General features: G+C 36.0%; 8 protein-coding genes, 2 long non-coding RNA genes, 1 other non-coding gene and 1 pseudogene across 13 annotated transcripts; 8 read left to right on the top strand and 4 right to left on the bottom strand.

Moving 5' to 3' along the window:
* The first annotated feature begins 6919 nt into the window (after window positions 1-6919).
* Window positions 6920-22138, top strand: LOC147492186 (putative carboxylesterase 18; annotated as a pseudogene).
* A 2358-nt stretch (window positions 22139-24496) lies between these two features.
* RALFL34 (ralf-like 34) lies at window positions 24497-25285 on the bottom strand. Its single transcript, XM_086568646.1, has one exon. It carries the CDS (start codon window positions 25193-25195, stop codon window positions 24812-24814), a length of 384 nt encoding a protein of 127 aa, XP_086424772.1. The 5' UTR covers window positions 25196-25285; the 3' UTR covers window positions 24497-24811.
* Window positions 25286-44180: 18895 nt separating this feature from the next.
* Window positions 44181-44253, bottom strand: TRNAR-UCU (transfer RNA arginine (anticodon UCU)). Its single transcript has one exon. It is a non-coding gene; the product is annotated as a tRNA-Arg (tRNA).
* An 8474-nt stretch (window positions 44254-52727) lies between these two features.
* Window positions 52728-53910, top strand: LOC147492189 (uncharacterized). Its single transcript, XM_086566107.1, has one exon. It carries the CDS (start codon window positions 52938-52940, stop codon window positions 53673-53675), a length of 738 nt encoding a protein of 245 aa, XP_086422233.1. The 5' UTR covers window positions 52728-52937; the 3' UTR covers window positions 53676-53910.
* A 5565-nt stretch (window positions 53911-59475) lies between these two features.
* Window positions 59476-61467, bottom strand: LOC147492190 (uncharacterized). Its single transcript, XR_015198711.1, has 2 exons — window positions 61328-61467; window positions 59476-59994 (listed from the first exon to the last, which is right to left on the bottom strand). It is a non-coding gene; the product is annotated as an uncharacterized LOC147492190 (long non-coding RNA).
* A 6245-nt stretch (window positions 61468-67712) lies between these two features.
* Window positions 67713-68072, top strand: LOC147492191 (uncharacterized). Its single transcript, XM_086567437.1, has one exon. The coding sequence runs from the start codon at window positions 67713-67715 to the stop codon at window positions 68070-68072; it is 360 nt and encodes a 119-aa protein (XP_086423563.1).
* A 2831-nt stretch (window positions 68073-70903) lies between these two features.
* LOC147492192 (uncharacterized) lies at window positions 70904-73068 on the top strand. The gene is made up of 4 exons (XR_015200086.1): window positions 70904-71137; window positions 71265-71305; window positions 72225-72311; window positions 72487-73068. It is a non-coding gene; the product is annotated as an uncharacterized LOC147492192 (long non-coding RNA).
* A 7330-nt stretch (window positions 73069-80398) lies between these two features.
* Window positions 80399-84704, top strand: LOC147492193 (triacylglycerol lipase OBL1-like). 3 transcript variants are annotated; one of them, XR_015198897.1, is made up of 6 exons: window positions 80399-81276; window positions 82213-82406; window positions 82643-82676; window positions 83137-83750; window positions 83820-83958; window positions 84112-84537. XR_015198897.1 is itself a non-coding variant. In XM_086566312.1 (6 exons), exons 1-5 carry the CDS (start codon window positions 80967-80969, stop codon window positions 83850-83852), a joined length of 1185 nt encoding a protein of 394 aa, XP_086422438.1. In that variant the 5' UTR covers window positions 80700-80966; the 3' UTR covers window positions 83853-83890; window positions 84112-84249. The 3 variants fall into 3 exon arrangements, 2 of the variants coding, with proteins under 2 accessions (XP_086422437.1, XP_086422438.1); XM_086566312.1 differs by having other exon boundaries at window positions 80700-81276; window positions 83820-83890; window positions 84112-84249; XM_086566311.1 differs by lacking the exon at window positions 83820-83958 and having other exon boundaries at window positions 80453-81276; window positions 84112-84704.
* A 548-nt stretch (window positions 84705-85252) lies between these two features.
* On the top strand, window positions 85253-111747 carry LOC147492194 (triacylglycerol lipase OBL1-like). Its single transcript, XM_086565544.1, has 6 exons — window positions 85253-85576; window positions 86518-86711; window positions 88817-88867; window positions 102215-102227; window positions 107626-108212; window positions 108756-111747. Exons 1-6 carry the CDS (start codon window positions 85270-85272, stop codon window positions 109038-109040), a joined length of 1437 nt encoding a protein of 478 aa, XP_086421670.1. The 5' UTR covers window positions 85253-85269; the 3' UTR covers window positions 109041-111747.
* Window positions 89354-93385, top strand: LOC147492195 (uncharacterized). The gene is made up of 4 exons (XM_086565273.1): window positions 89354-89423; window positions 89514-89587; window positions 90748-92991; window positions 93073-93385. The coding sequence occupies exons 3-4, from the start codon at window positions 91598-91600 to the stop codon at window positions 93383-93385; spliced, it is 1707 nt and encodes a 568-aa protein (XP_086421399.1). The 5' UTR covers window positions 89354-89423; window positions 89514-89587; window positions 90748-91597.
* LOC147492196 (uncharacterized) lies at window positions 93513-94401 on the top strand. The gene has a single exon (XM_086565274.1). The coding sequence runs from the start codon at window positions 93637-93639 to the stop codon at window positions 94399-94401; it is 765 nt and encodes a 254-aa protein (XP_086421400.1). The 5' UTR covers window positions 93513-93636.
* On the bottom strand, window positions 109571-114963 carry LOC147492197 (Remorin family protein). The gene is made up of 8 exons (XM_086565543.1): window positions 114688-114963; window positions 114284-114392; window positions 114037-114159; window positions 113251-113955; window positions 111950-112316; window positions 111556-111637; window positions 111076-111306; window positions 109571-110191 (listed from the first exon to the last, which is right to left on the bottom strand). Exons 1-7 carry the CDS (start codon window positions 114877-114879, stop codon window positions 111100-111102), a joined length of 1785 nt encoding a protein of 594 aa, XP_086421669.1. The 5' UTR covers window positions 114880-114963; the 3' UTR covers window positions 109571-110191; window positions 111076-111099.
* Window positions 114964-144179: the final 29216 nt, after the last annotated feature.

The raw sequence follows: 144179 nt of genomic DNA on the forward strand, positions 1-144179 counted from the left end.
GTATTACGCTTACAAAAAAACAAACCTGATTATACTAGAATTAAAACTCCTCTGACAGAAGAAACGAGGAATGGAAGAAGGAGTACCTGAATGCCTTCTTGCTACGCGTATGAATAGCGTCTTGTATACGCAATCTCAGTGTATTTAAGAAATTGGAAACACTGAATAACTTAAAAGAAGAAAGTTGGAAACTAACCTGTAAAAATTGGGCTACCTCAGAAAGGGGAGCAAAGGCTTGGAATCGAATCTAATAAAGAGCCAATAAATGCCTTCTTGCCTGACTCGATGTCTAGTGTTTTGAGGGCGGGCGCGCTCCAAAAAATATGAAATTTTTACAGTAGTTTGCTAAGACGTCCAGTAAGTCACCTATAAAATTTCAGATCAACCGGAGTTATGAAAGTCCTTCTATTGCCCTGCAAAGTTTGTGAAATAGTTTTTGGACACAACCCAAACAACCGAATGGTTAACCAATCAAAACAGAGCCACAAATTGCCAAAATGTTATTGGAGAATCCTAACAGATCATGCGTGTTCCTATAAAAAAATTTAGAGCAATTGGAGTTCTACAAACCCTCCTTATCGGTTATTGTTCCAGAAATTAAGTGTTGCAAAGCTGCAGAAACACACTGGAAACAATCCACTAGTTAGGTGGTCAAAACAAATAAAAAACACTTCAAATTTTTACTGTAAACGCCTGACTTATGATAGATACTCTTGTAAAAATCTTAGAAATTTTGGAACTACCTAAGTAACCTTACTCGTCAGTTTTTCCTGAACCTTACTGTAAAGATGGTAATAGTTCACTAGATAAAACAGCCAGAAAAAATCTGAAAATATTCCACTACATCAACAACACTGTAAATATTATGCTTGCAAAATTTCAGAATTTTCGGAAATTTAGAAATACCTTTACCGCAGTGTTCTTCACTATGAATCCGCAGACACAAGGGAGGGCGGGCGCGCTCGGAACAAGTCAAAATGAAGGGCGGGCGCCCATGTGCCTAAAATAGTGAATAGTACCAAAAATGCAAGAAATAAGAAAGAAAAATTAAAAGGGTGGGTGGGTTGAGAATGGGGGATTGCCCATTGGATTCAACCAATTGAATTCTTGTCCTGAAAGAGTTTAAGATGGCAGCGACGCCATTTGATAACCCGTAAAAACTTAACTAGATTACTCTAACTTTATTCTTACTGTATCAATTATTTATTTTCCACTCTCACATATATATATTCATGCAATATATAGAGTACGGATTCGTTCCACTCCTAAACTACCAAGACATAAAAGAAATTCAACTAATTAAACACAAGGAAATAATGGTGAGAGCAATAATTATGGATGTGAATTTATACTACGAGATAATACTATCAATTGATCTTATACTAATATTAACTAAAGTAATTATTTATAGGTGAATCAAATATGGAGAAAACTATAGAGAGATTGAAATCCACTTTTGGTTTCTTAACATGCTAGCATAGATTTGTATAGAAAACCCTAGTCTAGATATTCTCACACAAGGTTAAAATATAAAGACTAGACTTTTAATGATCCCTAATTACTTTATACTATCTCTAGTCATAAACTAATTAGTATGAGAGAAAGTTTGTTCCCATTCTCATGGCAAACTCACTATTCTCTAGTTTAGATTAAACTCTTCTTATCTCTAAGTCAAGAAAAACTTAAACTTAAAATCCTAAACAACAAATCTATACTAACAAATCAAGTCATCTCAAAGCTTCATTCAAACTCCCTCTAATGGGAGTTTAGCTTTGATTCATGGGATAATCATAAACAAAAAAATGAAAGGAAGACATAATGTAAAGAAGAAGTAATTGAATTGAATAAACTAAAACTTTTATTAATAGATTCTAATGGAGGCTACAAACTAAACTAATTAACTAAATCTAACTTAAATTAAAGAGGGAGAGAGAGAGAGAGAGAACCCTAATTTAAAACTAAACTAAATAGGAGAGTAGCCAGGTTTTGTTTAGCCTTAAACCTCTTTATATAGTAGAGGGTTAGGTTTACAATTTCGTGCATGGGATTTGGAGCCATGTTTTGGGCCATGAAATCAAGCCCAAAACCTAATTACATATGTCCATAAAGGGTTTCTCTGTGTGAAATTACTTCAACACCCTTTTTGTCTACTTTTACTACTCTAATTGGTTCAAGGCTTGAACCATTAGAAAGTTCTTTCCGAGCCAGTCGTTTTGACATATAATAGGCCCAATTCTGAGGTCTTAGTTCAAAGATATAGCATGTGGAAGTTCTGTTGAATTTTCTACTCTTTTTCTACCCACATTGACTTTGACTTTTCAACTTTGACTGGGCTTTAAAAAGCTTTTTCTCCTTGAAACTTGGGCTTTAACCATAGAACTTCTTAGCAACCAACATTTGCTCCTTTCTCTTGCAAAAGTAACATATTTCTTCACATATTTGACTCCAATACCTGAAATACACAAAAGCACATAAACAATACTAACTCTTATTTATTATACACATAATTGGTCTAAATGTAATATTATTAATGGGTTAAAACTACAGTTTTGGCTCTTATCATTACTCTTAGAACCTTGTAAATTTGCTATTTCTAAAAGACTTAACATGCTCAGGGCTAGCTTTTCTTACTAAGATTATGTACAATATGAAAGAACTCAATGGCATCTCAACAGGTTGGCATATTTGTGCATTGTACCACTGGCCACTTTTATGTTGTATTTATGGTCTAGTAATCCTTTCAAAGATTGAACGTATAGCTTTCATTATTTGTACATGCTCAATTTATTTGAATGATGCCTTGTGCTATTTTTTATGAACATATGTTTTCAGATCTGAGATGTTCTCCATCATGTGCATATGCTAGAGTTCTTCTTCACCTTAGCAACTGCACTTATGTTTGGGTCAATCTTCTGGAGTGTTGGAACTAAGCGGTCGGTAAGATACTCAATAGATTGAGGGTCTACTCAATAATGAATAAGATTATATATGAGGCACAAGTAGCTCTACATGAGGTATATATGAATTTGTATCTAAGTTTAACTTATGTTCTTTATTTAAGATTGAGATGGATTTGTTGCGTCCATTTGTTGCATATCCTATTTGTTGACCTTTTAGTATTGCCCTTATTCACATTCGGCATGTAGGTTGCCTAATTAAAAAAAAATGGTTAAAGGATGGAACTGCTAAGAGTTGGGATGAGGCACTAGTATCATATTCCAGGTGCGAGTTTGTATCACACTTTAACTTATATTTAATTTTTAAGATTGGTGCCCACTCTGAATTTTTGGCTAGGAAGGGCCAACAAAATTTACTGGTTGGAATTCAAAGGCTTACATTCGCGTGACTTCAGATATGAAGATATAGTACCGCCGAGATCTAGTACTGATGGTTTTGCTACTTATGCTACGGTTATTACAATTTTTAAGTTTGATGCACCGTATGATTTGTTTCAGACCTTCCTAATACAAGGTTAGAAATGGCGAAACACTTTGCCAGAAGGTGTAACATATATATATATATTTTTAAGTATATATATATTTGTTTGTTTATTTGATTTCATGATTCATGCTTGTATAAAAAATTATACGTGGTGTTATGGATGATTAACTTTTATATACTTAGCATGCTTGTTTTCGGGATCTTGGTTAACTCAATCCTTGGCTTTGCGAGCTTTTTTTTATAGATCTTTCAGGATAATTAATGAGGTGTATGATGGTTATGGTGATTGGTGGTTATTTGTGGATTGTAGGTGATCTAAGAATTGAAATATCAATTTTATTTTAAACAAAATGACTCTGCCATGGTCTATAGCCGTATCAAAAACATCAGATCCCACGGACCAAAATCGTAGGGGAAAGTGACATTTTGCCACGGATTATCCAATGGTTTATGTTGTGGCCATACCGACGACAATAGCTGACACAAAGACCGTCGCTATTGGTATGCTTTACCCACGGTCATGACTGTGGGTAGACCATTTTCGATGCATAAAAAGCCCACGGTCTTGCGACGGTCCAAAACCGTGGGAAAAGATCTTTTCTCACGATTTTGGACCGTGGGGTAAAACATGTTTTCTTGTAGTGCATCATGTAATAGATTTGGAGAAAATAGATACGTTGTAGAGAGTCTTTTTTTTTGTTTGTCTGTTTGTTTTTTTTTGGGGGGGAAGAAGAAAATCTCGCGCCAATATTTGGGTGAGAATCCTCTTTCACTCGTTGTTTCTTAGTTGAGTTTGTTTGTTTTTGGTAGCTATCGAGAGGAAATCTAGCAAGATTTGGTATATCTGGAAGGGGCTTTTACTGAATATGGGTAAACATATAGAAGTTTAATTTACTGAGACCTCCTCAAATGCTTAATTCCTATTGGTTGGACAGCTAGGATAGCTTCCTTTGGGATAGCAAAACTGGACTCTTGCAATTCTACCAACCTCGCTGCATGATTTCCATGATAAAAGGATTCAAAGGGTGCATCATCACCTATTCACCTTGCTATTGTTTAATAGAAAAATAAACTTTTAGAGTATTAACTATTTCAGAGTATATTTGAAATATTAAGGAAAAAATGAGGTTATTTTACTTAATCCCCCACAACTACGTAGCATTTTGACTTAACCCTATATTCTGAAAATCATTTGAGTTTGCCCCCACTAGTTCAATTTTTTGTTGGTGTTTTACATAATACCAACATTGCCCTTATGAAATAAGGGTTCGACTTTGTATAAACTACCCAAACTAATTAGACATCAATTTGAAATTACCAAATTTACTCTAAATGAAGAAGAGGAAGACAAAGGAGGAATAAAAATGAGAGACAACTGACTAAAGGCCACCCATATTGATGGTTTGCCTACACTTTTATGGCATTTTTGCAAGCTAAATGGTGGAAGACCTTTAATTTGAGTTTTTTTCAAGAGTTTTTAACCACCGGTGCAACATGTGGTTGCAAAACAACCATTGGACATTGAAGCCACAAACAAAAATGGAGATCTAACAACAAACAACAACTATGCTAATGCAACAAGATTAAAGTATATGGGAGAAACATTTTTTTTTCCTTAATTTTTTTCTTTTCAATTTTGCTAATGGGGTAAGCTCAAATTCGATGCTCAATTTTGGGGGGGATTATACAAACTCCAAAGCCTATTTTGTAAGGGAAAATTTGTCAATATGCTAAATACCAATGTTTGCGTAACCAAAAATTGACGGAATGGGGGGCAAACTCTAATGATTTTCAAAATGTGGGGTTAAGTCAAAACGTTGCATACTTAGGGGGATTAAGTCAAAAAAATCCAAAACAAAAAATTGTGTTTGAAGATTTTGATTTCACATGATATTATGTTACCACAAGAGTTTTAATGGGCATTTTTTCCAAACATGCTGGAGTATTGTGGGAAATGACCTAGTCAAAGCAATCAATTACTTCTTTCGGAGAACTAGAGTCCCTTCAAGCTTCAATGCAAGTTTTCTAGTGCTTATACCTAAGGAGAGAAATGCTACTACTCTGGGGAGGTACAGGCCTATCTGGAGAGAAAGCTATTGGTGCTTGCTGCTCGACTAGCACCAATAGCTTCAAGAGTCATATCAAAGGAACAATATGGCTTTATAGCTAATAAAAACTCTCATAAAGCAATTGGTCTAGCATTTGAACTCATGAATGAGCTTAAAACTGAAAGGCAGGGGGGGTGGGGGTAGCCTTGCCCTTAAGCTTGATATTTCACAAGCTTTTGACACTCTAGACCGGTGCTTCCTTTGGAAGATTATGGAGCAATTTGGTTTTAACTCTACTTGGATCAAATGCATTCAAGGAGCCCTGACTAATAATTCTCTTTCTATTATGTTAAATGGTGGCCCTAGAGGTTTCTTTTATGCTGAGAGAGGGTTTAGACATGGGGATCCTCTCTCCCCCTTGCTCTTTGCTTTTGCTGAAGACTGCCTGAGTAGAAGCATAGAATGGATGGTCTCACATGGAAAAATAAGAAAGATGGTCATGCACTCAAAATACACTAGCCCTTCACACCTCATGTTTGCAGATGATATATTCATTTTTTGTAATGCTAACAAAAAATACATCAAGAATGTGGTGGAAGTTTTGGACAAATATCAAGCAACAGCTGGTCAATATGTAAACAAGGATAAATGCAAACTTTTCCTCAGCCCGATGATAAATGACAGAAGGAACTCTATTCAAAACTTACTGGGAATCAAAGTGGGCACTCTCCCTGAAAATTATTTAGGGGTGTCATTGGTCACAGGAAGAGTTACTAGAGCTACACTAGCACCACTGGTGGACAAGATCATAACGAAGGCTTTTGGCTAGGTAGGCAACCTTCTCTCATTTCAAGGACGAGTTCTTCTTGCACAACATGTTCTTAACAGTATGCCAATACATAACATGGCTGTTTATAAATGGCCAATGTCAATAAATAAAGGACTGTGGAAGAATCATAAGGAATTTTGTTTGGTTTGGAAACCCTTCAAGCAGAAAGATGATAACTTCTTCATAGGAAAATACTTGCAGACCAAAGGAGGAAGGGGGTATGGGCATCAGAAGAATCAAAGACATAAATCTCTCAATGTTGATGAAGATGGGCTGGGCTATGCTAAATAAAAAGGATGACTAGTCTACTTTTATGCAAGGAAAATACAAGAAAATATCAAGAGCATGGAATAAGAATAAACACTCAACCATTTGGAATGGTATAAGATCGGCACTAGAAGAAATGCAGCCACACACCATCTGGGTGATTAGTAATGGAAAGCAAATCAATGTTTGGAAGGACAACTGGCTTGGTAACAAATCAATTAAGGATATGTTACCCATTGATCATAGTTTCTGGGCAGGTTATAATGCCAAATTGAGTGACTGCATAGTCAACAATTAGTGGAACTTCGCCCCCTCTCTCAATGCTATTCTGACAATGCTAGGGGTTGATGTAGCCTTACTGCCGCAGCCAAATGAAGATATAGAAGATGAAATGCTCTGGGAACACAGCTCTAATGGAGGACTCACTGTCACATCAGCTCATGAAGCAATAAGAGCCAAGGGGAATAAACCTTTCTGGGCTAGTGTCCTTTGGAATGCAATACTACATCCCAGAACTGCTGCAATTGGATGGAAAATCTTCAGAGGAACCATGCACACTGATGATAAATTGCAGTCCATGAAATTTAAGCTGGCCTCAAGATGCATCACTTGTAAACAGCAGTGCGAGACCCAACAACACTTGTTATATGAATGTGAGTTTGCTAAGAAGTGTTGGAACTATGTCACTACTACTTTTCAGCTACACTAATCCCCAGCTACTCATCTTGAAGTCGTCGAAGCCTGCAAAAATCATAGCCCATTGGCAAAAGAGTTATGGGCAGCAGCTTCCATCTCTTGTATGGTTGCCATATGGAAAAATCGAAATAAGATGCTATATGATCAGAAACGAGCGAACTATGCTCTTGTTTGCAAGGGAATTAGAAGCTCACTCACATTTGCGCACAAAGGGTCTAAAAAGCACTCAAGTTAAACTGATCACCATATGTTTTAGCAACACAACTTGCAGCCCAAACTCATACACGCGCCTAAATCCCCATAATGATATTGGTTGCTGCCTCCGTCTGATGTTATAAAGGCAAACACGGATAGGTCTTCAAGAGGAAACCCAAAACTTGCTGGTTGGGGGGTAGTACTTAATTAGGGATCATAATGGACTTGTGTGTGGTGCTGGGATTGGTGGAATGGGCATTGAAACATGTTATGTAGTGGAATGCCAAGCCATTCTTGAAGGAGTGGAAAGAGCAATTCAAATGGGTTGGAAGAACATCTGGGTGGATTCTTACTCTCAAGCCGCAATTCATGAATTTCAATCAGGCAATGTTCATTGAAGGTTTAGAAGCCACTAGAACAAGCTGAAGAGTAAAGTCTCATGGCTGAACATCACCTCATCATGGAGAGAGGTAAACTTCTCCGCAGACACATGTGCTCAACAAGGTTGTGCACTAGCTTTAGGAACTAAACAATGGTGGAACAGTAGACCGGAAGTTCTGACAAGGCTTGAGGATCCTGCTGCCACATATTATAGATTTACTTCTTATTGAGCTCTTGGATTCACACTCCAATTAACTAGGCTTTATGTATCTTCTTTCTTCTTTTTTGTTTTTTTACTTCCATGTAATTTTCCCATTTCTAATTAAAATTGCCCTTTAGCAAAAAAAAATGTTACCACAGCCTATTGATCCGTTGATATAGAGTGGTTGGCTATTAACAAGTTGGTCATAGGATCAGGTCGTGGCCAAACAACCTAAAAAAAGAAACAATGACATTTAAGTTGGTGATGGGAAATATCTTGTTGCGTATTGGTAACCCATGTCAACAGAGGCTCGACTAACATGTTCTTCTTCTTCTTTTTCTTTTTTCGTTAAACCCTGACATGTACAATATAGAATTATAAACTAATCAATAAGTGAAAAAACTTTAAAGTATGATCCATTTTAATTTTGTTCAAACATAAAATAGATGTTCAAATCTTTTGTCATGAATAAGAAATCTATTAGCAACTCTTGCAGATTGAATCTAGTCCCAGTATCTGGGTAATGAAAGAATGTGTGGAAAATGTGGGGCTAGTCTTATTGAAAGAATAAAAAAGCCAGAGGAAACCAAGGCCAAATATTTGCGATGTCGAGCGATATATCGGACCCCCAAAACTTATATATATCAGATATGTCGATATATCGGTGGATATATATCCTTTTGTTGACCGGTCAAAATTTTGTTTTGTATGTCGATATATCGGAAATATCGTTGATATATTAATAAAAATCGGTCAAAATCAACAAAGTCAACAATCTATATCGGATATATTGTATATATCAGAAAATCTGATATATATCAGATACAAAATGTGTCAATATATCCATCCGATATATCGCAATATATCCATATCAGATACCTCAAAAATCGAGATATATCAGTGATATTTTAGAAATATCAGCAATATTTTGGTCCTTGGAGGAAATAACAAGCAAAATCATGAGGTTGGTTTCAAGTGAATCAACGTGATTTGGTATTTGCAGTAACGCTGATTGGTGGACTAGAGCAATCTTCTGCTCCTAAATGTGTCTACAGAAGATAAAGCCCATGTGTTTTCCTAGGTCTAATAAGTGGATCCAACATTCTTACACATAATTTACCATTGGGCTAGTCGTTAGAATACAAGTACGACATAAAGGGATGGTTATACAAACTCCACCTTAGAGTGACTCTAACGTTACTCTACTTTTAATAGTGGACTTATAAGATGAATTGAAAGCTAATTTTCTGTGGAGATATACATAATATGATGAAGAATGCCCCTACAAAAATTTCACTCAATTGAATATGTTTAACCTTGTCAAAAGTTATACCGAAATTAAACAAATATAGGTCGTTGGATAATTTCAAAACATTATAAACAATTTTTGATGAGGTTGTACATCTTTAAAGGAAATGATTTGTTGTAAGGATGATCTCTATTGTGTGGAGAACATCTCCACCAAAAATTAGCTTATAATTCATTGTATTTAGTGGTGGAGTTTTTTTGGAGTCACTTTAAGTGGAGTTCATATAAGGGATATTAAGGTCTGGGTCCTAATAATAGTTGGCTATTAGGGTTTGGTCCATGATAAGAGCCCAAAACTATAGTTTTAACCCCCTAACAATAATACTTTTAGACCAATTATGCGAGTAATAAATAAGAGTTAATGCTGATTACGTGCTTTTATGTATTCCAGGCATTGGAGTCGATTATGTGCATAAATGTGTCACTTTTGCGAGATAAAGGAGCAAGGTTTGGTTGCTAAGAAGTTATCTGATTAAAGGCCAAGATTCAAGGAGAAAAAGCCTTTTTAAATCCCGGTCAAAGCTGAAAAGTCAAAGTCAACGCAGGCAGAAACAACGCACAAAAGTCAGCAGAACTTCCGAAGGCCGTATCTTTGGACTCAGACCTCGGAATTGGGCCTACCTTATGTCAAAATGACCGGCTCAGAAAGAGCTTTCCAATGGTCTAAGACTTAACCCAATAAGAGGAGTAGAAGTGGACAAAAAGTCTGCAGAAGTCAAATCCAGCTAAAAAAGGCTCTTTAGACTGAAGGGATTGGGTTTTGGGCTCGATTTTCAGGCCCAAAACATGGCTCCTCAGCCCATGCACGAAAAAGTGGATCTTGTCTCCTCCATTTCAACACACAAGACTTAACCCTTAAGCATCTAGTTTTTTTAGGTAGCCATTAGCCAATAGTTTTAGATCTAGATTTTATTTCATTCAGTTAATTAGTTTTTACATTTCAATTAATTAGTTAGAACAAAGTAGATTATTATTTTTAGAATCAGTATTGTTATATATTCATTAGATCAATAAAAGTAGTTAGTTATTCATAATTTCAATTTTGGTTTATTAAATTACTTAGATCTAAATTCAGTTTAGTTGTTAATCATTTCTTAGTTGTTAAGTTAGATTTGAATTCTTGATTAGATCAATATAGTCAAGTTATAATCTTTATATCATGTCTTGCTTAAATTCATATAAAAATGATAGTTTTATGAATCAACGCTAAACCTCCATTAGAGGGGTTTGAGGAAGTCGTAATGAAAACTTGATTGAGTAGTGTAGAAATGGTTGTAAGATTCTATTCCACTCTAGAAGGTAGTTGATTCGCCATGAAAATGGGTTGAACTTCCTCACATGCTAGTTATTATTTGGTAGAGATTGTCATGAATGATTAGGGATTAGAACAACCAATTCTTATCGTAAGAACGTAAGAATTGGATTACAACAATCTATGCTAATTTATTAAGTTAGATTCAAGGTGGAATCAAATTCCCCTAATTCTTTATCTAGATTCAAACCTTAGTATTTCCGTAGTTGAACTATCGTAGTTAATATTTTAGTATTCGAATTGTCATCGTAGTATAATTTCCATCGTACTCTCATTGACTTTTGGTAGGACCGATAATCTTAATAAACGTTAATTCTAAATCACTAGGAGTGGAACGAATTCTCTACTCCAACTCTATTGCGATAGCATCGAGAGTAGAAAACTTTGATAACCTAGCACATAAATAGTTCTAGTTTTACTTGCATTGAGTTTAATCGCTTATTCGTAGGTAAAACTATCACTTTACAATTTATCAAATGGCGTCGCTGCCATCTTAATTCCCTTTAGAATTGTTTTCGTTAGCATTGGTAGTCTTCCCAAAGTCCCATTAAGCCCACCCACCCGTGTTTGATTCCTACCAAGGCAAAGTTCGAGCGCCCCCCGCGCTAAAGCACCTGGAACTTGAGTTTCACTTGAGCGCGCCCCACGCCCTACCAAGGCAAAGTTCGAGCCCCGCTGGCTAAAAGAGCACGAAACTTGAGTTTCACCTGAGCGCGACCCGCGCCCTCTTCTGGAAAAGCCCGATTTCCACAGGTTAGTTCAAACTTCCATTACTTCAAGTTTTTCAGTGTTTCTAACTTGTTACACACAATGAACTCGTGTAAACAAGACGCTATTCATAAGCGAAGCAAGGAGGCATTCAGGTACTTCTTTCTTCTGCTCCTCGCATCTCCTGTTAGAGGTTTATACTAGCATATCATGATTGTTTTGAGTGTTGTCGTATTTAGTTAAGATTGGTCTTAGCCTTGCATGAGATTAAGGTCAGGCAGAAGAAAAACGCCTAACGTAATAAACCAGCAACGTCAACAAACACGCCTTTCTAGTATACCACTCACTACACCTCTAGCTAATATACCACACACTCCACCTGAAATAATGGATGAAGAAAGAGAGTCTCATCTCTCTGACTTTTACAAAGCCTTGAACGATAGCCTAAAATCTTGCATCGTTCTATCAAACCCAGTGGGGGATTTTCGAATCCCCCCAAATATATTTAATTTGTTACCCGTTTTTCATGGGTTAGACCATGAAAAACCTTATCAGCACATGCGAAGGATTGACCAAGTCCTTACTACATTCCACCATCCTACGGTTGGTGCTGAACAAATTAAACTGAGGGTGTTTCCTTTCACCTTAGCCGATAAGGCGGCGTCTTGGTTAACTGCCCAAACGCCTAATTTTGTGGACTCATAGGCCAAACTTGTTCAACTATTTATAGAACATTTTTACCCACCACTGAAGACAGATGAAATGCTTTCCAAGATTCATTTCTTTCGACAGAATTCTCATGAATCATTTTCAGAGGCTTGGAATCGTTTCACCGATCTTCTTCTAGAGTGTCCGCACCATAACCTAGCGAAAGACACGTTAGTTCGTGCCTTTTTCAAAGGACTTTTACACCACCATAAAGAAGTCCTTGACATAATGAATGGGGGTAGTTTCCTCAGTAAAGGAGCCTCAGAGGCTTATAAATTTTTAGAAGATCAAACAAAGTGTAATAATAACTGGGGGGTAGTGATGATATCTCCCACTTCGCTAGTTCTTCTACAACAGTTAAGGCCGCCAGTATGTTTGAGATGAAACCCGATCCTAAGCTTAAAAATTTAATCGAATCTCTCACTAAAAAGGTATATGCTATTTCTGTTCAACAAAAGCATATCCCCGTCATGAATGTCAACTCCAATCCATGTAATTTATGTTTGAGTCCAGAGCATCCCGACTCCTATTGTCCTCTCGCCTATGAACAACAACAATCACAATAAGATAACATTTGTTCCATTAATAGCGAACCTAACGCACCTTGGCGACAAAACCCCAACTTCGGTTGGCGAAATAATCAACAACCTCCAAGGTTTAATAACCAAAATGTTAGGCCAACAAACAATTACAACCAAGCTCCACCGAGGCAAGGACAAGGACAAAGGAATTATAATAATTATAACAATAATAATTATAATGTTAATAGAGGTATCGTTCCAGTAAATAATAACTATCAAAATCCACCCATTAATAATTAACGTGACATAGTTCATATCACACAACTCGTAACAAACACTCCTCCACAACCGGATCATTTCGACGCCTTTATGCAAACTCAACAACAGATTTTACAATCCATCCAACTTTCCTTATAGCAATTAGCCTAAGAGAAAGTACAACCCAAAGGCGTGTTTCCAGGTCAAGCGATACCTAACCCTAAAACAACAAACACAGCCTTTGAAGTAAACGATAATACTAGTACAGAAAATGCAAACGTAGGTGAGCTAAATGCCATCACCACTCTCTGTTCTGGCAGAGTGGTTGATAACGCCGTAACTATGCCTATAGTTACCCCACTAGTAGTCCCTACACCGGATATTGAACTAGATACTAAAATAGAAACTGAAGATCCTACACCTGTAGAGGTACCAGTTAAACTACAACCTGAGAGACAGAAAGCCAAGGTTAAACATCATGCTGATCCATATGCTAACTATAGAGAGAAACCACCATTTCCTCAGAGATTAGCAATGTTAAACAAGGATACAAATTTTGATGAGATTAGGGAAGTTTTTAAAAATCTAACGATAAACTTACCTTTTCTTGAAGCAATTAAAAAGTTACCTTACCATGCTAAGTTTCTCAAAGACGCCTTTTTAACTGAACAGTTTCCAATTTTAACTGAACACAATGGAATCGTTAAGTACAAGGACCCTGGTCATCCTATTGTACAATGCACCTTAGGGGATACTCACACGACCACTGCTTTACTAGACCTGGGGGCGAGTGTTAACTTACTCCCTTATTATTTATATAAACAAATAGGTCTACAGGAGATGCAACCTACAAAAATGACGTTGCAATTAGCTGATATGTCTATCAATTATTCTAAGGGTGTAGTGGAAAACGTGCTTGTTAAAGTTCAGGATTTCTACTATCCTACTGATTTCGTTATCCTTAATACAGAAGTCGCCAACAACTCTATTCCAATCATTTTTGGGCATCCTTTCTTGGCTACTGGCAACGCGCTTATAAACTATCGTGATGGTTCGATGTCCTTGTCCTTTGGCCATCTTTCTGTTGAGGTCAATGTTTTTAAAACGATGAAACAGTTTCCTGATATGAATATCGATGGAGAAGTTTGCATGATAAAGAGCTTAGCTCAAGAGTATTTTAACAACACGTTTTCTAAGAATCAGATGCACTAATTCATTTCCTTCGGAAGTTCTAATTTCGACAAGGACTCCCTAGACGTAGATGAAATTGAGGAAGATTTCCTCCAACTCTTTTGCAACTCTTCTTTGACACCTCGCGAGCCCCCACTTATTAACATCCATTCATCCCTAAACGCCATGACAGAAGAAGAATTTTTCACCCTCTATCCCAGTGATTCTTCTAACCCACCTATTGAGGAATGTCTTGCATATTTAAAAGATTCTGATGATCTAGAACTGAGAGCATTAGGTGAGTGCCATTTACCTATCTCATATCATCCTGTTACTCATTCACCTTCCATCAATATTCCCCGCCCTCCACCTTTTCAAAAGAACCTTGAGTTTGCGCTTGACCCTCTTGCTTCTTCTGTGCTTAATGATTTTCTAAATTCTCCTAATACAGAAATAACTCCCAAGGGAAAAGCACTTGACACCTTTATTTTCAGAATTGAGACAGTTCCTACCTACACCATGAATGAGTTTTGTGCCAAACCAACAATCTCATTTCTTCCATTCCTTACTTCTAAAACTTATCCATACCCAACATATCTTCCACAAACATCAAGTTTCTCATGATCATTCACTTGGACACCCTCTCGTTCAAAGATGAAGAAGAAGGTGCATGCTCGGTTATGTTCTAGATCTATCAGACTTCGCTTTCATTTCACTAAGCTGCGTCGTAGAAAATCTTGGTGTTTGATTCTGTTTGGGGGTGCATTCCATATTATTTATTTATGGAAAGACCCACAACTCTTTTGGTTGTTGATATATGGAAAAATGCAGGGTATATATATATATATATATCCAGTTATTTGTTAAAGTCTCGAGTATCTGACTATAAACGGCTCATTTTGTTGTTGGTGTACTTCCTTTCACTTCTATATAGTGATAAGTGCACCATTCAGGTAATCGGGCCCTCCCTTTGAATTGGAGTGTGTGGCTGTAAGTACCGGATCCTAAGTCTACGTTTAATATAATTCATGTTTTCCACTCTTGCATGTTTTCTCAGTTTTTGAATCATGTTCCTTTATGGTGTGAATTATGTCTTTATCGCTTTTCATTTTTCTTATATTAAATTTTATTCATAAAAAGTAAAAAATATCAAAACCATAAAAATAGTAATCTAGGAAGTCTCGGGAATCTAACTTTAAAAGACCCACGTTTTAAAAAAAATCAAACTTCGTTGCCAAAAATTTGTTTGGGGGTGGCCTCGGGTGTTGGTTTTTCGTCCTTGATTGCTCGACTTTCCATTTTTGTTACTTAGGCCGTTTAATCGTATTTTGATTCGGGTTGACATTATCTATGAATTTAGATTTCATTCGTTCGCATAACTTACGTCACGCACGCACTTAGAGGCGTGGAAAGAGTGTCGCGCCCTTTCCGGTATTGATCACTAAGATCATGCTGTCTTTTAGAGCTAATACAAAATATGTTCGTATTATGCTAAAATTGCATTCAAATACAATTATTTATACGGAGTGTATCCAAAATACTTGGAAGTTGCCGGAGGATAGGGTGGTTGATTCGGATGATGAAATGGAGGATATGACATCTTTGGATGAAAATGCCATGGAGAGGTGTACTTCTGAGTTAGAACGCATGGCAGTGCTGCATACTAGCTTGCATTGCATTTATGGTATTGTGAAGATGTACAGGATAGGCAGATTATAATTCAAAATAAACAAAAGAACCTTCAGACGAGTTTTGAAATGCTCGACAAGGGTCAGGAGGATCTCTTGTGTAACATGGAGACTCTCGTTCAGCATCAGGATGCGCATTATACAGAGATGAAGGCAGAGATGGAAGCACAACGCCTATTCCGAGTAGTGACGCATGCCACCCCTGGAGGGTTCTATTTCAGATGAGTCTGAGAGGATTGAGCATCATCGCCGAAGGACGGATGGCTCGGGCCCATCGGGAACTCAGGCACAATCTTCATCTCATGCTCCATCTTCAACCAATAGTGCGTGGTTTAGGGAATTTATTGATTGATGTTGTTTTTATTGTTTTTATTAGTTCGGATGTTAATTTTGAATTCAGTAGCTAAATTTGAATTCGGTAGTTAATTTTAATTTGAATTTCGATTTTAATTTAATGTGGTTCTTTTCAAATTATGCGTTGATTTTTGTGTTAATCCCACCTTCCCGAATTGTTTGGGGGTGGTATTATTTCTTCTAGCATGATTTTTATATGATCCACAATTTTTAGAATTAGTTTTACGGTGATTGTTGGGAATGTTGCCGATATTGGTATGCCTATGATTAGATTTTGTGGTAGGATGAAATTTCAAAGCGTTAGGAAGTTACTATTCTAAAGTCAATCTTAAAGATATTAGGTTTGTTTTAGAATAATGAATATGGGTTGTTTCCGTTTTTGGTTTTGGAAATATTTTGTGTCTGGCAATTGCCTTAAAGCTTTTTGGCAACTTGCCGATTCATTTTGAAAACTCAAACCTATATAAACTTCCTTCATTCTACACACAAAACCCACATATATCACTTTCATCTCTCACCTTTCACTCCCAATTTTTCCTCTTTTCTTCTTCACTTCAGCACTTAAGCTGCACAGAGTGTGCCTGCTCCTCAGATGAGCGCCACCTGCGCTTGAGCCACCTGTAACTCGAAATTCACCTGAGCGCGACCTGCGCCCATCCCAGGCAAAAAGTGAGCGCGCCCTGCGCCTAAGTGCCTGGAACTCTAACATAGCCAAAGCGCACCCCGCGTCCAATTAAGGCATAGTTTGAGCGCCCCCTGCGCTCTGACATCCGTAGGCACAAAAAATTCCGATTTTTTGTGGGTTGTTCCAGGATCGTTTGCAACTGTTCTAGAGAGTAGTTTTGTGATGACATCTCCTACAGTCATACTGGAGCAGTCTTTCGAAGACTTGTTGGGAAGCGAGACTTATGGAGATTGGTTCCACGACAGGATCTTGCAGTTAGGATGGCGGCATCTACTGGTAAGTGATGACAACTCGTATTCACCTCAGCTTACTGCATTTTTCTACAATAATATTACTTTCTATTGTAACCAAGACGGAGAACAAAAATTTTCCCTTGCAATTAATGACACGACAATGGAATTCAGTAAGTCTTTGGTAGCATTAGTTTCGGGATTGACCGATAATACATACCTCTATGACTATACATATTTCTATGAGTATTACGAGGGAGGGGTGTTTCGTGTAATGGACCAAGGGCGATATAACATAGCCCTTGGTAGCCTGTCCCTGAATGTAAGCACCACCATGTTATTCATCCTGATAAATATTTTAGGGGAGTGGCAGTTTAATTCTGCAAATAGTACCGCTAGTGACGTTTTCCTTGCTTTAGCTGAGGGACGTCGCCGATATGACATTCCCCGAGTATTAGTGGCTAGTCTTAGGAGAGCCCAAAGCATGAGACATAAGTATCTTATTATGCCTATTTTGGTTGGCCGCATCATGCGCGGTTGTTTACCTGAATTCTGTACCCAGTTAACGAATTGGAAAAGGGTTGAAGTCATGAGACCTACCAATTGGGTGGTTCATTCATTTCGAGTTATGACTTGGTCGGGATGGCAGGTGCAACCACATTTGGTTGCTCCTTACACCCCATCAGATCTAGCAACACTCGACAGGTTAGCACGAGTTGATGACACACGGCGGCGGGCTTGGGAAATCATCATGGCGTGGCAGGACGTGAAAGAACCTAATCTCTTTGAAGAGGAAGATCAGGAGGATGACGATTAAACGGGAGATAAGGTAAATTTTTAGTTTCAGTTAGTGTCTGCTTATGTCCCAAGCAATTTGATTCTTGTTAACCCCATAACGGGTGGAACTCATATAGAGTTGCGTCTATTTTTCTTTTTCTATATTAGTATGTTTTAACCTTGTTTTGCAGATGTTTCAGAATTTCACGAGTTTCCATGGTATCTTTTCTACCCTTTTTATTTTAATACTTTGAGGACAAAGCATGCTTCTTGTTTAGGGGTGGCATAGAAACACGAGTAATTAAGGCATCTATTAGAATATAGATATGTACAATATGCACTTGTTTTCTAGTAAAAATTTCAAAATTCAAAAATAAATAAAAAGTTATGCTATTCACTTAGGAATATTGGTATTGTTTTCTTTCTCTATGCTCTTAATAATCTAGAAGTCTCACGTTAGCTTTTGCATTAGAATAGTTTTTAGAAACTTAGGTTAATATGTAGGTAATAATCTTTGCATCTATCTATAAATATATTACATGGGTATCTATGATTGTTTGGCAGTAAGTTTCTGAAATCTAGGCTAGAGTACTTATTCTACAAATCCCGTGAGAATATAGCCTAAAGCCTTATATGAGTGAAACATTTGAGAAATGACATAAGGGAGAAGTAAAATCCGGATAGAGAAATCACACGTCCACTTGCTTGATCACTATATCATATCCTAAGCGAGAATTTAGGCCCTCTTTGGATCGATATAGCCAGAAATTCAAACCTATGAATTATTTTCCACTAGTCGCCCCTCTGAGCCTTTCTTTAGCCTTTCATAAACCGCAAATCCTTTACCCTGTTACAAAAACAAAACAAAATAAAAAATCAGCCTACCCATTATAGAATGAGTCTGAGAATAGGATGAGTGAAGAAAAGAGAAAGGAAAAACCTGTGTAAACAAAAATTAGTTAGTTGCTTCAGAAAAGAAAAAGAAAAGAAGTTTCCATCCAAAGAAAATAAAATAAAAATAAAAATAAAAACAAAATAAAAACTCCAAAAATAGAATAGAAGGAGTCAAAAAGCCAAAATAAAAAAAACTAAGGATGGAAACAAAGTGTAGAAGCAAAAGTGAAGAACAAGGTTTTCTCTAGTTACATAATATGAAAACTCTATTATCTCAGACTTGTCCTTTTTGAATATCTATTTCCTTCCTTCTTAAACTATCTTCTAATCCCCGCAACACCTAATAAAGACCTCTAGCTCAATTAGGAATAGATTAGTGTGATAGTGAGTGGCAGATGTGTTTGATAGAACCCGGTTTCCATGTGTGTCATTAAGATTGTAAGGTAGCAAAACTTGAGTGGAAAAATCAGAGTGGTTTTTGTCTTGACATTTATGAGAGGACCTACTTAAGGACGTTATTCCGAGTTTTCATAAACGGACCTGCCAGTGCATTTCATAGTATTACTCATTGTATATATGTTTATTCGTAAATGATTGATTATTATGCATATATTAGCTTAGGTTTCGACTTGATTATTCTGTATTCATTGCTAAGTGAGATGTATAGATAGTTGAAGCATAAATAAGAAAACAATAGTTTTATTTCTTAGTCATTGTAGTATAGATGGAGTTTGTGAGTACCTTCACTGGAAAACTCTCACGAGGATATAACTTGTCCACTAGGGAACTCCTAGTGGTTTAAGGCCTTGTTGCATATGGTCAATGCAATCACACTCGACGAAACGAGATTAGTTAGAACTCCATTTTTGGTCACTTATGCTAATTTCTCATATTTGCTTGAGGACAAGCAAAATGTTGTTTGGGGGTGGTTTGATAAGAACCCAAAACTGTAGTTTTAACCCCCTAACAATAAGAGTTAATGCTGATTATGTGTTTTTATGTATTTCAGGCATTGGAGTCGATTATGTGAAGAAATGTGTCACTTTTGCGAGATAAAGGAGCAAGAGTTAGTTGCTAAGAAGTTCTATGATTAAAGGCCAAGATTCAAGGAGAAAAAAGCCTTTTTAAAGCCAGGTCAAAGCTGAAAAGTTAAAGTCAATGCGGGCAGAAACAGCGCACAAAAGTCAGCAGAACTTCCGAAGGCCGTATCTTTGGACTCAGACCTCGGAATTGGGCCTACCTTATGTCAAAATGACCGGCTTGGAAATAGCTTTCCAATGGTCCAAGACTTTACCTAATAAGAGGAGTAAAAGTGGACGAAAAATCTGCTGAAGTCAAATCCAGCTAAAAAATGCTCTATGGACTGAAGGGATTGGGTTTTGGGCTCGATTTTCCGGCCCAAAACATGGCTCCTCAGCCCATGCATGAAAAAGTGAATCTTGTCTCCTCCATTTCAACACACAAGACTTAACCCTTAAGCATCTAGTTTTTTAGGTAGCCATTAGCCAATAGTTTTAGATCTAGATTTTATTTCATTTAGTTAATTAGTTTTTACATTTCAATTAATTAGTTAGAACAAAGTAGATTATTATTTTTAGAATCAGTATTGTTATTTATTCATTAGATCAATAAAAGTAGTTAGTTATTCATAATTTCAATTTTGGTTTATTTAATTACTTAGATCTAAATTCAGTTTAGTTGTTAATCATTTCTTAGTTGTTAAGTTAGATTTAAATTCTTGATTAGATCAATATAGTCAAGTTATAATCTTTATATCATGTCTTGCTTAAATTCATATAGAAATGATAGTTTTATTAATCAAGGCTAAACCTCCATTAAAGGGGTTTGAGGAAGCCTTGATGAAAACTTGATTGAGTAGTGTAGAAATAGTTGTAAGATTCTATTCCACTCTAGAAGGTAGTTGATTCTCCATGAGAATGGGTTGAACTTCCTCACATGCTAGTTATTATTTGGTAGAGATTGCCATGGATGATTAAGGATTAGAATGACCAATTCTTATCCTAAGAACGTAAGAATTGGATTACAACAATCTATGCTAGTTTATTAAGGTGGAATCAAATTCCCCTAATTCTTTATCTAGATTCAAACCTTAGTATTTCCATAGTTTGAACTATCGTAGTTAATATTTTAGTATTCGAATTGTCATCGTAGTATAATTTCCATCGTACTCTCATTGACTTTTGGTAGGACCGATAATCTTAGTAAACGCTAATTCTAAAGAACTAGGAGTGGAACGAATTCTCTACTCCAACTCTATTGCGATAGCATCAAGAGTAGAAAATTTTGATAACCTAGCCCGTAAATAGTTGTAGTTTTACTTGTGTTGAGTTTAATCACTTATTCATAGGTAAAACTATCATTTTACATTTATCAGTCCAGAAAAGCTTGAATATTAGGGTTTAGTCCTAGTTCTGGTTGTTGACTGTTAGTCAACTGAGTTGACCGTGGTCAATCTGGTTGTATTTTTGAAATGGCAATAATACCCCTCGAGTGCAACATCACATGAATATATAAGTTAGACTTTGATACAAGAAATAAGGTCATCTTCTAGGACTTGGTCCTTACTGTTATTTGACAAATTAGAGTTTAGTCCTACTTGTCAACCATTAGAATTTCCTTCTTCACAAAACCCAAAAAAGAAAACAAGTTGGTCTTTATTTAGAAAGAGATGACTAAGAAGTTGAATTCCACATCCGTTGTTCTACCATGGAAGATAAAGATTGGACTAGCTCTCCTTAGTAGCGTTACCGACTTCTCATGTCGCTTTGATAATACCATTAACCGTCGTCTCCTCGGATTCTTCGATACCACAGCCAAAGTTTCTACTCAAATAATTAAGTAACGACATTAAGGTCTCTGATATAAAGGTAGATCCAGATCAAAACTTGTGGTTTCATCTCTTTGTCCCTACTGAAGTTCCCACTGACACAAAGCTTCCAGTGGTTTTCTTCTTTCATGGTTGTGGCTTTTCTTTCCTATCTCCTGATTCAAAGGCTTACAACGCTGTCAGTTGTCGGTTTGCTAGGAAAACTCCTGCAATTTTTGTCTCTATGAACTACCATCTCACGGCTTAATATTGATTTCCAGCTACATATGATGACGGCTTTGATACACTCAAGTTTATGGATCAGAAATTTTTTGAAGGTTTCCCAGAAAATGTTGATTTATCAAGGTGTTTCTTAGCTGGAGACAATGTTGGTGGGAACTTGGCGCATTTTGTCACACGCAGGTTTGCATAAGCTAGAGTAGGTGAGTTTAATGAGCTCAAAGTAATCGGATTGATAGCGATTCAACCCTTCTTTGGTGGAGAAGAGAGAAGTGAGTCAAAGATTCAACTCAAAGGAGCCCTCCATTAGTTTCTGTTGAAATAGAAGATTGGCATTGGAAGGTGTTTCTTCTTGAATGAGCGAATCAGGATCACGAAGCAGTTATAAGGAAATTCTAATGGTTGACAAGTAGGACTAAACTCTAATTTGTCAAGTAACAGTATGGACCAAGTCCTAGAAGATGACCTTATTTCTTGTATCAAAGTCTAACTTATATATTCACGTGATGTTGCACACGAAGGGTATTATGGTCATTTCAAAAATACAAGCAGATTGACCACGGTCAACTCAGTTGACTAACATTCAACAACTAGAACTAAGACTAAACCCTAATTTTCAAGCTTTTCTAGACCAAACCCTAATAAACTAACTATTATTAGGACCAAGACCTAAAAAACCCTTCATGTAACCATCCCCCTTAAACGGTTAAACGCCCGAATAAGTGATCACTCTTAGGTGCTAAGAAGTAACCATCGGACTAGTTGTAGAAGGTTAATTAGTCTAGACTCCAGAGTATGAAGTTGGTTTCCATTAAAGTATACAGCCATACAATAGAACAATTCTCAGCATCATAAAGACTTTTATTGAGTGGTGAACAACAACAAAGCTAGAAGTGGAAGGGAATAGGTCCTAAAAAATACCTTGTAAAAGGTCCATTGATTATGCTTTTTTTTTTTTCTAATATGCCTGCTCTTTTAACCATAGGCCAGGTCGAACGGCCATGGCTCTCTCAAACAAATTCAACATCTCTAATTCAGGTCACCAATGCTGATGATTTTCATCAGGTCCTGTATTGGGCACTCATGAAATTGTATTGGGCAGCTTCCGACCCAAGCCCAACAACTAAGTCCAATAGAAATAGCCCAATACAACCCCACACACACCTCAACGCATACCGAAAGTTTTGTTTTGTAACCGCTTGTACTGGTATCATCTCTCTCGCGAGTTCGAGTTTCACATCCAAGAAATTTGAGTTTGCATCCAAAGAAATTTCGAGCTTGGTTGCCCAATCTAACCACTTTAATACAAAATTTGAGTTTGAGTTTGGATGGAAGATTGGGTTGATTAAACTTGATGATTTCAAACTCAATACAAAGTGTTTTTTAGGATGACTTCAACCCAAATATTACAAACATGATGACTTCATATCAAACTCAATACAAACTTGATGAGTTCGAGTTTGGGTGGAAAATTGGGTTGATTAAACTTGATGACTTTAAACTTTATGTTTTTTTTGAGTTTGGGATGAAGATTGGGTTGATTAAACTTGAGTTCGAGTTTGCTCAAGCTTGATGAAGTCATTTTCGAGTTTGTGTTCGAGTTTGGGTTGATTAAGTGAAAGTTGATTTTTAAAATGAACTCGTGACAAACAAATCGAATTTCTTAAGTCCAAACGACCCAGCCATGTCGCCCAAGAGAGTCCTTAAACAACCCCGCCATATCGTCTAGCTAAAAACCCAAGAGTTTTGTCTCAAACGACATGGCAAGACTGTTTCAGTGTACACTGAAACGACATGTTGAGACCATTTCAATGTACACTCAAACGATATGGCAAAACCGTTTGAGTGTATACTTAAACGACATGACGAGACCGTTTGAGTGTATATTCAAATGACCCGAAGGTTTCGTTATGGCAAGACCAGTTGAATTGGTTGTTGGACCTGAGCTTTAATGGCAAACTTGTAATATGGAAAACTTGTAATATATATTTTTTTTGGGGGGGTTGCCCAACCTAATTTGATGAGTGCCCAATTAAATCACATTTTCAACACTTGTGGGGGTGTCACTTTTACCCATTTCATAAGCCTATATAGAAGGCCCAAAAGGCCAAAACCTTTCCGATAGGATTAAGGCAAGTCTGTTGAGTTTTCGGCCTAAGAACACGAAAGTCTACAGGCCCAATGGTAGCTAGGGCCCAGGTCATCTTGATTATTGAAATCGGAGGTCTTTAAAAGTTGAAACAGTAGAGCGTGACCAAACAGTCGTTGATGGCATTAATTGATCATCATTCAAAGCAACAAGGACCACAAAAAACCTACTCTCCTCTTCCAGTTTGACCACTTGATGTCTTGATTGTAGATCAGATCATTAGAGTACGAGACAAACACAGTTGGTTGACTAGGTTCGTACCCTACATACATGCCAACAATTTTTTTTTTTCGATAATGCATACATGCCAACAAAACTACAACCCTTAGATATCCCTATGAGCTGCGTTCATCATTCCTCATTCATCTTTATAATCTCCTTTGCCTCTCGCCGAGTCCCAGGGAAATTCGGTTAAGCCCATTTTAATGAATCATTATCTAATTTATGCAATTTATCTAAGGCACTCTTTATCAAATTGCCCACCTTGTGTTTCTGTTTAAATCTGAAATTGCACATATCCTTGCACAAGCTGTTCAAACTTATTTTCCACAATTTGCAAGTAATAACTAATAAGAGCTCTAAAGTGGTATATAAACTCTGCGTCTATAGATGCACCAACAATTTAAACAGATAGATTGAACAAATGAATATACATTGAGAAACGAAATGAAGCTCACACTATGACCGCCACATTGGCCCAACTACATTTTCTAATACAACTTATAAAGATCACAAAACTCCATCATTAGATCTCTCTAGTTGGATCTCCAAAGTTTCAAACTAGCCTCCCTACATTAACCAATATTACAAACACCACCATCAATACAATGAAATTATTCAATAACATTAAAAAGAACACAAACCCAGTGCAAAATAGACCATAAGAACATAGCCCAACCGTAGAAACATCATAAGAACAACATCTATCTTCTGCAACGAGTGATTTGTGAACACCCTCTATTATAAGGATTAACCGGGCCTCTATTTTTGTAACAATTGTGGACATAGTATGATCTACCTGAACGAGGTGGACATGGGATTCTATTAGCTGAAAGTGCACCATAAGATATATAATAATGAACCCTTCTCCAAAAAAGTGATCTTCTACCTATACCACCCTCTTCATCATCCTCATTTCCTTCGCCAAATTCATCATATGAAGTCATAGTTGTTGGCCATTCAAGTGCAGCTTCACTCATGAGAAGTAAGCTTGTTTGGTCTACTTGTGCATGAACATTTGTAGAGGAAGTAATGTAGATGACTAAGAAAGAAAGGAGTAGAAGCTTTGGTAGTGTTGTGAAAGCCATGGAAATGTTTGTGTTTGTGAGAGAGAGTCGTGTGCGTGGGTTTTGGGGAGAGAGTAAAGAGTGTAAAGTAATGAATGGTGGTACAAAGAGACGCAGAGGAGACAGAGAGAGTCACATGCACATGGACTGATGCATTTGTTAGTTGGAATCCAGCTGTGTACTCAAAACACCAGTACACCGCCCGACTTTTAATTGACACGGTTTACGGTAACACGCGCCGTTCCATTACTTCATTATATATCTCCTCCAATTACATTGGCTGTTCAAAAAAGTTAAGACTATTTGATTCTCCCATTCGCGAAATATATCTAAGTCAATGTATTGAGGCGAGGCTGTCAACGGGCCGGACCTGAATAGGACACACCTAGTTCTAGGCCCGGCCCAAATTATATTTGATATTTTGAATCCAAACCCGGCCTAAGTTTTATTGGGCAAGTTCGGATTCGAACCAGGCCTAGAACCGTTAGCAATACATGAAACTGTTATTTTTGTCTAAAACTTAATCAAATTTGTAAGTGGCAAGAATTGAACCCACTATGGTAAGCACAATATTAACTAATATGGCTTCCAATTTTCTATGTCAACTTTCAGTAAATATAATAGATATATTAATAATATTAAATTTAAAACACATAAACTATTATAAATTTCAGGCCGGGCCATTATCGGATCGGACATAGGTATATCTAGACCTGGCCCAATAATCTTATCGAACTAAATTTAAAGTCTAAGTCCTTATCTTATCAGTTCGGATTCAATCGGGCTTCGGGCTTGTCCCGGCCCATTGACTGTCCTAATTGAGGCGCACCTAAGAGCATCTCTAGGTAGTATCACCTCCTAAATTTTTTAAATTTGCTTTTAAAATTCGAAATTTCGTGGAAATCTAACTCTAGGTAGAAGTAAATTTGGTCGCATTACCTGTCTAGTCACATCTTTGTTCGTAAATTTGGGATTTTGGATGCAGATGTGGAGCGACAGTGGTAATATCGCGCGTCATTGCAAATGTTGCTCCAACTTTTTGTTTTTACTTTGACCAGCACACCGCGCCAGTGGTACTGTCGTGCATCATTGCTAATGTCGCACGAGTTTTTTTTTTTTACTTTTTTAATTTGGTGCGACAGTGGGAATGTCGCGTGAGTTTTTTTTTCAACTTGGGGGCGACAGTAGGAATGTCGCGCAAGGTAGCCCTATTCCAAACTTGCGAATGATATTTGCGACCACTTAGAGTTGGTCAAAATTTGCGTCTAATTTCTCCAAATTTCGCCTTCAAATTTGAAAGAAATACTACCACCACCTAGAGATGCTCTAAAGCGGCAACACCATCTTTGTGCCTTAAGCGCGAGGCGTGGCGTGCGACTTATTAAAATGAGGCGCACAATAATAATAATAATAATAATAATAATAATAATAATAATAATAATAACAAAAAAATATAAATATTAAATATGACATGAATTATCACTGATTTGTTTAGCCAAACATTAAAATTAATTCTATGTTGATTATAAACATTAACAAAATAAAACTTGTATTTCTCAATACAATCTAGTTCAATTTCAATAAACTAAAAGAGTGAACCAATCGAATTAAGCCAAATGAGTTCTTCATGAAATAGAATATATGGTTCAAATTTTGGAATTCCGTAAAACTTTATTTAATCCATCTTTGTGTCTTCTCTCAAATCTCAATCCATACAACCTAGCAAAAACTAGTCAAAATTAAAGTTTAGAGTGTACTCTAAGACGAAACTTATCAAATTTGTACAATTTCTTGTACTATACAACCATTGGATCGAGTGTAAATGTGTCGCATATAATACTAATCTTCTGAATTTCAAAGAGCACTTAATCGATGCTCTCCATGCATTCTGGTTCTGTTGAGACATTTTTTTCATTGTTTTTTCCAATTGTGATAATCAGTTTTAGGTGAGCTTTGTAAATGTACTCGTATATTGTTAAGACTGTTTGATGACCTGAAATGTCGAGGGTGCCTAAATAAGAAATTAAATTTCTACCCCTTTTAATATTCCTTTGGGCAGTGGATGTGCCTTCAACACTTCACTCTTTAATTGTGAGTAGATTCATGCAAAAATCAAGTGAATAAAAAATTCACAAGATCAGTACAAAGAACCTGAGATGGATGAGTCTTTTCATATATAATTTTTGTCTATACCTTATTGTCAAAATAACAACTACGTAATCAGATACATCTAAAAAAATTAATATAAAAAAACAAATATATTTATTATGTTTGAGAATTACATGTTGCTTCTTCATTGATACATAAACATACATACATATTATCAACCACTTCGAAAAATATAAAATGGTTGTACACTTCACTGAATCCAGTTTGGGGTACCCGTGCTTTTCACCCTTCCGATACTTGAACAAAGTCTTTTATGCATTCAACATTGTGTACCTTACTGCTCGTGCCTTCAACACTCCCATCCAAACTCTTTTATAAGGTACATAATGGGAGATGATGTGGAAGATCCTAATTAATGAGCTCGAGACTGTAGGGAACATCGTGGATTTTTACTAAAAAATACCAAAATATCAAGGTAAAATAAAACAAAACTAATAAATATGATGAATCTGAGTTTGGTAAAAGAAAATGATAGGGTACATAATAGAAAGAAAAAGGAAACACATGACAATAGGTTTTAGCTGCAATATGATGTCGTGTGACTAACACATTTTAATTATGTTATAGAATTGTTATTGGTAAGTATCAAGAGTATTCTGATTGGTAATTAGAGGCATATGCACTTGATATACGTACTTGAAGCCTTCTAAAATTGCAATTGTGCAAGCCCCTCAAAGGATGCAAGCAAAGCTCAAGCCATATATTGCTCGGGGTACAACACATAACAGTTTTGTTGTTTCACTCAACCGTTCAAATATAATAGCAGAAATAGCATTTAGACACCTAAGGTGATGACCAAACATGATGGGTGTATATGAGATGTTTAGACATGTGGAATTGTTGAAATTATCAGATGGATATCAATGGTTAGGATTGAATCTTAAAAATTGAAGTTCAACATTTGGAAGCTTGCAAATTTCGACAAAATTTCGAAGAAAAAAAATGTACGTTAAAAATATGGGGTTTTTACAAATTTGAAATAGGGGTAAAATTGTCAATATACAAAATACCAACGTCTGTTACACAGAAAATTGACGAAGTGAGGGCAATCAGTAATGATTTCCAAAATGGGGGGTTATCTTAAGGAGTACAAACTTTGGGGGGGTAAGTCAAAAAAGCCCATGCTTATTATTTGACTAGCATCATGCACGTGCTACGCACTTCTAAACAAAAGGGATCCATGTGAAATCACGAAGTTATAATTGACAAGTAACATATGCAACAGGAACAGGAACTGTCTAAAAAAACAACAACAATAATCGAACGCTGAGCTGCCCAGTTCCTGCACAATTCAGTTAGTACTTGTAACTAACACTTATTTTTTCTATCATTCGGGTTCTGAAAAAAAAAATCAGTACATACATGGAAGGACAACATGAAAACAACTATTTCTCCAAACATAGAGCTGCTCAAAAATTTTATTCCACAATAGCCACCAGATAGGTATATCCCTTGTGCAAGGCTCAAGCAGCAACATCTAATAATTCTCTGTTTGTTTGCTCCTTGGTCCTCCTCTCAAGCTCAGGTCTAAAATGTCTAATAAGACACTACATCAGCCAAGCTACAACATCGCCTAATTCACAGATGGTGTGCCCCTCAATTTGCTTAGTAACTTCTTGAAACATGTTAATCTCCTCCAGTTTTGCATTCTCAATCTTCAATTTTTCAATGATTATCCATGGCCATCTTGTTCCCTATTTTCTTCGCAAGGTGTGCACTGCCTACAGCTCAAAACACGAAGAAAGACGGGTTAATTTCAACAATCAGCACCAATTTTCATGTATCGGAGGTTTGAGTGATTACTGATTATTGATTAAATGGTTAGACTTCAAACCAACAAAAATAATCTCTAAACCTGCAAATGCACAAAGTGCAAGCTCATGATTTATTGCTTACAATATATTGAATATATCTTATATTATGTCAGCATAAGTATTTTTCCCATTATTGTTTCCAGGTAATATGTACATAAGATACAAAGGCAAGCAAGATGATAGAGCTAGTGTAGCAAGAGTTCAAAAATTCATAGTACAGAGCAATTCATTTGGGTTTTCTAGTTATGGAATAGTTATTTGAAAACAACTCTCAATCCTGGTGTTCAAGCACTTACCTGGAAAATAACTTGGAAGATGTAATCCTAAGTACCAACTGTTTGACGAACATGGTCTTGATCCCGAGGAACTGAACTCTTTTATGAGTTACATGCATTTGTATTTTTGTCATGTGTTGGATAACCATTCTGCATCTTAACCCATTCGGGCACCACTAACATTATTGCGATATTTGTAGCATCCATACACAGAGAGCAAATACCCAAGCTAGGAGCTAGGATGATAAAACGAAATAAACAATATACATGAGATATATAAACAACATTAAAATTAAACTGCAGGAAGTAATTGAAGACAATATATTCCAAGAAAATAATACTATAAGCACATATAGGCAATTACATTCTAAGCATTTATTATGTGTGTGTTGTGTGTTGTGTGTGTGTGTGTGTTTTTTTTGGGGGGGGGGGGATTTAGATGGAAACCAATATGAAAGTCCATCTATCAAGATTGTATCGGAAATTACAAAACAATTAGAAAGTTTCTTTACAATTATTCTGAAAGATGGCATATACTATATAGAACATATTTGTTGAACTTCACATAATAATAAAACTGTATTGTTCAAAAGAGATTATAGAATTGGAACTAAAAAGGTATGTTGCTCTCTAATTAACATGGACTTTATCAAAACAAATGTGAAGAGAGAGTTTTCTTATTAAGTGCAGAAGTAAGAAATGCCATCACCATCAACAACAACATTGGCAATTAGCAACACCATAAGTAAAAAGAATGCAGCAACCCGATAAACCAAAAGTCAAATAGGGTGGATTTTTTTTTAGACATGGTTTCCAAGCGCACCTGACAGACAAAAAAGGCGATTCTTCTCATTGTCTTATGCTATTCCATTTAAAACATCAATCTCCTGGTATGCATGAATTTTTCCAATGTCAACATAGAGGCAATAGTTAACAAAGCATAAAAATTGTTTTACTTTATACTAAATTCTAATCATATTAGTTTTATGAAAGTTTTAAGAATTGCATGCTACTTAATCAGTTTCCAACTTGAAACAACTCAAAGAATAATAGACTTTGAAAAGAAAATCAATCATAACAAACCTCAAACTAAGTAGGAGAATCCATCCAAGTACAGTTCCGTCTTTAGGTGAAATTATAGCAATGTAGTGAGTATGCACCATATAACATAAATAACTTAAAGTTTTAAGAACTGCATGCTACTTATTCAGTTTCTAGTTTGAAACAACTCAAAAATAATAGACTTCGAAGAGAAACCCAATCATAACAAACCTTAGACTGGGTAGGAGAATCCATCCAAGTACAATTCCATCTTTAGGTGAAATTCTAGCAATGCAGTAAGTCTGCACCATATAATAGAAAGGTGTCTTTAAGAACTAATTATCAGATAGGAATAAAACATACTTAAATCGCCTATATAATATAACTCAAGGGCAAACCAATAGTGCAACATCTAAATTTGGAGTAATGGGAGCATAAAGACAAAAAGGTAGTTATGCAGAAAACTAAAGTTGTGATCGACTCAATTAGTATACTTTTATTGCAGTAACAATGACTTTGTATGTAGAACTGTAGATATAAAACTCTCTAAGGTAAATTTAAAAGAGGGCCAACAAATGCAGTTGTGGCAGGATAAGATGGGGAAAGTGTGGGACTGAATATGAAAATTGTTATTGCCTATAATGTTTCTTCTTGTTCGTTTTCAAAATTCCAAAATGCCCTTAACTTTCAAACCTATGTAGAGATTAACAATGGCACGTTAAAATGGACTCTTGAAATAATTGCTGGGCAAGTGAATGCATCCAATTAGAACAGTTGTAAAAAATACTAAAGCGACTGAACAATTAAATGATTAAGCAATCAATTGTACACTTAAACAAATGAATGAATAAGAAGAATAAAAATACGAATAGTTATAAATAACACCAAAACAATGATCAATTAAATCAATTAACTATTAAAAATAAAATGAAATATCACCGTTGTATAGAAATGGAATCCTGAAAACATTTAAAAACCAAATAGATAACAACCGAGTGCGAGTTGCCCATTTCCTACAGAGTTCAGTTAGTAACACTGATTGTTAGTGAATGAAGCACTAACAGTAGATAATTAATAAGAAAAAGAATTGGAAGAAAAACATTTCCAGCATAGTTTAGTTTGTAGGACTTATTGTATTCACTGAGCTAGATGCCAATAAATTAAAAGATGCATACCTCACGGACAAAGGTTCGATCATAGAATGCACTGCGTATCAGAAGTGGTTGGCACAAAGTTATGATTTCAAAACATTTTCGGGGTTTTTATGTGTATGATTCTTGCACCTGTAATTAGCATGAGCAGCAAGAACACCATTCAACTCCGTTATTTATTTATTTGATAATTTGTGTAATTATAATTTTTTACTTACCCGAACATGTTTTCATTCATGGCCAACTCTAGGTGCACTAAAATTATAATCAAACAAATTATCAAAAAAATAAGTAAAACAATGGAGTTGAATGGCATACTTGCTGCTAATGCCAATGGTCAATAATTCAACTTTCAAAAGGTTTTATTTATATGCCATCCCTTGCTTCGTTTTTTCACTAAAAAGAACGCACAAACACATTTTAAAACTGGACATATTGAACAAAACTCATCAATGTAAGTGTAGCAACAGGTAATGTTTCAATCAATAATGTAGAACTCTGTCACAGTATTGCAAATATTTATTGCTTTAATTAGTATGAAGTACTATGAAAAAACAGACCAATCAAAATAGTAGGACGCCCTACATCAAGTAAATTATTTTTTTTCTCTCGTAAATTTTTTATTTGTGTGATTTCGACACTTGGTAGCAATTCTTGAATTCGCAAATTTAGTAAATTGAATTGAGCTTCTAGTGTTAGGGATATTTGATATAAAAGTTGACTCATGACTATTGTTGATTGAGATAGTTTTACATTTTTGATTTGTTGGAGTTATCCCTCACATGAGGAAGAGGAGAGAAACTGGTATTGTTCGTGTGAAAAGGTCTGAGTGCGCACGCACTCAGATTGGTCGTGACCAAGGTGTGCTCGCGCCCTTGTTCGTGAAAAAGAAAATAGTTTTTTTCAGCCCTCTCACGAAACATGTCTACTGGAGTTTTGAGATGGAAAAATAAGAGGGCGCGTGTGCGCTCAGATTGGCCTTGCCAAGAGCGCGCCCGCGCTCATGCCTTAACATCTTAAGTTTCTGATTTTTCTACAGTAATGCGAAATTTCGCAAACGCGCCGAAATTTCAGATTACTATAAAAACATAAGTTAGGTATTGAAAAACCAAGTCTTGAATAGAAACCCAATTTTGAGAGCAATCAAAATTGAGAGAAAACCTTTATAAAGAGAAAAGCTTGTAAGGAGAGATGAGTAATCTAGTAAGTTGGAGAGAGTTGAGATGAATGATTGTAATCTTCTTTCCCATACTTATAAAAGGATTAGCTCTTATGGAAGTAGGTATCATTGGTTGAACCACGGTACATCTTTGTGTTGTGGTATGTTTTACTTGCTTTATATTTCTATTGCTTGTTTTGTGATAGTTATATCTATAGTTTAGGTTGTGGTTGTTGGTTGTAGTGAAAGATTAGATTTTAGATTAGAGTAGTAGATTGTCCAAGTGTAAGCTATCTTAGTGGGGATCGATTAGTATTGTTTTTCCCAACAAGTGGTATCAGAGCCAGGTTCGATTAAGCCCAACAATATTGTTATCCAAATCTTGCTCAAAAGGTGTTTGATAAAATTTATGAGAGAAGGTTTGAGTTAAAATAGCTTGTAGAGATAGACCATTCTGTAAACACTCGCATGACTAGTCTGAATAGAGCTAACTATACTATTTGAAAAGCCAAGATGGAAGACTTGCTCTATTACAAAGACTTGGCACAACCTATTGAGAATGGAGGAGTAAAACCAGTCGCAATATTGGTAGCTGAATGGAGCAAGTTTGACAGAAAAACAATTGGGTATATTCGACACTGGATTGACAACAATGTCTTCCACCATGTATCCCAAGAGACTACCGTTTTTGGCTTGTGGAAGAAACTCGAAGACCTCTATGAGAGGAAGTCGGCCAAAAATAAGGTATTACTCATTAAAAAGTTTGGTAACACGAGGTACAAAGAAGGTTCCTCAATGTCTGAGCATCTTAATAAAGTACAAAATACCATCAATCAGTTTTATTTGATGAAGATTGATATGTGTGACGAAGTTGAGGCTTTGCTCCTATTAAACTCTTTACCCAATAATTGGGAGACGTTAACATTTTCTCTTAACAAAGTCGCTAAGGATGGAATCATTTCCATGGAGATGGCTACCGAGACATTGTTGAATGAGGAGACAATAAGGGTTTCACGAAGCAACTCCTCTCACTCAGAGATCCTTGTCACAAAGAAGCGGGGGAAAGGTAAGAGCAGAAAATCATCTCATTCTAGAGGTGATGACAAAAGAAAATCTAGGAGCACGAGCATATCTCTTAAGAAAGACTTGTCATGTAATCATTGCGGTATCCATGGTCACTTCAAGTATGAATGCATAGAATTGAAGAGGGATGAGAAGACTAGTACCGTACATGAAGACAAGTTTGAGTTGAAAGAAAGCACCACCAGTCAAGACGCCACAGTCATAGCTTCAGAAGGTGAAGTAGGAATTGTGTCAAATGGTATACACAGACTTACGTGGTCCTATGAAAGTAAAGTCCCACGGGGGAGCTTTGTACTTCTTGACTTTCATTGATGATGCGTCAAGAAAGATATGGGCATATAGTCTGAAGACCAAGGATGAAGTACTTGGCGTGTTCAAGACTTTCCATAGCATGTTGGAAAGAGAGACAGAGAAGCCTTTGAAGTGTATTCGCTCAGATAATGGGGGTGAGTACATTGGGTTGTCGTTAGAAGCAGATCGTTCCCAAGACTCGATCCGCAACATAATGGTATAGCCGAGAAGATGAATCGGACCATTGTCGATAGGATGAGATGCATGTTGTCTCACTCTAAGTTACCTAGAAGTTACTGAGTAGAAGCAATGTGCACAACCATACATGTAATCAACCTATCGCCTTTGAAGCCTTTGAATAGTGATTATCCAGATAGAGTATGGTCAGGCATAGATGTTGATTATGGATACTTGAGGGTATTTAGGTGCAGGGCATTTGTTCATATTCCTAAGGATGAGAGATCTAAGTTTGATGACAAAGTCAAGCAGTGCATTTTTCTGGGTTATGTGGATGATAAGTTTGGCTATAAACTTTATGATATGATCAACAAGAAGGTAATCCGAAGTTGAGATTGTCACACCCCGAATTTCGACAGAATTCGGAAAAAACATTATTTGTTCCCGACTCCTCGATCTCCGAGGTGTGACGCACTCTCCACTTCCAAAAACCCATAAACAGTTTAAATATGCGGATAATTAAAAACCAATAAAAATTTTAACCTAAACAAAAGTCCTCTTCATTACAAAAATTAACAAATGAAAATACAAATAACTTTTTCTCAACTGAAAAACTATATCACCTCAGAGGAAAACAAAGTCTATCTTGAAATGCAACGCTAACGCAAACCACAAGCAGCAACCAATCTTCTTCAACACTAAACCTGTCAAGACTTATCAACTATGTTCATTTAATGAACACACCCGATAAGCAAACATGCAAATCGGGTCAGCATTATAAAAATGATGGTATGAGCAGCTCTAAAATACAACATATACTTATGTAGATACTTACAAAATCCACAAGGCAGTTAGTTCCTCCACCGAGGCGCCTTAACTTCCAACAACTAATACGACATCCTTAAGTACAATAATTTAGGCAGGTAGTTCCTCCACTGAGGCGCCTTAACTTCCCACTAACCACACAACAAATTATACGGATAATAAATAAGGCATGTAGTTCCTCCATCGAGGCGCCTTAGGTTCTAACATCTAACAAATAACCAACCAAGCATATTATATCCGTACCGCATTTCATGCTCAATTACAGAGTGGGTCGTCTCTACCCAAGTAATTAGTTTGACCCCCACTTCTGCAAAACCATATACAATCATTTATCTAAAGATACATTATTAAACAACATATTACCATAATTATGTTATTTAAGGCTTTCTTTGTGTGTCCCTAAAATCACGTCGTATCTATGTCTTACCTAGTTTCCCTGGCTACCACAATCGCTTCCCATCGCCGAACATGTATATCCACATGCCTCCCCTTACATAATGAACCACTCCTGCGTAACTACCCTGAGCGGGATGCCGCACACCAGGTAACCCTCACACGAAAGCCATTATGTAAGTACTGCCACTATTCGGCATAAAATATCGCGCGTCTCGTTCTATTTTGCAAACGGAAAAATCAAGCCACTATTCGGCTACGCCAGAAGGGCCATTCAGCTTTACTGAAACGCCAGAAGGGCCAATCACATTACTTACGCCAGAAGGGCCATTCAGATTCACTGAAACGCCAGAAGGGCCAATCAAATTGCACACCCCTACACAGGGCAAATCACATGAGTTGTGGTAGCTAGGTTCTAGGATTTTCGTTACGTAGTTTATTCAAGTGTCATACATTTATATCTCAGAATAATTCTTATTCTATCTCATGCTAGTATACTTAATTGTACTGAAACTCAACATTTCTCGTTATAATACAATCCACATTATCACTATATCACGTGCATGTCAAATACATTATTGCACTAAGCCAAATATATGTAGAATTATTTCAATATATCTCATAACAGCTTTCATTCTTTCACGTGCCAATATATTATTGCACTAAGCCACAATCCCGTGGGCAAATATCCAGACATATTATACTACCTCATAGTAGCATCTCACATATATAATAATGGAGCGTTTATATACATTTATTTCTCCAAAAACTATTGCATTTAATATATATATCCCAACATATTATATAATGTCACAATATCAACGTCAAATCTTATTTAGATAATGACAACCAAATTATACCCTTTTCGACAATATTTTATTACTACAATAGTCCATAAAATCAAATATGTGAAAAACTGGAAAAAAGTCAACATTCCACAGTCAACGGTCAAAGGTCAAAGTCAACGGTCAACAGTCAAAGTCAACACGTTATGGTCAAAGTCAACACGTCATGGTCAAAGTCAAACTATCATTTTCATGTTCAACAGGTTCAGAGTCATAGCCATGGTTCATGGCTAAGGGCAAAGGTGCATGGCTCAAGGGCTCATGACTAAGGAGATGGTTCGGACCCAACTAGCCAAACCCAAACCTTAAAACCCGGAAGTCTAAACATTTAAAGGCCCAATTAGATCTATTTTAAGTTATATAGACCGGCCCCAAAACCAACTTGAAACTGGTCCAAAGAAAAGCAATTAGTTTTAGCCCAAACAACTTAACCTAAACTGGTCCGAAACAAAAGATTAATCCGGCCCAATAACTAACTAGTGTTTTAGGCCCAAAACTTGAACCTGAATCGCCCACAACTTAACCTAAACTGGGCCCAAACTAAACCAAATAAACCGGCCCATTGAACTAAACCAAATTGGTCCAAAACTTAATTTGGTTCGCCCCAAAGAAAACCAATTAGAAAAGGCCCAAACAAAATAAGGTTTTTGGCCCAACCAATTTAAACTTGCTAAGGCCCAAGGCCCAATCCCAGGAGATACCACCAGGTCGTCTTCTCCAAATTTCTTCTTCCTCCAGCCACCAAAATCAACCACCACAAAATTCCCAATCGCCACCCATTTCAGCCAGGCGGTTTTAATCCCTATGAAAAACCCACTAACTTTAATTAACGCCCCAACTCGATTTATTGACTCCATCTCCTACCTCCAAACTAGATCTAGATAAATTTCGACCTCCATTAATGGTTCTTCAAGCTTTCAACAGCCCCTATTCAACCGCCCTCACCCACTCAATCACACCCCCCCCCCCCTTCAACCCATTATCACTCAACCAACCAAAATCAACCAAAAACAGCCCAACCACCGGCGCCATTAACGCCTCCAAGCTTTGGCAGCACCTTACCATCACCCAAACATCAGACCAACAATCTTCAATCATACCACAACACTACAAGTTCAAATCATAGCAAAGAGTCCAAACAAAAACAGGCAGGACAATTTTTGGGCTCGCTTACGCCGCTCGATTGATGCTCATTTGAGCTTCAAATAAAATTCAAATTATAATCAACTTTACTACTAAAAAACAGAACACTTATGGACGAGAAAGAACAGGAAAAAAATCACAGGAAACATTGTACTCTCGAAAAACTGTTATACTTCTGTAAAACTGTTATCTCAGTATAAACTGTATATGCGATAGGCGAGAAAAAAAAAAAAAAAAAAAAAAAAAAACTAAAATACTCACAATAACAGTTTATATGGACAGTAAATTCATGAATTCTAAACAGACGAAAATCATAGTTCTAGTAGTGGTAAGAGTGAACTCTACTCACCTGTATTAAAAGCTCGATGAATTCCTCCTAGTCCAAATCGTCGCGCTCCAATGCTCTAGCAAACGAGCTCTAGCTCTGCCTCCATTTTTTATTATTCTTTTATTCTCTCAAAACCCTATTCTCTAGAACAATGTGATTATATACTTGGGTTTGAAACCCAAGCCCAACACAGACTCGGGCCCAGAAACCAAGCCCACATATCCCAAATCCAATCCAATCAAATTTTATATAAATAATTAAATTAATTAATTAATAAATAATTACATATTTTAAATACGGGCGTTACAGAGATGTTATGTTCTTAGAATACCAAACCATAGAAGACTTTGAGAATGGTGAGAAGCTAGAAGCTTTTATTGATGATCTCGTTGACTTAGAACCAGAAGTTTCTACTGTGGAACGTGTAGAAGACATTGAGAATGCAGAGAACCATGGGTTTGAAGCTCATGATGATGAACCTATAGCTCATGATGGGATATAACTTATTGATATATAAGATGCAGATGAATTGAAGCTCATGAACCACCAACTGAGCAAGATGAAGTGCATCTTCCTGAGCCACAAAAAAATGGGGTACGTAAGGAGGTCCAATAGAGAGACACAAGCTTCAACCAGGTATCCACCACATACGTATGTTTTACTATCTGATGGTAGAGAACCTATGTAATATCAAGAGGCTCTTGAAGGTACATACAAAGAGAAATGGTTGAAGGTCATGCATGATGAGATAGATTCTTTGCATAAGAATCACACTTATGACTTAGTTGAGAAACCAAAAGGAACAAAACTTCTTAAGAATAAGTGGATTTTCAAAGTCAAGCATGAGGAGAATAATCCACATCCAAGGTATAAAGCTCGCCTTGTTGTGAAGGGATTCGGTCAAAGAAAAGGTTTTCTCTCCTGTAGTTAAGATGATTTTTATCAGGGTGGTATTGGGTCTGACCGCAAGGATGAACCTAGAGGTTGAGCAACTAGATGTCAAGACAAATTTTCTTCATGGAGACCTTAAAGAAAATGTCTACATGGACCAGCCATAGGGGTTTGAGGTCAAAGGCAAGGAGCACCTAGTATGCAAGCTAAGAAAGAGTTTGTATGGGTTAAAGCAAGCACCGAGACAGTGGTACATAAAGTTTGATTCCTTTATGGTAAAGCATGGTTATATGAAATCCGCTTCTAATCATTATGTGTTTGTTCAGAAATTTCTAGATAGGGATTTCATAGTACTTGATAAGCACCCAAAACTGTATTATAAAACCCCGTAGAGACGTAACATTTTAGTTAATTATGTACTTAATAATCAGAAAATAATCATATTTTTGTGCTTTTGCAGGTTGGCACAACCAACGTTAAAATGATGATAAAGCCAGTATTTAAGCACAGAATATGGAGTATACATAAAGCTTTCCAATTAAGCTCATGCAAAGCCCAACAAATCCGGACTAAAGCACAAAGACTCAAACAGGACAGAATCAAGTCAAAAACTGGATTACGTGCACAGAAACATCAAGCTTCCGAAGCTCATATCTTTTGAACCAGGACTCCAAATTCGGCAAGTGATTGAGCTGCTCAGACGATCAGTGCGACAAACTCTACGCAAAGGCGTGAAGTTGTAAAAATGCCAAATGACCGGCACGCCACTGGACGCAGTACATGGACCTACTTTGCGGGCCCGCAAGATTGGATGAGTCATTATGTCCCAAGTCAAGCTCACAAGTCAAACAAATAATTGGCACCACATGACACCTTGCATATCATTAATTAGGAAGACTTGAATTTGGATTGTTGGAATAGTGATTATTTTGGCTTGATTTGGTTTTAGAAAGTATTGAATTTAAGAGGGGAGGTGGTTTCACGTGGGAGAGGGGAGAAAACTCTCATATATATTGAAGGGGGGCTGATTTTGGATTAACTCCCTTGACTCCTTTTCATTCCTTGTCTTGTCTTTTATCTTTAGTTTTTTGTTTTATGTTAGAAAGTTGGTAATAGTTTTAATGGTGGAACACTCTTAGTTCTTAAATAAAATTTTAACATTCCCTTAGATAAATCAGTGTGTATTATTATTCTTCTTCTTCCCCTCTTGCATTAGTATAGATAAACTTGTAGTATTCCATTAATCCAATGATCATGAGCTGAAACCCTCCAAGGTGGAGGGTTAATGATGCTCATGTGAGGATTCTTATATGTCTTTTAAAAGTAGGATTATATGCTTAAAATTTAGGATCCATTTAGCACCTTACCCCAAAATGGTAGTGTCCAGCCAAACTTGAGGTCTGGAGGTTGAGAATGACTCGCGTGCGCCACCCTTTTCACGCCTGGGCTAGCCACACGCGCGAGTCCTATTTGACATCATATTCCTCTAATTGACAGGAGTATGTTTTATGAGTCTAGGAGTTAAGATGGTATTTCAGAGATGAAATATCAGTTCAACTCCTCATACTAGTAAGATGGACTTAGAGATGAGTTTATCTCCCTAGGGATCGAGTCTTAATCCGTTTGGGGTTTGTTAATGAACCCAAAACAGATTAAAGATTGTAGTAATCTGATTCTAGAAGAAATATAGTGAGAGCTTGCATGAGTAGCATAAGCCTCTACTTTTTCTCTCTCTTGATGATTTATTTTGTTAAATATCAACTTTGACCCGTTTTCGTGTCTCGCATGATAAGTGTCTGTTAGGAATTAAAACAAATCAAGACTTAGCATAAAAAAAATTACTCATTAGTTTCCTAAAGAACACAATAAAGTTGTAATATTATCCTAGACTTTAGGTTAGAACGAATCCCTACTCGAACTAAACAAACAAAGAACCATGAGTAAGGAAATTGAGTTAGCACCGAACGGATAAAGAACTTCAATTCTTTACACCGCAAAGTATTAATATCAGTGCTCTTGTTGTATATAGATGATATGTTGATAGTTGGCCAGAACATCAACAAGATATCCAAGCTGAAGAAAGACTTAAGTAAGTCTTTTGAGATGAAGGATTTTGGTCAAGTAAAGCAGATACTTAGGATGCGGATCACTCGTGATAGAAAGAGTGGGAAGTTGTGGCTTTCTCAAGAAAGCTACATTGAGAAAGTGTTGAAGAGATTCAACATGGATCAAACGAAGCTAGTCAGTTGTCCGCTTGGTGGCGAATTCCGCATAACCAAAGATATGTGTCCAAAGGGTGAGCATTAGCAGAGTTAATTGGAAAAGATTCATTATGCATCCGCAGTGGGCAGCTTGATATATGCAATGGTGTGTACAAAATCGGATATTGCTTTCGCCGTTGGTGTTATAAGCCGTTTTTTGTCAAATCCGGGTAAAGAGCATTGGGAAAGTGTTAAGTGGATATTGAGATATCTCAAGGGCACTTCCAAAGCATGTTTGTGTTATGGTGAAAGTAAGACCTTACTTGAAGGCTATATAAATGCAGACATGGCAGGTGATGTAAACTCGATGACATCCACTTTCGGTTATCTATTTACTTTTGCAAAGGGAGCAGTTTCTTGGCAATCTAAGTTGCAAAAGTGTGTTTCTCTCTCTACTACAGAAGACGGGTATATTGCAGCCACTGAGTGTTGCAAAGAGATACTATGGATGAAGAGGTTCTTCGATGAACTAGGGCTAAAACATAAACAGTTTGTAATTCTATGTGACAATCAGAGTGTCATCCATTTGAGCAAGAATTCGAGTTTTCATTCTAGATCCAAGCACATACATGTGCGTTATCATTGGATTAAAGAAATTCTCAAAAACAAGCATTTATGCATTGAGAAGATCCATACCGACAAGAACAGGTCGGATATGATTACCAAAATCTTATCGATAGGTAAGTTTGATGTTTGTTGTGCTATCGTCGGAATGGTAGCACATTCCTCCTGTTGATTTGGGAATGCATGGAGATATCCACCCTCACTGTTTGGGAGGGGGAGATTGTTGAAGTTATCTTTCACATGAGGAAGAGGAGGGAAACTAGTATTGTTCGAGTGAAAAGGTCTGAGCGCGCACGTGCTCAGATTGGTCGTGACCAAGGAGCGTCCGCGCCCTTTCCGTGAAAAAGAAGATAGTTTTTTTTCAGCCTTCTCACGAAACATGTCTACTGGAGTTTTGAGATGGAAAAATAAGAGGACGCGCGCACTCAGATTGGCCGATCCCAAGAGTGCGCCCGCGCTCATGTCTTAACATCTTAAGTTTCTGATTTTTCTACAATAACGCAAAATTTTGCAAACGCGCCGAAATTTCAGATTACTATAAAAACAGAAGTTAGGTTTTGGAAAACCAAGTCTTGAATAAAAACCCAATTTTGAGAGAAATCAAAATTGAGAGAAAACCCTTGTAAAGAGAAAAACTTGTAAGGATAGAGGAGTGATCTAGTAAGTTGGAGAGACTTGAGAGGAGTGATTGTAATATTCGTTCCCATACTTATAAAAGGATTAGCTCTTGTGGAAGTAGGCATGGCTGAACCACGGTACGTCTTTGTGTTGTGGTATGTTTTACTTCCTTTATATTTATATTGTTTGTCTTGTGATAGTTATATCCATAGTTTAGGTTATGGTTGTTGGTTGTAGTGAAATATTAGATTTTAGATTGGAGTAGTAGATTGTCCAAATGCAACCTATCTTAGTGGGGATCGATTGGTATCGTTTTCCCCAACACGATTTACATTACAATAACGCATCAAGGAAATTGTCTAATGACAATAAAACATGAAGGAAAATGTCGAAAAAATAATAATTATGAGTCGGAGAGTTTCTTACCGCAATAAAATTCACCAAGTTTCCACAACAAAATATTGGCTACTAGAGCATATTGATAGAGATGGCGATGAGAGTTCAAAGCTTCAGCAGAGAGAGAGAAAGAGAGGAGGTGAAGAGAGACTGATTGGAGAGAGAGAGAGAGAGGAAAAATCGGGAAGCGTAGAGAAAATAATGTTTCTGCTCCAGTGCTAAACTGAGGAATTACGAAACTTCCACTTGTTAAGCAGATTAATTTGATAAAGATAGAGATGGGGAGGAGAGTTGGAAAATAGTGGAGACGAAGAGAGAAATAGGAAAAACCGAGAAGTGTGAAGAATTTTCTCTTAGGTGAGAAAGGACGAAAGTGCCCCTGTTGTTTAGATATGAAAATCCGAAAATGCCCCTGTGACATACGTAAAAGTTATTGTTCATCGACCCCCCATATTTTTCTAATATAGTAAAATGTATTCATTGTATTACGGGACTTTTTTTTTTTTTGGCCTTTCAAATGGTGATTGCAACTTATTAGGAGTATTAGTGTATTCACTATGACCATTTGTCAATTTCCAATAGTAAGTATAATATCCCAAAGAATTTGGATATCGGCGGAGATTTGGGAAATCGGCCATGATTGGAGAGTTGGAGAGTTGGAGACCTAAAAAATGGATATGAAACTGACTCTAAAAAAAAAAAGCAAGTACCAACTAGCAAAGTCGGTAAAATTTTTGGGTGATGATACCAGAAGTCTGGGATCAAGGAGTTACTGATCTCATAATGCAATTGAGAAATGTATGCCCAGCCCGTTCAAATGATTTGTTACCCTACAAAAACACCATCAACTCCATTTATTAGGCCCATATCAAAGCTTATTCAGTATTCACCCAAACAAAGCCCATATCTAAACCTGAAGATGTTACATTCTCATGTGCCTAAGAGGCTAAGACAAGCAACACCCTATTCGTGAGAGACTCAGAGGCTGAGAGCTAATGGCTAACCAAACGTTTTGAGGATGATTAAAATGCATAACAAACAAACAAAATAAGCTCTGTTTGTTTTCCTGAAAAATTTGGAATGTTTTCAGGTAGAAATGAATTGTAATAAGTTTATTAAAAAGGGATGATGAAGGATTTGGTGAGTGTTTGCAATTTAGAAACAGATGTAAAATTTCTAGTAGAAGAGTATCAGTATTTATAGGAATTTGGTGGCCTAAAGTCGAAACACCTAGCAAAACATTCGACCAACCCCTGTTTTAGTTCAGTATTTACATTGAAAAACTCCTATAAATCGAAGTTAAAGAAGCGCATAAGGACCAATATTCCTTATTTCCAGTTATCTCCAGACACCTGGGTTATCCTGGCTAGGCAACTTGCACAACCGTTGCCATGAACAAATTGCATGTTGAAGCAAACTCTCCACTCAAATAAAAAGATGTTGAAGCAAACAAATTGCATGGATTCTTCTTCTGGTCTTGTACATGATTATCAAACAATTGATATGTTAAAAAAAAAAAAAAAAGGGGGGGGGGTGTGGAATAGAGGGACTCATACTGAAATAAACAAAATAAAATAATGAACACGCCCGGTGGGACTCGAACCCACAATCGCCTGATTAGAAGTCAGACGCCTTATCCATTAGGCCACGGCCGCTTTATGTCTAATTAATTCCAAATTTGTAAATTACGTGTTTGCAATAACAACCAGTTAACAGTTAACACTGTTGCAAAGAGTGTGGGGCTCTCGTCATTAGCATTGAGTTTGTAGACTGTAGCTGGACTCAGGCCAACTAACTGACCCAGACAATAACTTGATAGACAATAATCACAACAATCTCACCAAAAACAGAATTTTCCTTTCAGGCTTTTCTTCAAACCCGTTCTGAAAAATGGGTCACATTTTATTTGGGCTAAGGCCTGGTCCATGAAAGTTCGATTATTCTTCAGTTTTCTATTATTGGCTTCATTTACAGCCCTTGTATTGCGTAAGCATAAGTTTTTCTTCCAAGTAATTGGGCTGTTCCAACGAACATTACTTATTAGTAAGCGGTAAGTATGCTACTTATCAGAGATTCAGAGTATGGGGATTCGGGAATCCTGATGTCAGCGACAGAACAGGAAATTTATATTAGTTACCAGGCAAAGCACTTACAGGAAAAAAAGAATTAAAGTGGCAAGCACATTTTGGTATTAAACTGAAAATTGTACTAACTAGATATCCATTCTAAATAAATGTCCAATGAATGGAACATTATTGTCGAGTACGCATATATTACGATCAGTTGTTGATGCAATCTGACTTTTGGCCTTTTGGGGTACTTAGAGAGTTAGAGACCACCAGAAAGTTGATGAAGTAGTTGGTGGTCCTAATTATTAATGGTGAATCAGTTTGCTTGTACACAGAATCCAATATGTACTTCGACTTTTGGCTTTGTTCATTTTTGAACAAGCAGTCCATAGATTACAGTTTTGAACCCTCGACCCAACTATCTAAATGCAGCCATGACCTTGGGATCGATAATCGAACCCTATAGTTGCTAACATCATCCGACTTTTACTGCACCATTCTGTCTTCAATGACAAAGATGCAGATGCAGACGCAAAGCTTTTTTTATATGGTACCATTGCTCTGGTATTAGATAACTATCGGGTTCACCCTTGCTCGAAATGGCTATTAGGCAGGAGTACTGGACTCGTTTTCTTGTAAATCTAAGTAGTTTTTAAGTTTCGCTTAGTATATTTTGAAAGAGTTGAAAGTATTTTGACCATAAAAATATACAAAGGAGGCAATTGTCACTATTTAAAAACGTAATTTTTTTTATTTTATTTTATTGATAAGTCTGTTTTAACTGAGATCAGCAACTCTTTGATGTTGGCGGGTTCGACTTTCAGACTTTTGATATTATCATCCAAAGGTTTTACCGACTTTGCTAGTCGATACATGCAAATTTGTGAACAAATCTATTTTTAAAAAGATAAGTAACTCAATAGTGTGTAGCGAGATTCGAACTTAGATTTCTGGTATCATCATCCAAAAATTTTACCAACTAACTTAGAAGTCACTTAGTATATTTTATTTTGTATGTGTACTACTTTGGAAAAAAAATTAGAGCTATAGAACAGTGTATCTTGTAATCTTGTTCTAGCTCAAATATATGTATGAAAGAATTTACGGGACAACCCAAGAGATGGATACGAATTAGGTGCCGCACTTAATTTTGATCAAGGCTTAAATAATGTATTGTATGGCACTGTAGCCATTGGGATTTCAAAATGTGTTAGCCAGCCAAAGAGTTGAATACTTATTGAATCTACAATAATCGGCTCGGTTTTGGATAAATGGCCGAGCAAAAAAACTGGGCATGATGAGGCCTACTACTTGGCATGCAGTGATCATGTACCCTTATGCAAGTAATGCAACCCGAACCCCAGGACCACAGGACGATCCAAAGTTAAAATTCTACGTAGGCTTACGTAAATGTACTAAGTGAGAATGAAAAGACAGAAGATTGAAGCCAACAATCAGAGAGATGCTAGGTAACAGCACGAATGTTGATTTGTGCAAATTGGTAAAGAAGAAAACGATCCTTTGTAGAATTGTAGGTGATGAAAACCATGTATATCAACTTAGAGAAGAAGTCTGAGAAAGAAAAGATCGAAAATAGAGATATGGGACCACCTTTACATTTATTTGATATATAATCTACTCAACTATATGTCTATAGAGCTTAGAATATGTTATTTGTTCTGCCACTGCAGTTCCCGATGAAAGAGGGTGGTAGTAGTGAAGGTGGTGGGAGAAGTTATATTGATTTTTAAAGAAAGGGAGAGAAGATAAGGTGGTGATGTTGGGTGCTAAAGTGATAATGCACGAGTAAAAAAAAATTAAAAAAACCCACCCAACAACTCTTTCTCTTTTGGATTCTTTTTATCCAATCAGACCTATTCTTGCAGAGAACATGTCTCTTTATTCATGTCTTCTTCATGAAAATTCAATTTAATATTAATGGAGGGAGAGAGAAAGACTGTTTTGTATACAGCTTTGAAATCAGTATGAAGGGCTTTCCTCTGTTTTTGATTGGAGTTGCAGAAAAAGGAGAATAGGCAACAACTAATAACACTAGGTTCTTTTATCTTTTCTTTCTTCCCTTCCTATATCTGGCCTCCCCCACCTCTGCACATTACAACTGTCCTCCTGATGACTTAAACCCCATTGAAATCCAATGCTTTTGGCATCTCTCTAGCTGTAAATTAAAATCTAACCAATTCCTATTGCCCAACACAACAAAACCCTGTTTTGTTTTTTGTTTTTTTTAAAGTCATTATTGTATTAAGATTAGCTAGTCAAAAAATTCTCCAACGAAAATCCAAAATGAATTTAGTTGAATTTAGCTTTTAACATACTCTTCAGTAAAACACTGTGAGCGAATTGGGGCAATCAGCTGAACTTTGAAACCAAGAAAATAATGAAATACAAGCTAGAAAAAATGATAAACTAAACATTAACAATTTGTAGATGCAAGTCATGCAACTGCATTTTAAGTAAAATCTAATTAAAAAGTTATAGATATGATCTTGCATGTATATCAAACTTATCAAACCGCACCAGAGCTTGCAATGTTAATTAGCCACTACGTAGGCAGTCTCACATTTTTTTAGCCTCAATTTGATGTGCTTAAAAAAATTTGTGATAATTTTAGTCTACATTAATTTGCTAGACTCTTCTTGTTATATGATTAGTATACCTCCAGCACATTTTACTATAAATAATTTCTGCTTCCTTAGATGAGGTTTGTTGATTAAGAATTATTGTTTGTGGATTTGATGAATTCGGAAGACGGCCAGATTTGGATTATAATATTGATCCAGTATAAGAAACAACAAGTTACTAATTTGTAGGCCCGTACACCTACGGCTCTTTTGAAAATTTGTTCAATAATCATTATTATACATATGGAAATTTCATAGCAAATCATTTTAATAGGGGGAAAGACATTTCCATTTTAGTTGCTAACTCGTTTTAATTTCCTAACAAATTGGTTTAATTAAATTTTAAAACCCCGTTTTTCAATTGAGAGAAGAATCTTGTTTTAATAATTGACTTAATTTAGAAGTGTGATTCCCATTTTAATAGGAGAAGAATTCCTGTTTTAATTAGATATGCTAGATTTTCCCTTTTCAATAAGGGAGGAATTTCCGTTTTAATAATAATAATAATAATAATAATAATAATAAATCTCGTTTTAATTAGAAATGCTAGATTTTTTTCCCTCCTAATGGGGGAGGAATTCCCATTTTAATAGAGAATGATTCCCGTTTTAATTAAAAATGCATAGAATTTCTTTTTTCAGAAGTAGAAGAATTCCCGTTTTAATAGGAGATGATGATGTAGAATTTTAACAGAGCTCAAAAAATACCTTTTGTGGGAGTTTTAATAGAAAGTAGTCCCGTGCATACGCACTGACTCTTTTGAAAATTTGCTCAACAATCATAACTATACATATAAAAAAAATTCTAACAAATCGTGATTCCTGTTTTAGCCGCTAACCCGTTGTAATTTCATTCCTAACAAATCGTTTTAATTAAGTTTTAAAAACTCATTTTAATTTCCTAACAAATTATTTTAATTAAGTTTTAAAAACCCGTTTTTTAATTAGGAGATAGATCTCGTTTTAATAGTTTACTTAATTTAGAAGTGTGATTCCCGTTTTAATTAAGATATGCTATATTTTCCCTTTTCAATAGGGAAGGAATTCCCGTTTTAATAGAAAAATAATTCCCGTTTTAATTAGAAGTACTAGATTTACTTTTATTTTTTCTAATAGGGGGAATTCCTATTTTAATAGGAGAATGATTTTCGTTTTAATTAGAAGTGCCTAGAATTTCTTTTTTCAATATGAGAGGAATTTCCGTTTTAATAGGAGATGATGATATGAAATGTTAATATAACTCAAAAAATACCCCTTTGTAGGAGTTTTAATATTAAGACTAGAAAGTAGACACGTGCATATGCACCAGCTCTTTTAAAAACTTGCTCAACAATCATAACTATACATATAGAAATTTTCTAACAAATCGTGATTCCTATTTTTGTCGCTAACCTGTTCTAATTTCCTAGCAAATTGTTTTAATCCAGTTTTAAAACCCCAAATTTCTCAACAAATTGTTTTAATTAAGTTTTAAAAACCCGTTTTTTAATTGGGATAGGGATCCCGTTTTAATTTAGAAGTGTGATTCCCGTTTTTAATAGGAGAATGATTCCCGCTTTAATTCGAAGTGCTAAATTTTTCTTTTTCAATAGGTGAGGAATTCTCATTATAATAGAAGAATAATTCTCGTTTTAATTAGATGTGTTAGAATTTCTCTTTTCAGTAGGAGATGAATTCCCGTTTTAATAGGAGCTGATGACGTGAAATTTTAGGAGAGCTAGAAAAATACCTCTTATGAGAGCATTAATATTGATATTATAAATATAGATATAGATATAGACGTATCATATAGGGTTGGCAATGGGTCGGGTAAGAACCGATACCCGATCTATTCCGAACTAATAAAAGCAGATCTGGGATAGGTAGTTAGCATATTGGATCGGTTATGGGTCTTGAAAATGAAAACAGAACTCTTATTGGATTGGTTTAGGATTAAATATGTATCGAACCGTTATGCATGGGCCAATTCAGTTAAAATTTTGAGCCTTATTTTTCCTAATTTTTCTCCACAATATATTCCATTATGCAACGTTTAAAATTCTAAAATAAGATCGATATGCAAAATATATATGTATGCCAATGTTGTATTATATTTCTACATAATAGATAGTTCTGATCTAAAGAAAAATTCTCACTTACAAATTTAGATGTCAGATCATCCATTACGCTCATTCAAACCATAAATCATGCAATTAAGATTTGATTTCCTAACTATCTATTGCATATTCCAAAAAAATAAAAAGTAAATGATAATAAGCAAGAGCCGATAGAGTTCACGGGTGTAAGTTCTTGTAATGACTTTTGATTATTTAATTAATGTATTATGCATTTTGGATTTATGTACCTTGTTTATATTTAGCAAAAAATTATTTAATATTTATATAACGGAAATTAGGATTACAAAAAACCCCGTCCATATTGAAGTTATTGGTTTGAAACGGATTGGATCCGGAATAAAAAAAATGTTTTTGGTTCGGTTTTGGTTCTCTAACTCAAATATCCATTCGGTTCTTGTCCAGTTCTAGGTCTTCATTGTTGAAAAGTGAAACGGTTTTGGATTTGCAGATATCCGGATCGATCGTCCAACCCATTGCCAGCCCTACTATCATACTATAATCCCATTGTTGTTGAGTTATTAATGTGTGATCCCTAACATGCAACAATTTATGCATGCGCATACGTGTGATGGTTCAAATTTGTGAATTCATTAGACATATCATTTACAAAATTAAAAAAAAAAAAAATGGGGCAATCAAGCACATTGTCACTTCTATAAATTATCCTGGCTTCTTCTTCAATACCCTGATCCTATTTCCTACATATTTCATGCTCTCATACACCCTGGATCTCCTCATTTGCTTGGTGTTATAAAATACAGATTTTGCTAAAAAAAATCTAGTATACAGTCGACGAATTATAAATAGAAATCAAAATAATGATAAGGGTTTTACATTGGGTGATTTGTGACACACCCATAAAAACACTCTCGTACCCAAACTTTAAAATAAATAAATAAAATGATTTTCGACACATTTAGGTTCTTAAATTAGCAATTTTTTTATTAGGTGTACCCATGACAAAACAAGTCATTTATACATCGTGGGACTCCATACATACTAACCTCTAAATACTCTACGCTCTTCACTTATAACTGAAAAATTAAAGAACGTGTTCACAGGGGCGGATCCAGGATTATCACTCAAGGGGAGCTGCTATAACTAACATACATCACAAATATCCAGTATTGTCACTCAAGAGGGCTGCTACAACTAACATACACTACAAATATTTTTTTTGGGAATTATATACACTATTATAACTAGTATTTTTTTTCGACGGAAAAATTGGGTGTGCTGCAGCACACCCCCGCCTCGTAGATCCGCCCCTGCGTATTCATCTTCTTCTTCTTATTATTAATCAAAAGAAAAAAGTGTTTTTGATTTCTTATTTCGATCAAAAGAACGAGTACCCAAAAAATATGTTGTTATTTTTCTTTATTTTTAATCATTTTTCCCCTATAAAAAATACTCCAAATTAATTTGGGAGATATTATTGGATTGAAGTGGTTATTGGGGTATGACAAAAACTTAAGTTAGTTATGGACTTATGGGATAGGGGAGTGTTTTTATGGGAGTGTCCAAGATCACCCTTTACATTTTATCTTTTAAATTAAAGTAAGATTCTCAACATTTTCCCATTATTAGTAAAACTATATATATATATATATATATATATATATATATATATATATATATATATATACACTCGAAATACATTTTTGATGACAAAAAAGTTAAGTATTTCAATTGTTAACAAACGAGTTTGCTAAGTATGTACGTGATTAGTGCGACAAGTTTGTCGTCCCAGGAAAAGTTCCAGGAAAACACTGAATTGGTTTTGATTTTCGGCAAAAGAAATTTGTCAAATCAATTTCACTCATTTTCCGAATCTGTTATGAGTTTTAAAAAATACATATATGGCAGAAGAGAATCAGGTAGTGTGTGGAAGTAGTAGACCAGTAGTTAAGAGCTGCTTGCTGAATTACTGATGCACTCCTGCACTTACAAGTTACAACACATCATGTGTGTGTGTGCGCGCGCGCCTAGTTCACCGCAGTAAGTTAGTTACTAATTCCAGCACAATAAGGAGCAGTTGCAACAGCCCCTGATCCATCTCGAGAAGCGTTCCCTGTTATGCAGTGAAAACAACAGCAAGATAATAGGAGAGAGTATAATTCAAGTAGTCCCCCCTCCTATTAGCATTCGACATCATCACGTGTACATAGGATTCCATGTCAGCTTGGCGGTATTTGCAATTTTCCTTTATGTTACACTGTAATCTTACATGTCACCTTGTCCCATGCATGTATTACCTCTCTTTTGGAAATTAGTAGCGTGGCTCGTTTTTGGCTTGCTTAATATCGGCTTACGTTACAGTATGAGTTGATTCTAAACAGATATTAGGACTCGTTCAAAAAACGAATTAAGTCTGAACATATTAATTGTGTCAGATCGAATACCATCTTGCATAGTTACGGTAGTATTGTAGTATGCGAGTTATATTCATAGTACTGTCAAGTAACACAGTGAGTGACTCTGTTCGGCAAGCAAGTGTATGCGTATCACATGGGGTACAAAGAGACCGGAACAAAATTGCAGGCTAATAACGGTCAGGAGGACATGATATGCTTTTAAGGGTTCTAGTGAGACACTGCTGCCCTGGGTACTTGCCTGAGTGCCTGACCTTCTCATGTGAGCGTGTGGAGTTTTGGCCTTCTGGGTTCTGAACTGAAGTAACAAAATTCCATGACCCAAGTCTTACTTACGCTTAAATTTAACCAATGACAAACTTATCACCTATTCCCATTACATCAAGAACAAAGCATCATCAAAAGATCTATATGAATATATATTATCAAGATCATGTTATTAATATCATCCGATTGGTTGCTTCTTTTTTCTTTTCTAGCTTCTTTTCTAAATAAAATTTAAGCAAAATATCTAAGAAGCTCTTCTTTATATACAAAAATAAATAAAACCATACAACTGTTTTTTCATAAGCTAGACATTCAACTTTGACATAGATGATAAATCACTATGAACAAAATGTGAGAGAAGTGACCAATATAAACGAACGATAGTCAAGATGAACTCGTTTATCATGTTGCTAGTTGCTACACAAGAGGCACATCCATGATCCATGACTTAACTCTACCTCCGACATTATTTTCCACTATTGCATTCGTTCACATAACAGAAAAATATTTTTTACAACAAAAAACAAAACAGGTTTGTGTAATAATAAAAGGGGGTGAAAATGAAAGAACAAAACTATATAATATTCCACCCAATTGCTATATATATAGCGTTCCTATTGGATTGGTAGTCGGTTATTCCTGATATAATTCTAAGCTTCTCTCTCTATTTTTATTCATTTCCTATCTTTTGATCTCCTTTACCTATTTTTTCTCGTCTTTCTTTGCATTTTCTGATAAAACTCCAAGTCCATTTCTCTTCTTCTTACCTTCTCCATACCTCTGTCTCTTGGTTTCTGAGTTTCAGCTTTAACACTTAAATTACTTTTGTTCTTCTTTCTAGTGTTATCTTTATACTTGTGTGTGTGTGAATCTATGGATGTGGACCTACTAAAGTCAGCAACAGAAGAACAGATGGAGATGATGATGATGATGATGCAGATGGAGAAACTACCCGAGTTCGGGGGACACTTTAGCGACATCTCTGAGTTGCCATTAATTGAGTTTTCGGGTGGCAATTCTAACAGCACTACTGGCATTGCACCATCCATGTTTGCTAACACAAATGCAGCGTCTACATTGAACAACCTTACTTCTTCCTTTTCATTTATGAACACCAATTTTCAAGACCCTACACCGCCGTCCTTAACTAATGCAAGATTTAGAACTGGGTCTGAATTATCAGGTGCAAGTAACTTTTCTTGTCCTTCCCAGAAACGAAGCTCAATGGCAGCGATGAGGGAGATGATATTTCGTATTGCTGCAATGCAACCAATACATATTGACCCGGAATCAGTAAAGCCGCCCAAGCGTAGGAATGTTAAGATATCGAAGGATCCACAAAGTGTGGCAGCAAGGCATAGAAGGGAAAGGATAAGTGAGAGGATAAGAATTCTTCAAAGACTAGTTCCAGGAGGGACTAAAATGGATACTGCTTCGATGCTAGATGAAGCAATTCATTACGTCAAATTCTTGAAGACTCAAGTGCAATCTTTGGAGCACACTGCCACCAATACTAGGCCGACGAGCAGTCTTGGATATCCGGCAGGAACTAGTAACTCCAACTACAATCCCTTGGGTAAACCTTACCAGCCCACTCAAATGTTTAGTTGAACGTTGAAGACAGTTGCTTAGCTGAATTAAGAGGGTAGTTTCATTGTCTAGTATAGAGATACATTGTCTGGTATATTGTTGTCCGCAAAGGCTTGTAAAGGGGAGAAAAAAAAATTAAAGAGAGGAGATATTCAGCTTGCTTTAACCTTTTTAGTCCCTACCTCTAATTCTCTTATGTAGGTTTGTGATCAACATTATCATTTTATAAATAATTAAGCCTTAGATCTTTGTTTAATTAAGACTCACATTAATTCTGTTAATCAGTATGATACATTGAAGGCACAAGCAAAGATTCATTTGTGTTGCTTTGTTCATGCTAAAAATTTCTGATAGTGTGCCCGGATAGTGTGATTGGAAATAAAATGGCAGTTTTCGATTTTGTTTCAAGTCATAATTAATCAAGAGAAGTGATGAGAAAACCAATTGGGAGGATGTCACAGAGTGTGCATAGGAGGACCATGTGAAAAATCTGACTTTTCCATGTGAACTCAATCTACAGTAGTCAATCTATTGAACCCTTCAAGTTGACATGGCAATCCACTTCATTGTAGAAGAAAGAAACCAAACCTATACTGCACAAGCACACCTTTTGCACTTTGGGGACAACACTAGCTAGTCGCATGCATGTTAAGTGAAGGATCACAACTTCTACAAAGAACGAAAATTAGTTACTAGAGCCAATATATATGGACAGTACACTGCTTGTCGCCTAAACTTAGGGGGGACACAGTAACGCAAGGTACCCTCTATTCTCTTACCCTAGCCCGATATTGACCCGACCTTAACCACTAGTGCCCCAACTGCAGTTGGGCATCATCCATGTATGATGTCGTTTTTACTCCAAAGGCCTCAGCTATGGGGTGAGAGCCTCCCCGATGCTGGACTTTACAGATTTGCTACGGTCTACACACCTAACACGCTGTTCACTACAAATACTACAATAAAATGAATAAACACTACGGCCTAAACTTGTATTCTTTTGCTAATTTTCACATTGATGAATTGGTTCCTGTCATTAACTTTTAGACTGGTGTGTATAAGTTTGGCAGTGGACATCTCAAATTGGCAGTAGCAGATATATGCTACCAGCTTACGGTGACATATATTACACGAACGCACCCGCATTCATTTTTGGACAGTTCGATTAAACTTGGGATTCTTCAGTCATAATCACAACTTTGTTTAAATGAACAGGACGAAGAACACCATGACCTAATAGGCCTATACAGATCGAATGATCAATACCATATGAAAGTTAGGATTTAGAGTTAGGATTTAGAGCCCCTTTGTAGGGTTTTGTCTTACATAGATTAATTGTTCTTCACAACATGTAGTGCTAGAACATGTTCCCACCAGGAAGAGCTTTCCATGGACACTTACAACTTAATGCTTTTTGAACAATGACATTAGCTTAGAAGTGTAGACATTGGTCCCCCCTTAGCTCAGGACGGTTTAACCTCTAACAGATTTATGAGACCACTGCCACTGATATACTGATAATCAAAACTAGCACCCTACATTGGCTGATCAGTTGTTGTCCACTTTGCAGATTGACAACAGCCTCCAAAGACGAAGTCTGGGTATAGTCTGGGCCGGGTTTCTATCTAAGGAACCAGGCCCAAAAGAAATGTTGACCCTTATCAAATCTTATTAAGGTGACTGCTTCTTCACGAATTAGCTTAGTAGTTTCTGTCAGTGTCTTGCTCGAGACTCCCGTTAATAGCAAGCAAATGCTAGATTTATTCCAATCAGATTTTCCTCCACGAATTTTATTTAGTTAGCTAGCGAAGAGTGATGTCTAAGTCAACTAGTACATGATTGACATTGAATTTCTCTGCATACCGCATTTGATACCCAGTAACGGGCGTCATTTTTACTAACAACCAGAAAAGGAATAGTTTCGATTTTGTGTGATTGAATGGATCGGCGAAAGTCCGGATGTGCCTGCTAAGGTCCACATTATGTCCCGGATAAATCAGATAGACAAGTCTTTTAACAATGCATCGTGTACTGGTATCTTTTTCGTATATGTATTTCTGTTGGTACATTTTTCGAGTTTTTACAAATTATTCCCAGTTCTCATACACTTTAATAAGGAGTATCTGATCTACAACCTCTATAATAAAGGAGAGTTTGTTAGACATATAGACTTATATAAGGTTTCTGTCTTATTTTGGAGAATGCAATTATACTGTGATCCCAAATGTTGTATGCCACTAAGCCGAATTGGATATGCATTAAGCTGCTGGAGTCACCTCGACCTATTTGCAAAATCTAGTTTATTATTCTGTTTTGGAATGCAAACTTATTCCATTGTGGTCTGTACTCTGTAGGAGAGTTATGGGGAAAGTTGGGAGGCTCTGTCAAACTGAATATTCTTTAGGCTTCTTGAACATTGTACATAACTGATGGACTCGGGTGTAGGTGCGCACTGTCGACGTAGGCAAAATTGCCTAACTACACAAGTTATGCTATGTTCCCGTATTGGTAAAGTTTAGGTACTATATATAAAGAGAAAATAACAAAAAAAATGTATGGAACTTTGCACTTGGTTTTAAAACAGACAACAACATATGTATTTTTTTTATTCAAATAAATATATTTTCAAAAAAATTCAATTTAGATATTCTGTCCAATCAATTGGGATGTCCAATTTCGTTAAAAATTTCTCCAATTCTAATTTGCCAGTGTGGCAGTTGTTTAGACCATGAGTTGTCTCCCAGAAAATATAAATTGTCTACAAATATTTTTTCAAAACTCAAAATTGAACAGACTAATATGCAATTCAACAACACAAAAGTGTCTTTATTATATTGTGGGAAATAGTTCTAAAGAAAGTAAAGAAAGTACGAAGTCCCTCTTCTTCTTTGTGCCCATCATATCATCAAAGTTTTCTAATTCAGTTGGTGTGAAAGTACATGTGTCACGTTTCCACTGTTCAAGCTAAATACGGGAATTCTTCGACTTCAAATTCTCAAGCGCTGAAAGCAATAGTTTCCTGGGACCCATTGCAATACCCAATTCCTTGAGGTCCTCCTCTTGCAAGAGCTTAAACTCATCGAGGTCAAGTTGTTTCTCTGTATACAAGTCCACATATTTCTTTAGTCCCAAAGAATGCCACATCCTTTACTTCATCCACAAACTCGTTCGGGTCAAGATAACATCACATAGATTGTTTAATCACATTAAAATAAGAGCACTAGTCTTAATTTTTTTAAATTTGAACTCTAGGTGTTCACGTGTTCGAATGATATGTCTTCTTATTAAAACCAACCACTCTTTTTCTTCTTTTACCGTGTTCATAAGTTGTAGTGGGTAGTAGTGCTCACTGAATTCTCCATGAAATGCAACATTATGTAAAATTGGATAATTTTGATTTGAAAGCATCAAATTTATGTTAATACCAAGAACTAGAAAAAGATTGGTTTGACTGTATTATGAAACATTTTAAGATTGATTTAATGGATATATCAGTTGTAATTTGTAGAGTCGGTGTGTCGAAATGTTGGATGGATGCCACATCAAGGTTGAAACTAATGCCACATAGACAAATTAGATTTGGAGAAATTTTTAACCATCCACATAAGTTGGACATATAATTAATTGGACTGAATGCCTAAATTGAAACTTTTTGAAAGTGCAATATTATTTGTATAAAAAGAAAAAAAATACATTGTCTGTTTTGAAACCAAATATAATGCATTTTATTGGTCATTTTCTCTAAAACATCAACAACTTCACCTACAAAATGATTTAAACCATAATCTTTTGTGCATATGATCTACTAACCATAAAGAACATCTCTACAAAAATTCAACTCGTTTGACAATTTTTAACACCAGTAAATTTAACGCAAAAATCTGTACATTTCGGACCTTTATATATATATATTCAAAAGTGGAAAACAATTTTATTTAAGTTAGTGGATATCAAACGAGTTGAATTTTTATAGAGATGCTCTTTATAGTTAGTAGATCATATGTACAAAAGATTAATATTTAAATTATTTTGTAGGTGAAGTTGTGGGTGTTTTAGATTTGGTACTTATTTAAGGTCCTTTTGCATTCTGTAGTGTTTGACCGTTTGCTATATATATATAGTTATTACTTGATGAAATCAACGGTGAAACTTGATGAAACTTATTACTTTATTATAGTTGGTAAGCAGTGGAACACAATAAAAACCCAAATGACCAATTGATCAAGGAGTCAAGGAGTCAAGGGTCGGTTGCCTCCAAAGGAAAGATCTAATGATAGATGCGTTTATGTCTCGAGAGTAATGCCTCACTGAAGACCAAAAAAGGTAGAGAAAATTGGTCAAACCAAAGTTTCACAATAGTCATGTGAGTCACCTCACTAAGATCCCAACATACCATACTGGGGGTGTCTTTAATATTTGAGAAGAGAACCCTTGTCATAAAAGGTATACCTCCAAATGCAGTTAACCAATTCTGACAAATTTCATCCATCTACCTATCTCTCAATGTGTCTCCTATCTACAATAATGATAATTTCAAGCATTCTATGACTCTATGAGTAACAAGTTTAAACAAAGTAATCTTTGTAGCAAGTCATAGAGAGTTCGACTCAACGGAGGAAGAAAAACCACCAACATAATCCTAAAACATGGTGTGGGGTAGGAGATGCTCTAAAAGTTGGAGGGGTGCTGTTGACAAGGAAGAGATGGGCCAATACGACATAAATAAATTGTATAAGACATGAACATGAGTTGATTAGTTTGTCGAATATGATCTTTGGTAGAATGATGACTACCTACTCGCAGAATTTGTCCTATATCTCATCTTCATTACACAAGGGACTCTGAACAACTATTCACATATGAAAGTAGGGTAGAAGTTCGACTTGTCAAGAATTATGAAACTGGGGAATTGACTGAAAGATGAACAAGATTTATTTGTTCGATGACTCAGGAAAAATGAGTGGAGCCAGTGGGCAGTGGCTAAAATAGTTATGCACCCTCCCCTCATGTCTAAAGTTGGTTTCTAAATTCAGAGTAAAATGTAGCGATGAAATTACTTAAGTTGGGACTACATTACTTGTTTCATTCTTTACAAGGAAATAGACCAAGTAACGAACTAACTCCTAAATTTCAATTGAGACAACAAATTTTTTTTTTCCTAAATTAGAGTAACTAACTTATAGGATTGATAATCTGTTAACTTGTCATCCCTAATTCACCGTTATCTATTATTAATCTAAAAAAAATATAAAATAAAAATGAATATTTATATATAGAAAAAATAAAATAAAATATTCTTAAAAAAATCAAAAAAACAAATATCTACCCAAAAAATATATTTAAAAAATCAATAAAATAAATATTTATCCAAAAAAAACATTAAAAACATTTCTTCAAAAAAAATTAATAAAACAAATATTCATCCAAAAAAAATTCTTTAAAAAGATATATAAATTTAAATAAATTAAATAAATATACATATTTTTAAGAATATATATTTTTTGGATAAATTACTTTATTGATATTTTAAAAAGAATATATGTTTAAAAAATATATAAATAATTTTGTTTTAAAAGATTTTTTTTATTAATAATAATAGATAACGGATTAACGGTGAATTTGGATGGCAAGTTGATGGATTACCTTTATTAACCAATTCTATAAATTGGTTGCTCTAATTGACTAAAAAAAACGTTTGTTGCCTCAATTGAAATTTAGGGGTTAGTTTGTTATCCTATTTGGGTAGTTTTCCTTCTTTACAACCTAGTTGCTTAAACAATAAACAATAAAGACAACTACACGATACACATACATGGGTTGATTTGATTTTTTTATTTTTTTTTTTTTAAGTGAAAATTTTATTAATAATAATAACGAATTTTACAAATAATTAGGACAAGTGTGCAACAAGCTGCGCCACAAGTCTTTTATAAATAACAAATCTCATCTTTCTAAAAACAAACTCATTAGAACCAAATTTGTCATAACGCTATCATTCCATAACTTTTGAAATCCCTTTAAGAAATTTCAACAGATCATTTGTTCCAAAACCCGAAAAGTGTCGAAACTAAACGGAATGAAACAATGCTAGTTAGCCCTGCAGACTTCCTCATGCTTCTCCATCTTCCCTGTTGCTGCTCTCTTAGCTGCTTCTCCCACCTCAAAGTCACAATTCCATAAACCATACCAATAGAAAGACTCTAGTTACATCAACACATGCATGTTTTTCCTCAGACCAACTGTAAATTAAGACATCCGCAGGTTGAAGTGTCGATCTGCCTTTATTTAAATCAGTGAGAAAGTTAACAGGATCTTCTTTCTTCACTTGTACTCCAGCCATCTGAAATGCATCACACAAAATATCTCTAACATGATTATGTCGGTATTTTAAACCCGAAAAATGTTTTCAATGTGCTGTATTTTTCAGCCCTCAATTTAAAAAAAAATAAAAATAAAGTTTCAGAGGTTTATAAGTGCATAATTACTTCTACTATAGATGTGAGCAGTTAGTGCATAGCATACAGGTTTGAAACTCTAGTTGAATTATGCCTAGGCACATAATAGATTGATGCAAGGCAAGCATTCAATCCATAGACACAAATTCTACCCTTTCCTAAACTTTGTAAAGTTCTACATGAGTTTGTATAATCATATGGTAACTGACCCGCTCAAGGTTCGTCAGTTACCAGGCAGAGGATCAGCCCTCTACCTACTCAAAGCTCTCCCATAATATAAACGTAATTTGTTTTGTTCTTTTTGCTTGTAAATACAACTATTCTTTAACCAAAAATTAATAATAATAAAGACTGCACTGTCACACAAAAATTGTACTGTACTAAAATTGGAAACGGTGCGAAGACCAATTTGGTTGGGACTAGATTTTGCCCGTGCCGTACGACACAACCCTTCAGCCCAACCAAAGCCCGCCTAGCAGAAGCCCGACTAAAAAAGCCCAACTGCCCACCAAAAATCCGACAGCCTATGTTGACTTCAGTAATAATCTCCTACTTTTGTTGCCCTTTATTATCCTGTCCACACCCAATTAGTTTTTAGATCCGTCACGTCATAAGTAGATCCAAAAGTTAGAAATTATTTTTGGGGGCCCACCTTTCTCTAATTTGTTATATAGATTGCCTTGTCAAGTATAAAACACAAAAAAGATACATTTATTCAATATCAGTATCAATAAAACCAAAATGGTTTATCTAGGGGCGGATCTATGAGTTGGCTGTAGCCCCCCCCCCATCAAAAAACAATTTTATAGTGGTAACTGTTCATAATTTATATCAAAAAAATATCTTAAAAAAAAAAAGTGTGAATTAGTTCCTGTGGCCCCCCTTGGTAGAGAATCCTGCATCCGCCCCTGGGTTTATCAACCCATATTTAGAACATCAAAGAAAGATTACAAGTAAATTAAAAGTTGGTACATGAGTGTGAATATGGTGTCAAGTGTTTTGCAAATAATCAAATGGGTGGTTGAGACTTGAGAGTTCAAACATAATTCCGTATAGCAAACTATACTCCAAAGTTACTTTTCTTATTGACAGTGGGGAATCTAATTCGTGAACAGCACTATATATCTATAAGATCATTATCATGATAAGTTTTGTTGATGATGTCCTGGATGACAAGCAACATGTATTCAAAGAGATAGTTTGTTGAGGGGACCTTACCTTATCTGCACGTTTTTTTTCTAGAAGAATAGTAGAATCACATATCATCTACTCTTCAAAAGCACGTTCCTCTTCTTCACGAATCGAATTTTGGTTCACAGGTTTATTTACTCAAGTCCAAGTGTCCAACTCGATTAGACTTATCGAAATCCCAATCCTTAACACTGATTATGTTCGGACCGGGCCGTGTTTACTCGGGCTCACTTTACTCGGGCTTATTAAGGGCGCAGTATCGAAAAGACAAAAACCTCGGGCTTAGAATTTGGGTCTTGTACCTTGTGGGATTTTTTTCAGATTTTTGCCGGCTAGATTGGGTTTTGACTTTTGACAATATCCAATATGATTCTCGCATGTTTTTTTGCCGCCCCTGCCATCCTTGTTCATCTCTACTACTTAGGGCATCTCCAATGGGGGGTGTAAACCGTATAGAGTGGAAATTTTACATTCTAAATATAAAAAAACTCTCTCCAATGGGAGTACTATACCTTAGGTAATAGTGTATTAGCTAATAGAGAGGGTGGAGAATTCCCCCTCTCGCTATTAGTTAATAAAAAGCCCGGACGTCACTTAAAATAACGTCTGTTTAACTTAAAAACTCGGACGTCACTTCAACACACGTTTGAAGCTTTATTTTTCTGTTTGCGACGGTCTAAGTCCGTCGCTCAGTGATATATTAAATTTAAAAACACGGACGTTGCTTTGAATGACGTTTGGAAGTGGACCACTATTTGTTTTAAGCTTTTGCGACGGACCAAATCCGTTATTTTACATTATTTTGAATGGGCTGTGACAGTTTAAGTCCGTTGCTATCTATTTTTACACATTTGCCTCCACCTACCATTGGAATAGCCAAAATAGTAAATATACACTTTATGTATTTGGGATTTCTCTAGAGTGTATAATCCTATATGGAGCCTATATATATATATATATATATATATATATATATATATATATATATATATATATATATATATATCTAACTCCTATAAAGAAAACGACGGCTTCAACAGTAAATTCATCACGCCATTAATTTTTTTTCCGATTTTATCCCTTGTCAAACACGAATATTACAGCTCATACCATTTTTTGTTTTATTTTTTTTATTTTGTCTTTTTATCTATGTAACTCCTATAAAAAAAACGAGGGCTTCAACTGTAAATTCATCACACCATTAATTTTTTTCCGATTTTACCCCTTGCCAAACACAAATATTACAACTCATGCCATTTTTTGTTTTATTTTTTTTTTTATTTTGTCTTTTTATCTAACTCCTATAAAGAAAACGAAAGCTTCAACAGTCCATAAATTAATGAAAAATAAAATAAAATCGGGGATTGTTAACGGTAAATTCATCACGCCATTAATTTTTTTTTTCGATTTTACCCCTTGCCAAACATGAATATTACAACTCATGCTATTTTTTTTGTTTTATTTTGTCTTTTTATCTAACTCCTATAAAGAAAACGAAGGCTTCAACAGCCCATAAATTAATGAAAAATAAAATAAAATCGGGGATTATTAACGTGGCGGAGACACGTACAAAAAGGCTAGTAACTTATAAGGGGCTTAGACGAGTTAGCCGTTTGAGCTGTAACTCTGTTCTGCCAATTCGTCATTTTCTGACACGTGTTATAAGAGCAGTTTGAGCCGCTTAAAATTTTTGGGTGTCTCGCACATATTTAAGGATTTGTAAACACTACCACTATAAAATTTTGGAGCTTTTCGGTTCTACTATTTGGCCTGTTCAATGGCTCCACTATAAAGTTTATTATTATATTTTAGTTTTTTAATCCATATAAAACAACAAATTAGGACCCTACCACATAATTAAAGTAAAAATTGAGATTCACGTTCAAAGCACGTGTGCAATTGCTGGCTTATATTAGACAACTAGGTGTATTTTGACAAAATACTTAGAGCCTGCACTTGTTGGAGAGCAACTTATTTTGCCATATATCAAGCTTTCTGTGAACCAAGGCCCAAAATATCAAATTCGGTGAATATTTCGGTGTATTCAAAAATCGATATATATTGAAAATATTGGAGATATCATTTTTTTAGTTGACCAGTCAAAATTTTATTTTATATGTCGATATATTGGAAATATCGTCGATTATATCGAAAATATCGTTGATTATATCAGAAATGTCGTCAATATATTGGTCAAAGTCAACAATAGTTAGTCAAAGTCAACAATATTGGTCAAAGTCAACAATTTATATCGTATATATCGGTCGATATATATCGTTATATCGGAAATTCCGATATATATCGGGGAAAAAATAGTTCAATATTCGGTGGATATATATCGGATATATCGATGTCGGTGTACCAAAAAAAAGATATATATATCGGCGATATATCAGATATATCGACGATATATCAGATATATCGACGATATATCAGATATATCGGCGATATTTTGGACCTTGTTGTGAACAAGTTTTATAATGCGATTGCAACCAGATTTATTGTTGTAGGAAGAACCAAGAGGTAAACCTTTGTACTTGCAAGGGAATTTGTCCATTACTACTTTAGCTGAGATTATTAAGAGGACATAGGGGAAGAAGATATCCCCTAAAATTTTCTTACCACAACTTTCCACAATATGAAGAGCATTCCCAATGCAAGCAGCAACTTGTTACCTCCACATAGGACTATTTTCCCTCATAGCTATTTTGCTGGTGAAAAGCTATTAGGGGTTGCCCAATGCAAATGCAACTTTAAAACTTCGGACGGAATGTTTCATTTCGTCTGAAAGTTTTACACCAAGACGGAATGAAACATTTCATCTCGTATTTTATAACTAGACGGAATGAAACATTCTGTCCCATAAGTCTAATTTAACAGACTTGAAACAGACGAGATAACTTCATCTTCTCCACCTCCATTACAATTTTGTTGCAATTTCTTCAATTAAATCTCACACTGAATGACGATTCCCCACATGTCTCACCACATCAAGAGCGTAGTAGATGGTTTGAAAAATGCAAAATTACAAAAGAAAAAAAGGGGGCGAAAAGAATCGTCGTCAACGACTTGAAATGTGGATGAGGAGGACAAAATTGAGTTTGGCTTTAACTTTCCACCACGTTGTGAAGTCGACCAACACCCACCATTAGCGTCAACATCTGTCCAACACATAGCAAATAGAGTATCGGCGTCTCAAGTAAGTTTTAGAATTTTTTTTTATTTTAATTATTATTATTTTTGTTAGTTTATATCAAGTTTGTTGTTATGTAATTAGTTTGAATTTGTTGCATTGCGTTAAAAAAATTTGGGTTGAAATTATATCGTGTTGAATAGTTTGTTGTATTGTGTAAAATGAATGTAGGCAATACACCTATGGAAAATGTGTTGCACACTTTCAAATGTAGTGTCATGGTGGCGTTGTTTGAGATCAAAGATGGACCCTAACTTTGTCATGGTTACTAACATTATTACCGCCACACCATTTGAATTGGGAACTTGTTAGATTCAAATTTGGGGCAAAATGATCAAGCATTAATGTTGTTTTGGATAGTTGAGCGGTGGTGGCAATCTACCCACATGTTCCATTTCCCATGGGGTGTGCTTGGGATTACCCTTCTTGATTTCACCATGCTCATAGGTATCCCTATTGGTTATGGAGATGTCTTTCATTTTGATGAAAATTTGGAGGCTTTTACTACTGCAATGAGTTTCTTTGAAAGTTTTGATATTATAGAAGATGATGAGGAAGACGTGTTCTTTAGATTATCGGCTGAGCACTTTAAGGGAGGAGGTATAAATATGAGTTGGTTTACTTCAAGATACTTAAATATGCTAAAGGAGAAGTCGAGGGACTATCACATTGGCATTGAGTCGATCGAAGTATATGTACGTGCCTTCCTATTTTACTTTGTTGTTGCGGTACTATTTGAAAACTATGATAGTTTCTTACGTATCGGGTGGATGGCAGTTGTCTTAGACGTAGAGAGGATGTGAGATTATGACTGGGGCCAATCGATTTTGGTGTACCTTTTTACCTTTGGCTAGACCTCGCAGTTGAGACTAAACCCGTTAAAGGCAATTTGTGCGGCTTTGTTTGGATTATACCAGTAAGTATAATTTATTAAGTTATTGTTTCATCTTATTTATTTATCTAGTTATTGATGTTGGCATGTTTATATTTATGTTGATATTGTATTTTATTTATTGATTCAGTATTGGTGGTACGAATATTTTCATCACGTAATGCATCCTGTGTTGAAGTCATTGCAACAGAATGAGACTCATGACATAATTCCACGTCTTCAAGCATGGGGGTTTCATCGTAGGCAGAGAGGGTATAATGATCTATCTCATAATATTCATAACACTCATTAACATATTGAGTTGTTAGGTGCTACACAAATTGAGTGGCAACCCTGGGCCTCTTCCTTCATCTTTCAGACCCCTTATAAGGATATTTCATATGTGTTCCAGAGAACACTGAGTATCGTAGATTGTCATATATGTGTCACAGAGCAAGGTTTATTTCTCAGCGACGAGTGATACTTGTAGAGTCAGTAACTACATGGTACCTTAGGGATCTATGTTAGCATCATGCAAGTAATATCTGGAGAGATTGTTATACCCTACCCACCACCCCTAGATATGACAACCTCTGGTATTCCTCTTGCAACTCTTGCACACCATATATCAAACCCAAATGATTGGCCTTATGCAACAGCTTACATTTTTACGGGAGACTATGATTTGTATTGGAATAGGGTCTAGGTGCGTTATACCAGGGCCCCAACTTTGATGGGGTTACTTCCGAAGCATTGAGGCATAACATTCATTTCCCATAAGGAGTGGAGTTGCCACAGTCACAGGCCAGGGTGTTTCATGATATTGAGATGCCGCAAAGAACTCCACAAATAATTGATGAGTCTAACCTTTAGCACTGGAGCATGATTACTTCTCAGGGGCAAGAGATGAGCATACATATTCCACCAGCAAATGCCGCATTGGTCATAGATTTGTCATAACAGTTTGAGCAGTTAGCCATGGTTAGTATGATTTAAATTTGTCAGAACAGGAGGAAGTAAGGTTGGAGCTCCTTAACTACAACTCTCTGACTTATGTTATACGTGAGTTGTTCATGGAGTCTTCTCGTCAAAGTTTTGAGTACTTACAGCTTGAGCGAGATCGAGCGTTGCTACTTTAGAGACGTGTGCAAAATTTGGAGGAAGCTAGCTGCTGCTTCGTTGGGAAAGGCCACACCTCAGGCTGAACCAAAAAGGTGACAACGACGTAGGGGGAGAGCTCTTCAAGCCAGGCTTATGGTAGGGGAAGGAGGTCTCAATAGTTATTCGTAGTTAAATTCTTATTGTTTGTAATAACTGTGCGTCGTTACTTGTAATATGGCGTTTGGGATTGTTGTTTGTAATTCTATTTTTATTATCGTAGATATTTAGGAAAATATAGGCATGTTTTGTATATGAATATGTCAATAAAACAAAGGAGGTTAGGTCAAACTTTTTTCAGGAATTATAATTTAGTTTTATTATTATTATGTTCTCAAATGTGTTTTATCAAAAAAAAATGTTCTAAACTTCGTTCCTTTTTGTATCCTTTTTCTAAAACAATTGTCCAGTTCTCATCTTCATTCCTTCTTGCTTCCATATGCAAAAACAAATATGTATGGTTTAGACCGATACATACAAAAGCCGTGCAGTGGAAATGACCTATTTTCCAGACGGGATGTTTCATTCCATCTCTGTCTACCAGACGGAATGAAACATCTTGTCTGGAAAACAGGTCACTTCCACTGCAGCTTTTGTACGTACATTGAAATTATTGATGGGGCTTTTGTACATTGAAATTATTGATTGTACTATTGAGGGTATGTGTTGCCATATAAATCCACCATGATCAGTATAGTACATTTGGATAGAATGTGTTGTCAATTAGAGAGTGGTCCAAAATCTAGCTATCATATATGGATACTACATATTTCGTTTTACTCATCTTCCAGATCAAACAACCATCTTCTTCCCCATAACCAAGTGATAAACTATTGAAAAAAATATCTAAGCAAGATAAAATTGCATTCAACCAAAGTTTATTTGCATCTAGTAGTAGTTCGTCTTCTGATGTTGATGACGCTCAAGATGACTACATGGAAAGAGTAAGAGAAGAGCATAATGTTATGGTTAGGCAAAGGAGGAGGAGGAGGCAATCATTATACAATGTTGGGGAATTAATAGCTCAAACAGTCATTGGAGATGTTTATATAGACAAACGAGGTAGATCTGTGTTAGGCAAAATATATATGTTTAGAGATGGTGGTGATGTACGTAAACAAGCTATACCGAGGGATTATTTCACAACACCTTATAGGTAGCCTCCTCATAAGTTTAGACGAAGGTACAGAATGCAAAGAGACATTTTCTCGTATATGTTAAAATCTGTTACAGCATTCGACTACTACTTCCAAGACAAAGTGGATGGAGTGGGTCAGCAAGCAATTTCTGGGTTGCAGAAGAGATTAGTTGTAGTTGAACAATTAGCAACTGGTTGTTCATCTTATTCAATTGATCAGTATTTTCAACTTAGATATTCTACAGTAGCTGAATCTCTTAAGCGATGGTGTAAATCAACCACAGCATTTGAGGAAGAGTACTTGAGAAGGTCAACTGAGGCAGACACGGCTAGAATATTAGCTAAAAATGCTGAAATGGGTTTTCTAGGAATGCTCGGATTAATCAATTATATGCACTGTGTAAGACCCTAAATTATTTTTCCATTATTTCGTAACAATATTAAGCATTTCGGAATTTGAAATTTATTTCTGGGTCAACGGGCTAATAAATGTGAGCTTGACTTTTTGATAGAAAATAGAAAATAGGGAAAACAAGTATTTTGAATTTTGAATTTTTTGTAAAGATTTTTAATAATTGGAAAGTTTTCAAAATAGATGCTAATATAAGGTATGTAATAAATATAATATTTTTAATAGAAAATAATATTTTGTATTAGGAATAGAAATATTTGGTAAAATAGGAAGTTTCCAAAATATTAAACAGAATATAAATTCTTAAGAATGGAATGGTTTATCAAAAATTTAGGATTTTTCAGAAAAATAAGTTTTTGCTTAGAACTAGACAAGTTAACTAAAAGAAAGAACGGAGACACGGATCGTGCGTCTTCTAGCTGGCTCGAAATCAATTTTCTTTCATATTCTAGATACGTTTTTTCGCGATACAAAGTGAGTAGTTATTTTGCTATTTCATTGAACCTATAGTTGTTTTACGTGTATACAGAGATATTTATTTCTGTCCAAGGTTTTCATTTTATTTATGCTTATTCTCCTGTTATTATTTGGTGTCCTATCGTATTGTTAAAACTCTGTTGAAACTCTGAAATTGATATTGAACTGTCGAAGCTTTATGGGCCGTTAATGGCGTCGCGAGCCCAAAATAATGGAATCGTCCTGCCTTTTTTTTGTTTGAACTCTTTTGCTATGGTTTGAATTTTATTGTTGTGTATGGTTGAATGATGTTTGGTTGATTAAGGGTTGATGTTGGGTTGATTTAGTGCTGGAGGGGGGTGCTATTGAAGCTTGGAAAAAAGCTTGGAAAGGGCGTTAATGGCGGTCGAGATCTGTTGGGGAGTGATTTTGAAAGTTAGTGAAATCGAGTTGGGTGTTTATTAAAGGGGTAGGGTTTTGGTCTAGGAGTCAAACCGCTGGGATGAGGGTGGCTGAAGAGAGGAGTGGTGGTGGCTGGAATTCGCGCTGGTGAGGGTGAGGGGAATCAAGTTTGGTTAGGTCTAGGGGTTTGGTTTTCCTTGGGGTTCAAAACCGAATTGTTTCGGTTAGGTTGGAGTGCCGGATGAGTGGTAGAGGAGACCTGCTCACCAGGTGAGGAAGACGACCTGTTAGCTTAGCTGGGCCTTGGGCCAAAAAGTTTGGTTTAAGTTGTTGGGCCGGATTCTATTCTTTTGTTTTGGGCCGGAACTGAGTTAGATTGTTTGGTTGGGCCTTGGGCCGAAATTTGTTTAGTTTGTTTTGGGCCAGTTTCATTTTAAGTGGTTTTGGGCCAGTTTCTACTCTTTTGTTTTGGGCCGAACCATTTAGTTTTCTTTGGGGCTGGTTTCTAATTTTATGTGGGCTGGTCTTTATGTCCCCAATTGGGTCAGGTTGAATAAATAGGATGTTTAGACTCTTGGATTTTGGTTTTGGGTCTTGATTGTGGACTATTGACTGTTTATTTACGTTACTTTTTATGTTGTAAATTGTATGGACAAGTCCAATGATAAAATGTTGTGGAAGCCTGTATAAATGGGTTAGTCATTATCTAAGAAAGATTTGACGTTGATATTGTGTATTTATTGACACGTGACGAGAGTGAAATTGTAAGAGACATGATATTCCTAAAACGCTATAAAAATGTTATGCGGTACGTTTGGAGAAATTGTGACGTTATGTGGTATGTTGAAATTTTTGTTCTGTTAAATGATATCATATGTTAGGATATCTATTAAATGCAATATCTTTGAGAAATAAATGTAAACGATCCATCATTATGTCTGTGAGATGCTACTATGAGGTAGTATAATATTTGTGGATATTTCCCACGGGATTATGGCTTAGTGCAATAATTTATTTGGCACGCAAAAGAATGAAAGTTGTTATGAGATATATACGTATGATACCTGAATAAATTATATAACAAAAATCCTGAAACCTAGCTACCACAACTCATGTGATTGGCCCATGTGAAGGGCGTACGTGATTTGATTGGTACTTCTGGCGTTTTAGTGAATCTGAATGGCCCTTTTGGCGTAGCCGAATAGTGGTTTGATTATTCCGTTTGCAAAATTAGAACGAGACATGCGATATTTTATGCTAATAGTGTCAATACCCGCGTAATGATGTTCGTGTGGGGGTTACCTGGTATGCGATATCCCGCTAAGGGTAATTACGCATGGAGTGGTTCATTACGTGAGGGGAGGCATGTGGATGTACATGCTCGGCGTTGGAGAGCGATTGTGGTAGCCAGGAAAACTAGGTAAGACATAGAGATGACGTGATTCTAGAGACACTTGAAGAAACTCTAAACAATAATTGTGATGATATATTAAAGTGTACGTTAAATCTATAATAAATGATGTATTGTGATTTAGGTTGCATTCACAATGGTTTTGCAGAAGGGTGGGCTAAATTGATTATTGATGCAGGTGTGACCCACTCTGTGATTATAGAGTAAGTTTTAGTTTTGTTCTTTTATTATTAGATGTAGTTGATTTAGTACGGTTTGAAACTAAGACGAGGAACTAAATGTCTTATTATTATTGAATTGGAAGCTAAGGCGCCTCAGTGGAGGAACTACCTGCCTTAATTATTGTAAGTAAGAATATTGTATTTGTCCTTGGAAGTTCACTACACCAGAATTTTAGAAATAGGACACACTTTTACTATATACCCCGTCTCCAATTAGGAATGAGAAATATCGTCATAAGTCCTTTGAACACCGTCGTACTTGTTTTTTAGGTTGACTAAGGTTGACTGAAGGACATTAGTTATCGTCCCAAAATAGAGACAAGATTTATTGTCTTTCCCAGTTTCGGTGACCGTCGTAGATGAATTTTTTGAGAAGGCGATTGCCCACGCGCCCAATATTTCACTATCCCGCCCAATAATTCTTTCTTTCACTAACCCTAACCCTAGTGTAAAAGGAAAGTGAAGGGTTGGTGGGAGGGCTCTGAAGTAAAGCTTTGTTAGGTGTCACTTAATAGTGAGAGCTTCAAATCTTTCTCAAATCGGCAAGAGCTACATATCTCTCTCTCTCAAGTTTGGTAACCCCCTCATCTCTCTCTCTCTATCATCAATTTTCGTTTTTGTTCAATACCTCAATTTCTAAACCCCAATTTCCATTATAGGGTTTCTTATATATATATTATGATGTTTTACTTTTATTTTCAGCTTGCAATTCTCGAGGGTCTACTCTACATGTTCACTTCAAGGTAACTTTTTTTCTTCTTCTTTCCTGATTTTAGATTTGTTATTATTCATTTGTATACAGATTAATGAGGATTAGCTTAAAACTAGTATATGTTGTACATGAAATGAAAACTTGGAAAGATGAGTTTTTTTTATAAACTTCATTGCTGACGTTATGGACTGAGGGAGCTCTCTATTGTTGAAAGAGTGAACAAACCCCTTCACTAATTTGCCGACACAGTTTTAGGTGCGCACTCTACTGCCTTGAGATGTATGATTTGCTTCTCAATATAGTATTGTTGTATCCCTGGGCTGCGTAGATATGGGTTGGGTCAGTGGGTTTAATCATTCTTTTGTTGTTGAGGGTGGGTTATTCAAATTGTTTTTTTGTTGTGAAGATTGCAGCTTTGTCAATGTATACCTAAAAAATGGCCTGGTCAGATTAGCTGTACTGGTTTTTAATTTGGTATTAAGGTGTTGTGAAATATGAACTTGGAAAGGAAGTTTTGGTTATCTTGATTTTAAGCTACTAAAAATTAAAGATATAGTTATTCGTGTATGCCTATAACGAAGATAATGTGGAGATAATATGTGAAAATAACATGTTTATACTAGATATTTCTAGATATAAAAAAATTGAATATTTTTCAATTTTATTTATAGTTGAGTGTTTGAATTGTTTAACTTTACCTTATATATAGTAAAGTGTTTGAAGGTTGTCTGTTTAAGTTGTCTCGTTACTTTTGAGTGTACTTTTTCGTGACTACATACTGATCCACATACTAAAGCACATCTTTTTCATATAAAAAAGATATATTAGCTCAGCGCTCTTAGCATATATATATTTTTATTATACAGAAGAATTGGAGAATGTTCAAGCATCTTGAGACCCCCCACCCCCGGTAAAATAAACTCTCTAGTAACTGTTGAGTCTTTTTGCAGGAATGTGTAATGCAGTTCTTGGCGCAAAAGACCGTCATATATGTCACTCATCAATTGGAGTTCTTGGATGCTTCAGACCTTGTTCTGGTATGTCATTAGCATTAATTTGATACCATATATTTCAATAACTCGCCTCAATTTTGAATGGCGCCAATACTAACAATATGTAATAGATGTTGTTGTACCAGCATGACTTTAAGAGAAATTGCAACACCCTTTACACTGACATCACAATTCTTTTTTGCCTATCCCCCGATCCCAGGTAATAAAAGATGGGAGCATTGTTCAGTCAGGAATTTATGAATATCTGATTGCAGACCCCTATGGTGAACTGGTCAGACAAAGGGCTACCAACAGACAATCCCTATGCCAAGTTACTCCACATGAAGATAACATATTGTTTACGTGTGGAACCAATCCGATCAATCAAACTGATCACACAGAAGACAAATGGCCAAATCTGATATTAAATAACAATAAAGAGGAAGTAACAGAAACCGGCAGACTGGCAGAGTGTAGTGGCAAGTTTATTCAACCTTTGTGTCTTCAGCATATAAAGGATCTCTTATACCTGTTATTCTTCTCTGTCAAGTACTTTTCCAATTGCTACAGATATGAAGCAACTATTGGATTGCTTTGGCAACCAAGGAGGAAAGTGTATTAAGCAGAAAAAAGCTCATAGAAGTGTTTGTCCTGTTGTCTAGCGGGAGCTCTATATTTTTCTTGGGAAGGGATGTTTTGCTTGCAACCATTGCCATTGAGACTGCTCAGAGGCTCTTCCTTGGCATGATCAACTCTGTTTTCTGAGCACCTGTTTTATTTTTCTATTCCACACCCTCGAGTCAAGTACGTAACAGGGAGGGTAAGTCAACCTTGAACACATGAAATGCTAGTTACATTTCATTGCTTGCATTCTATTTGATTTTTTTGATTGGGATTATATGGGGTTAAGAGTTAAGCTAATTACGAATGTCACATGAGTTCTCCCACCCATTGGTCTCTCGTCCATCCCTCGTTCTCCGTCCCAGTTCCCTTTCCAGCTGTCTCTCTCTCGCTAGCAAGAAAATAAAGGTAATATTTTTTTTTCGTTTCTATTTAAGAATGAACTGGTATATTCTTAAAGTTATATAATAATTTTATTTTACTAAATATTGTGCAAATACGTCAATTGGGAGTAACCCATCATATCACTTGAAACTTGAATTTGAAAGGACTTATTTGTGTGTATGTGACTAGCGATTGAGTTGTTTAGTTTATCAGCTGATAAACAAGTTCTTTTATAAGCACCTAGCTGTTTGGACACATGTCTAATAGGGTACAAAACTAACCCCACAACTAAATCAATGCCATAGGTTCCTGAGACAAAGTAACAGTTGTGGAAAAAAGTACCTTTGTTAAAGTTTCATGCAAGAATTGGTGTGAAATCTTTCCTTTTGAAGTTTTAGGCCCCACTTTGGACTGGTTTTGGTAATCTTGCGGAAGATAAAAAGGAGTTGAGCCGTGTAAGGGGGAATCCCTGAGTTTGGTTGTGTTGCATTGTAGTTACTTACTATATCTCTTGAGGTTATTTTCGACTTAGATACGCGTAAGTTTAAGTTACCTTCTTGTTCTTATATGTCTTATTTAGTTCGAACTCATGAACTTACTCCATCTTGTTCCTTGAAAGGTTTTTATGAGTATTGATGCATGTTATATTTCTCATATATTGACTGGATTGCAACCACAAACCCTATGAATGAAAAAGACTCTTTTTCTTAAGCTATTAGAACTATATGTATTCGGCTCTTTTCAATTGCATATAGACCCAACGTTGAAGGCTCTTCAGTTGGTTACAAAACCAATTTTAGCTGACTATTTGCATACACTGAGTTCTGTTTTCTAGGTGATCGCCTTGAGTTTAATTTGTTAAATAACCTAAATCATCTCCTAATTTGAATGTATATCTTTGTAATTTGGCAGGTTGTTCATCAAGCATTACATGTTTTAACAAATATTCTTTCTCCTAAACTGGAAAATGACTATGCGCATATACTAGAAGTGTTTCTGGAAAACCGTGGTATCTTGGTTCTATTTGAAATCCTTTGCTTTGACTTTGTTGGGGATCTGGATGTCATTGATTCCTGCCCCACTGTTGTGTGTCGAATACTTATTGGCTTGTCAGGTGACAAGAGAATTGCTGATTCATTGAATAGTCTGGAGGTAAAAATTTCTTACTCTGGCATTCACTTTTACTTTTAAGTGCTAATTCCAGCAGATTATGAAATGCAAAAATTAGTGAAATCAGTCTTATATTTCAATATAGCAATGTTATACGTCACTGTAAAAATCTTGAAATAGATTTTAGAGAACCATTTCCTTTCTTTCTATGGATATAGGTAGTAAAATATTTATGTAGATATTGTGGTGTAGGTTAGTTTTAGATGAAGTTTGATAAGTATGTACCGAACCGTTATGGGCATGACCCGATTAAAATTTTTAGTCTTATTTTTCATAATTTTTCTCCACCATATATTTCTATTACCTTATGCAACATTGCAATATTTAAAGTTCCAAAATAAGATATGCCAAATATATATGTAATATTACGATATTTTTTTACATAATAAAAATATGGTTTCTATCTAAAGTAAAATCCTCCTTTACAAATTTGGATTTCAAATCATTCATTATGCCTTTTGGATTTGTGTACCTTGTTTAATATTTATATAACAAAAATTATGATCCAATTATAAAAAATAAAATAAAAAAAAAACTCAGTTCATCGGGTTGAAATTGAGCTTATTGGTTCAGAACGAATCGGATCTGGAATCAAAAAAAAGTTTTCGGTTCGGTTCTGGTTCTCTAACTCAAATATCCATTCGGATCGGGTCCGATTCTGGGTTTGTATTGTTGAAAAGCGGATCGGTTTTGGATTTGCATATATCCGGACCGATCCAACCCATTGCCAGCCCTATACTTAACATCCAAGAACAACAACTCGATCCCATCTAGCTATGAAATGTTGTAGGGGAAATCTCTGAATACTGTGGCTAATATAATTTTTCCTAACGTTGTTATGATAGTTAACTGTTCATAAACAATGAATATAAATAGAACTTGTCAACAATCAAAGCATTTTACTATGTATGTTCCAATTGACAGTCTCGTTTTAGATTGTGGAGAAGCTATCACAGCTTATTATAGATTGCTTTGGACACACCCTGGTGGTGGCGGGGGAAGCACCGGTTTGAACTTGGCGCAAGCAGCAGATGTTTTGATTGCGGTAATTGTCAAAATTCTGTCGTCATATTCAAATATGTATCTTATTTTGTTCCAAGAAAAGCAGACCAGAAACATCTCCACGGACTCAGATACCATTTTTTTTTCATTGTTGTAGACCATAACAACTTCAGGCCGTGCAAATACCTCAGATACAATTGATGCTTCTGGCTGAGTGGCTTTCTTTGCCTCTGAAAATGCAGTAGGGACAAATTGGAAAGACATCTTGCAGATGCATAGATGTTTGACATGGCATGGATGGTTACACACAATGGCCGCCATAAAATATGATACTAAATTTGTATGTAGAGGTATGTTAGCATGAATTCCTAAAAAATTGTGATCTATTTTTTTTTTTGACTTCGGATACCTTTTTGTCATGTTGATTTGTTTGTTTTCCTTGCATGAAATACCCTCTCTTCATGAGTCACCATTTTGTGTGCCTGTGTTGATTAATTCCTAGTTTTTGTATATTCCTCCTGGGAAATGATATGTATCCTTATTAGGGAAATCCTCCTCGGAAAATATATAGATTCATTACACATTTATAGTTTTATATACTTTTCAATAATCTAGGAAATGAGCTATCAATGGTATTGTTGAGATGGTATTGTTGTCACTACTCGTTATTATGCTATTAGTGTAACTCTAATTTGCAGTGATAGAAGTTTCGGTATTCTCCTACATTCGTTATGTTTGTGTAAATGAGCTGATCAATTCCTTGATTGTTTTGTTTCTTGAATGTTTGTTTGATGATTGCAAGGTTCACAAAATTGAAACTTTATTGTTGTTATCACTACTCGTTTAAACGGGTAAGTTTCTACGAACATGAGAATTATATCATCTTGAATATGTACATTTTTTTTTCTCGAGTCCTTCATATGATAGTGTTAAACTCGCTTTCACGGCAACTCTTACATGATAGTTTCAATGATAAATATCCTACTAGATACTTAAACCTTGATGTTTTCAGTAGTGCCCTTTGTGCTAATTATTTGATTTTAGTGTTTAATATATGAATGCTATTATTAGGTATGGTATCACGGCAACTCTTACATGATAGTTTCAATGATAAATAGCCTACTAGATACTTAAACCTTGATGTTTTCAGTAGTGCCCTTTGTGCTAATTATTTGATTTTAGTGTTTAATATATGAATGCTATTATTAGGTATATGGCCATAAGTAGTCTTGTACATTAACATCTAGGTTCATTCGGACAAACCGAAGTCTACACTTGCTGGAGTGGAGCTGCACTGATAAGGCTCCTGCCATGTTGTACGTTTGCTTATGCTTTGGCTAGCTGCTTGTTCCATCTCTAGAAAATAAATTCTCGAGGCTCTTTACCCTCATGAAAGGTTGTGCGACTCAATGAAAGACCAAATTGCGTAAAAGTGATGAAGATGGGAATTTCAAAGCACAAATTGTTTTTTTTTCCCATTATGTTCTTATTATGCCTTGTGTACTTTAAAAGCTTAGTTATCTATTGGCAATCAACAGCTTGAAAACATTGTAAATTTTGGAAAACCAATGTATAATATATCAAATTTTGAAATGTGTTGTTTTAGTATATTTGTGTAATTGATTTTATGATATAAGAATCATGTAGCGATGTTGGTGAAAAAATAGGTTATACCAAAAAAATTAATTATTTAAAAAAAAAATACTTTAAACAAATACTTTCCTAAGACAATACACTACGAAAATGTGTGTCCTAAATTTAAGACGAAAATTTACGATGGTTCAGTACGTTCTAGATTTGAAAATAAGTAGTGCTAGGAAAAAGGAAATTTGCGACGGTTTTAAATGTCCTATAATTAACGACGGCGTTAAGTGTCGCATACCCGTCGCATTTCTAATTCGCTTTACCACGCATTTTCCCGTCGTTAATATTAACGACAGGGCTATTCGCGACGAACTGTAAGACACCATTTCCCGTCGTAAATCTCGATTTATGACGGCAATTTCCGTCGTTTTTGGCATTTTTTTGGTGTAGTGGTTAAGACGCCTCGGTGGAAGAACTAACTGCCTTATGGATTGTGTATGTATATGTATAAATATATTTTATATTTTAGGGCTACTCATACCAGCATTGTTTATAATACTAACATGATTTGCATGTTTGCTTATCGGGTGTGTTCATAAAATGAACCCAGTTGATAAGTCTTGACAGGATTAGTGTTGAAGACGGTTGGTTACTGCTTGTGGTTTGCGTTAGCGTCCCATTACAGGATATGTTTTGTTTTCCCTTGAGGTGCAATAGATTTTAATTGAGACAATGTTGTTTTGTATTTTCCGTTGTAATTATAATTAAAGAGTTGTTGAAAGGAAATTTGTAACTTAATCATATTTGTGGATTTTTGTAATGAAGAAGACTTTTGTTTATTTAAAAATTTTATTGGTTTCAAATTATTAGAATAAATAAATAGATGATGTGTTTTTGGAAGTAGAGAGTGCATCACACCTCGAAAATCAAAGAGTCGGGAACAAATATTGTTTTTCCGATTTTGTCAAAATTCGGAGTGTGACACACTGGGTGTGAAAGAATTACCCAACTGGATGGGATCGGCAACATGTGGGGGTACAAGAAAGAACCAATTCTTGTGCTTGAAGTTGTTGCAGCCAAACATTGTTGGATATGACATTGCTTCATCGGCTTACCAAATTCGCATAATGATATTAACGTGCTTCATCGTTCTCATGTTTTTGAATCATTAGAGTAAGATGAATCTCTTGCTGTTAATTTTAATGTGAATAGTAATACCTACGATATGAGATATTATCTTATTGATGGTATTTACCCTTAATGGGGAACATTTGTTCAATCCATTCGTTATCCAACAAATGGTCATGAAAGGGTCTTTAGTCAACGTCAAGAAGCTGCAAGAAAAGATATTGAAAGGATGTTAAGAGTTTTGCAGACAAGATGACATATTATTAAGGCTTCTGCGCGTTGTCATAGCATTGGGGTTCTTGGGGACATAATGAAGGCATGCATTATAATGCATAATATGGTTTTTGAGAATGAACGTGAAAGTGGAGTGTGGAATTGGAAATGTAGGAGGACTGAAAAAACTACCTGAGCTCTACCAGGAATAGGATAGTTTTCATTTTATCTATCAGATGATTCAAGTAAGAAATAAAATTAAAAATGAAGTTACATATACTAATCTTCAAAGGGACTTAGTTGAGCATGTGTGGAATTAGACTGGTAGAGAAAACATTCCCAATGCACCGGCACCAATTTATGATCCAAGTTTATCGAATGCAGAGGGAGAAGGAGGACAAAATGGAAATGAAAGTGAATGAATGTGAACTAAGTGAATTAATTTTATGTTTTAATATGATCGAGTTGTGTTTAATGTAATTCCAAAAGTGAACTATATATTAAGTTCCAAAATATGATGTATTTCCTATGTATTTTAATTTTATTGGTAATTGTATTTCTATAAAATGAATTATCTCGTTTAATTAAACATAGTGCATAGTTCATTAATTATACATACATTGAAAAGAAAATACATAGTGCATCAATTAAAAATACATTGAAATCAAAATACATGGTGCATTAATTAAAAGAAGATACTAGATATTACATAAACTCAGTTAGAGCTAGAACCACCTCTAGCCCTTTCCCATTCAACACATATTTCAGCTTGTGATTGTAATGACCCGCCCCCATCCTACCACATCGATACTGTCCCTACTTATTAGTCACTGCGGACATTCGACAGTGTGGGGTTTTCAAACTCTGGACAACAGCTTCCCAGGAGGTCATCCATCCTTAGACTACTCCTACCTGAGCACGCTTAACTATGGAGTTCTCACCAACCCCACAGCCAAACGATCCGGAAAAGGCCTCGATGTTAGGATTGTACGTACTTCCACATTCGTTCCCTGACTAACGACTTCATTAGAGACTTAGTCTTTACATTAAGTCTAAATGACCGATCTCAATTGAAAGCTTAAGTGGTTACCTGAACGGCTCACATGTCCAGTTAGCCACCTAGACAACTCACAGCTCCAGTTAGCCACCTGGACGGCTCACAGGTCTAGATAATCACCTAAGTCGGTCACATGTTCAGTCAACCAGTCTTATCTAGTGAGAGTCCTAGATGACTCACAGTTCTAATTAGCCACCTGGACGGCTCACATGTTAAGTTAGACATCTAGACTGGACGGCTCACATGTCTGGTTAATCACAGTTCCAGTTTTTTACCGTTTTGACTTTCTAACCGTTGCTGGATATAAACTAGCCGTTAGGACTCCAGACGAGATGTTTTATTTCGTCTGGAGAAAAAAAAAATATATCAAGACGGGATGTTTCATTCCGTCTAGTGAGTTTTGTAATTTGGACGGAATAAAACATCCTGTCCGAAGTTCATAACTCAGCAGCCATCTCCGTAGCAAATGCTACTTTCATTGTTACTTAGTGAAATACTATACATATTTATTTTCATTGTCACCCTTGCATTTAACCATTGTTTTTGGTTTATAAATGTGACAAGTTGTTATTTCTATTCAAATCTGCTTGGGGCATTGGGAATGCTCTAATTAGGACTTAAAAGTAGTCATGTAAATTTCTAGGGTGCACCAAAAATAATTCATCCAACACCTATATTTCCTAAGGGCCAATAAAACAAAAATATTTCCAAAGGTCCTATTTCCAAATTCACTCCCTAGCGGTAATATTGCCAGTACATCACCATCTGTCCATTCATGAATCATGGCCAGTCTAATAATAATTCTTTGAAACCAAATGATGAGTCATTTCAAAATATGTCCTTTATTCCGAGTCACTCTCAGTCAAAAATGGCGAAACGCGTTGAACCTTTGACAAGTTTATGAGTGTTTATCAACGCACATTGTTATTTTTTTGGTAACTATAAACGCACATTGTTGATGGTGACTATAAACAGAGCGGCTAAATTCTAATTCTATTAAGGACTTTCCACAACCAATACTGATCTCGGATAGTGTACAAAGTTTTAACTCACAACTCAATTGCCTTAATATTGACTATGAGCCGAAACTCCTATACTTTTTGTTTTGTAACTCTTTCACTACTCCTCTGACTCCTCGTGAAAGAAACTAATACATTATGCTTGAAGAAATGGCATTCTTTGTGGGGTCATGAGGGCCAATGATATTACTTGTTGCCTTTTTTTGAATATTCTTGATTATAATGCTAAGAGACCTTGCTTGTGATTGATTCTTCAAGGGAAGTTTTCCACGTAAAGAAATTTTTTTAGGAAAAATCTTCATGACATAGTAGCATTCAAGGGAATTCAACATATAGACATTCCATGCTCTGTAGTCACCATTTGTTTCATAATTTGTCTGTCTGCTATATATAGTTCCTCTAGATTATATCATAGTTTTAGGCTTTTAGCATTAGTTGAAACTTGAGAGTAAACATAGCAAGTCACTATTCCTAGCTTCTTCCTCCTTTTTATTCTCTCCTTCCCTCAACTCTCTTCTTGCCATGGCTTGTAAGGGTGAGTTCTGCAATGATTATATGGTTTTGAGACCACATGAAGGTGGTATGTATGATCTTTTTCACCTATTATATTCAGGCAACATGGGGAAAAATAGATTTGTTGAATGTCCAAAAGGATCTGATCAAGTAACAGATTTTCGGCGTCGAAAACTTATCTTTATCTCAGTCTTAGCGCAAAAAATTCTCCTCCACTTGGCAAAGCCAATGGAATGGCTTGGATTCCTATTCGAATGGTGGCTGAATCTGTTATCCAGTAATCCCAATTTAGCTTCACTTTTGCTAAATCTGTTGAAAGGTTAGTCTCCTACTCTTCAACAATATATAATGTGACATTTACTGGCTACTGGCTAGGTGTTCATGAAATGTGAATGAAACCTAAACAAATACATTATCAGAGTAGCCAAATACTATAGTCTCTTAGCTAGAGAAAAAACATTTACTAAGTCCAAATTGTGCAACATTTTTATTTCTTTGTCGTTCATTTTCAATACTTGCTCGACCTATACACATAATTATATCAACTCAGATGTTACGTGATTGATGGTATCCAATTTGAGTTAGTTAGTGTCTTCTATTATCTAGGCATTATATCTAAGTTAATAATATTAGTTGGTTAGTTATTATGAGACTACTAGTAGTGGTCAGGTAATTGTAGCTAGGGAATGGACGTAAGGTAGTAGTGGGCAGTTCCTTGTAGTGGTTGTAAGTTACATGGTTACATGAACTTGTATTTAAGTCTTGTGAGTTAATAAAGAAGGTAAGCTGATTATTGTAATTGTTTTGCACAACAGTGTGAATTGAATTGGAGGTGGTTCCTCAATAGAACCAATTGGAGTTTACGGGGTTTTCTCGAATTATTCCCATCCCATCTATCATCTTTCCTTTCTTGCATTTTAATTTCCAATACAATCTAGTTTGATTGTATCATCAGACCTATCAGTATTGCTACAGACCATCATCTTTACGGTTTTTAAAGCACGTTAAATATCAAGGATGAGACAGATCCTCTCTGCCCAGGTGGAGAAAACTCATGGCCAACCTCGAACAGAGAGCATGCCTGACAAGAACCAATGCTGAAATAAACCTTGACACGACTGTGAATTATAGGAGAAATTTTTGCAATACTGACTCACTTCCTATATTTTTGGTGAAAATGAAACAAAAATTTGTTTGTATGTCCCAGTTCTATAGATTCAATAAAGATTAAATACAAATGAGTAATATTTTGCAGGGAATTTGGTCATACCTGACGGGACATCCGCAACATTTACATCTATAATTGGCAACCTGGACAGGAGAGTGGAATTAGACAGTCTCATCAAGTACGAAGATAGCAGATATTACAGAGCACTCTCTATAATGGCAGCAAAACTATCCTACGAAAATGAAGACTTCATCCGTAATACAGTCACAAAAATATGGAAGGTAATAAATGATATAAGGACTAGGGGCACATAGTTAAACATTGTCTATATGTATTGTCGTAGAATTGTTGCACATAATGATATGAGAAGCTTTGAGGTGGAGAAATTATCTCGGTCAAATTAATTAAACGATGAAAATTGCTTACTTCTACTTCAAAAGTTCAAAGTATTTTTATTCTATTAGATTTATTGAGCAAGTATATGTAATGCTTATACACGTTTGGGGATTTTATGCAGATGGAGTTCCTGGGATTCTATAATTTCTGGAATGGTAAGAAACTATATCCATCTGAATCTATCGCGCATGCACACTCTTACCAAAAGACTAAGAGATCATGGGTTTGTTTTCCATTTTCCCATGTTTGCTGGATAAAATTGTAAATCATGGGTTTCATTTTGGTGTAAATACAGCAAAAGAAAAGATTATGCCTCCCTCAGCTAATTTTTTGTATTTGATAGATTTTGTCCCTGTTGCCCTCTGTAATTACTATATATTGGGCTGTTCCTTAGGCTACAAGCAAACAAGAAATTCAATCATGATGTTGTACTCATCTTTAGGGAGAAACAAAGATAGATAGAGGGGTTTATTCCGCGAAGTAATTAAGAACAAATGATATCATCCCCATCAATTCATCTTATCACAAGAATTATTTTCCAAAATTTACTACTCAGTAGTAAAAAAAATATAATTTTCATAAATAATTGTCTTATTTCCATTTGATGCATGACAGATTATCAAGAGAAATTTTCAACACAAGCCTTTATGTTCCGCGATACTAGAGCAGATACTGAGATGATAATGGTAGCATTCAGGGGCACCCCACCTTTTGATGCCAGAGTATGGATCACTGATGTCGACATATCATGGTATGAACTTCCAAATGTGGGAAAGGTTCATGGAGGGTTTATGAAAGCTCTTGGTCTACAGAAAAATCAGGGATGGCCAAAGATGATCCAACAAGGAGAAAATCAGCCTCCTGTAGCTTACTATACCATAAGGGAAAAGCTTAAAGAGATGTTGGATTTGAATGAGAAAGCAAAATTTATGGTAACTGGACACAGTCTAGGCGGTGCACTAGCAATTCTATTTCCATTAGTCTTGACTTTGCATGAGGAGCATGAGATGTTGAAGAAGATGGAAGGGGTGTACACATATGGCCAGCCTAGAGTAGGGGATGAGAAGCTTGGAGAATTCATGAAAAAGCAGTTAAGTTTGCATGGAATACCCTATGAGAGGTGTGTTTATTGTAATGACATGGTGCCTAGGCTGCCTTATGATGATTCAGCACTCTTATTCAAGCACTTTGGGACTTGCCTCTACTTCAATAGTTTATATGAAGGAAAGGTGAGTTCGATCTATTCATCTAATTTACTGGTCGAAATTGATGTCTTAACGCTTAAGATTCCCCATCAGGTTTTGGAGCACGCCGTGGTACTCAACATATAGATAGGAATATAGGATGGATCCGGTGCAAAGAGGCAGAGGTCTCTTCAGTTTCTCGAAACATGATCTTGCTTGAAACTTGTCTTCATGCCACCTAGCTAGTCTGCTAGTATGTTATTTTTGCCCCGCACTGGAAGTATATATATAGCAGAGGGACCGGGGTTACATGGTTACTTAAAACATAGTAGCATTCAAAAAAAAAATCCCAAATTTTACCGAGACATGATGATTACTAATGCAGTTAATTGTGCTATTGGTGCAGATTGTAGAGGAGGAACCAAACAAGAATTATTTCTCAGTGGTCATGGCGATGCCCAAGATCTTAAATGCAGTATGGGAGCTGGCGAGAAGCTTTGTCATTCCATGTGTGAAGGGTCCTGATTTCGAAGAAGGATGGTTTATGAGAACTTTTAGAGGAATCGGGTTGGTTGTCCCAGGATTACCTGCTCACGCTCCGGTAGATTATGTAAATTCCAGCCGATTAGGATCCAAAATTCTAGCTGTTGAACTTCGTCATAACTCAACTCATCCAAATCCAAACTTGACTAGAACTTAATATTGAAATTAACATATATGCCATTCTCTTAGCTTAGCATATTATCATATATGCATATTTTTTATTTTTATGTTTTTTAAAGACAGATTGCCTGGTTGTTCCATTATTTATTTTAAAACTGAGATTATACTTTGCCTGTGTGACTGTGTATAAGAGAATAGTTGGATAACAAAAGTTATTCATAGTTCATGCCACTAAGCCAGTAGTAGTGGTGGGTTTGATCAGAGTACAAACTCAAATTTATCCCAAGATGTAATTCTGGTTTGAATAAGATGTAATGTCTAATTATTTTGGTTTGATCTTGAGGGCTTTTCTTCGATCGCTAATGTCACGTCGAGCTTTAAGTACTTATCAATTTATCTTTACTATATATATGTACTTAATCCTCCTCCGATTCCTATTTAACTCTCTGAGTCTTTCAGTAACTCCGACGAGGATAGCCTCCATAATTATACATTAATCGTGAGGAAATGGTGGGGACATAGATCGTGCTGTTATCCCCATAATGTTTGCTAATAAGTCCATTTCGCCAACCTGTTCATTTTACGAACTTAAGGCCCTCGTGAAATGCTCTCTCATATGAGTTTCAAGTTTCTTTACTGCATAATGGCAATAGTACAAATTGTGACATGTAATCAACACCACACAATTCATATACTTATACTTTGATCAGGCCAAGCTCTAAACAAATAGTGACTAACATAGAACAAAAATGAATAAACATACAGATTATTATACAATTTTTGGTATAGGTGGCATTTCTTTCCCCTGCTATATATGTTCTGTTGTTACTTCATAGTAACCAAGTTCTTTCTTCCTCACCGCTCACTTTATCAATATTCTTCCCTCTACTCTCTTCTAAACATGATTTTTAAGGAGGGGTTTTGCGACGATAAGCTGGTCTTACGACCACATGAAGGGGGTCTCTATGATCTTTTTTGCCTCTTATTCTTACGCAACATCCAGCAAAATAGATATGTCGAATGTCCTGAAGGAACTGAAATAACAGATTTTGGACGTCGCAAACTTATCTTTATCTCAGTCCTCGCGCAAAAAATTATCCTTTCCATGACAAAGCCCATGCCAGTGCTTGGATTCCTATTCGAGATGTGGCTGAATCTATTGTATAGTAATCACAATTTGGCTGTGCTTTTGCTAAATTTCTTAAAAGGTCAGTCACCTTCTGTTCACCAGTATGGCATGGTAGGTAGGAGACTAGGAGTTTGTCAGCTGTTATTCAATCCTAAACGCATGCACGAATGCTTTAGTTGTCTAATCGTATTTAATATGTCTCAGAATTCATGGGAACAGTATAAGTGTGATTCAGACTGATAGAATTGCACGCATAATCTGATTAATAAAAGATTGTAGCACCGCATTCATTCTTCAAAATGATTTGGTCATTAAAGTGCACTAAGCCACTGATGTGTGTGTATATATATATATAGGGGGGAGATATAGCCACTCATATTAGAGTCACTTTCAAAACCTACAAAATCATATCTCATTTTACCAGTTGAATTAAGGACTCCCACCATAAATAATATGTCCACTAAATTTCAGCTCATTCAAATATGTCTAATCTAATTAAATGTTATTATGAAATCAGAAATTTTTTGACCGTTAGATAACGTTCAAAATGAACACTAGTTTTCGCTTAGACATATCTAAATATGATGAAATTTTATAGACATAATATCTATTGTGAGAAGATCATATCTACAAAATATCACGTCTTAATTCAATTTGTAAATTTATAAGTGGCTCTATCCCTCCCCACCCTCTCTATATATATATATGATCGATCTTATTTACTTGTGAGCTTTGAGTGGAAGTAGAACGTGTGCGCTGCATAAATAGACTCTGTTAGCAATAATAATGTTTCAAATGTCTGGATCATCATCACAACTCAATATGATGTTTTTGCAGAAAAAAAAATCATTTCCTTAATGCCACCTTAGATCAGCAGATACCATGTGGGCTGTTTAGCTGTTACATGTCTTCAGTCCTAAACAATGGGCTAGATTTTTATTTTTTCTCTTTTAAATTCATTCAGAATTTCAGATCTATAGAAGTAATAAAGATTAAATAAGGATTGATAATCTGTTACAGGAAAGTTGGTCATGCCTGTTACTACATCGGCGACATTCACATCGACACTTGGCAATGTTGACAAGAGAGTGGAATTAGACGAGAGCATAAACTGTGGAGATAGCAGATATTATGGCGCACTCTCTATAATGGCTGCTAAATTATCCTACGAGAATGAAGCCTTTATCCAAAATGCAGTCACCAATCAGTGGAAGGTAATGTCTGCTTATAATCATATTAAAGTATTCAGCTTTCATTTGAAAAATGGACTCATTCAATTCTGTCTATAATCACATTCAAATGATTAAGTTTTTATATGAAAAAAACGACTTAGATTGTTTTGATTTTGAAATAAGTGTATCATTCCATATTACAAAATATCGCGATATCTATTGAGATTTCAACAAGAGATACATAAATATTGCGATATGTTTTTTTTTATATATATAAGACTATAAATATTGGCGATATTTCAATGATATTGGCGATATTTGTTGATATATTATGATATTTTGTGTATGTAACAATTTTATTTAATATTTACTATTATATTTCGGATTAATTAGACTAAACCCCCCAAAGTATGTATCAGTTTAGATTAAATCCCTATTGTTTAAATTATTAGACTTAAATACCCATTCTGGTAGATGTTTCACTTAATTCCAAAACTACCCCTATTATTTTTTTCCTCGATCACTCTCCTACATTTTGCTAACATTACCACCATATCTATACAAAATTATAACCCAAGTACCAATAAATATTGCAATATATTTATATATATATATATATATATAAGACTATAAATATTGGCGATATTTCAATGTTATTTATGATATTGGCGATATTTGTTGATATATTACGATATTTTGTGTATGTAACAATTTTATTTAATATTTACTATTATATTTCGGATTAATTAGACTAAACCCCCCAAAGTATGTATTAGCTTAGATTAAATCCCTACTGTTTAAATTATTAGACTTAAATACCCATTCTGGTAGATGTTTCACTTAATTCCAAAACTACCCCTATTATTTTTTTCCTCAATCATTCTCCTACATTTTGCTAACATTACCACCATATCTATACAAAATTATAACCCAAGTACCAATAATTTGAAATGATTCCTACTTAATAAATTGTTAAAACTATATTGTAATCCCCTTCTACTCATTATTCTCCTTATGCTACAATATAATTCAATTGATTGTGATAAATGACCATCATCTTTAGCAAGCAAGCATTGTAGCATGTTGTCCTCCCTAAATACAACATGTAAAACTTCTATACAATATCTCTCTTTCAATTCAAAACAACCCCACATCGCTAGGACTTAAATCTAACTTATCTAATTAAAAAATATGAGAATATATATTGGGCTAGCTACGTCGACATACATAAATGACATACGAAATTGACATACGTAATCCACAGAATTGACATAATTTAATCCAAAATGGAATATAAAATATGGAATATATATATATATATATATATATATATATATATATATATATATATATATATATATATATATATATATATATATATATTTGCCTTTAAAGCCATTAAGAAAACCAATTTTGTTATAAAAGTGTTTAAAGAAGTTGGAAATGGGGTTAAGAGTGAGAAAGAATAATTGGTGGGGTGAAAAAGAATTCAAAATGTGTGATTACTAAGTTTAAGTAACAAAAATAGAAATGAGCTCTCTTAGAACATAAGATTTTAATTTTTAATCAAAACTCACTCAATCCAATTTGTTAAGTTTTAGATAAATAATCAAAGAAATTGAGTATTTGGAGCTAGGTTGAAATTGAATATTCATTGAGTTTACTTAAGGTTGGGTACGTTATTGGTGTTAGGGTTATGGGATTTGGGCTATGATTGATTGTATTGTGGAATCAAGTTAGGGAGGACGAGTGATTGGGAAAGAAGATGGAAGGGTCAAATATAATATAGGAGTAGTTATAGAATTAAGTGAAATAACAACTAGAATGGGTATTTAAGTCTAATGATTTAAACAATATAGGGTTTAATCTAAACGGGTGCATACTTTGGGGGGTTTAGTCTAATAAACCCTTATATTTCAAATAAATATAAATGATTTATCAATAAATATCTACAATATCCACGATATTTGTCGATATTTTAGATATATCCACAATATTTGCATATGAAGCAACATAAAATATCCCCAAAAAAGAGATATATTCACGATACATATCTAGAAATTGAGTATCGATAAATACTCATATACTGATATTTTATACTATGTATCAGTTTACATGATGATACACATTTTTGTGATTTTGTGCAGATGGAATTTTTGGAGTTCTTCAATTTTTGGAATGGCCACTACAACAAACAGGTTTTTTAGCGACGAAACTTTTACCGATGTTTTTATTTCGTCCCTGAAATGCACCTTTTGGCATGTTTATATCGTCCCTAATAGTCGGTTGGTTTCAGCTGGGAAAATTAGTTTTTGCGACATTTTTTTAAAATTTAAAAATTGTGTTCTCGTGATTTTTTAAAAATAATTTTTTTTTTTATAGAGTTGAAATGTGTAGTGTGCGATTTATATAAAAACGTCGGAAATAGTTTTCTGCATAGGGCGATGGATTTATTTAAAATTGGTATCGATATCAAAGTAGCGACAAGTCGAATAATATCGTTGGAATTGGTATTTTATACCGACATTGTATACCGTCAGAAATTGTGTTTTCGTTTGCGCGCAATTTCGGTAAAAACCAGCGCCAAATACTTTGATTTTTCACAAAAAAAAAAAAAAAAATAATAATAATAATAATAATAATGAAGAAACTTTCGGAAAAAATAATTAGAGAACTAAAAAAGGAAACAAAAGAAAAAAAGATGGAGACCTCATAGTTTCTCTCCTCACCTCCGAATTCCCATTTACTTTCCAGGTACCCTTTCTTAATTTTTTTGTAATTGTTCTTACCCCCTTTCTATTCCTACCTTCTGTAATTGTTGCAAGTTCAACTCTTTTGTTGTAGGCCCTTTATTTCGATCGGGTTCAGTTTTGCCTTCTCCTTCATCCTTCATTGAGAGAAAGCAAGTCAAATTTCTGGTAAGTTATGAAGCAAAAATCATTCTTTGAACTTGTTTACCGATAAAATAGATGAAAGTTATGATTTTTCTTTTTGTTTCTACAACGTTGAACCTGTTTTTGTTTGGAAACAAGAATTTTTAATCAAACTTGTTTGTAGAAATTAAAGAAGCAACTTTTTTCTGGTATTAGGAAGCAATATTAAGAACAAATGCATTAAAGTGCATAAATTTTGTTGGAAGATAAACATTGGTTTTATTGTACTGTATTGCAAGAATTTGCTATCTACAAGGGAACCTCACGTCAAGGTTGTTTAGATTAGAACATTATTGGTGAATTCATTGCAGAGCATAGTAAGACTATTTTTTTTTTTTATGGGTAGCATAGTAAGACTATCCCTCGAGGCATTCATTTGAGGAATGAAACTGTAATATTCTTTTTGGTAGTGAGATCATAAGGATCATATATTTTTTGATAGTTGTAAGTTTGTAACAACTAACAAGCAAGCTGTTGGGATATTTTCATTCATTCCATGGGAAGTTGTTATTATACATTTATACTAACATCAGTTTGATATAAAATGTCATCCCACGTCAATTAACTTTTTGGTACAGATCTGTCTTTGTTTGTTTCTTAAACTAAAGGATTATTAATATCAATAATAATGAGTAGTTAGTTCACTAGTCCTACACTCCTTTACTTAACAATGCTTTAATGACGCAATCATACACATCCAAGCAATTATGTCTCCCTTTTGCTATCCGTAAAGCCTAATAACATTCAGTCACTTATTGGACTCTGCGAATATACTTTTTTTTGCTAGCTTCAGTTCAGGTATTTTTTTTTTGCTTGTTGGGCCTACGAATATTTTTTTTTTATCATGTTATTTTTGCTTACTGGCTATTTAGAGCATATATCAATTTATTATTTCCCTCGAAATGGGTAGTAAATGAGTTTTTTTTATGGTTGTTTGAAGTGGTAGCTGAATATTTGGAAAGTATATAGGTTAGTTAAGCAATAAGTTAGGCTACCTTCATGGAGTTTAGATTCCATGGGAAGTGAGTAGCTGCTTTGTAGTTTGTACACAATTTGGATTTTGGGTTCACTTTCTTTGGCGGAGTACGTACTCAGTTTTCTACTTAACTCATTAATTAATTTGTTTTAATACCTTTTGTGCATAGGAACATATATGGATAAAAGTTGGATGAATATGCCGCATAGGCCTGAATACTTTCAAGGTCTTAAAGATTTTATTACGCTTGCCACCAATCATTTAGACAAAAAACGTAGATGCCGGTGTCCATGCAAGAAGTGCAATAATAGGTATTACCTGCACATCGATGTAGTAAAAGATCATTTATTTGATTCGGGTATTGACAAAGATTACACTCGATGGGTGCATCATGGTGAACCATTTGAAGTAATGAGTGATGATGATGACGATGATGATGATGATGGTTCGGGTGGACATTTTCATGGGTTGGACGACTTGCTCGCAGATGTAGCACCGATTCCTAGGAATATTTCGGAGCCTAGAGTGCAACATTCAGAAGCATTTCCTGTTCCTACTACAAGAGATGGAAATCCAGAACCATTTGCTAAACTTTTGCATGAAGCTCAAAAGCCTTTGTTTCCTGGTTGCAAGAAATATAGTACGTTGGATTTTCTCGTAAAGTTGTTTCATCTGAAGATAATTAACCGTTGGAGCAATAAATTGTTTGACATTGTTCTCAAGTTATTTAAGGATGCATTACCATATGGTGAAACACTCCCGAAGTCCCATTATGAGGCCAAGACGTTATTGCGAGGCTTAGGACTTGGTTATGTTTGTATACATGCTTGCATCAATGATTGTATGCTCTTTTGGAAGGAAGACCAAGATCTTGAAAGTTGTTCAATTTGTGGTGAACCGAGGTACAAAATTAATCAAGGGAAATGTAAAAAGATACCACAGAAAGTCTTGAGGCACTTTCCACTAAAACCAAGGCTTCAGAGATTGTTTATGTCTAGAATGACTGCTGAAGACATGAGATGGCACAAAGACAAACGAGTTCGAGGACAATGTACTCAGGCATCCGGCAGATTCAAAAGTTTGGGAGGACCTTGACAAGGAACATCCGTGGTTTGCTGCTGATCCTCGCAATGTTCGGCTTGGTCTTGCAAGTGATGGGTTATGGTGACATGAGCAGTACTTACAACATGTGGCCCATAATGTTTATGCCGTATAATTTGTCGCCTTGGAAATGTATGAAAGAACCATTTATTTTCATGTCTCTTCTTATACCTGGACACAAAGCACCTGGAAATGATATTGATGTTTACATGCAACCGTTGATAGAAGAATTATTAGACTTGTGGCAAAATGGGGTGGAGACATTTGATGCGGCGACAAATAAAATGTTTGTAATGCATGCCGCAGTATTGTGGACAATAAATGACTTTCCTGCATACGGAAACTTGTCCGGTTGGTCCACCAAAGGTAAGATGGCTTGCCTGAATTGTAACAAGGATACATTCTCTTTGTACTTAAAGAACGGGCATAAGCAATGTTACATGAACCACGGCCGATTTTTGCGGCCAAGACATCCTTTGAGAAAGCGTCTCAAGCAATTACCTGGTGGAATTAGTGGCAGCAAGTCTGAACCAAAGAAATTAAGTGGGGAAGATGTGAGGTTACAACTTCTGCATGTCGAAGAACAAACATTTGGAAAACATCTAAATAATAAGAAGAGAAAGCGTTCTGAGGTTGAGTATAATTGGACAAAGAGGAGCATTTTTTTTCGTTTACCTTATTGGCGAAGCCTTAATCTGCGGCACAACCTCGATGTTATGCACATTGAAAAGAACATTTGTGAGAGTGTTATGGCAACGTTGTTACACTTAGAAAAAACAAAGGATTCAGTGAAAGCTCGAATGGACTTGGAAGCATTAGGTATTAGACCAGAGTTACATCTGATTCCTAGGGGTAATAAGTTTGTTATACCCCATTCTTGTTATACGTTGTCACCTGCCGAGAGAAAGAGCTTCTGCGAATGGTTGAAGACGGTAAAATTTCCTGATGGTTATGCATCAAACATTTCTCGATGTGTCAATGTTAAAGAATGTAAAGTATCTGGAATGAAGAGTCATGATTGCCATGTTCTTTTACAACGAATTCTCCCAGTTGCACTTCGTTGTTTCTTGGCTAGTGATGTATCAAGTGCATTAACCGAGTTGGGCTTGTTTTTTCGAGAACTATGTTGCAAGACATTAAAGCTGGAAATGCTCGAGAGATTAGAAAAGGATATTGATGTGATACTTTGTAAGCTTGAGTTAATATTTCTGCCAGCATTCTTTGATGTCATGGTCCACTTAGCAGTGCACTTGCCATATGAGGCGATACTTGGAGGACCAGTTCACTATCGGTGGATGTACCCAATTGAGAGGTCGATGTTTGTTAGCTATAATTTAATTTGTTTGCACTTATATATTTCTACTTGGAATTCACTTGTTTAAAGTCTAAATAGGTTTTTGAAAACTCTCAAGAAATATGTTCGTAATAAAGCACACCCAGAAGGATCCATTGCTGAAACTTACATTGACACTGAATGTCTTACATTCTGCTCAATGTATCTAGAAGGAATTGAAACACATTTCAATCGTGAAGAGCGGAATTATGATGGTGATCATTCTAAACAAGTCAAAGGATTGCATGTTTTCACACAAAAGGTTCGACCATTAGGAGCTCCCCAAATTATCGAACTTAGTGCGAAGGATTTCAATAAGGCTCAATACTATGTGTTGAATAATTCAGAAGAAATATCTTCACATTTTGAGTAAGTCCCCAACTTAGTTCTTCGACATTATATTTATTATATATGAACATATATGTAATATTTTGTTTTAAATACACAGTCAACACATGGTTGAGCTTAAAAGACAAAGTCCGCATGAATTAGACGAAAGGCAAGAACGACACCTTGCTGAATGGTTTAAAAAACGCGTAAGTATTGGTTTAGTTTTTCAAGTAGTTCCTTTACTTGAGTTTGAGAATTTTGTATTTGCATTAATTTTTTTTTTAATCAATATAGATGCAAGTAATGCGTAGAGAGAAATCTTCTGAAGCAAGCGACGAACTGTATTCATTAGCATGTGGGCCTGATCGTCGTGTGACTCAATATAGTGGCTGTATTGTTAACGGAGTTAGATTTCATACCAAGGACCGCAAGGCAACACTCCCAACCCAAAATAGTGGCGTGGTTGTAAATGGCGAACACCAATCAAAAGAAATGGACTTTTATGGTGTCCTAACAGATATTTTAGAGCTAAATTACCTCTTTAGAAACCGAGTTTTTCTTTTCAAGTGTGACTGGTGGGATGTTGGAAATAGGATGGGAATAAATATAGATGACAATTTCACTAGTGTTAATGTCTCAAAGAAGTGGTATAGTGGAGACTCATTTGTGTTGGCGACCCAAGCAACTCAAGTTTTCTATTTGGAAGATACCAAATTGCGTGGTACTTGGCAAGTTGTGCAAAAGGTAACTCATCGAAATGTGTATGACGTTCTAGAGAAAGATGAAGTGACTACTCCAGAGAATGATGATGAGGCTTATCAACAAGAAGAGCAGCTTGGAAGGGAAGAAATCCAAAGCGAAGATGTTGCACTTGTACAATTAAACAGGGAGGATGTGGAGCCTGATGAAGTTGATGAGAATGTGGTAAATCAAAATCTGATGGTTGTGGGCAATGACTTCATTGATGATGATTCTGAGGTTGAAGAAGATGATACATTACTAGACTATTATAGTGAAGAAGGAAATGCTTCTAGTGATAGTGATACCGACATTGATTAGAAGTTAATGTAATAACATTATAAATCATGAATGAGTATAGTATTACTTCTAAGTTTTCTTATAATATTAATTTTCTTTTAGTTATTCTTCTTTTAATTTATCATTTATGGTTTTCAATAAATAATTATCCATTTTGAATGTATATCATTGTTATTTGTCAATTTATTGCTTATTGATATTATGGGATTGCATTACTGACACTTATTGAACTAATCTAAATTTCTCGCCCTAATTTTTTGTTCTATTTAACATTGTGGTTTTATTATTTGTGATTAATCCTTCCTGTCTCTTGTGTAGTCATGGCACCCGGTCGTCCTCGGCGCCCATATGCTAGTGAGCAGCCTCAATCCAGTAAGGGTGGTTCTTGTATAGGAGATAAACTCATTCTTTTAATTTGTTTTACTTTTTTATTACGTACAAATACCTAACTTTCCTTGTGACTGTTTTTTTTTGTGTTCTAAATAGCTTCTGCAGCCAATCATAAAAGGGTTAAAGGAAGGGCAAAAAATAAATATCTTACAAAACACATCAAGCGGGGTGGAGGGAAACCAAGAATAGATATTCTTCCTGGAAAAGCAAGGCCTATAGGCGATTGGGGCCAAGAATGGATTAATGAGCTTGGCATGATAGCTAAGGATGACATGCCCCCTTTTGCCCATAAGTGGAAGGATGTGGATGATGATGCAATAACGCTTCTTCATGAAAAAGTTTTGGTAAATGAGTAATACATATTAATTATTACATTTCATCTCTTACTTAGCTCTGCAAGTTTATTATATTACTACTATTTCAAGAGCTTAAATGTGATATGTTTTTCAAATGAGTTAATTATGAGAGTGAGATTATTGCTTACTAACTGATTGGTAGATTCCTTGCATTAATTCATTTAAATTGTGTGTATAAAATTACAATTTCATTGGTCGAACTTTTGTGTTAGTTAAGTTGTTTATTTTTGTCCAGCTTATGTTTTTTCTTTCTTTTTCTTTTCCCTTTTTTTTTTTTTTTTTTAATCTTTTTTGTAGGATAAGTTTGATATGGATATGAGTCAACCACATGTGGTGTCAGCTGTAAATGGATATTTAAGGGACCGCTTTAAGGATTACAGGTGCATCCTTCACACGCACTATGTGAACCTACCCAATAATGTAAACAAACGCGAACACCCATAAGCAGTATTTCACAAGATGCGTGGGAAAGTTGGTGTGATTTCTGGGAAACTGAAAAGTTAAAGGTAATTTAGAATTTTAAAGGAGAAATCTTATATTGAACTAAATGTATAAATTTTATATTGAACTAGATATGTGTGCCTGTGCTCATTGGTCTTTGTCGGTTAGAGTCATTTGTTGTCAATCCTATGATTTTGATAATTGGTGTGCTTTATTCTAGTATACATAAGGGTATGCCCTTTGGTTAGTAGTTCCTTGCTAATCTTGCTAATAAGGAAAGTCAGAAGGTAAGAAAAGGAAAGAAGAGTGGCAGGCTAAGTGAAAGGGAATTCATAAGTTAGAAGCAGGCAAAAAGGTAAAAGGAAGGGTGGTTGAAAGATACAAGTTTTCCGTAGGCTAGACTTAATGGTGACTATTCACTAAAGGGTTTTTTTTATGCCCCGAAGGGGACTTAGGTTAGGGTAACGATCTACTCTTTAATGATCTATATGATCTGAACTATAAGGATTGGCTTCATTGCAGCGGACTTTCTTTATTAACTACTTGAAGACTTTTCAAGAGGAAAAAACATGCTATGGAGGAACTCCCTTCTTCCTTGCTTCCCTTCTTGCTAGCTTACAAGATAGGATAATAAGTACTTGCATTCATTCAATTCCTAATACAAATTAAAATGTATTTGTTTGGATGTAGAATGTCAGTGAGAAGAACAAGTATAGTCGCTCGTGCTTAACAACTGGTCACCGTGGTGGTTCAAAGTCTTTTATCCGGGCTCTTGCAGATATGGTATGTATATAGGATTTCTTATTACTTAGATAATTATGTTTTTTGTTTCTTAAACAGATGGTATAACCTGTCTCTCTTTGGAAATGGTACAGGCTGATCCTGAGAGCCAACAAGAGCCTAGTCAGATTGAACTGTATAAAAATACCCACTATAATGAAAAGAAAGGCTGGATTTCTCTTCAAGCTGAAGAAAACTATGTAAGTAATATGTACTATGAAATGCCCACTATTTGTTTGATATTTATTTCTAACTAACAATAATATAGGAAAAAATGTGTGAACTCCGATCTGAACCTCCACAAGAAGGCTCGACCCCATTGACAAAGCAACAGATATTTGATAGAATATTGGGTGTAAGACGTGGTTACAATAGAGGCCTTGGTCACGGATAGGTAGCTCCATCAAGCAAAGCTGGAGGTGGATATGTGAATGCAGAGGTGGATCAGCTGAGGAGGAGGGCAGCAGATGCGGAGAGCCAACTTGAGGAGTTGCGTAATTCGACACAAGAGAGAATGAATGCCCAACAATAGGAAATGGATGCCCAAAAGGCAAGAATCGATGAGCAACAACGCGCATTGGACTTCCTTATGTCGAAGTTCCAGAATGCTTCTTAATCGTGGTACAAACAACTTTTGCTCCCTTTATCATTTGAAATTAGTTTTCCTGCTGCCATGATTTTGAATAACTCTCCATGTTTCCTAGTTGTTTTATTGGATTTTTCTTTCATGCCTTCAATTGTTTAGGTTAGTTGGTTCTGCCATGCGTCAGTAGATTGTACATAACTTTCTGCTCACTCTTTTGTTTTACAAACCGTTTGTTGTTCCTGAAAATAGACTTCTTAAGCTTTCCAATGGTACCAATCTTGCCTTATAACTCCTACTAGTTTAGTACAGGATTGCCTGCTAAGTTGTGTGTCCACTGTCTAGTGTCAACTCTATTTATCCCTATAAGTGTATGTTAGTAGTAGCAGTCCCCCCTTTAGTGACAATTCTAGATCCGCCCCTGCCATCAACTGCGCTTCTTTGTGGTAGTTAGGTGCTACGTCAGTCGTGTGCACATATGACGGGGACATAACATTTGGGTCCATTCAATAATAGTTTGGACTTTTACTCTTTTATGAGAGGTTATGAAATCTCTCTTCGTGGGCGCTTAGGTTAGCTGGTCTTCTGGTCGAGTTTTTCCTCTACTCTTCCTTTGGTTATATACCAACTCACCTGCCTAGAAAAGTGGATTCTCCTGATTCAGCGGATCCGGGGTTTCGTATGAAGCATCTGCGGATTACTAACCTGTGGATCGAGATCTTAGGATCTAGCTAGATAATACTTTTTACACCTTAGGGAAAGCCCATACAGCAGAACGACACCCTTTCATAAGGAAAGAGTTCTTGTTGCTTCAAAAAAGGTCTGGCAAAGAGCACCGGTGAGGCAATCAACTTTAAAGAGCTCACGCGGATTATGCCTACCTTGGCTACCGGTGAAGAGGGGGGGTCAATTTACTTAACCAAAGCCATACCTCGAAGTTACTTAGGAAGCGGCTTTGTCTTAGCCTTTCTACCTTCTCGCCGAGCCTTTCATGGAGGAAGGGCTTCGCATCGCACTCGAGCTTTGGATCAATGTCCCACCCTCCGCCTTAGGCTTGTAACGACAAAGAATGCTTAACGATCTTTTGTGCTCCTTGTTCGGCCAGCCCTCACAATTGGTTGGTTGCAGTCACTGGTTCAAATCGTTCTTCTATGTGCTTGTTTGGTTTGGAGAGTGCGCCACCTTACTCCACTTGATGTTCGTATGCTGTTTTCTCTCTCCCACCCACTGAGGACGAAGTTAAATAGAGAAATTTGGGTGCCGAGGACAATCTGCGAACCCATCGCTTCATCAAAGCTTCACGACATAAGTTGAGGCCGAAGAACTCTCATCCGATCCACTTTCTCAAGGAATACATAGACATCTTCGCTTGGAGTTATGACCAGAGGACTCTACCCGCCAAGCTTAAGCTTAGTAGTTGTGTAGGCAGAAAAAATAGCATAGTGAAATAAAGTTCTCATGGGTGGCCTTCCTACTATTAATTAAAAGGAAGCGACCTCTCTTTTCTTCGTTGTCGGGTCACCCTCAAAATGTAATGGCTAGCTTAGATAAGAGCACTTCAAGCTATTCAAATAGATCTAGTCCAGAGTAGTGGTGTGTTGCTAGGCCGGTACTTCAAGTTCTCGTCCCCGACACGCTTTTGTTTGGAAGCCATGGCAAGCTTTTATCCCCGATTGTACCGGTTCCCCGGCAAGCATTAAGAAGTTCTATCCTCTCGCTTCTTAAAACTTCTGTGCTTAACTTAATCTCCGCCCTACTTATCTTTTCCCATGCGAAGTGAATAGTTGTTTCCAAAAGAAACGACTTTAGGTATACTTCCGTTGTGTGTGTATTTGTTTCTCTCATTATTGAAGCAGTTATGCTTGTGTGAAAGCGGAGCCTTGGGGAAGGGTAATGTTTTAGCGATGCGCCCCTTGGACCTTAGCCCCTTAAGGCTTGGGTTCTAGTGGCGGACTCTTCTTAGTCCCGCATATACACCGTGACGCTGAATCCTTAACGGGTGATTTACCATACAGTGCAACCACCGTAATCAAATATTCATAAGATTATTAAGGACACGAGGGGATATACCTGTGAACCAAGTCTAGACACACGTAGCTAAGATCATAAAAATAGATCTATAGGGATCGCCGACGGCTTTCGAACTATATCTCATAACCGAAACTCCCCCTCTTTCTGACTAGGATTAGCTTCGATAATAAGAACATCGAAAGGTAGAAGCGAACTAGTTTATCCGCCCACACGTCTCTCTTCATGATCATCTTTCGATGAAAAGATCGAAGGAATGCATCTAGGAATACCAGACCGGTTTAGTGACACTAGAAAGGGAAGGGGGATCTCTTTTACAAAAAAATCGATTAAGGGATTACGCCAAACAAGCAAGGGTAGTCTTATATCAGCTGGCATTCTCAGTTAGCTTCTTTTTTTTAGCACAGGAGGTAATGTGATGCAAGTCTTACACTCATATTGGAAGGGACTAAACTCCGCAACTTATTAGGAGTAGGGGCTTACGGTCCACGCATTAAAGCACTTATTTGGGTCTGAAAAAGCAACTGTTTTAACACTGAGGGTGTGTTTGTTATGATGGAAACACTATGGAAAGAAAAGGAAAATAAGAGTGGTCGGTCCACCTTTTCCATAGTTTTTAAAACGTTTGTTTACCCATGGAAAGAAAATGGGTTTTTCCATATGGAAACAAATGGAAAAGGTTTTGTGTCCTTAGCTAACCCCTGAAAATTTTGTAGAAAGGAAAGGAAAGGAAATAGATAGATAGGGACTTACTACTAATACACCCCACCCAACAATACAATTATTCATTTCCATAGCTTTTGCAAACAAACATGATTATTCTTTTCCCCAGTTTTTACTTTCCTTTCTCCAGTTTACCAAACACATACCATTTAAAATTATTTCATTTCCATTCCATTCCATAGTGGACCACTCATTTTATTTCTTTTCCTTTCCATGAGTTAAAATTTAACAAACACACCCTGATTTTTTAAGATTACCAAACGACTCTCTTTTCATCTTGTATGCTTCAAAACTTAAAGACCTTCAATCATAGGTTAGACTGTCTTTGGAAATCTTCTTTTGCCTTGGACTGGTGGGGCTAGCATGTGCTTCCTCAGTTCGGAGAGCATTAGATTCACTCGAACACTTCTACTTCCTTCTCTAAGCCTGCACCCACACCACCTTTTCCATCTCCATTTCATTTTCCCTCAATTATCAGCCCAGAAAGAAAGAGTAGTAGGCCTAGGCTTAACATACGTGCTAAGACAAATTCCCTTATCTAAATGGAAAGTCCTTAATCACATCATAAGCTTTTTCTCCTTCGCATCACTTCATCGTCCTTGATTTGCTCTCTCAGTCTCCCCAGATTTGGGAATGGTTCTTTCCGCCGTGAACTGTCAAAGTGGTTAGTCTGCGACCCCCCTCTTTTTCCATAAGTGAGAGCACTAGCACCGTCCAACTCCACTGGTACTATTCATCTATATATGGATCACTCCTGCTTTCTCCCCAATGGAATGATCTGGACCCTTGCAAAAGAAAAGAAAGGACCTCTAAATCCTAACTAAAAAGCTCCCAATTAGGTCAGTAGCTGGCCGAGTAATTGATAGACCAAATAAGCACAGTAGCTGTTAGAGCCGAAGGAGCTCTATTTTGAATTCTATAGCCTACGCACTTGCCTTTAGGGGATCAAAGTTGGATGAATTTCCAGTGGTTCCTTCCATTGGCGTCATCGAACCACGTTAGCAATCCAGAAGAACTAGAAGTTCGAAATGACCGGTCAAAGGAAGTATATGGAGAGATGGTCCTCTTTGTATAGCTTTTTTCTTAAGATATTGTACGTTAGTTGTCTCAAAGATATAACTGTGGATGAGTTTTAAGAGGGACAGATTGTCTGCTTTGATATTTGTTGGTCATGTTTGAGGGAACCAATAAGAGCTGCCCATCACAGATTCATTGAAGATTCTTTACAAAGTAAAGTTTCTTTTGCAACTATTTTTTTTTTTTTTTTCAAATTTGTTTGTTTAGTTCAATTAGTTATTACTGTTGTGATTGGCTGTGACTGAAGTTTAGATTTTTCAATTTTCATATATGTTAGAAAGATGGATGGTCGTTACTCTTTGTATTGCAAAGTGAGTTTTTTTTTTTGTTATTGGGATTGTTTTAGGCCCTAGCTTAGTTTTTGGTTGCTTCATAGAAAAATGAGTGGACTAAACTAAACATGAGTTGAAAAAGTGAGCTATATATTTTTTCAATTTCTATGAGTTGCTTCAAGATATATTTTTAGTTTCCTCACCATAACCATAGCTTCCGCTAGGATAAGAAACCTTAATTCTTTAGTTCAAATTGATTCCTTTTAACATGTTTTATAATTATTTAGCTATTTTTTTTGCATTATTGAATTATGAAGCAATATTATACTGCATTCATTATTTAGAAGTGATGACGATATGCGTTCAGCGATATTGGGTAAAAGATCGGTTTCGTGGCACTGTAGCTACTTGATTTAACTGGCACTTGTCGAGATGGTTAAGTAGCCGGTTCCACTAATCAATATATCTTTTAGTAGTTGGGTTTATGGTTGAAGTTTTCTTTTTTTGTATTAAATGGAAGTATATTATTTGAATTTCAGGTTATGACAGGTTTTAAATTTATGAAATGTTGGAAATATATAGAGAAAACTCTGCCGATTTTTTTTAGAATGCAATGTACAGAGATTTTATATTTTAGTTCTAGTTTGGACTCGTGTGAGTCAAACCCACTCACGTCTTGGTTTATTAGATTGTTGAATATTTGGATCGAGTTCTTTTATCTGAATATTCAATCGTCTGAGAAATTGGGGCGCTACAATATAAGATAAGTAATGGCTTGAAGAATTAAGGGAGATGGTGCAATAATGGAGTTACCTTGCTGAATTGGTAAGAAATTCTTTTAGTTTGGTGAATGAAGATATTTTTAGCTTGCAGCAGTGTTAGAGGTAGATATGCTTGCTGCTTAGTTGTGCTAAATTTTTTGTAACAAACTATGGAGTAAGGGGGGTGTTATAGCTAGCCAAAGATATGTCAGAAGATGGCATGTCAGTGGCCTGGGGCCTATGGCAGCCTAGGAGTTAAATTATACTAAAATGGAGAGTAAAATACTAATTAGATTAGTGTTAGCATTTAGTATCTCATTTTTTATCGTTGTACATATTAACATATTCCATATTTCTATGTTAAATAAATATCATTATAAGTGATTAATTCTTAGATTTTAATTATGTGTATGTGAAATCTAGGAGCCAACGAGAGGTATAGTTTGTTATTTAGATTACATGTCTGGTGTTGGATTATTTGGATTATCTTTAAATATATGTTGCCTCTTGGCTTGACATATTTCAGTAGATGTGAACTAAATGTTGTCATATTTTGTTTACAGGTTCTCATGCCGTTTGGAAGAGACAATTTCTATGGGTTTGTTTGGGCATACTTCTTTTGGAATATAAAGTACTATGTGATAGATGTTTAGACAATTTCTTTTGATGTTTTGTTGTTTATAAGACTATTATATGTATGTAATGAATCATATTACTCTTAAATATGGAGAGAGCAACCTTTATAAATTACTTTTGGGAATGTTATTGGTTAAATTTAATGCGATTGAATTGAAGTTATTTATATGATTCTTTTAGGTTTTGTGATTAAAATAAACGAAATAATGTAAATATGTAATTGAACAAAAACTGGGTTCAAAGAAAAAAAAATCGGCGCTTTGTCAAAGCGTCGCTAAAAATAAATTTATAGTGTACAAACAAGTGTTATAATTTTGCGACAAATTTAAAAAGCGTCGCCACAGGTTTATTTTCAGCGACGATAAATATTGTCGCTATATGGATTTAGTAACCAAAAGTTTGGTGTTGTTGTAACGAAACAAAACGTCGGTAGTATAAGATTACAACAACGAGATGTATAACGTCGTTATAAGTTAATCTTTAGCAACGGTAAATAACGTCGCAATAGTAATTTAAGTAGCGAAAAATGAGTGTTGTTGCTACGAAACCAAACGTCGGTAGTTCTGAAGACTACCGACGATTTTACAAACGTTGCTACTAATTCATCTTTAGCTACAATATATAACGTCGGTAGTTCTGAGTATTACCGACGATTTTGTAAACGTCGCTACTAATCCATATTTAGTAACGATATATAACGTCGCAATGTGAATTTTAGTGCCGAAAAATAAGTGTTCTTGCCACGATATAAAACGCCGGTAGTACTCATCACTACCAACGTTATACGCACACGGTTGATATTGTGCTTTGAGATTATACGCACACGGTGTATGTCAATGCAAACCGAAGTCTCTAGATATATAACTTGACATACAATTTTGGGACTATTATTCAAAAACTCCAAACTCAGTCAATGTCAAAATTGCATTGAGTCGAGTTAGATCAAAAACTCAAGAGTTGACTCGGTGAGTTAAAATGTGCATATATACTAATAATATCATATTTAAGTTTTTCTATTAAAACTATATTAAGTATATACAAATCAAAAATCAACATATATCACAAAAGAAAAGTGGTTGGAAATGGTTAGTTGGGTTTCTTTGAGTGGAATAGGCCTCTTTTAGGTCAAGAGTTCGAATCTGTATGTACACAAGTTTGCAAAAACAAAAATGTTGTGTGTTGACTTGTTAGACTCACGAGTTAATCGGTTGAGTTACTCGACCGACTCGATGAGTCATGTAAAACAACTAGTGTAGGCGAGTTTTATCGAAATCTAATTGAGTCGAGTTGACTCTGCTGAGTTCTGGGACAACAAAACCGGACTTTGATTTTGTGTAGATGTTGTCTGATTTGTTGTCCCAAAATTGTGTCCAGCTATCAAAAAACCTTGTAAATTAGTCTTTCATAGAAATTCTATAGCACAAAAAACTAACATCATTCTATAAGTTTTTCATTCTTCCATTTATAACACAAATAACCATGGTCGAAAATATCAACCGATATATCGGATAGATATATTGATATAATTTTGAACTGATATATATCATATTTTCCTATATAATTCGGTAATTAAGGGGAGTTTTGGAAACATGTACGGAGGTGTTTTGGGTATCTTTTTCATGACACGTGGACACTCTAAACACGTTTTAAAAATAAATTGGTGAGGGTATAGCTATAATATATATCTAAAGATATATTAATTGATATATCCGATATATATCATTGACTTTGACTTATTTTTTATTAATATCTATGATATTTTTGATATATATCGGTTTATATCAGTGATATTTCCAATATTTTAGAATATATCAATATATATAAAAAAATGACCAATCAACCAAAAGCTATATATCAACCGATCTGATATATATCAGTTTTTGGAGGGTCCGATACATCTCCCGATATCGAAATATTGGGGCCTTGCAAAGTTGCAAATAACTATCTTCATTCTATACACGAGAATAGTGATATCATCTTTCATCAACGTATGTCAACTCAAGTTACACTCCTTATCTGCAAGTCGACACGGAATGTTTTAATATCAACTAGCAAATAGCACGTGCTATGCACGTGAACAAAAAATATTCATAATACGTGGGGCTCACAGTTGGAGAGAGAAAAAAAATGCAGTTTCTTTTTTTTTTTATATATTTTTAATTGTTTTATTCTAGTGGGGTCCACATAAGAGATAAAAAAAACTAAAAATGACAAAAAAAATAAAAATAATGTGTGGACACTATTATGCTTGGCCCACCGTTTTTATCTTTAAGACTTAAACATTCAAATATTTACCATTATGCCATCAGTTTTGGTTTTTTTAAGTCTTTGAAAATCAGATAATTACCATTTTGCCTCTGTGACGGACACAAATGTGACACCAAAACACTATTCCTCCTACCCTATATTTTTCTAATATAGTAAGATTTTTGGGCAATGCCTCTGCCATAATTAATTTGTTGAGGTTGGACAAATGGTACATAGACATGGGACAATAAACATTTAAAATTTCTTTGAACAACCTAATTTACAAGATTTATGGATAGCTGGACACATAGAACAAAGTATAGCGATAGGCAAATATATCGACCTCCAAAAACTCGATATATATCATTGAAATATCGCTCGATGTGTCGATATTTTACATGGAGGCATCTGTTAAAATCCATGATATATCTCGATTTTTTTTATATATCGATAATAACCAAAATATTCCAGTTACTTTTATTACATAATAATCAACAATAAAAGGAAAAGAAATATGTGAAACAATATAACCAATTAGTAGAAACTTTCATAATTTCATATCAACACCCAATAATTCTTAATTTTCTTTGGAATGATTTATGGGTACCCATGATTTATTTGGATATGTTATAAGGTGAAACAAAATATTCTTGATTCCTTATTTAATTTTCTTTACATTGATTTGTAAAAGGAAATCGAATTGAGAAAATGAGAAAATTAAGAAGAAGGAATCGTAATTGATAATTGGATTTATGGGGAAACAAAATTGATATTTTTTTATAAACAAAAAAATTAAAAAAATATAAATATTATATTTGATGGAGTCAAAATAGAAAGATTGATTTGAAAAATAAAAGAAACAAATAGTTTAATTATATCCGAAAATTCAAAACTAGATCTAAAGAAAAATGACAAAAGAAGAGAAGAGAATGAGAAGAGGGAGTTCAACATCATCTACCTTATTCACTAAACAAAAACTTCAATCCGCCTTTTTTATTCTTTCTCCTCAAAAAGTTGTAAAAGATCAGCAAAAAATTTGACTCTTGAACTGAAGAAGATAAGCTATTGATATCATAAAGAAAAGTTGAAGTGAGAGAGAAAGTGAAAGTGAAGATAAACTTATCACGATATTTTCAATATATCAAATTATCGCTAAAATATCGCGATATTTAAGAAAATATCGAGGATATTTGCAGTTTTGCCATTAGAAAATATCAAATTCATATCTTCGATATATTCATATCCTTTGCTGAGTTCTCGATACAAATCGCGATATGTCGCGATATTTTTGTACTATGGCTGGTACGGCAGGGAATCGGGTCGGGTTTGACCTGAATCTGACCCAACCCGAATCCGAATAGTTCGGGTTCGGGTCAATTTTTATATCTGTTTACTTATTATGGTTGGGTATGTCGAATTCGGGTTCGGATATATTTTTTGGGTTTTTTTTTTAATTTTTAGTGTTATCCGATCGGGTTAGTTGGATTCGGATATTAAATTTCGGATATAATCGGGTTTGGGTTCGGATATTATGAAATTATTCAGATTCGGATTCGGATATAGCCATATCCGACCCGAACCCAACCCGATCCCTGCCCTAATGGCTGGACACACAATTTTAGGACAGCAAAACCAGAAGACATCGATAAATAGTTCTTCTTGGAGTATTATCAAAATTATATAGATGCGTGTGTTGCCTCTCTTCATTAGAGCATCATCAACACGCTGCTAATTTTTTTTGTGACACATTAGCTTTTTTCGTCGATCCAAATTGCTAAAAACGTGTCAAGTACCAACACATTTGGACAAAATTTGGGGTTTCTATTTCAGACAGGAATAGTTGTCATGTTCTAGCCGTTTGGGCCCAAAAAATTCCAGCCATTTTAATTTGTTATTTTAATTTTTTATTAAAAAAATTTGAGAAAGTTCTGGACGGCAAAACTTGTCCCGTTCCAATTTCTTGGGCCCACATCCAAAATCGAGCAATTTTAATTTTTTAATTACAAAAAATAAAAAAGTTTTGGACGGCAAAACTTGTCTCGTGCAGCTCATTTCTATTTTTCTCACAAATTTGGTTTGGAATTTGACAATTGTTAGAATACAAATCGTATTTTGGCAGCGCGTTGGGGGTCGAAATTGCCAAAATCATTTCCATCTATCACATTAGAGCATCATCAGCGCGTTGCTATATTTTTTTGTGACACCTCAGCGTTTGTAGTCGATCAAAATTCCTTAAAATGAGTCAAGTACCAATGTATATGGAAAAAATTTGTGTTTTTTATTTCGGACGGGAATAGTTGTCCCGTTCCAAATTAATTTTTTTATTTTTTGGGCCCAACGGTAGAAAAGGCCAACGATACAAAATCGAACCATTTAAATTTTTTATTAAAAAAAAAAAAAAAAATGGTGAACGGCAAAACTTGTCCCGTCCCCCTCTTGGACGGGACAACTTGTCTCGTGCGACTCATTTCTATTTTTTTTTTCAGTATTTTGGTTTGGAATTTGACAATTGTTAGAATAAAAACGGTGTTTTGGCAGCACGTTGGGGTCAAAATTGCCAAATTCATTTCCATCTTGGTCACATTAGAAATGGGCCGGATTTGGCAATGCTTTGATGATGCTCTTAGAAATGGGATTTGACAATGCGTTGACGATGTTCTTAGGAAACAATAATAGACTAAGTTCGGTCATTTCAGCTGAATAATCAACAAACAGGAGGAGCGTGCCCAAGAAAAAAAATCATCTAGGATTTGGATGATGGTTAACATCATTTTCAATATATAACGGAGTCCAAACGTGATTTATAGGACACTAAATGTTGTCAAACTATTAGGTTCAGCAGTAAACTATTTATCTTACTATCGAGGATCTTATTTTGGAATGCAATTTACGCGGTTTCCATCCAATGCATGACAGATTATCTAGGGCAACGGCCCAACGTACGACACAAGCATTCATGTTTCGAGATACAAGAGCTGATCCTGAGGTCATAGTGGTAGCATTTAGGGGCACCCCACCATTTGATGCCCAAGCATGGAGCACCGATTTTGATATATCGTGGTATGAGCTTCCTGATAATGTGGGAAAAGTTCATGGAGGTTTCATGAAAGCTCTTGGTCTACAAAAAGTTCGAGGATGGCCAAAGGAGATTCAACAAGGGGAGAATCACCCGGTAGCATACTACACCTTAAGGGAAAAGCTCAGAGAAATGTTGAAAATGAATGAGAAAGCCAAGTTTATAGTAACTGGGCACAGCTTGGGTGGAGCACTAGCAATTCTATTCCCTTTGGTCTTGGCTATGCACGAGGAGCATGAGATGTTGAAGAAGATGGAAGGAGTCTACACATATGGGCAGCCTAGAGTAGGAGATGAGAAACTTGGACAGTTCATGAAGCAGCAGTTAAGTCTGCATGGGGTGCCCTATGTGAGGTGTGTTTACGGTAATGACATGGTGCCTAGGCTGCCTTATGATGATTCAACACTCTTATTCAAGCACTTTGGGAATTGCCACTATTACAATAGCCTGTACGAAGGAAATGTGAGTTTTCTCTCTGTACTTTTAAGAGTTGAAAATGGATGTCGAGCACAATACTTCCATATCCAGAGCATAGATTTTGCGATCAGACACAAATCTAGAGGTGTAAATGTAATTGTATTCGATCAAGAGGACAACCACTGCTATCCAGTGCACTTACTAGTTACTCGGACCAATCATCACACACACCACACAAAAACAAGGAGAAACAAATTGAAGAAATAACCCGTGTCTCCAGTCGAGAAAACACAGATAGTACTGATGTGGTACAGGGAGGCAATTGTTTCTGCAGTATTCTATAATTGCTTTGTAGTTTTACTCCTTGTACATCGTTATGATGTCGTCGAACATGCAACCTAGAACACATGACACCCGTGTATATCACAACGCCCCAGTGTTTTAGGCTGACATGGTGGAAAAAGAAAGGGTGTTGAGTTACAGTTTGAAACAGATCAAAATCCTCAATGAGACAATGAGGATAGTATCTAGTGACACTGTGCCAGGCAACTACATTTACTAACAGAGTTGTTTCTCTCTTTGACGCAGATTCTAGAGGAGGAACCTAACAAGAATTACTTCTCGCTGATCATGATCCTACCAAAGATCTTAAATGCAGTTTGGGAGCTGATCAGAAGCTTGGTCATTCCATATATTAAGGGTCCTGACTATGAGGAAGGATGGTTTATGAGAACACTTCAAGTAGCAGGCATCATTCTCCCAGGATTGTCGGCTCACGCTCCAGTAGATTATGTTAATTCCACCCGATTAGGATCCACAATTCTAGCTAATGAACTTCAAAATCCAACTGATTCAAATCACAAATTTGACTAGAAGAGTCATCTTTATGTACTGGATATTTTTTTGAAAATGGATAAGTTGAAGTTCCAGTATAGTGAATTTGAGCTCTCTTGCTGCTAATAATGTAAACTTTGTCAGTCCAAGCTTGAAAGCAAATTAATCATCACCTCCTAACTTTAAATGTTATTGAACTATATATAAGTATATTTACCTTGTTAAAGTTTCACAGTGACCTGTATAAAGCATTTGAAGTATAAACAGATCAATAGATCATCAATATCCAGTCTGACTTATCAATTAATGACGTAAATTTCTTTAATTTTGACAAGTGGAGAAGGCAACGTTCAGTAATGCCATCGGATTAATTGTGCACCTCGTTAATTATGAATTAATAGTTTTAATAAGTTTATAACTATTATCGCAACTGACTCAGCTAACTTGGAGATATTGGGCAACAATCTCCATAATCCACTAATAATATGTGTAGAAATATGTTATGGTGTAAAGGAGGAAACTAGCTAGAGTCTCAGATATTTTCAAGAACTATATTGTACACAGAAGAATAGAAGATGTTATGAAAATATTATTGCACCAACCAAAGAACCTGATTTTTTGTTCACATTAATATTTGCAAGAGTAATATGATTATTTTCACCAAGAAAATATGTATTATGTGTTTTCAAATATGAAAACGTCACTGTTAGCAGTATCACAGTGACATACTTAAAAGGCCAAAACGAAAGAACAAATTATACTTAAATGACTACACCTGATTTATCTGACAGACTAACAGTATATTGCGAACTACAACGAAGTCAAATGTCATCCAGTAGTTGAGGGCAAGCTGTAAATGGAACTAATCGGGTTGGCAACAAAATATACAGCATACCTCACACCAGAATATACCGCATACTGTTAGTCTGTCAGATATGGGAATGCTCATTTTAATGTCAACTGGCCTAGGTAATGTTACATACACATTCTTACGTACGTCATCGAGAATTGTGACTGGGTCTTCACGAAAAACTGCAATGGGACAATGTCACGTTCTGGAGTTTCTTTTACTGGTGGTTTCTGAAACTTCTCACTGTTACAAAATTGATTAGACGCTTGTTTCCTGTGAAATAGTAGCACCATGCCGGCCTGCAGACCTCAATTCTTCTTCGCTTGCAGGTCATCTCTCGCTATAGCAGAAGTTAAAAAGCTATATCATCCTACTTAAACTTGCTAAATGTTTATGTACAGAGAAGTGAAAACTGAAACCTAAGGTTAAATGCCAGTAAATCTATATTTCACAATTCACATTGAAAAGGAGAGCCCACAAAGTATAAAATATATGTTTCATATTAGATGAATTTCACCACCTGTTGCTATCTAAATTTTGAATGAAAAGTATATATAACATTCTCTTACGGACAGCATCCCTTCTGGTTGCGATTTATGGATTACAGTATCATGTCAGCAAAATGCCTAATGATTTGTTTGTACATTCTCTTGGAAACATGGAATACTTTTATTTGTTTGTCTGGTGTTCAATGTCTGTGAAAAAGTTACTTGCCTCATGGAACTTGAGAGTTCACTCACAAAAAGGTGGACACATTTGGAGCATGATACCATTTGCAGTTATGTGGGGAGTGCAGGAAAAAAATAAAGGACATTTCAGCAGTGAGGTGAAGACTTCGGAGGAGGTCCTAATGTCCATCAAAGGTCTATTATTCTACTGGTCTAAGGTGCACGAGGAGACTCAAGATATACCATTCGAGGATTTTTTGTGTAGATGGGAGCTGAGTCTTATGTTTTGAGTGGATGCTCTGGTTTGTAGCTGTTTTGTTTATTTTCTTTGTTTTCCTTTTTTCTCTTTCAAGCTGTAGATCCTACTAGTAGTAGGACATCTCATCCAACTTTCTTTTGGTTGGTTTTCTATCAATAATTAATTATTTTACCAAAAAATAAATGTCTAACTATTTCAGTAATGGCTAGAAGAATATCGGACAATGCAAAATCCATAGGTAACCATGAGATCTAGCAGCAAATCTAGAGACTGGGTATTACAAGGTATAGAAATTACCAGGTATTATAACTTGAGGAGATATTAGAAGGCATGGCAAGTGAAGCAACCACTCAAGGAACCGATCTGCGTATGCTTACGGAAGAATACAATCCTATTAGAAGTTCTGGCAACCTGATTGGTTTGGCTAACTAAAACCGAGCTCCTCATGTCTTGTGCCTTCTTTTGAGCCAATCTCAGCTTGTTCATTATCTTATCCATAGAAGATGATCTCTTCTTCTCCAGCTTCATCTACACCAAAGTTTGTAATTAGTGGTGCCCACAATCACATTAAACGAAATATAAATTACTTAGCGTCTTTGGCATTTATATATTAGCAGTGTCACTGTCACCTATGCAACTTCTAAGATATATCTTGCCAAGGCATGAGAATCCTGAAGTAAATTTTCTGACCAATCCATGTAGTTTAGACTCCGCTTGTCATGAAGTAAAAGATTATAGAGAAAGCTTGGAATTGTCAATTATGTACGCAAAATATACCTCTAATTTTCGTATGGCTGCCTCAGCTTTTGCTTTCTGCAAGTTCTCCCATGCGGTGATCTTTGCTTCCTCTCTATTGGACCTGAAAAACATGAATTTTTACTTTTTTAGGATGTAGCATAGGGAGGATGTTCCATTTATGAATTTAGCTTTCATTAACTTTGTCATATTCCTCTGTACTGTATAGTCCTAATTTTGGGAAATCAAGAATCAGTCCAATCTAAATTTCTATTGCCAGATCCTGAACAATGAATTTACATTTTGAAGCCAAAGGTACTAAAAGTTAATATTTGAACACTAACAGAACCTGATATTAGTCCGAATGCTCATTACTTTAATACCTTGCAGTGGAGAATTGCAAATCAACTGAAAAACAAAAGCAAAACACACATACTTTGCCATAAATTTTGTGGCCTCTGAAGTTTCCCATGTTGAAGCTCGAGTTTCCACAGACCTCTTTCTCCAGTCTCCTATGTTTGTAAATCCCCTCTCAGGTCCTCGGGCTCCATGTTTTTTGGACCATCTCGTCATAGTGACCCGGTCATCTACTTGCACATCCCGGACTTCCAATTTTGAAGAATGGCAACCATTGAGCTCAAGAATGGGAAGGAATGATGGAGGAGGGGATGAAGAGAAAGAAAGACTCCCTTTGGGAGATGAGTGTGTGCTACCATCAGGGCTCATTTGGGTAGCCATATCTCTTCTTGACACGGCACGAGAAATTACGGTTGATGCATCCTTAATACCATCAAATTTCTCATCTGCAGGTTTAAATCAATTGCATAATTAAAGAAATAAATACTGAAAAAAGGTTGAAAGACATGAATGGGATATCTCAAACCAGCCACCCGCACGTTTTAAAATATATAAAACAAGTTTATAGGGTGAATAATGTTAATGCACAAGATAATTAAATATCTGATAATTATGAACCATTGCTAGAAAGGAACTCCATGCCCAAAAAATATAGAGTGTTAAATAAGCACAAGATAAGCAAACCCAACAGCAAACCAAAAACTTCAATACTCATACTGAACAGCATGTAAAATCTGCTTTCATTTAAGCATCTACCACTAAGGTGTAAGAAGCACTTTTAGGTAATTTCCATATGCTTTCCAGCAAGAAATAACCAACATTATATAGTGAAGAGTTATGTGTAAGTCTAACTCTGACATCCAACAAAGGCTTCCAAATTTGACAGGACGTATTGGACCAAAAAAGTGCAGGAAGAAGCGCTTTGGAGTTTGAAAGGTGAGATTGGCTAACAGCACAAATGTCATAGGCTCCGAAAAAAACCTATTGGAGAATGGACTTGCAAAGCAGAAACTATCCTAGCTCTATTTTCTTAGACAAAGACGAATTTCAATTTGCTACTTTGGAATGCTTGGGTTTCTAGTAAGTTTGTCAACTGTCTAGCACAATCTCATGATGTTGAATAAGATCAAAGGGTGAGTAAAACTATGCGGGGGGCAGATGGATAGGTTCCTTTCTACGGGCATGAGTTTTCTACAAGGGTAAAATATTTGGGATTGGGCTGGGTTCTTGAGATATTCTCATATTCTCACTATGAAAACTATTTACTTTAAACAATGCCAATTTTGCCTCTTAAAATAGTACCAATTCTTCCTACATAATTAAGTAAAAGTGCACCGCATAGACATGCAGCAGCCCAAACTTGAGCTAAGAACAGCTTACCCTGAGAATCAGGTAATGACTGGCTCAATCTCTCAGAAGACCACCCATGTACACTAGCTGAGCGCGTTATACCAGGCTCTGTATGCGCGGGATAAGATCCCCCATCACAGAAGCCAACACTATGTTGACCATTACCAGGCAAACGATTCGCAGCCAAAGCACCAGCTGAAAATGGAGAACCTTCCATGTAACTACCAATGTTCCCTCCATCGAACATGGGCATGCAAGGGGAGTACGTAGCATAGTAAGCAACACCTGGTGGCCCAAGAGGCCCACTTTTTGACTTTGGCCGTCTTTGAGGCAGTGGCACTGATGCCCTGTTAAGACCATCTCCAGAAACCGGACTAAAAATCCACTTTTCTGCATCTTCCCACTTCGAAGGTAGAGTCCTTCCACTGCTGAATGGCAATAAAGCTGTACCTACATTCCTCCTACCACTATTTTGTGGCAATGGTACCCGTTCAGAACTCCAACCCTTCTGAACACCCGTTGACCCCTGCCAATAATTGGGTGTTCCAGGACTAGGAAATGCACCACATTTACGAGAAGTAACAGAACTTTTCTTCATCCCTCCAAATCTTGGTGAAGAACCGGTGGCAATAGCATTGCTTTTAGGATTGTTCAGATCTAACGAAGCCGGCCTTCTTCTATCTTGCTTCTTCACTCCTGCGTGAACTTCCGATTTAAACCGCCGATTCTGGCACTCTACAATAAACAACACAATATTACACCATAAAAACCACAATATGACTTCAGTAACACTCGAATTCGAGCTTTAATTTATACCTCTAATAGCACGAGAGAAAGAGTTCCTCGCCGAATCTAAATTTTGATTATCATCTTCAGTTTCTTCTCCATCATCTTCCTCCTCCTCCTCCTCTTCTTCTTCTTCTTCTTCTTCTTTACAGTCTGTATATAATTGGAACAAACAGCTAAAAGTTTGAAAATTCTTGAAAAAATCCAACACCTATTTCCTCTTTTCACCTTTGGCCTCTCACTCACTCACTCAGTCTATTCTATCAAGTAGTAGTACCTTTCACTTTATCACTAACTTTTGTAGTGTGATGTCGTTTCTTTTGCACAATGCCTCTGTTGTTTACATCCAGATCTGGACCACTTAAACACTCAGATCCTGACAAATGCTGTTTCATAATCAAACAAATAATAATAATCAAAATTCAAAAAACAAGTTAAATCCATTCACTGTTTCATCTTTTTTTCCCCATTCAGTAAATCTGGTTCTCAAATTTCTAATCTGTATTCCCAATAAGACAAATTACAAAACAGTAGTACATTTCTTTTTGTTTTCATTCAAAAGTCAACATAGATCTCAAAACACTCATTATTCCACATGCATTATTCAAAAAGAGTTCAAAAAACCAATCTTTTTTACGAAATCTAACAATGCATTACTATATTTGAAGTAAGTTTGATTACCTTAGAGAGTTCAGAAACGAAAGATAGATGTTCATGGTCATGTACATCAGAAGCAAATGAACAACGTTCAACACTACATGAAGTTGAAGAAAAGAATGAAGAATCTTGTGTGAATAATATTACAGAATCTGGACTATCATCTCGCACTGCTCTAACTCTACTTGAAGAATGATGAATGCTTTGTTTTAACATTCTTGATTTCTTCTTCTTCTTCTTCTTCTTTGCATTACAGTGTGAAATGGAGAAATGAGTTCAATACTCAAAACTTAAGTGTGTTAAGCTCAGCATCTTTCTGTGTTGCATGCTAGTTAACTTTTTGTTTTACTGAAATACCCTTGTGCATCAGAGGGAGTTTTGGGAATTGGAAATTGGGTGAGGGTATTTTGGGTTATATGAAAAGGCTGTAACACGGATTCCGGGGCTAATTTTTTGTCTGTCGTTGACATGGGGAAATGATTAGTTTTTATATTTATATTTAAGCGGGTATTGCGTTACAAACTATGCAAAGTTTGTTCATGTGTCATTTCTTAGCGCAACTGGTGCGGTGATGATTTCAGAAACTTTGTATACAATATTATTTTAGACATCCTGAAAATTTGTGATTTCTCTGCAAATTGATCCAACGCTAGAAGTTCAGTTTTCAGAATGCAGAAAATTATGTACAGGTTGGAACTTTTGACATCAACTGCGTACGAACTTTGAATTGGGCAATGCCCTATTTGCCTCAGACATTGAGAACCAGTTTTACAGCGCCTTAAAACTGATAATGAAGAAAAAGTGAGCATCATGTAATAGTGTAACTTCAGAAATGAGTTGTGTTTAATTCTGCTTTACTGTTAGTTTAGACATTGTAGATTTGTAGGTGACAAAATGAGTAATAATTGAATACTTGGTGTGGTAAATGGAATGTGTGTAACTAATTAAAGAGGAGGACGATTGGACGAATGGCATTGAAAACTGAATCAGACACGTCATGGTCACCCTTCCAAGTCAAGCTTCATGGATCGTTCTTAATTTCAAACCTGGAGACAGCTCCATGCTCCATGGCCCATGTCCATGTAGAATTTGGTGGTGACTACTTGAATACTGACTAGGTTTTTAAGGTACGCGGTCCACCATTTTTCAGGCTGTGTGACGCTGTGATGGTCCACAGCTACACTGTCACTATGTGGTCTGAGCTCATTCACATGAACGTTAGCTGTCTGGTTCCCGTCATAGACATTGCATGAAAATTAAGCTACACTGTCACTATGTGGTCTGAGCTCATTCACATGAACGTTAGCTGTCTAGTTCCCGTCATAGACATTGCATGAAAATTAAACACTACATGTTTAACAACCATTCTTCATGAAATTTGCTAAATTTCATTTCATTTATAGTTTTCAATTTGAAATAAATGTGTGGCAAGAATTTTTTTTTATTTACTTATTAACTAAGCCAATTGAAGTATGTGTATGTAAATTTTAATTTTACGGTTGCTGTTAGCTCATCTTCAATTCTTCATATCCAATGCTTTTTTCAAATATTTCTCTTCAATAATAATACGCGCTAAATTCTCTAGTACGTCTCTCAATATTTCTCCCTCTCGGCGTACATATGGTGGGATCTAAATTAAAGCACTTAAAAACAACTGCAAGTCACAGTCTGATTACCCCCCACTCCCACTGAATGTCTGCTACAATGTTTCTTCCATAGTCATCACTGACAAAGTAGTATCATGTCCCCTTTTCACTTGTAATAATAATAATAATCAAGTAAGGTTATGCGAACCACTATTAGTGATTCCGAACGAAACTTTAGAATTTCGTCTAATATTTTGATTTTTCAAAAAATTGAAATTCTCAATATAGATTTGAAATATTAATTATTCTGAAATCAGTCGAAATTCCAAATAAGATAGGGGTTGAAATTTGATAAATTTCAATTTTTGGATTTGTCAGAATTCTAAAATTCCGAAATCCCAAACTATGACGCGAACGTTCTTGAGTTGGGTTTGGAGAGAGGGTGTAAAATAACTCTTGGCTGCTGTCTGTCTATGCCCCCTGTCAAAAAAACTTTCTCACACATTTTCTCTCTTTCTCTCTCTCAATTCATTTTCCTTCTCTCTAATTTCTCATCTCACCACTCAATAATTCCTACCACTCACCATTGTTGAGAATGTTGCCCACGCTAAACCTAACGTGCACGTGCGCGAATTGAATCAATTTCTTCTCGTGAGAAACCCGCTTTCTCACTGGAAATTGTGTGACCAACCCCACAACTCCTGGGTTTAATCTTTTCGATTCCTTCTCATGCCGCGTTTCAAATTGGTCTCCTTCTCGTGACAACCCATCATTTGGTTTCTACTTTCTAGTGCTAAAGGTAATCAGTAACTTTTCAATTGTTTTTTGTTTCATTTTTTGGGTTTTCCCCTTTACCATTATTTATTCATTTTCAGTTTGAAGAAGGGTGACTTTTGAATTAAATACTAACTTTGTTAGATTAGTATTTAGATTGAAAACATGAGCCCGGTTATAAATTTCAAAAAACTGACCGGATTTTTTTGTTTCATTTGACTCTGCAAGTGGTAAGCTTTTTTTTTTTTTTAATGCATAACAGTTGGCCCTCCACCTATAATGGAAGTTATTTGTCAAAACTTTCATGGATATGATAGCCTTCATTCCTTCAATGCTTGTGACATGAAGTGATGTGGTTGCTTACTTAGGTGACAGTAACAAAAGCAAGCCTGCTTCATAGAGCTTAGAAAAGGAACACTACATTGGTCATCGGTTTATGCCCACGTCCAAAGTCCCCCCTTCATTCGATCTAAAAAGCTAGTCTTATTGCATTCTATTTCATTTTATGATTGAATGAGATTTATCAATCGAGTGTGCCCACAGTTTTCGTTGGCTTACTTGAGTCGATTAGGTCTATATCCAATAATTCTAAGCAGTATGCAAGTATTATAACTTTAACTATTTCAGTTTTGCTACTGTTCTTGAATTTGATAAAAAAAAAACAGCACTCCTAACAAGGGATTCATATAGCAACTCATAGGAATATCATCTGACATTGTGACTTATATATGACGCGATCAAAGGTTGGTTCGGAGACCGCTATCACCATCTCAAACCAACTCTTAATTGTGCATGTCCCAATCCACATATTATGCTTCATTGGTGACCTTGCCCTGGCATTAGGAGGAGTGGAGTCAAGGCATAGCTTCAATTTTTGCTACTGTTCTTGAATTTGATATAAAAAAAAATTGCACTCCTAACAAGGGCTTCATATAGCAACTCATAGGAATATCATCTAACATTGTGACTTACGACGTGATCAAAGGTTGGTTCGGAGACAGCTAGCACCATCTCAACCCAACTCTTAATCGTGCATGTCCCAATCCACATATTACGTTTCATTGGTGACCTTGCCCTGACACTAGAAGGAGTGGAGTCCGGGCATAGCTTTAGTTTTGCTGCTATTCTTGAATTTGATGAAAAAAAAAAAAACACTCCTAACAAGAGCTTTATATAGCAACGAACTCATAGGAATATCATCTGACACTGTGACTTATGACGTGATCAAAGGTTGGTCCGGAGACCGCTAGCACCATCTCAAACCAATTCTTAATCGTGCATGTCCCAATCCACATATTACGCTTCATTGGTGACCTTGCCCTGGCACTAGGAGTGGAGTCAGGGCATATTCAAGTTGAGCGTCTTAAGTGTGGGCCCCTATCTTGTTTGTGTTATTCATATTTTCACTGGCGATTAGATATTAGATATGTTGTTTTTATAGCATGCTCATTGTGTACTTTCAATAATTTAAAACCTTCTTAGCTTGCTGTATTTCTACTAGCTGAACTTAACATTTACGTTGTGTATACTGTATTACTACTACACCGAGATAATATTCATTTTCTTTACCCTCTTTTACTGTTAATTTCTTTATTTATCATTCATCCATATTCACCATATCATACCCCCAATAACCCAATAGGAGGGATGCAAGTAGGCTTACGGCTAGTGGTTAACACCCCTAGCGACGGTGCTAAAAGCCCCAACCACATCACCAACTAAAGATCCATTTGTGTTTACACTTGTGGGGAGGTTTGATGGTGTGGAACGGCTGGAACCAAGCCTTATTAAATGCATAAACCGAATTGAACCTCATATGCATGCATACTTGCATAGTCCTATGGAGTTACTTTTATTATTTCACAATATTCATTTATTGATATAACTATATAAAATTAGTCATTTTCTTAATAAATATACAATGCGAAGAAAAAAAAAACAAATTTTCTATCTATTAGTAATCAACATTTGTCTCATATAAAATCAAAACAATTAGATTGAAGGAGTAAAATCAATATAGATAGATTTGTCTCATATTTATAAGGGTGGGATTTGAGCTGAGTAACTCGAGCTCTGGCTCGAGCTCATTCATTTAATTAATGATCCAAGCTTGAGCCTATATTATAGCTTGTCTAACAAACTGCTCGGCTCAATAAGCTCAAATAGCATCATTGTAGTGTAAAATAATCGAGCTACTCGGGCTCGGCTCGCTAAAAGCTTGGCTCGGGCTCGTTCATATATTATATGAGCCAAGCTTGAGCCTTTTTCAAAGCTCGGTTAATAAACGAGCCGAGCTTGAGCATAGTGAAGCTCGGCGTGATTAGCTTGAATTCCATTTGAAGTTTTTAGCATTGTGTGGTAAGTTTTTAAAAGATTGAAGATGAGGTTCACCATAAATTGCTTAGATATGGATTGGTATGAGTTTATGAATGTGGGAAGGTAGTAAACTTACAATAACTCATGACTTGTTTTTGAATATATGAAACAAACTTGTATTGAAACTTGACTAACTTGAATAAAGAAAAACTTTGTATTAAATGAACAAACTTGTGTTGAAGATTAAATGACAACTTGAATATTGACTTGTATTGAAACAACTTTGATTAAAGATTGAAGAACAAAAACTAAATGAAAAAGACTTGAATTGAAGAACAAAAAGTAAATGAAAAAGACTAGAATGTAAATGACTTGAAAATAAAGATTACACTACTCATACATGACACTAGAATAAGTCTAGGTGCTTTCTCTTCTCCTACTTTTTGGCATTTATACTACACATTTTACCAAAAACTGATTTGCCCTCTCCCTCTGCAATCAAGACACCTCACTATGTTGCTTTATGATTTTCCCTTTCCTTTTGCTTTTTCATATCTTCTTGAGCAAGCTAGGTTTTTTTAGCAAGTCTTCTTTTGTAGCAAGGTCATCCATCTCTAGTCTCCTGAGTTAAGGACGTGACTTTCAGCTATCTAGTTTTGAGTCCTTGACCTTTGACTTTGCATTTGATTTTGACTTTTTTAGCACTTTTTCATAGCAGCTTGAGTCTTCATAATAAGCGTTAATAAGGCTCATTTTGGCGCTAAAATGCAGCTTTTATGATAAGTGGTCTGAAATGCTCTATAACCTGAAAAAAAAAACAATAAAAGCTATGAGTTGTATTTTCATTATGAGTAAGAAAGGTTGTAATGCAATAATGTAAATATAATAAAACGCACATTTGATAGTTGATCACCACCCTTATATATTTACATAAAACATAGACAGATTATTCGAATTTGCTTATTAATCTTTGCCTCGAAGATTAAGTTTTTCATCAAATAATATATATTTCATTAGACTTTTAATACATGTAATCAACATAGATAAATTTGTCTCATATTCTCATTGAAATATTTTATTTCAAGATAGGCGGAGGTAGAAAACTTGATAATAATGAATACCAAGGTGCCTAATAAAAGTCTATTGGAAATCATTAAAGATGATTGGGGTGATGAGAATTGGCTCGATTGGAGACAAAAAAGTGGTCTCGGGAACACACTAAGTTTAGCTAAAGTTGAAATCAATTGAGCTTTCATAGAAGCACTTGTTAGATGTTGGGTGCCAAATGACATGGTCTTCAAATTTGGCTCCTATCAACTTTGCCCAACACTAGAAGAATGTTCTCAACTTCTCTTGAAGGAAGACCTGCTTTTCCCCATCTAAAAGAAAGCTATATAAAGGAGCTTAAGAATTTTCTACATGTCTCCAAAAAATATCTTGAAAAGGATGAAAGTGGACGAGTCAAAACTTGCTCTCTTGGTTTCCTTATCAATAGACACTTAAATATTGGTGATAGAAAAAATAAACAAGTAGCAGTGGGGCATGCCAATTTGATCGACTTAGCAATTGTAGGACATTTTCTTCTTCCAAATAGCACAAACAAGATTGATGCCTCTTTATGCAAAATTATTCAAGAAGTTAGAAGTGGAAGCGTCACTATAGTACCTATGATATTAGCAGAACTTTTGATAGGTTTGATCAATTGCGTCATAAATAAACATACAAAGCTTTCTAGATGCATTCCACCTCTTCAAGTTTGGGCATATGAGCACTTATCAAACTCCTTAGTGCAAATGAAAAGTGCTGATGTTAGAAGATATAATCTTGTCAAGACAAGCATTCGTAAGTGTCCTTATACAATTCTAAAGGATACATAAACATGGTACGCAAGCTTAAATTCTTTAAAGATTGCGGACATAAAGTGGAAATGTGATTGACTCTTGTGTGAAGGAAATATCTATCTACATATTCCATGTCGACAAAGTCTTGTACTTGCTGGGCTTCATGGTTCAACTCTATATGTGCCACTTCGAGCACTTTGTCAATTTGGGTGTGTTCATCCATTCAATCCAATAACCACTAGTGATCTTGAAGATGATCATGTTGATTTTACCTCATACTCCGTGAATAAAGAAACTAGTTATGCCAAGACATGAAATCAAAATCATCAATCTATTGCTAAGTTTGTTCAAAACAATACATCTGCCATAAGTGAAGTAAATCAACTTGGTCCAAAGCGTTGTAGAGAATTTGAAGGAGACCGAGAAAACACATGTAGGTACCAAGATGTGTGATTATAATAATGCAAGAAGGGGGAAAACTGAATCTCTTGGCCATGGTCGCATTATACCTCCACCTCCACACCTAAGAGATTGAATGATTGAGAATCAGGGTTTGTTTATGTCAAATGCATGTAAGTTCAACTTTTGACATTATATATTCATATTTATTTGGAAATGTATTTTAATTACTTTGAATTGGGGAAAAAATATATTCTGAAGGACTAACAAGAAATAAGAACCAACTTTACTCAAACAATTTAGAAAATATAAGTTAACAAGTCGTTATGTAGATTACATGTTTAATTTAAAGAGTTTTTTTAAACCATTATCTTTTGTCTTTACAAGTGCAATTTTTTGAATTGGTTCTAGGTATTTATGTTTTATTATAAATATTTCAGCCGCAAAAGGTATGTCTTCGTTTGTTTTTGTTATAATTTTAATCCTTGGACAACTATTTACTTGGCCTCTAACTAACATGATTGTGTGTTCTTGTAGAGCTGTGTATTAAGTCGAATTTGTTTTACTTTTAGAAGTATCACTTACCTGACCTATAACTAGCGTGATGTACTATGTAGTGTCTTAATTAGATTCATCCATTTATTGTTCGCTTAAAACAACATATCTAATATTTCTTAAACAAGTATTTACTTGGCCTCTAACTAATATGATTGTGTGTTCTTGTAGAGTTGTGTATTAAGTCGAATTTGGTCTACTTTTAGAGGTACCACTTACTTGACTTATAACTAGCGTGATGTACCATGTAGTGTCTTAATTAGATTCGTCCATTTATTGTTCACTTAAAACATATAATTTCTTATGACAATACATTTTTGTTTAGTTCTTTTTAATGCAAAATTATTAGTAATGTGGTTCCGCACATGAGTTCGTCTTGTGGTTCTTACTTGTACTTACTTCATGCAATTCACAATTGAAACTGTCTCTCTGCATAGTTTTATAGCATGCAAAATATTATTATTTTGAGTTGAGAGAAGAAGCTAGTGACTTGTTGTTTCTTGGTTCAAGGTCTTTTTTCTAAGAAATATTTGAGTCACACGAGGTATGTATTACCCCGAATTATTACCTATAATAACATAACTAATTCTTATTTTGCCATAATTGATGTGATGGTTGGATGCGTTTCGTATAATCCCCGCAATTAAAGTTTTATCCATTATGCTAACATTTAGTTAGTGGTATACAACTAATATTTAATTTCTTATATATGTGCGCTATTTTTATTTGTTTTGCATTTTTTTTTCTCGTTGTTTCTTTTATGGGGATTTTGCAAATCCGTAGTAACCATCCTTTTACTACTAGAGCACTTTTGAAAAAGGTTAGTGATTGAGTCTAATCGTTCATATATGTTGTTTTTAAATTAGATCATATCTATAATTGATTGAACCTTTTTAAGTTGCCATATAACACTAAATGGTTAGTATTAGTGCCAATGGACTATGAGTTAGAGTGTATTGTGTATTAGGACAAGTATTATTGTTCTAATTATATGTTGTGACTTTCTGCATTGGAAGGTGGGCATTCTTATGTGGAACATATATCTTTCTAATGTTGTAGTTTGTTAATTATATAGGTATTCCATTCAAAATGTCAGAACAAGGGTTCCCTCGTGTCCCTCTCTTTCACCCATTTGAAGTGGTGGAGGGTGGTATACCAGTTGAAGTGCATTAAACTGGTAGGCGTTTTGGTATATTCTATACTCATCAAAATTGACGCACTCCAAGATTAAATAATATTTTACCTTGGCTACCAATGGAACCCTCAAATGAACTTAGTGTGACTGATTTTCCAGTACAAATACAACCAACTACTCGCTTGCGTACTTCTCATAATCCACGTACATCTTTTACCAAATTTTCCACCGACATCCGGACGTTCAATAACCAAATGAAAATTTCAACCACTAAAAGACGTGCAAGTCGTTTTAGACGTGCTTTTTTTGCCTCCTTTCTTATACCAAAAACTTATTTTCGCAATCTAACAGTGGTAGCCCAAGCTGATAATTCTAACCTTACTCAAAGGTTACCAGAACAGGAGGAAACTTATGGAGGTACTCATAGGGGAGGAAATCAAGAAGAGAATTTTTTTCAAATGGAGAGTGTATCTAATTTAGATGAAAATTGTCAGCTCATCCAATGGCTTCATAGGGTTGGAAATCATGAAGAAAACTCTTTGCTCAGGGAGACTATATCTAATTTAAGAGGAAGTGAACCGCTTATTCAATTGGTTGACAATCTAAGGGTGGTTGCCCAAGCTCAAAATTCAAGATTGAATGAAAGAATATCAGATCAAGCAGGGACTTCAAGAGGTACTAACAGTGATGTAATTCAAGAAGATAAATCTTTGTAGGAGGAGAGTGCGTGTATGTATCTGGTTTTGATTTAGAAGACAATTGTCCGCTCATTTAATGGCTTCGTAATCCGATGGTGGCAGGCCCCACTGATAATTCAAACTTTAATCAACGGATACAATATCATACAGAATCTTTAAGATGTAATTCTTTGCAAAGACAATCAGTTCCTGATCAAGAAAGGCAAAGGGTGGAAAAGAATAGGGCTAAAAATTATGCAAAACGGATGAGAGCACGTGCAAAATAGACAAGTGAGCAACGTGCAGCTATGCAATCAATTGACACTACCAAGAGAAAAACAAGCACGTGCGCATTGGACAAACCTCCGAGCAGAAAAATGCTCATCGTAGGTTAGATACTGCTCGTAGAGCTTTAGCTCGTGGAATGCAAACGGATGAAGTAAGACATTTCAGGAAAACTCTAGCTACAACTCGTAGAATAACATCAATTGCAATGCAAAACCCTGTTGAACAAGCTGTTCAAAACGCCCTAAATGCGGGTCATAGAAAAGTTATTAGGCGAAGAGTTGCACGTCAAAGAATTGCTTGACAAAGAGTTATTATTGCTCGTCAAAGAGTTATTTGGCGAAACATTGTTCACCAAAGACTTCCTGGTGTTCAAGTGATGGTAGGGGAAGACAATGTTCATGAAAAACCTAATCTACCTATTATGCACGACTACATACCACTCTCTGATCAGCTTCCAAATGTGCATTTTATTACCTTTAAATTACTGCATTCTAGCTCTTCTTACGTTTAATGAAAAGACAACTCATAGCTTTTATTGCTTTTTTCAGGTTACAGAGAACTTAAAACCACTTATCCTAAAAGCTGGTTCTTAGCACCAAAAGGAGCTTTAATCACGCTTATTATGAAGACCAGAGGTTGCTATGAAAAAGTGCTGAAAAAGTCAAAGTCAAAGGTCAAAGCCCTCAACTCAGAAGACCATAGATGGAGGTCTTTATCTCAAAATATGGCATTCTCCAAAACCTATCTTGATCAAGAAGAAATCAAAAATGAAAAGGAAAAGGAAAAGCATAAAATAAAGTGTGAGGTGTCTCAAATGTAATGGAGAAGGGCAAATCAGTAAAAGACATAAAGTAGGAGTATATAATCTAAAAGTTAGGGAGAGAGAAGACACCTAGACTTAATCTAGTGTCATGTAGGATTTAATTTCTAGTCTTTTATATTTTCAAGTCTTTTACTTTATTGTTCTTTATTTATTTTCATTTCAATCTTGTTATTTTGCTTTATTTCAATCAATCAATCAATCAATCTTCTTTTATCGTTATTTATTTCAATACATCATTTCAATCACTTTCTTTCAATGTTTTGAGTTATTTCAATCTTCATCAACTTAATTAAGCTTTCAATGTTCTTCATTTATAAACTAAAAACTAAACAAGTTCTAAAATAAGAGTCTACCTTCTTCCTTCAAACTCTAAACAATCTAGAATGAACCACATCAAAAACATACTTTGAGATACTCTAACTAGAACTACTTCACTCTCCAATGCACAAGTATTTAGAAAATCATGCAATGATATTTTATAGGTCGGTTGTCCTATATGCAAAAGAAAATTCCCCGATCTAAAGATTTCTATAGGTCTTTGTTTATCTTGTATTTTTGTTTTTGTGAGTAATGTTTTTGGAATATGTTTGTAGTGAGTGAGAACCTCACCTATAACAAGTATTTATGTAGGTATTTGTACCTCTTGAAAGTTAGATAACCGAGGCAATAACACTCATGCCGACATGTTCAGTGTAGACAATTCAATGCATCCTGGAATTGTGCCTCTGGAACTGTCTCGTTTGTCTGATCTAGAAAGAATTCTCATTGTCAGGGTGCACCCCATGATGTCTGTGTATCGTGTTAGGGGTCAACAATACAAGTACAGTGGTAATGACAAGATGTTAATATGATTGCCACGTACTGTTCTGCCATTCAAGCCCACTAATTTGTTTGCAATTCTAGTAGTTAATAGAGGGGGACCACATGCAAGTAAGGAATTCCGTGTTCGACGAGAATTTGTACGCAAAGCATTGGTTTGGTTAAAAAATCATCATCGGTACTATGGTGATATCACTATTGATGATGGAACTCTAGAAGGACTACCTATAGATGGGCAACCTGAAGACATGCCACATATGTGCCAACCTGTAGAAGAACTTGCCAATGTAGTTTCTGCCATACTTGGGCAAGCAGATGAAGATGAGAGACCATCTGAGTTGCATAACCAGGATTTGCACATTGATGAGTTTCATGTTATCGGAACAATTGCTATTGCGGTGCAACCTAATAATCAACAAGCATGTTTGCAAAGGACATTGAAAATTCCAAATGTAGATCAAACTAATGTTCACATGCCTTTTATAACTCAAATCATTGATGAGTTTTCGACCCCAGGATATATTGCTATGGCATTTCCAACTTTGTTTCCTTATGGTGATGCTAATCTACGACAAGCTCGTCAGTAGAAAGTCAGTCTATTGCCATACTTTCAGTATTTAATGAAATATCATGATGGGTGTTTTGCTAGAGATTTGAGATTCCGTTACTTCGCTTGGAACTCTCTTTCAAAGTGGTAGGCACTTTCTTTGGGTGTTATTTTTGTGAGGAAAAATCCTTGGGATGCTAAGTTGTCAATTGAGGAAATTCAAAATATGGTTTCATCCGGCGACAAACAATTAGCTAATCGTGTCTTTTACTTTGATAAGAACATTCGTGGTACACAATCTTATTGGTATACAAGATTGAAGGAATTGATTGCCATGGTTAAACAATTAGGTGCACCAACCATTTTCTTCACACTCAGTGCTGCTAATATGCAATGGCTAGAACTATTTCATCTTTTAGACCCATCTAATGATCTTGAAAGGATGTCTCCTTTAGATAAAAGAAGGGGACGCACAAAGTTAATTAATGATAACCCGAATGTTGTTGCTTGGTTCTTTCAGGCAATGGTGGAATTCTTCTTTCGGGATTATTTACGCGATGAGTTTTTTGTGGTTGATCATTGGTACCAGTTTGAATGGCAGAATCGTGATAGTGGTCATATTCACGGATTTCTTTGCCTAAGGGATGCTCCAGATGTTACTCGAATTGGTACAAGTGCAGCCGACAAATCTAATGTCATTGAATATTTTGATAGACTTGTTTGCACTGTGAACCTAGATCCAAGCATGTCTAGAAACCTACAAGAGCATTATCCTTGTGCACGTACTTTGCCACTAGACTTATAACTTAATTGATATAGATGAGGATGACTATGTTTCATTGGTCAATTGGGTCATGCGGCACTTTATATATGTGGAAGTTATTGTTTGCGCGTACACAAAGCAACACAACAAATGTTAAGTCGCTCTAGGCACCTTTTTGATGTAATTGGTCAATCAAAGATTGTAGAAGAGCTTAGCTCCCAACATTAATATGTATCATTTTATGGGGCATCGGAATGATGAATTAGTATGTTCCCACAATCGAAAGATTTTGCAGACCTGGTGATAAGTGCTCAAAAAGTATATTTTAACCCTCAATTATACCTCTTGTTTAGCCATTTTATTATACTAATAGTACTTATAAGTTGTGTTTTATGACTTTACGGTGAAAAAGAGAGTTTTTCCAAATATTAGAGTTAAAGGGGCAAAAGGGATCAATTTGGAGCATTAAAGATCACATGGGAGCTCATGGATAATTATGAAGAAGGCCCAAGATTTTGAAGCTATGAAAAGATAGGACTTAGACCTATTTTAGAGCTTATTACTTGGAAGCCTAAGGCAAAAGGACCCGTTACTTGGACTAAAGCCCGCAAAAGAGGAACGAAGGATAGAACAAAAGAGGAAAATAGACTCATGTAACGCCCATATTTAAAATACGTAATTATTTATTAATTAATTAATTTAATTATTTATATAAAATTCGCTGGATTGGATTTGGAATATGTGGGCCTAATTTCTGGGTCCGAGTCTGTGTTAGGCTTAGGTTTCAAACCTAGATATATATTTATATTGTTCTGGAGAATAGGGTTCTTAGATAATAAAATATAATAAAAATGGAGACAGAGATAGAAGCTGGATTGCTAGAGTGTTGGAGCGCAACGATTCAAACTATGATGAATTCGTAGGAGCTGTTAATACAGGTGAGTAGCTATGTTTTTCGTTTTCACCGAAAATTGGAGTTGTATGGCTACGACTAAAAAGTTTTACTGTCGAGTGCTTTCGATCAGTTTTTGTTTTACTTATTTATGTATGTCGATATCTTTTAGCTTGATTGAAACTGTTGATATTCTTTATTGAACTGTGGGACCTCGGAATAGGCCGTTAATGGCGGCTAAAGCCCAAAGGAAAGAATCGTCGAACTGTCGAACATTATGGATTGAACTTGTATATAGTTTTGATGTTTGGTTGGTATGGGTGCTTTTGGTGAATGGGTTGTAGACTGGTAGTGGGGCTTTGAGTGCTGTCAGGGGGTTTTGGGAGCTTGGAGAAGTCATTAATGGCTGACGATTCACTGTGGAGGAAGGGTTCGATACAATTCATTTTGTAGTTGCCTTGGTTGGTCGACAATTGATTGTAGGGGATGGGACTGAGTGTTGTGAAGTGGGGGAGCTCTTGAACAAGTTGTTAATGGTGGCGGGAATTTATCCAGATCTAGTTTGGAGGTAGGAGATTGAGCTAATAAATCGAGTTAGAGCTTTTAGTAAAGTTATGGGGTTTTTTATTTGAGTCAAAACCGATATGATGAAGAGGAGAGTTGGTGGCCGACGTGAGCTGGTGCGGTGGTGGGAGGCTGCTAGAGCAGCTGAAGAAGACGACCTGGTGGTCTCTCTTGGGCTTGGGCTTAGTTGGTTTTCCCTTGGGCCGAAATCTATTTGGTTTGGGGCCAGTTTCAGTTTTTGGGTTTTAGTTGTAGTTTTGGGCCGGACTAAATTAGTTAGTGGGTTGGGCCATTTTCTATTTGTTTTGTTTTGGGCTAGTTCTATCTATTGCTGTTGGGTTGGCTCACATTAGTTTTCTTTGGACCGGTTTTTCTATTTTTGTTTTGGGCTTGGTCCATATGTTTTAAAGTGGGTCAGGTTGACTCACTAGGCTAGTTTAGACTTTTGGGCCGGGTTCTAAGGTTTGGGTTTGGGTTTGGCTAGTTGGGTCCGAACCGTTTCTTTAGTCATGAGCCCATGAGCCATGCACCTTTGACCTTAACCGTGAACCATGACTATGACCATGAACTTATTGAACATGGAAATGACGTGTTGACTTTGACTTTGACCGTTGACCATTGACAGTTGACCGTTGACTGTGGAATGTTGACTTTTTCCAGATTTTCACATATTTAAGAATATTGACAAATGTAATAATAAAATATTGTCGGAAATTGTATAACTTTGTTTGTCATTATCTAATTAAGATTTGACGTAAGTAGTGTGTAAAGCATATAAATATTGGCACGTAACAAGGGGGAAATTCTTATAAGACTTAGATATATACGTTTTTATGAGAATTAAACTATATACGGACTTAGATTCATGGACTTTAGTTTTGGGCTTTTGACGGCTGATCAGTTTGACTTGACTTGTGATTTGGACTAGAATAATTATGCGTGATATTTGGACTTGAGTTGTTCTTTCTTTTAAAGTCATTTCATTTTGATATTTGGTGGAACAGACTTATATTTTGATTATTTATATACTATTTATATTGTGCACAAATGGAAATAATACGTGCCTTTGAGGGTGACTTAAGTTCACTTAAATATATTGAACGAATAGATTTCATGATTGATTATTATTATGAGTTGCTACTTAAATGAATTGTAGTATGTATGAAGGCTGAGATATTCCATATGGTGTAGTGCAATATATAATTGGCACGTGAAATAATAAGTTTCGAGATTTGATATAGAGATATTTGGATATCGTGCAATGAATAGTATTGGCACGTAATAATGTGGATTGTATTATAACGAGAAACGTTGAGCTTCAGTACAATTAAGTATACTGGTATGAGATAGAATAAGAATTATTCTGAGATATAAAATGTATGACACCCTAATAAATTATGTAACGAAAATCCTAGAACCTAGCTACCACAACTCATGTGATTTGCCTTTGTGATGGCGATGTGATATGATTGGCCCTTCTTCTTTCGATGAATCTGAATGGCCCTTCCGGGCGTAAGTAATGTCATTGGCCCTTCTAGCATTTCAGTGAATCTGAATGGCCCTTCTAGCGTAAGTAATTTGATTGGCCCTTCTGGCATTTCGTGAATCTGAATGGCCCTTCGAAATGAGCGAATAGTGGCTTTGATTATTCCGCTCACAAAATTAGAACGAGACGCCGCGATATTTTATCTTTGAATAGTGGCGACTTACATAATAGCTTTAGGTGAGGGTTACCCGGTCGCGGCATCCCGCTCGGGGTAGTTACAATACGAGTGGTTCATTATGTAAGGGGAGGCATGTGGATGTACATGTTCGGTGTTGGGAAGCGATTGTGGTAGCCAGGGAAACTAGGTAAGACATAGTTACGACGTGATTTTAGGGACACGCAAAGAAAGCCTTAATTAATATAATTATGGTAATATGGTGGTTAATAATATATCTTTAAATAGATGATTGTATATGGTTTTGTAGAAGGGTGGGTCAAACTAATTATTTGTGCAGAGACGACCCACTCTGTAATTGAGCATGAAATGCGGTAAGTATAGAATATGCTTGGCTGGTTATTAGTTTAGTTAGAACCTAAGGCACCTTGTGGAGGAACTAAATGCCTGTTTATTATGCGTATGGTTTGTTGTGTGGTTAGTGGGAAGTTAAGGCGCCTCAGTGGAGGAACTACCTACCTTACTTATTGTAGTTAAGAATGTTGTATTAGTTGTTGGAAGTTAAGACGCCTCGGTGGAGGAACTAACTGCCTTATGGATTGTGTATGTATATGTATAAATATATGTTGTATTTTAGAGCTACTCACACCAGCATTTTTATAATGCTGACCCGATTTGCATGTTTGCTTATCGGGTGTGTTCATTAAATGAACATAGTTGATAATTCTTGACAGGTTTAGTGTTGAAGAAGGTTGGTTGCTGCTTGTGGTTTGCGTTAGTGTTGCATTTCAGGATATGTTTTGTTTTCCCTTGAGGTGATATAGATTTTCAGTTGAGACAAGGTTATTTGTATTTTTCATTTGTAAATTTAAATAAAAAGTTATTGAAAAGAGATTTGTAACATAATCTTATTTATTGTCGGAAATTTTTGTAATGAAGAGGACTTTTGTTTAAGTTAAAATTTTTATTAGTTTTTAATTATCCGCATATTTAAACTGTTTATGGGTTTTTGGGAGTTGAGAGTGTGTCACACCTCGAAGATCGAAGAGTCGGGAACAAATATTGTTTTTCCGAATTCTGTCGAAATTCAGGGTGTGACAACTCATATGTCTGGGACGCATTGATTTATATTGTCTCGTGCGTCCAGACGCATGGAACCAATTCAGCAGCTCTACCTCTTAAAGCTTTTGGAAATGAAGATGGAATCGGAAGGAGGTCGATATGTAATATAATAGAAAATTAGGTCCAAAAACCCATGTTTTGAGATGTTTATAGAGCTCATTGTAACCCCTATAAATATAGCACCTTAGTGCCAGTTGTAATTGTCAATTCATATTCATTCATTCTTGTCTCCAGAACTTGAGGCAGAGAGAGGTTAATAAAGAGATTCGGTTTTCACTAGCCAAGTCTTAATAAATTAATCTCCTTAGTCTTATGATAAGAGCCCAAAATTATAGTTTTAACCCGTTAATATCATTACATTTAGACCAATTATGTGTATAATAAATATGAGTTAGTACTGTTCACGTGCATTTATATATGTATTTCAGGCATTGGAGTCAAATTTGTGACGCATGGAACCAATTCAGCAGCTCTACCTCTTAAAGCTTTTGGAAATGAAGATGGAATCGGAAGGAGGTCGATATGTAATATAATAGAAAATTAGGTCCAAAAACCCATGTTTTGAGATGTTTATAGAGCTCATTGTAACCCCTATAAATATAGCACCTTAGTGCCAGTTGTAATTGTCAATTCATATTCATTCATTCTTGTCTCCAGAACTTGAGGCAGATAGAGGTTAATAAAGAGATTCGGTTTTCACTAGCCAAGTCTTAATAAATTAATCTCCTTAGTCTTATGATAAGAGCCCAAAATTATAGTTTTAACCCGTTAATATCATTACATTTAGACCAATTATGTGTATAATAAATATGAGTTAGTACTGTTCACGTGCATTTATATATGTATTTCAGGCATTGGAGTCAAATTTGTGAAGAAACATATCACTTTTGCGAAATAAATTAGCAAAGGTTGGTTGTTAAGAAGTTCTATGATTAAAGGACAAGATTCAAGGAGAAAAAGCCTTTTTAAAGCCTGGTTAAAACTGAAAAATCAAAGTCAACGCGGGCAGAAATAGAGCAGAAAAGTTAACAGAACTTCCGTAGGCCGTATCTTTGAACTCAGACCTTGAAATTGGGCCTATCATATGTCAAAACGACCGACTCGGAAAGAGCTTTGTAACGGTCTAGGCCTTGACCCAATCGGAGGAGCAAAAGTGAACAAAAAGACTGTTATAGTAATTTCTAGAAGAGAAACCCTTTTTGGACTTATGTAATTAGGTTTTGGGCTTGATTTAAAGGCCTAAAACATGGTTCCAAATCCCATGCACGAAATTGTAAACCTAACCTCTCTTATATAAATAGGATTAAGGCATAACTCTTCATATACTTAGACTTAGATAGATATAATTAATTAGAGATAGATAGTTAGAACTTAGACTTAGTTATTAGTTTAAACTTAAGTTAAGTTATTGTTATTCAGTATTCATTTGATTAATAAAAGAAAGTTGTTCTTCATTATGTTTTCTTCTTATTTATATGTTTATGATAGTCTAATGACTTCTAGCTAAACCTCAATTAGAGGGGTTTGATGAAGCTTGATGAAGGCTTGATGTGTTAGTTATGATTATTGCTTTTAAGAGTTTCACTCTAGTAGGATAGTTGATTCGCCATGAGAATGGGTTGGACTTCCCTGCACAAATGGCTGACGAAACAGAGACTTCTCTCTTTGATTTTTATAAAGCCATTAACGATAGCCCTAAGTCATGCATCGTTCTTGCAGACCCAATGGGGGATTTTCGAATCCCCCCGAATATATTTAATTTGTTACCAGTTTTTCATGGGTTAGACCATGAGAAGCCTTATCAGCATATGCGTAGGATAAAACAAGTTCTTACCACATTTCATCATCCTACTGTTGGTTCGGAGCAAATTAAATTGAGGGTGTTTTCTTTCACTCTCGCCGATAAGGCAGCATCTTGGTTAACTGCCCAAGTGCCTAATTTTGTGGACTCATGAGCCAAACTTGTTCAATTATTCATGGAACAGTTTTATCCACCGCTAAAGACAGATGAAATGCTTCAAAAGATTCATTTCTTCCACTAGAATCCTCATAAATCCTTTTCAGAGGCTTGGAATCGGTTCACTGATCTTCTTATTGAGTGTCCACATCATAACCTTGGGAAAGACACACTTGTTCGTGCCTTTTTCAAAGGGCTTTTACATCACCATAAAGAGGTTCTTGACATAATGATTGGGGGTAGTTTCCTTAGTAAAGGTGCCTCTGAGGCTTATAGGTTTTTGGAAGATCAATCTAAACGTTAAAATAACTGGGGGGTAATGACATCCCCCGCTCCAGTAATTCTTCTTCCACAATTAAGGTTGCCTATATGTTTGAGGTTAAATCTGATCCTGAGCTTAAAACTTTAATTGAATCTTTAACTAAAAAGGTAGAAGCCATTTATGTCCAACAACAACCTATTCCGGTCATGAACGTCAACACTCTTCCATGTAATTTCTGTTACAGTTTTGAGCATCCCGACTTCTATTGTCCTCTAGTCTATGAACAACCATCTGCTCAACCGGACAATGTTTGTTCCATTAATAGCGAACCTAATGCGCCTTGGAGACAACATCCTAACTTCGGTTGGAAAAATAATCATCACATTATACCTCCAGGGTTTAATAATCAAAATGTTAGGCCAATGCCCAATTACAACCAAGCTCCACCGAGACAAGGACAAGGTAATTATAATAATTATAATGCTAATAAAAGTATCGTTCCGGTTACTAATAACTATCGCAACCCACCTGTTAATAATAAACGTGAGATAGTTCCAGTCACACCACCTGTGCCCACTACACCTTCACAACCGGATCGTCTCGACGCCTTCATACAAGTTAGCCAACAGCTTTTCCAATCCATGAATCAATCTAACCAACAGGTTTTACAATCCATTAATCATTCCATCCAACAGTTAACCCAAGAGAAAGCCCCACCAAAAAGTGTGTTTCCAGGTCAAGCCGTACCTAATCCTAAAATGCCAAACACAGCCTTTGAAGTAACCGGTAATCCTAGTAATGATAATATCATTGTAGGTGAGTTACATGCCATCACCACTCTCCGATCTAGCAGAGTGGTTGATAATTCCATAACAATGCCTGTTGTTACCCCACCAATGGTCCCTAGACCTGATATTTTAGTAGATACCGAAGTATTAACTGATGATCCTACTCCTGTAGAGGTACCAGTTAAACCTCAACCCAAGAGGAAAACGCCCAAGGTTAAAATTCATATTGATCCATATGCTAAATATAGAGAGAACCCACCGTTTCCCCAAAGACTAGCCATGTTACACAAGGATACTAACTTTGATGAGATTAGAGAAGTTTTTAAAAATCTAACGATTAACCTACCTTTTCTTGACATTATTAAAAAGTTACCACAATAGGCTAAGTTTCTAAAAGAGTTGTGCACTACTAGGCGGAAGACCAATATACCAAAATACGCCTTTTTAACTAAACAGTTCCCAACTCTATCTGAACATAATAGAATCGTTAAGTACAAGGACCCTGGTCGTCCTACTGTACAATGCACCTTGGGAGATACCTATACGACGACTACGCTATTAGACCTAGGGGCGAGTGTTAACTTACTCCCTTATTATTTATATAAATAAATAGGTCTACAGGATATGCAACCTACTAAAATGACGTTGCAATTGGCTGATCGGTCTATTAAGTATCCTAAGGGTGTTATTGAAAACGTGCTGGTTAAGGTTCAAGATTTTTATTACCCAGCAAACTTTGTTATCCTAGACACATAAGTCGCTAACGACTCTGTTCCTATCATTTTAGGGTGTCCTTTCTTGGCAACTGCCAATGCGCTCATTAACTGCCACGATGGTTCGATGTCCATGTCTTTTGGTCATCTTTCTGTTGAGGTAAATGTTTTCAAGATGATGAAACAGTTACCGGATTTGTCTATAGATGGGAAAGTTAGCACGATCGAGAGCTTAGCTCAAGATTATTTCAACAATATGTTTCCAGAAAATCAGATGCACAAGTTCCTTTCCTTTGGTAGCTCCGACTTCGACAATGACTCCTACTTAGAGGAAGTCAGCGCCCTTTTTGAGTTTACCCTTGTTTTAGATCCTTCTGACGCTCTAACTTCTGAGTTTGAGGACCTCTTACCTAAACAGGTCTTCAATACTCAAGACGAGGACCTTCCAGAATCCTTTTTGCCAATTCCTCCCACCCCTGTGCTCAAACCTCTTCCTGCTGAGTTGAAATATATCCAACTTGATCCGGATGGTAGTCATCCAATGATCATATCTTCTCAGTTATATGATGATGAAGAAGCACGTTTGATTAGGGTGATTAGGGAACATTGTTCCGCGATCGGTTGGTCCCTAGACGACATTAAAGGGATTAACCCTAGTGTATGCACGCATCGCATATATTTGGAGGATAATGCGAAGACTTCACGCGAACCTCAGCGTCTCTTGAACCCTGCCATGAAAGAGGTGGTCAAGGAGGAAGTCTTATGGTTACTCGATGCGGGGATCATATATCCCATTTCCGATAGTGAATAGATAAGTCTTATTCACGTAGTCCCTAAGAAATCGGGGGTTACCATTGTTCGTAATGCTGTGGGTGAATATGTTTCCACCCGTGTTCCTTTGAAATGGAGGATCTGTATTGATTACAGATGCTTAAACACCATGACATGAAAGGATCACTTTCATTTACCCTTTATAGATCAGATGCTCGAACGTCTAGCTGGTCATGCTTATTATTGTTTTTTAGATGGCTATTATGGCTATTTTCAGATCATTATTGATCCTGATGACCAAGACAAGACTACCTTCACATGTCCTTTTGGAACATATACATATAAATGGATGCCTTCTGGTCTCTGTAATGTTCCTGGTACCTTCCAGCGGTGTATACTTCATATTTTTAGTGATATGGTGGAGCGCTTTATAGAAGTTTTTATGGATAATTTTTCTATCTATAGAGACTCTTTTAGTGAGTGCCTGTCTAACCTTTCTCAAGTGTTGACACGATGTGAGAAGAAAAATCTGGTTTTAAATTGGGAGAAGTGTCATTTTATGGTAAAGAAATGGATAATGCTAGGTCATATTATATCTAGTGACGGCATAGAAGTAGATAAGGCTAAATTGGATAAGATATCGTCTTTACCTATACCACGGACTGTCCGTGACATTAGATCCTTTTTAAGCCATGTAGGTTTCTATAGGCATTTTATCAAGGATTTTTCAAAAATAGCTAGGCCTTTAACTAATCTCCTTTTAAAGGATGCCATCTTTGATTTCAATTTTGACTGCAAGCAGGCTTTTGCAACTTTAAAAGCCGTTTTAACATTTGCACCGATTATACAGCCTCTCGATTGGTCTAAACCTTTCGAGCTTATGTGCGACGCTAGCGATTATATTGTTGGTGTTGTGTTAGGACAAAAACTATATGATAAGTCGACTGTAATTTATTATGCTAGTAAAACTTTAAATGATGCTCAACGCAATTACACTACTACTGAAAAGGAATTTTTAGCTGTGGTCTATGCTTTAGATAAATTCAGCCCTTATTTGGTTGGTTCTAAGACCTTAGTCTACACCGACCATGCAGCTCTTAGGTACCTTCTCGCCAAGAAGGATGCTAAACAGAGATTGATCCGATGGATTCTTCTCCTACAAGAGTTTACCCTAGAAATTAAGGATAAACGAGGGATAGAAAATGTGGTTGCAGATCACTTATCTAGATTTACTAATGACAGTGATAGTGATTCAGAGTCCATACCTGACTCTTTTCCTAATGAGCATCTTTATGTTATTTTTTCTGCATCATGGTATGTCGACATTGTAAACTACTTAGCTTCTGATATTATTCCTGATATTTGGTCCAGAAATAAATGAGCATAAGAAGTTTATGGCCAGAGTTAAGCTATACTACTGGGATAAGCCCTACCTTTTTAAGTATTGTGCAGATCAGATTATTTGTCGTTGTATTCCCCAGTGGGAATATTATGAGGTTTTATCCTTCTGCCATGACAAAGAGTGTGGTGGCCATTTTAGTGGTATGAAAATTGCAGCTAAAGTCCTTCAATGTGGTTTTTATTAGCCTACCATTTTTAAAAATGTCCAAGTTCATTGCAAGACGTGCGTTCGTTGCCAACAACTTGGGCGTATTACTAAACGTAATATGATGCCTTTAAATCCCATTTTGGTAGTAGAATTTTTTTATGTCTAGGGCATTGATTTCATAGGTCCTTTTCCTGTTTCCCACGGGTTTGTTTATATTCTTGTTATCGTGGACTACGTTTTCAAATGGATAGAGGTCATGGCTTGCCGTAGCAATGACCATAAGACAGTTGTGTATTTTGTTAAGGAATACATTTTCTGTAGGTTTGGCATTCCTAAAGCTAACATGAAACGTGTTCATGATAAACAAATTTTGCATAAGGAGTTTGTGGTTAGTCAAAAGGTCTTGCTTTACAACTCCTGTTTGCACATTTTCCCTGGAAAATTAAAAATCCGTTGGTCTGGTCCTTTTATGGTTACTGAAGTCACCCCTTACGGGGCAATCACCTTGTTAAATCCCAAAGACAACAGTACCTTTCAAGTTAATGGCCAACGATTAAAACATTTTTCACGAGTTAATGTCCCCAGTTGTGGAGGATGTCCTTTTACAGGACCCTGTCTATGAGGACTAACCTCTGTTGTTGGCGTACTTCATTTCATTTCCATATATTGGTGAGTGCACCATTTAGGTAACCGGGCCCTCCCTTTGGAGTGTGTGGCTGTAAGTACCGGATTCTCAATCCACGTTTAACATAATTCAGGTTTTCCACTCTTGCATGTTTTCTCAGTTTTTGAGTCATGTTTCTCTATGGTGTGAATTATGTCTTTATTGCTTTATTATTTTCCCTTATATTAATCTATATTCATAAAAATTAAACAAATAAAGAAAACCATAAAAATTGTAATCTAGCAAGTCTCGGGAATCTGACTTTAAAAGACCCACGTGTTTAAACAAATTTTCTAAACCCTGTTTTCAAAATTTGTTTGGGGGTGGGGTGTTGGTCTTTCCATTCTTGTTTGCTCAACTTTCTATTCTTGTTATTTATGCTATTTATTCATATTTTGATTTGGGTTGACACTATCTATGAAATTAGATTCCTTTTGCTCACATAACTTATGTCATGCACGCACTTCAAGGCGTTTTCTATTTTCTTATATGTCAACCACGGTTAGATTAGTGTTTTTTTTATAGATCATTGGATTGTATTCTCTTTGATGATCGTTTTCATAGCTCATTCGCAAAAATCGGACCGTTAACAAATCGGGAATTTTAGTTTTAATTTTACGTTGCATAGGACGGAATAGGTATTTTGAAATTTGTTCTGGGCTTGGGCCCAACAGATTAAACCTCACGCGTTTAAACCCCTTCGCGTTCTTCACCTTCTCCCCACCTCAAAGAACAGCATCGAACCAAAACATTTAAAAAAAAAAATCCAACAAACCACCGCGACCCACTCCAATTTTTTTCAAAAGACTTCAATTCAAACTCGTTCCCCACCTTGCATTCCACCCAAATTCTTTCAAAAGACTTCAATTCAAACTTGTTCCCCAACTTGCATTCCACCCAAATTCGAATTCCAAACCCCAATGGCTATCCAAAGCCGAAAAAATCTTCCAGAACAAGTTTTTGTTTCTAAACAATTTTCACCCTTTTATGATATTGAGATGATTAGTAGGAGGTGGCAAGGGTTGTGGTATTCGGTAAATAATTTTTATCACACCGATTTGGTGTTGAGTTTTTATAAGAAGAGGGAGATTGAGGGTAGGAAGATTTTTGTGAGAGTGAATGGGAAGAGAAGGGAATTGTGTACAGGTGTGTTGGCTAATATTTTTGGCATTGATGCAAGACGCCTCACACTGACAGTGTAAGAATCCCAGTTCGGAGGAATCGAGGCTTTGATGAGAGAGACAGTAGTGGAAGGGCAGTACAATACGAAGTCGCATTATGTTAGATAATCGTCTCTAAGAACCAACCAGCTGGTTGTAGCTTAGTGGATTGGTCGGAATGTCATTTGCACTACGAAAGTCAGTGACATAAATTCAAACTGTCTAGACGTTCTCTGGGTTATACAGGAGAAGAGGTATGATTTTTGCATCCTCAACTTTTTGTTAGCTAAAATTCGATGCGTTGGTGTTAATAATGCACCCTTCCCTACTTTAATTACAAAGATTATGATGCATTGGGGCTGTGTTCCAAAGACTGATAGGATTATGTTGAAGTTGCATACAAATCCACAGATTTATAAAGACTGTATTCAGAGGAAGTGGAAATTGCCTGAGGATAGGGGTGTTGAGACGGACTCGAGTGAGGAAGATGAGGATGAGACGTCATGTTTTGATGCCGGAGTTTGGGAAAAGGCTACAACGGATGAAGCCCGTGCCTCCCTATTGCATCGTGGCATGCGTTCTCTGAATACCATCTGTGAGGATCTTCGGACTAGGCAAGTTACAATTCATGAGAACTTTGAGAAGATCAGCGATAGTCAACGAGATATCCGGGTTAACATGGAGACTTTCGTCCAGCGTGAGGATGAGCGTTAGGGAACCATGAATGCATTTATGGACCAACAATGCCGATTCCAAGTAGAAGTTCTACGACACTTGCCACTTGATGGGGGTTCTTCTTCGGATACCTCTATGAGGCATGAGCATCGTCGGCGCAGGACGGATGACTCTGGCCCATCATCGTTGCGTGGCTAGTTTTTGTTTGTATTTTTGTTGTGTTAAGACTTGTTTTCTTGTTTTTCGTAGATTTTGTTTCTGAATTGTTAGTTAAGTAGTTAATATTTGGATTCTGTAATTGTTATTTTATTTTAATTTAATTTGAAGTTATTTAGTTTCCGACATATGTTATGTGTGTTGTATCGTGAATCCCACCCTTTCAACTTGTTTAGGGGTAGAATTATTTATTTAGAAATGCCTATAATCATATCCACGTATTTTTTGTCGAATTATTATCGTCTGCTTGATAATGATTGAATTATGTGAGAATATTGCTAAATTGGTGTCGCTAGAATTAGCAAGTGTTGTTTGGTGCAACCTCAAGGAGTCATAACTAGAAGATTGCTATTTTAATTCCAGCCAAAAAGTTATTGGTTTGGTTTTGGAGCATGCCTCTTGTCTAGTTATATTTTGGTTTTAGAAATATCTTTTTCTATCATGTTGCTTTAACTAGTTGGGAAGCTTGTGGAACTTAGAAACTAGTTCTCTATAAATCTTTGGTGCACTCTCAACTTCACATCACACCTCTCACTTTGCATCTCTCACTTTGCCTTTGAATTTTCACTTCATAGCACTCATCATGCTCGGAGTGTGCACGCCCTCTGTTTTGCCTATACTCAGAGCGTGCTCCCCCCAAATTCACTGGACTTCGAGCAAGGCAAGAGCGCGCCTGCGCCCTCCCACAAGCAAAGTTGAGCGCGCCCGCGCCTTTCACCTCTGCAGCCACTTCTAGTTCTGATTTTTTGTAGGTTCTTCCTAGGTTATTTCTAGCAGTTCTAGAGTGTGTTGTGTGATATGAAGTCTCCTCAGATCATACCAGAGATGTCATTCGAAGATTTGTTTGCAAGTGACACGTATGGATCTTGGTTCCGCAACATGATTATACAAGCAAGATGGCAGCCTCTAATGGTAAGCCCGGATGACCTATATTCTCCTGCACTTACAACTTATTTTTATGAGCATTGTACATTTTTTGAAAGACCGGATGGAGAGCATGTGTTCTCCATCACCATTGAGGATGAGACAATGGATATAACCAAGTTCTTATTGGTGTTTGATCTTGGAATGTGGGGCCTACTGGAATTCAAGCCCATGGGGCTATTGGGTAGATAATATGTATGTCTACACCTATAAGTTTTTGCATGAGGCTTATGGGGTAGGAATTTTCTGTATAGAGGACCAAGGGCAATATAACATAGCCCTTGGTAGCTTGTCCCTTAATGTGGACACGGTGATATTTTTTATCATGCTAAACATATTAGGGGAATGACGTTCTGTGAATGACGCCACTTGCAACGTCTTCCTTGCTTTAGCCATGGGACGTATGCTCTATGACCTTCCTCGGACCTTAGTTTCTAGTTTAGCTTGAGCTCATAGTATGAGGCATAAGTACCTTCTTATGCCTGTTTTAGTTTGGCGCATCATGCGTTTCTTTTTCCTTGATTTTTGTACCCGTTTTACTGATTGGGTTGGGGTTGAAATTATGAAACCCACCAATTGTATTGTTCGTTTGTTTTGTGTTATGACTTGGCCGGGATGGAGGGTACACCCTCATTGGGTAGCTCCTTACACCCCATCAAACCGAGTAACGCTTGATATATTAGCACGGGTTGATGTTACAAGGAGAAAGGCTTGGCAAGTTATCATGGCGTGGCAAGAGGCAAAAGAACCTCGCTTTTTTATTGAGGAGGACGACGATGAGTAAATGCGGGATATGAGGTAAGTTTTTATTTTTGTTAGTGTCTGCTTATGTCCCAAGCAATTTACTTCTTGTTAACCCCATAACGGGTGGAACTCATATAGAGTTGCGTCTGTTTTTCTTTACCTATATTAGTATGTTTTAACTTTGTTTTGCAGGTGTTCTTCAATTTTCACGCGTTTCCATGGTATTTTCTATCCTTCTTATTTTAATACTTTGAAGACAAAACATGTTCTTGTTTGGGGGTGGCATAGAAACACGCATAAATTAAGGCACCTATTAGGATAATACATGTATAATATGCAATTGTTTTATAGTATAAAAATTCAAAAAAAAAAAATAAAAAAAAAAAAATTTATGCTATACACTTATGAATATTGATATTGTTTTTTTTTTCTCCATGATGATGTTAGTCTAGATATTTCACATTAGCTCTTATATTAGAATAGTTTTTAGAAATTTAGGTTAATATGTAGGTAATAATCATTGCATCTTTCTATAAATATATTGCATTAGTATCTATGATTGTTTGGCAGTAAGTTTCTGAAATCTAGGCTAAAGTACTTATTCTACAAATCCAGTGAGAATATAGCCTAAAGCCTTATATGAGTGAAATATTTGAGAAATGACACAAGGGAGAAGTAAATTCTAAATAGAGAAATCACGCGTCCACTTGTTTGATCACTATACTATATCCTAAGCGAGAATTTAGGCCCTCTTTGGATTGATATAGCCAGAAATTCAAACCTTATGAAATTATTTTCCACTAGTCGCCCCTCTGAGCCTTTCTTTAGCCTTTCATAAACCGCAAATCCTTTACCCTTTTACAAAACAAAATAAAAATAAAAATCAGCCTACCCAATTGTGAATGAGTCTGAGAATAGAGATGAAATGAAGAATAAGAAAGAGAAAGACCTATGAAACCAAGAATTTGTTAGTTGCTTCAAATAAGAAAAGAAAGTTTCCATCCAAAGATAAGAAAAAAAAAGTTTCCATCCAAAGAAAATAAAATAAAAAAATAAAAAAAAAGTTAGAACTCCAAAAACATAATCAAAGGAGTCAAAAGCCAAAAGAAAAAGAAAAGAAAATGGCTAAGGATGGAAACAAAGTGTGGAAGCAAAGTAAGAACAAGGTTTTCTCTAGTTACATAATATTCAGACTCTATTATCTCAGACTTGTCCTTTTGAATATCCATTTTCTTCCTTCTTAAACCATCTCCTAATCCCCGCAACACCTAATAAAGACCTCTAGCTCAATTAAGAATAGGTTAGTGTGATAGTAAGTTGCAGATGTGTTGATTGACTTTGGCTTCCTTATGTGTCATTGACATATTGTAAGGTAAAGTGTGCCCACTGCGCACTGGAGTGAGCAAAACTTGAGTGGAAAAATCAGAGTGGTTTTTGTCTTGACATATATGTGAGGACCTACTTAAGGACGTTATTCTAAAGTTTCAGAAACGGACCTGTTATTATATTTCATAGCATAGTTCATTATATATATATTTATTCGTAGATGATTTATTATTATGCACGTATTAGCTTAGATTTTGACTTGATTATTCTATATTCATTGCTAGTGAAATGTATAGATATCTAATAATAAAGTAGGAAACCATAATTTTATTTCTTAATCGTTGTAGTATAGATGAAGTTTGTGAGTACCTTTTCTGGAAAACTCTCACGAGGCTATAACTCGTTCACTAGGGAATTCCTAGTGGTTTAAGACCTTGTTGCATATGGTCAATGCAATCGCACTCGACGAAAAAAGATTAGTTAGAACTCCATTTTTAGTCACTTATATTAATTTCTCATATTTGCTTGAGGACAAGCAAAATGTTGTTTGGGGGTGGTTTGATAAGAGCCCAAAACTGTAGTTTTAACCCCTTAATATCATTACATTTAGACCAATTATGTATATAATAAATATGAGTTAGTATTGTTCACGTGCATTTATATATTTCAGGCATTGGAGTCAAATATGTGAAGAAACTTATCACTTTTGCGAGATAAAGGAGCAAAGGTTGGTGGCTAAGAAGTTCTATGATTAAAAGCCAATATTCAAGGAGAAAAAAACCTTTTTAAATCCCGGTCAAAGCTGAAAAGTCAAAGTCAACACGGGCAAAAATAGAGCAGAAAAGTCAACATAACTTCCGCCGGCCGTATCTTTGGACTCAGACCTTGGAATTGGGCCTATTATATGTCAAAAAGGCCTAGACTGCTTTCTAACAGTCTAGGCCTTGATCCAATTGGAGGAGCAAAAGTGGACAAAAAGGCTATTGCAGTAATTTTCAAAAGAGA

Source organism: Coptis chinensis, chromosome 6, assembly GCF_015680905.1.
Source record: "Coptis chinensis isolate HL-2020 chromosome 6, ASM1568090v1, whole genome shotgun sequence".
Taxonomy (NCBI): domain Eukaryota; kingdom Viridiplantae; phylum Streptophyta; class Magnoliopsida; order Ranunculales; family Ranunculaceae; genus Coptis; species Coptis chinensis.

Excerpts from the sequence above, each read along its gene's own strand:
- LOC147492197 (XM_086565543.1), bottom strand. The coding sequence starts at position 114,879 with ATGTTAAAACAAAGCATTCATCATTCTTCAAGTAGAGTTAGAGCAGTG. Across the intron at positions 112,317-113,250 it reads GTCATTACCTGATTCTCAGG|ATGAGAAATTTGATGGTATT; the intron begins GTAAGCTGTTCT and ends TTAAACCTGCAG. Across the intron at positions 111,307-111,555 it reads CAGCCATACGAAAATTAGAG|ATGAAGCTGGAGAAGAAGAG; the intron begins GTATATTTTGCG and ends ACTTTGGTGTAG.
- LOC147492191 (XM_086567437.1), top strand. The coding sequence starts at position 67,713 with ATGCAAAGAGACATTTTCTCGTATATGTTAAAATCTGTTACAGCATTC.
- LOC147492193 (XM_086566311.1), top strand. The coding sequence starts at position 80,967 with ATGGCTTGTAAGGGTGAGTTCTGCAATGATTATATGGTTTTGAGACCA. Across the intron at positions 82,677-83,136 it reads ATTCTATAATTTCTGGAATG|ATTATCAAGAGAAATTTTCA; the intron begins GTAAGAAACTAT and ends GATGCATGACAG. Across the intron at positions 83,751-84,111 it reads ATAGTTTATATGAAGGAAAG|ATTGTAGAGGAGGAACCAAA; the intron begins GTGAGTTCGATC and ends CTATTGGTGCAG.
- LOC147492189 (XM_086566107.1), top strand. The coding sequence starts at position 52,938 with ATGGATGTGGACCTACTAAAGTCAGCAACAGAAGAACAGATGGAGATG.
- LOC147492194 (XM_086565544.1), top strand. The coding sequence starts at position 85,270 with ATGATTTTTAAGGAGGGGTTTTGCGACGATAAGCTGGTCTTACGACCA. Across the intron at positions 85,577-86,517 it reads TTTGCTAAATTTCTTAAAAG|GAAAGTTGGTCATGCCTGTT; the intron begins GTCAGTCACCTT and ends AATCTGTTACAG. Across the intron at positions 86,712-88,816 it reads CAGTCACCAATCAGTGGAAG|ATGGAATTTTTGGAGTTCTT; the intron begins GTAATGTCTGCT and ends GATTTTGTGCAG.
- LOC147492196 (XM_086565274.1), top strand. The coding sequence starts at position 93,637 with ATGCAAGTAATGCGTAGAGAGAAATCTTCTGAAGCAAGCGACGAACTG.
- RALFL34 (XM_086568646.1), bottom strand. The coding sequence starts at position 25,195 with ATGGCTTTCACAACACTACCAAAGCTTCTACTCCTTTCTTTCTTAGTC.
- LOC147492195 (XM_086565273.1), top strand. The coding sequence starts at position 91,598 with ATGGCACAAAGACAAACGAGTTCGAGGACAATGTACTCAGGCATCCGG. Across the intron at positions 92,992-93,072 it reads TGGATGTACCCAATTGAGAG|GTTTTTGAAAACTCTCAAGA; the intron begins GTCGATGTTTGT and ends AAGTCTAAATAG.